Source organism: Phyllobates terribilis, unplaced genomic scaffold, assembly GCF_046119375.1.
Source record: "Phyllobates terribilis strain yellow unplaced genomic scaffold, ASM4611937v1 Scaffold_2__4_contigs__length_985480577, whole genome shotgun sequence".
Lineage (NCBI taxonomy): Eukaryota > Metazoa > Chordata > Amphibia > Anura > Dendrobatidae > Phyllobates > Phyllobates terribilis.
In genome coordinates, this window is record NW_027362762.1 from 885104928 (window position 1) to 885249106 (window position 144179).

Genomic DNA, 144179 nt, shown 5'->3' on the forward strand with positions numbered 1-144179 from the left:
CAGTACTATCCAGTTTTGGGCCTTTGGTATCTAAAAAAAAAGCAGTTTGAGTGTGTCGCTCACTGTTCAGCTGCAAATATCTCTATTTAAAAAAGTGTGGTATACCCCAATAAACAATAACTGTGGTTTTGCCATCCCACGGTAAAAAATCTCTATTATTCAGCTATTGGTATATTTTCCGTAAAGAAAAACAGTAGTGTCTCCTGACTGTTGTGACACAAAAATATATCTGTTGAAAATAGTCTTGTGTAGGCCCGACATCCCAGTGTGGTTTCGCAGTTCCACGGGTCAAATCGCTGTACTATACAGTTTTGGGCCTTTGGTATCTAAAAAAAAAGCAGTTTGAGTGTGTCACTCACTGTTCAGCCGCAAATATCTCTATTTAAAAAAGTGTGGTATACCCCAGTAAACAATAACTGTGGTTTTGCCATCCCACGGTAAAAAATCTCAATTATTCAGGTTTTGGTATATTTTCTGTAAAGAAAAACAGTAGGGTCTCCTGACTGTTGTGACACAAAAATATATCTGTTGAAAATAGTCTTGTGTATGCCCGACATCTCAGTGTGGTTTCGCAGTTCCATGGGTCAAATCGCTGTACTATCCAGTTTTGGGCCTTTGGTATCTAAAAAAAAAGCAGTTTGAGTGTGTCGCTCACTGTTCAGCCGCAAATATCTCTATTTAAAAAAGTGTGGTATACCCCAGTAAACAATAACTGTGGTTTTGCCATCCCACGGTAAAAAATCTCAATTATTCAGGTTTTGGTATATTTTCCGTAAAGAAAAACAGTAGTGTCTCCTGACTGTTGTGACACAAAAATATATCTGTTGAAAATAGTCTTGTGTAGGCCCGACATCCCAGTGTGGTTTCGCAGTTCCACGGGTCAAATCGCTGTACTATCCAGTTTTGGGCCTTTGGTATCTAAAAAAAAAGCAGTTTGAGTGTGTCGCTCACTGTTCAGACGCAAATATCTCTATTTAAAAAAGTGTGGTATACCCCAGTAAACAATAACTGTGGTTTTGCCATCCCACGGTAAAAAATCTCTATTATTCAGCTTTTGGTAGTTTTTTCCGTAAAGAAAAACAGTAGTGTCTCCTGACTGTTGTGACACAAAAATATATCTGTTGAAAATAGTCTTGTGTAGGCCCGACATCTCAGTGTGGTTTTGCAGTTCCATGGGTCAAATCGCTGTACTATCCAGTTTTGGGCGTTTGGTATCTAAAAAAAAAAGCAGCTTGGGTGTGTCGCTCACTGTTCAGCCGCAAATATCTCTATTTAAAAAAGTGTGGTATACCCCAGTAAACAATAACTGTGGTTTTGCCATCCCACGGTAAAAAATCTCTATTATTCAGCTTTTGGTATATTTTCCGTAAAGAAAAACAGTAGTGTGTCCTGACTGTTGTGACACAAAAATATATCTGTTGAAAATAGTCTTGTGTAGGCCCGACATCCCAGTGTGGTTTCGCAGTTCCACGGGTCAAATCGCTGTACTATCCAGTTTTGGGCCTTTGGTATCTAAAAAAAAAGCAGTTTGAGTGTGTCGCTCACTGTTCAGACGCAAATATCTCTATTTAAAAAAGTGTGGTATACCCCAGTAAACAATAACTGTGGTTTTGCCATCCCACAGTAAAAAATCTCTATTATTCAGCTTTTTGGTAGTTTTTTCCGTAAAGAAAAACAGTAGTGTCTCCTGACTGTTGTGACACAAAATATATATCTGTTGAAAATAGTCTTGTGTAGGCCCGACATCTCAGTGTGGTTTCGCAGTTCCATGGGTCAAATCGCTGTACTATCCAGTTTTGGGCCTTTGGTATCTAAAAAAAAAAGCAGCTTGGGTGTGTCGCTCACTGTTCAGCCGCAAATATCTCTATTTAAAAAAGTGTGGTATACCCCAGTAAACAATAACTGTGGTTTTGCCATCCCACGGTAAAAAATCTCTATTATTCAGCTTTTGGTATATTTTCCGTAAAGAAAAACAGTAGTGTCTCCTGACTGTTGTGACACAAAAATATATCTGTTGAAAATAGTCTTGTGTAGGCCCGACATCCCAGTGTGGTTTCGCAGTTCCACGGGTCAAATCGCTGTACTATACAGTTTTGGGCCTTTGGTATCTAAAAAAAAAGCAGTTTGAGTGTGTCGCTCACTGTTCAGCCGCAAATATCTCTATTTAAAAAAGTGTGGTATACCCCAGTAAACAATAACTGTGGTTTTGCCATCCCACGGTAAAAAATCTCAATTATTCAGGTTTTGGTATATTTTCCGTAAAGAAAAACAGTAGTGTCTCCTGACTGTTGTGACACAAAAATATATCTGTTGAAAATAGTCTTGTGTAGGCCCGACATCCCAGTGTGGTTTCGCAGTTCCACGGGTCAAATCGCTGTACTATCCAGTTTTGGGCCTTTGGTATCTAAAAAAAAAGCCGTTTGAGTGTGTCGCTCACTGTTCAGCCTCAAATATCTCTATTTAAAAAAGTGTGGTATACCCCAGTAAACAATAACTGTGGTTTTGCCATCCCACGGTAAAAAATCTCTATTATTCAGCTTTTGGTAGTTTTTTCCGTAAAGAAAAACAGTAGTGTCTCCTGACTGTTTTGACACAAAAATATATCTGTTGAAAATAGTCTTGTGTAGGCCCGACATCTCAGTGTGGTTTTGCAGTTCCATGGGTCAAATCGCTGTACTATCCAGTTTTGGGCGTTTGGTATCTAAAAAAAAAAGCAGCTTGGGTGTGTCGCTCACTGTTCAGCCGCAAATATCTCTATTTAAAAAAGTGTGGTATACCCCAGTAAACAATAACTGTGGTTTTGCCATCGCACGGTAAAAAATCTCTATTATTCAGCTTTTGGTATATTTTCCGTAAAGAAAAACAGTAGTGTCTCCTGACTGTTGTGACACAAAAATATATCTGTTGAAAATAGTCTTGTGTAGGCCCGACATCCCAGTGTGGTTTCACAGTTCCACGGGTCAAATCGCTGTACTATCCAGTTTTGGGCCTTTGGTATCTAAAAAAAAAGCAGTTTGAGTGTGTCACTCACTGTTCAGACGCAAATATCTCTATTTAAAAAAGTGTGGTATACCCCAGTAAACAATAACTGTGGTTTTGCCATCCCACGGTAAAAAATCTCTATTATTCAGCTTTTGGTAGTTTTTTCCGTAAAGAAAAACAGTAGTGTCTCCTGACTGTTGTGACACAAAAATATATCTGTTGAAAATAGTCTTGTGTAGGCCCGACATCTCAGTGTGGTTTTGCAGTTCCATGGGTCAAATCGCTGTACTATCCAGTTTTGGGCCTTTGGTATCTAAAAAAAAAAGCAGCTTGGGTGTGTCGCTCACTGTTCAGCCGCAAATATCTCTATTTAAAAAAGTGTGGTATACCCCAGTAAACAATAACTGTGGTTTTGCCATCCCACGGTAAAAAATCTCAATTATTCAGGTTTTGGTATATTTTCCGTAAAGAAAAACAGTAGTGTCTCCTGACTGTTGTGACACAAAAATATATCTGTTGAAAATAGTCTTGTGTAGGCCCGACATCCCAGTGTGGTTTCGCAGTTCCACGGGTCAAATCGCTGTACTATCCAGTTTTGGGCCTTTGGTATCTAAAAAAAAAGCAGTTTGAGTGTGTCGCTCACTGTTCAGCCTCAAATATCTCTATTTAAAAAAGTGTGGTATACCCCAGTAAACAATAACTGTGGTTTTGCCATCCCACGGTAAAAAATCTCTATTATTCAGCTTTTGGTAGTTTTTTCCGTAAAGAAAAACAGTAGTGTCTCCTGACTGTTGTGACACAAAAATATATCTGTTGAAAATAGTCTTGTGTAGGCCCGACATCTCAGTGTGGTTTCGCAGTTCCACGGGTCAAATCGCTGTACTATCCAGTTTTGGGCCTTTGGTATCTAAAAAAAAAGCAGTTTGAGTGTGTCGCTCACTGTTCAGCCGCAAATATCTCTATTTAAAAAGGTGTGGTATACCCCAGTAAACAATAACTGTGGTTTTGCCATCCCACGGTAAAAAATCTCTATTATTCAGGTTTTGGTAGTTTTTCCGTAAAGAAAAACAGTAGTGTCTCCTGACTGTTGTGACACAAAAATATATCTGTTGAAAATAGTCTTGTGTAGGCCCGACATCTCAGTGTGGTTTCGCAGTTCCACGGGTCAAATCGCTGTACTATCCAGTTTTGGGCCTTTGGTATCTAAAAAAAAAGCAGTTTGAGTGTGTCGCTCACTGTTCAGCCGCAAATATCTCTATTTAAAAAGGTGTGGTATACCCCAGTAAACAATAACTGTGGTTTTGCCATCCCACGGTAAAAAATCTCTATTATTCAGGTTTTGGTAGTTTTTCCGTAAAGAAAAACAGTAGTGTCTCCTGACTGTTGTGACACAAAAATATATCTGTTGAAAATAGTCTTGTGTAGGCCCGACATCTCAGTGTGGTTTCGCAGTTCCACGGGTCAAATCGCTGTACTATCCAGTTTTGGGCCTTTGGTATCTAAAAAAAAAGCAGTTTGAGTGTGTCGCTCACTGTTCAGCCGCAAATATCTCTATTTAAAAAAGTGTGGTATACCCCAGTAAACAATAACTGTGGTTTTGCTATCCCACGGTAAAAAATCTCAATTATTCAGGTTTTGGTATATTTTCCGTAAAGAAAAACAGTAGTGTCTCCTGACTGTTGTGACACAAAAATATATCTGTTGAAAATAGTCTTGTGTAGGCCCGACATCTCAGTGTGGTTTCGCAGTTCCACGGGTCAAATCGCTGTACTATCCAGTTTTGGGCCTTTGGTATCTAAAAAAAAAGCAGTTTGAGTGTGTCGCTCACTGTTCAGCTGCAAATATCTCTATTTAAAAAAGTGTGGTATACCCCAGTAAACAATAACTGTGGTTTTGCCATCCCACGGTAAAAAATCTCTATTATTCAGCTTTTGGTATATTTTCCGTAAAGAAAAACAGTAGTGTCTCCTGACTGTTGTGACACAAAAATATATCTGTTGAAAATAGTCTTGTGTAGGCCCGACATCCCAGTGTGGTTTCGCAGTTCCACGGGTCAAATCGCTGTACTATACAGTTTTGGACCTTTGGTATCTAAAAAAAAAGCAGTTTGAGTGTGTCGCTCACTGTTCAGCCGCAAATATCTCTATTTAAAAAAGTGTGGTATACCCCAGTAAACAATAACTGTGGTTTTGCCATCCCACGGTAAAAAATCTCTATTATTCAGCTTTTGGTATATTTTCCGTAAAGAAAAACAGTAGTGTCTCCTGACTGTTGTGACACAAAAATATATCTGTTGAAAATAGTCTTGTGTAGGCCCGACATCTCAGTGTGGTTTCGCAGTTCCACGGGTCAAATCGCTGTACTATCCAGTTTTGGGCCTTTGGTATCTTAAAAAAAAGCAGTTTGAGTGTGTCGCTCATTGTTCAGCCGCAAATATCTCTATTTAAAATAGTGTGGTATACCCCAGTAAGCAATAACTGTGGTTTTGCCATCCCACGGTAAAAAATCTCTATTATTCAGCTTTTGGTAGTTTTTTCCGTAAAGAAAAACAGTAGTGTCTCCTGACTGTTGTGACACAAAAATATATCTGTTGAAAATAGTCTTGTGTAGGCCCGACATCTCAGTGTGGTTTCGCAGTTCCACGGGTCAAATCGCTGTACTATCCAGTTTTGGGCCTTTGGTATCTAAAAAAAAAGCAGTTTGAGTGTGTCGCTCACTGTTCAGCCGCAAATATCTCTATTTAAAAAAGTGTGGTATACCCCAGTAAACAATAACTGTGGTTTTGCCATCCCACGGTAAAAAATCTCTATTATTCAGGTTTTGGTAGTTTTTTCCGTAAAGAAAAACAGTAGTGTCTCCTGACTGTTGTGACACAAAAATATATCTGTTGAAAATAGTCTTGTGTAGGCCCGACATCCCAGTGTGGTTTCGCAGTTCCAAGGGTCAAATCGCTGTACTATACAGTTTTGGACCTTTGGTATCTAAAAAAAAAGCAGTTTGAGTGTGTCGCTCACTGTTCAGCCGCAAATATCTCTATTTAAAAAAGTGTGGTATACCCCAGTAAACAATAACTGTGGTTTTGCCATCCCACGGTAAAAAATCTCTATTATTCAGCTTTTGGTATATTTTCCGTAAAGAAAAACAGTAGTGTCTCCTGACTGTTGTGACACAAAAATATATCTGTTGAAAATAGTCTTGTGTAGGCCCGACATCTCAGTGTGGTTTCGCAGTTCCACGGGTCAAATCGCTGTACTATCCAGTTTTGGGCCTTTGGTATCTAAAAAAAAAGCAGTTTGAGTGTGTCGCTCATTGTTCAGCCGCAAATATCTCTATTTAAAATAGTGTGGTATACCCCAGTAAGCAATAACTGTGGTTTTGCCATCCCACGGTAAAAAATCTCTATTATTCAGCTTTTGGTAGTTTTTTCCGTAAAGAAAAACAGTAGTGTCTCCTGACTGTTGTGACACAAAAATATATCTGTTGAAAATAGTCTTGTGTAGGCCCGACATCTCAGTGTGGTTTCGCAGTTCCACGGGTCAAATCGCTGTACTATCCAGTTTTGGGCCTTTGGTATCTAAAAAAAAAGCAGTTTGAGTGTGTCGCTCACTGTTCAGCCGCAAATATCTCTATTTAAAAAAGTGTGGTATACCCCAGTAAACAATAACTGTGGTTTTGCCATCCCACGGTAAAAAATCTCTATTATTCAGGTTTTGGTAGTTTTTTCCGTAAAGAAAAACAGTAGTGTCTCCTGACTGTTGTGACACAAAAATATATCTGTTGAAAATAGTCTTGTGTAGGCCCGACATCTCAGTGTGGTTTCGCAGTTCCACGGGTCAAATCGCTGTACTATCCAGTTTTGGGCCTTTGGTATCTAAAAAAAAAGCAGTTTGAGTGTGTCGCTCACTGTTCAGCCGAAAATATCTCTATTTAAAAAAGTGTGGTATACCCCAGTAAACAATAACTGTGGTTTTGCTATCCCACGGTAAAAAATCTCAATTATTCAGGTTTTGGTATATTTTCCGTAAAGAAAAACAGTAGTGTCTCCTGACTGTTGTGACACAAAAATATATCTGTTGAAAATAGTCTTGTGTAGGCCCGACATCTCAGTGTGGTTTCGCAGTTCCACGGGTCAAATCGCTGTACTATCCAGTTTTGGGCCTTTGGTATCTAAAAAAAAAGCAGTTTGAGTGTGTCGCTCACTGTTCAGCTGCAAATATCTCTATTTAAAAAAGTGTGGTATACCCCAGTAAACAATAACTGTGGTTTTGCCATCCCACGGTAAAAAATCTCTATTATTCAGCTTTTGGTATATTTTCCGTAAAGAAAAACAGTAGTGTCTCCTGACTGTTGTGACACAAAAATATATCTGTTGAAAATAGTCTTGTGTAGGCCCGACATCCCAGTGTGGTTTCGCAGTTCCACGGGTCAAATCGCTGTACTATACAGTTTTGGACCTTTGGTATCTAAAAAAAAAGCAGTTTGAGTGTGTCGCTCACTGTTCAGCCGCAAATATCTCTATTTAAAAAAGTGTGGTATACCCCAGTAAACAATAACTGTGGTTTTGCCATCCCACGGTAAAAAATCTCTATTATTCAGCTTTTGGTATATTTTCCATAAAGAAAAACAGTAGTGTCTCCTGACTGTTGTGACACAAAAATATATCTGTTGAAAATAGTCTTGTGTAGGCCCGACATCCCAGTGTGGTTTCGCAGTTCCACGGGTCAAATCGCTGTACTATCCAGTTTTGGGCCTTTGGTATCTAAAAAAAAAGCAGTTTGAGTGTGTCGCTCACTGTTCAGCCTCAAATATCTCTATTTAAAAAAGTGTGGTATACCCCACTAAACAATAACTGTGGTTTTGCCATCCCACGGTAAAAAATCTCTATTATTCAGCTTTTGGTAGTTTTTTCCGTAAAGAAAAACAGTAGTGTCTCCTGACTGTTGTGACACAAAAATATATCTGTTGAAAATAGTCTTGTGTAGGCCCGACATCTCAGTGTGGTTTCGCAGTTCCACAGGTCAAATCGCTGTACTATCCAGTTTTGGGCCTTTGGTATCTAAAAAAAAAGCAGTTTGAGTGTGTCGTTCACTGTTCAGCCACAAATATCTCTATTTAAAAAGGTGTGGTATACCCCAGTAAACAATAACTGTGGTTTTGCCATCCCACGGTAAAAAATCTCTATTATTCAGGTTTTGGTATATTTTCCGTAAAGAAAAACAGTAGTGTCTCCTGACTGTTGTGACACAAAAATATATCTGTTGAAAATAGTCTTGTGTAGGCCCGACATCCCAGTGTGGTTTCGCAGTTCCACGGGTCAAATCGCTGTGCTATCCAGTTTTGGGCCTTTGGTATCTAAAAAAAAAGCAGTTTGAGTGTGTCGCTCACTGTTCAGACGCAAATATCTCTATTTAAAAAGGTGTGGTATACCCCAGTAAACAATAACTGTGGTTTTGCCATCCCACGGTAAAAAATCTCTATTATTCAGGTTTTGGTATATTTTCCGTAAAGAAAAACAGTAGTGTCTCCTGACTGTTGTGACACAAAAATATATCTGTTGAAAATAGTCTTGTGTAGGCCCGACATCCCAGTGTGGTTTCGCAGTTCCATGGGTCAAATCGCTGTACTATCCAGTTTTGGGCCTTTGGTATCTAAAAAAAAAGCAGTTTGAGTGTGTCGCTCACTGTTCAGCCGCAAATATCTCTATTTAAAATAGTGTGGTATACCCCAGTAAGCAATAACTGTGGTTTTGCCATCCCACGGTAAAAAATCTCTATTATTCAGCTTTTGGTAGTTTTTTCCGTAAAGAAAAACAGTAGTGTCTCCTGACTGTTGTGACACAAAAATATATCTGTTGAAAATAGTCTTGTGTAGGCCCGACATCTCAGTGTGGTTTCGCAGGTCCACGGGTCAAATCGCTGTACTATCCAGTTTTGGGCCTTTGGTATCTAAAAAAAAAGCAGTTTGAGTGTGTCGCTCACTGTTCAGCCGCAAATATCTCTAATTAAAAAAGTGTGGTATACCCCAGTAAACAATAACTGTGGTTTTGCCATCCCACGGTAAAAAATCTCAATTATTCAGGTTTTGGTATATTTTCCGTAAAGAAAAACAGTAGTGTCTCCTGACTGTTGTGACACAAAAATATATCTGTTGAAAATAGTCTTGTGTAGGCACGACATCTCAGTGTGGTTTCGCAGTTCCACGGGTCAAATCGCTGTACTATCCAGTTTTGGGCCTTTGGTATCTAAAAAAAAAGCAGTTTGAGTGTGTCGCTCACTGTTCAGCCGCAAATATCTCTATTTAAAAAAGTGTGGTATACCCCAGTAAACAATAACTGTGGTTTTGCCATCCCGCGGTAAAAAATCTCTATTATTCAGCTTTTGGTATATTTTCCGTAAAGAAAAACAGTAGTGTCTCCTGACTGTTGTGACACAAAAATATATCTGTTGAAAATAGTCTTGTGTAGGCCCGACATCCCAGTGTGGTTTCGCAGTTCCAAGGGTCAAATCGCAGTACTATCCAGTTTTGGGCCTTTGATATCTAAAAAAAAAGCAGTTTGAGTGTGTCGCTCACTGTTCAGCCGCAAATATCTCTATTTAAAATAGTGTGGTATACCCCAGTAAACAATAACTGTGGTTTTGCCATCCCACGGTAAAAAATCTCTATTATTCAGCTTTGGAAGTTTTTTCCGTAAAGAAAAACAGTAGTGTCTCCTGACTGTTGTGACACAAAAATATATCTGTTGAAAATAGTCTTGTGTAGGCCCGACATCTCAGTGTGGTTTCGCAGTTCCACGGGTCAAATCGCTGTACTATCCAGTTTTGGGCCTTTGGTATCTAAAAAAAAAGCAGTTTGAGTGTGTCGCTCACTGTTCAGCCGCAAATATCTCTATTTAAAAAAGTGTGGTATACCCCAGTAAACAATAACTGTGGTTTTGCCATCCCACGGTAAAAAATCTCAATTATTCAGGTTTTGGTATATTTTCCGTAAAGAAAAACAGTAGTGTCTCCTGACTGTTGTGACACAAAAATATATCTGTTGAAAATAGTCTTGTGTAGGCACGACATCTCAGTGTGGTTTCGCAGTTCCACGGGTCAAATCGCTGTACTATCCAGTTTTGGGCCTTTGGTATCTAAAAAAAAAGCAGTTTGAGTGTGTCGCTCACTGTTCAGCCGCAAATATCTCTATTTAAAAAAGTGTGGTATACCCCAGTAAACAATAACTGTGGTTTTGCCATCCCGCGGTAAAAAATCTCTATTATTCAGCTTTTGGTATATTTTCCGTAAAGAAAAACAGTAGTGTCTCCTGACTGTTGTGACACAAAAATATATCTGTTGAAAATAGTCTTGTGTAGGCCCGACATCCCAGTGTGGTTTCGCAGTTCCAAGGGTCAAATCGCAGTACTATCCAGTTTTGGGCCTTTGATATCTAAAAAAAAAGCAGTTTGAGTGTGTCGCTCACTGTTCAGCCGCAAATATCTCTATTTAAAATAGTGTGGTATACCCCAGTAAACAATAACTGTGGTTTTGCCATCCCACGGTAAAAAATCTCTATTATTCAGCTTTTGGTAGTTTTTTCCGTAAAGAAAAACAGTAGTGTCTCCTGACTGTTGTGACACAAAAATATATCTGTTGAAAATAGTCTTGTGTAGGCCCGACATCTCAGTGTGGTTTCGCAGTTCCACGGGTCAAATCGCTGTACTATCCAGTTTTGGGCCTTTGGTATCTAAAAAAAAAGCAGTTTGAGTGTGTCGCTCACTGTTCAGCCGCAAATATCTCTATTTAAAAAAGTGTGGTATACCCCAGTAAACAATAACTGTGGTTTTGCTATCCCACGGTAAAAAATCTCAATTATTCAGGTTTTGGTATATTTTCCGTAAAGAAAAACAGTAGTGTCTCCTGACTGTTGTGACACAAAAATATATCTGTTGAAAATAGTCTTGTGTAGGCCCGACATCTCAGTGTGGTTTCTCAGTTCCACGGGTCAAATCGCTGTACTATCCAGTTTTGGGCCTTTGGTATCTAAAAAAAAAGCAGTTTGAGTATGTCGCTCACTGTTCAGCTGCAAATATCTCTATTTAAAAAAGTGTGGTATACCCCAGTAAACAATAACTGTGGTTTTGCCATCCCACGGTAAAAAATCTCTATTATTCAGCTTTTGGTATATTTTCCGTAAAGAAAAACAGTAGTGTCTCCTGACTGTTGTGACACAAAAATATATCTGTTGAAAATAGTCTTGTGTAGGCCCGACATCCCAGTGTGGTTTCGCAGTTCCACGGGTCAAATCGCTGTACTATACAGTTTTGGACCTTTGGTATCTAAAAAAAAAGCAGTTTGAGTGTGTCGCTCACTGTTCAGCCGCAAATATCTCTATTTAAAAAAGTGTGGTATACCCCAGTAAACAATAACTGTGGTTTTGCCATCCCACGGTAAAAAATCTCTATTATTCAGCTTTTGGTATATTTTCCATAAAGAAAAACAGTAGTGTCTCCTGACTGTTGTGACACAAAAATATATCTGTTGAAAATAGTCTTGTGTAGGCCCGACATCCCAGTGTGGTTTCGCAGTTCCACGGGTCAAATCGCTGTACTATCCAGTTTTGGGCCTTTGGTATCTAAAAAAAAAGCAGTTTGAGTGTGTCGTTCACTGTTCAGCCACAAATATCTCTATTTAAAAAGGTGTGGTATACCCCAGTAAACAATAACTGTGGTTTTGCCATCCCACGGTAAAAAATCTCTATTATTCAGCTTTTGGTATATTTTCCATAAAGAAAAACAGTAGTGTCTCCTGACTGTTGTGACACAAAAATATATCTGTTGAAAATAGTCTTGTGTAGGCCCGACATCCCAGTGTGGTTTCGCAGTTCCACGGGTCAAATCGCTGTACTATCCAGTTTTGGGCCTTTGGTATCTAAAAAAAAAGCAGTTTGAGTGTGTCGCTCACTGTTCAGCCTCAAATATCTCTATTTAAAAAAGTGTGGTATACCCCACTAAACAATAACTGTGGTTTTGCCATCCCACAGTAAAAAATCTCTATTATTCAGCTTTTGGTAGTTTTTTCCGTAAAGAAAAACAGTAGTGTCTCCTGACTGTTGTGACACAAAAATATATCTGTTGAAAATAGTCTTGTGTAGGCCCGACATCTCAGTGTGGTTTCGCAGTTCCACAGGTCAAATCGCTGTACTATCCAGTTTTGGGCCTTTGGTATCTAAAAAAAAAGCAGTTTGAGTGTGTCGTTCACTGTTCAGCCACAAATATCTCTATTTAAAAAGGTGTGGTATACCCCAGTAAACAATAACTGTGGTTTTGCCATCCCACGGTAAAAAATCTCTATTATTCAGGTTTTGGTATATTTTCCGTAAAGAAAAACAGTAGTGTCTCCTGACTGTTGTGACACAAAAATATATCTGTTGAAAATAGTCTTGTGTAGGCCCGACATCCCAGTGTGGTTTCGCAGTTCCACGGGTCAAATCGCTGTACTATCCAGTTTTGGGCCTTTGGTATCTAAAAAAAAAGCAGTTTGAGTGTGTCGCTCACTGTTCAGACGCAAATATCTCTATTTAAAAAGGTGTGGTATACCCCAGTAAACAATAACTGTGGTTTTGCCATCCCACGGTAAAAAATCTCTATTATTCAGGTTTTGGTATATTTTCCGTAAAGAAAAACAGTAGTGTCTCCTGACTGTTGTGACACAAATATATATCTGTTGAAAATAGTCTTGTGTAGGCCCGACATCCCAGTGTGGTTTCGCAGTTCCATGGGTCAAATCGCTGTACTATCCAGTTTTGGGCCTTTGGTATCTAAAAAAAAAGCAGCTTGAGTGTGTCGCTCACTGTTCAGCCGCAAATATCTCTATTTAAAATAGTGTGGTATACCCCAGTAAGCAATAACTGTGGTTTTGCCATCCCACGGTAAAAAATCTCTATTATTCAGCTTTTGGTAGTTTTTTCCATAAAGAAAAACAGTAGTGTCTCCTGACTGTTGTGACACAAAAATATATCTGTTGAAAATAGTCTTGTGTAGGCCCGACATCTCAGTGTGGTTTCGCAGTTCCACGGGTCAAATCGCTGTACTATCCAGTTTTGGGCCTTTGGTATCTAAAAAAAAAGCAGTTTGAGTGTGTCGCTCACTGTTCAGCCGCAAATATCTCTATTTAAAAAAGTGTGGTATACCCCAGTAAACAATAACTGTGGTTTTGCCATCCCACGGTAAAAAATCTCAATTATTCAGGTTTTGGTATATTTTCCGTAAAGAAAAACAGCAGTGTCTCCTGACTGTTGTGACACAAAAATATATCTGTTGAAAATAGTCTTGTGTAGGCCCGACATCTCAGTGTGGTTTCGCAGTTCCACGGGTCAAATCGCTGTACTATCCAGTTTTGGGCCTTTGGTATCTAAAAAAAAAGCAGTTTGAGTGTGTCGCTCACTGTTCAGCCGCAAATATCTCTATTTAAAAAAGTGTGGTATACCCCAGTAAACAATAACTGTGGTTTTGCCATCCCACGGTAAAAAATCTCTATTATTCAGCTTTTGGTATATTTTCCGTAAAGAAAAACAGTAGTGTCTCCTGACTGTTGTGACACAAAAATATATCTGTTGAAAATAGTCTTGTGTAGGCCCGACATCCCAGTGTGGTTTCGCAGTTCCACGGGTCAAATCGCAGTACTATCCAGTTTTGGGCCTTTGGTATCTAAAAAAAAAGCAGTTTGAGTGTGTCGCTCACTGTTCAGCTGCAAATATCTCTATTTAAAAAAGTGTGGTATACCCCAGTAAACAATAACTGTGGTTTTGCCATCCCACGGTAAAAAATCTCTATTATTCAGCTTTTGGTATATTTTCCGTAAAGAAAAACAGTAGTGTCTCCTGACTGTTGTGACACAAAAATATATCTGTTGAAAATAGTCTTGTGTAGGCCCGACATCCCAGTGTGGTTTCGCAGTTCCACGGGTCAAATCGCTGTACTATACAGTTTTGGGCCTTTGGTATCTAAAAAAAAAGCAGTTTGAGTGTGTCACTCACTGTTCAGCCGCAAATATCTCTATTTAAAAAAGTGTGGTATACCCCAGTAAACAATAACTGTGGTTTTGCCATCCCACGGTAAAAAATCTCAATTATTCAGGTTTTGGTATATTTTCTGTAAAGAAAAACAGTAGTGTCTCCTGACTGTTGTGACACAAAAATATATCTGTTGAAAATAGTCTTGTGTATGCCCGACATCTCAGTGTGGTTTCGCAGTTCCATGGGTCAAATCGCTGTACTATCCAGTTTTGGGCCTTAGGTATCTAAAAAAAAAGCAGTTTGAGTGTGTCGCTCACTGTTCAGCCGCAAATATCTCTATTTAAAAAAGTGTGGTATACCCCAGTAAACAATAACTGTGGTTTTGCCATCCCACGGTAAAAAATCTCAATTATTCAGGTTTTGGTATATTTTCCGTAAAGAAAAACAGTAGTGTCTCCTGACTGTTGTGACACAAAAATATATCTGTTGAAAATAGTCTTGTGTAGGCCCGACATCCCAGTGTGGTTTCGCAGTTCCACGGGTCAAATCGCTGTACTATACAGTTTTGGGCCTTTGGTATCTAAAAAAAAAGCAGTTTGAGTGTGTCGCTCACTGTTCAGCCTCAAATATCTCTATTTAAAAAAGTGTGGTATACCCCAGTAAACAATAACTGTGGTTTTGCCATCCCACGGTAAAAAATCTCTATTATTCAGCTTTTGGTAGTTTTTTCCGTAAAGAAAAACAGTAGTGTCTCCTGACAGTTGTGACGCAAAAATATATCTGTTGAAAATAGTCTTGTGTAGGCCCGACATCTCAGTGTGGTTTCGCAGTTCCATGGGTCAAATCGCTGTACTATCCAGTTTTGGGCCTTTGGTATCTAAAAAAAAAGCAGTTTGAGTGTGTCGTTCACTGTTCAGCCGCAAATATCTCTTTTTAAAAAGGTGTGGTATACCCCAGTAAACAATAACTGTGGTTTTGCCATCCCACGGTAAAAAATCTCTATTATTCAGGTTTTGGTATATTTTCCGTAAAGAAAAACAGTAGTGTCTCCTGACTGTTGTGACACAAAAATATATCTGTTGAAAATAGTCTTGTGTAGGCCCGACATCCCAGTGTGGTTTCGCAGTTCCACGGGTCAAATCGCTGTACTATCCAGTTTTGGGCCTTTGGTATCTAAAAAAAAAGCAGTTTGAGTGTGTCGCTCACTGTTCAGATGCAAATATCTCTATTTAAAAAAGTGTGGTATACCCCAGTAAACAATAACTGTGGTTTTGCCATCCCACGGTAAAAAATCTCTATTATTCAGCTTTTGGTAGTTTTTTCCGTAAAGAAAAACAGTAGTGTCTCCTGACTGTTGTGACACAAAAATATATCTGTTGAAAATAGTCTTGTGTAGGCCCGACATCTCAGTGTGGTTTTGCAGTTCCATGGGTCAAATCGCTGTACTATCCAGTTTTGGGCGTTTGGTATCTAAAAAAAAAAGCAGCTTGGGTGTGTCGCTCACTGTTCAGCCGCAAATATCTCTATTTAAAAAAGTGTGGTATACCCCAGTAAACAATAACTGTGGTTTTGCCATCCCACGGTAAAAAATCTCTATTATTCAGCTTTTGGTATATTTTCCGTAAAGAAAAACAGTAGTGTGTCCTGACTGTTGTGACACAAAAATATATCTGTTGAAAATAGTCTTGTGTAGGCCCGACATCCCAGTGTGGTTTCGCAGTTCCACGGGTCAAATCGCTGTACTATCCAGTTTTGGGCCTTTGGTATCTAAAAAAAAAGCAGTTTGAGTGTGTCGCTCACTGTTCAGACGCAAATATCTCTATTTAAAAAAGTGTGGTATACCCCAGTAAACAATAACTGTGGTTTTGCCATCCCACAGTAAAAAATCTCTATTATTCAGCTTTTGGTAGTTTTTTCCGTAAAGAAAAACAGTAGTGTCTCCTGACTGTTGTGACACAAAAATATATCTGTTGAAAATAGTCTTGTGTAGGCCCGACATCTCAGTGTGGTTTCGCAGTTCCATGGGTCAAATCGCTGTACTATCCAGTTTTGGGCCTTTGGTATCTAAAAAAAAAAGCAGCTTGGGTGTGTCGCTCACTGTTCAGCCGCAAATATCTCTATTTAAAAAAGTGTGGTATACCCCACTAAACAATAACTGTGGTTTTGCCATCCCACGGTAAAAAATCTCTATTATTCAGCTTTTGGTATATTTTCCGTAAAGAAAAACAGTAGTGTCTCCTGACTGTTGTGACACAAAAATATATCTGTTGAAAATAGTCTTGTGTAGGCCCGACATCCCAGTGTGGTTTCGCAGTTCCACGGGTCAAATCGCTGTACTATACAGTTTTGGGCCTTTGGTATCTAAAAAAAAAGCAGTTTGAGTGTGTCACTCACTGTTCAGCCGCAAATATCTCTATTTAAAAAAGTGTGGTATACCCCAGTAAACAATAACTGTGGTTTTGCCATCCCACGGTAAAAAATCTCAATTATTCAGGTTTTGGTATATTTTCTGTAAAGAAAAACAGTAGTGTCTCCTGACTGTTGTGACACAAAAATATATCTGTTGAAAATAGTCTTGTGTATGCCCGACATCTCAGTGTGGTTTCGCAGTTCCATGGGTCAAATCGCTGTACTATCCAGTTTTGGGCCTTTGGTATCTAAAAAAAAAGCAGTTTGAGTGTGTCGCTCACTGTTCAGCCGCAAATATCTCTATTTAAAAAAGTGTGGTATACCCCAGTAAACAATAACTGTGGTTTTGCCATCCCACGGTAAAAAATCTCAATTATTCAGGTTTTGGTATATTTTCCGTAAAGAAAAACAGTAGTGTCTCCTGACTGTTGTGACACAAAAATATATCTGTTGAAAATAGTCTTGTGTAGGCCCGACATCCCAGTGTGGTTTCGCAGTTCCACGGGTCAAATCGCTGTACTATACAGTTTTGGGCCTTTGGTATCTAAAAAAAAAGCAGTTTGAGTGTGTCGCTCACTGTTCAGCCTCAAATATCTCAATTTAAAAAAGTGTGGTATACCCCAGTAAACAATAACTGTGGTTTTGCCATCCCACGGTAAAAAATCTCTATTATTCAGCTTTTGGTAGTTTTTTCCGTAAAGAAAAACAGTAGTGTCTCCTGACAGTTGTGACACAAAAATATATCTGTTGAAAATAGTCTTGTGTAGGCCCGACATCTCAGTGTGGTTTCGCAGTTCCATGGGTCAAATCGCTGTACTATCCAGTTTTGGGCCTTTGGTATCTAAAAAAAAAGCAGTTTGAGTGTGTCGTTCACTGTTCAGCCGCAAATATCTCTTTTTAAAAAGGTGTGGTATACCCCAGTAAACAATAACTGTGGTTTTGCCATCCCACGGTAAAAAATCTCTATTATTCAGGTTTTGGTATATTTTCCGTAAAGAAAAACAGTAGTGTCTCCTGACTGTTGTGACACAAAAATATATCTGTTGAAAATAGTCTTGTGTAGGCCCGACATCCCAGTGTGGTTTCGCAGTTCCACGGGTCAAATCGCTGTACTATCCAGTTTTGGGCCTTTGGTATCTAAAAAAAAAGCAGTTTGAGTGTGTCGCTCACTGTTCAGACGCAAATATCTCTATTTAAAAAAGTGTGGTATACCCCAGTAAACAATAACTGTGGTTTTGCCATCCCACGGTAAAAAATCTCTATTATTCAGCTTTTGGTAGTTTTTTCCGTAAAGAAAAACAGTAGTGTCTCCTGACTGTTGTGACACAAAAATATATCTGTTGAAAATAGTCTTGTGTAGGCCCGACATCTCAGTGTGGTTTTGCAGTTCCATGGGTCAAATCGCTGTACTATCCAGTTTTGGGCGTTTGGTATCTAAAAAAAAAAGCAGCTTGGGTGTGTCGCTCACTGTTCAGCCGCAAATATCTCTATTTAAAAAAGTGTGGTATACCCCAGTAAACAATAACTGTGGTTTTGCCATCCCACGGTAAAAAATCTCTATTATTCAGCTTTTGGTATATTTTCCGTAAAGAAAAACAGTAGTGTGTCCTGACTGTTGTGACACAAAAATATATCTGTTGAAAATAGTCTTGTGTAGGCCCGACATCCCAGTGTGGTTTCGCAGTTCCACGGGTCAAATCGCTGTACTATCCAGTTTTGGGCCTTTGGTATCTAAAAAAAAACAGTTTGAGTGTGTCGCTCACTGTTCAGACGCAAATATCTCTATTTAAAAAAGTGTGGTATACCCCAGTAAACAATAACTGTGGTTTTGCCATCCCACAGTAAAAAATCTCTATTATTCAGCTTTTGGTAGTTTTTTCCGTAAAGAAAAACAGTAGTGTCTCCTGACTGTTGTGACACAAAATATATATCTGTTGAAAATAGTCTTGTGTAGGCCCGACATCTCAGTGTGGTTTCGCAGTTCCATGGGTCAAATCGCTGTACTATCCAGTTTTGGGCCTTTGGTATCTAAAAAAAAAAGCAGCTTGGGTGTGTCGCTCACTGTTCAGCCGCAAATATCTCTATTTAAAAAAGTGTGGTATACCCCAGTAAACAATAACTGTGGTTTTGCCATCCCACGGTAAAAAATCTCTATTATTCAGCTTTTGGTATATTTTCCGTAAAGAAATACAGTAGTGTCTCCTGACTGTTGTGACACAAAAATATATCTGTTGAAAATAGTCTTGTGTAGGCCCGACATCCCAGTGTGGTTTCGCAGTTCCACGGGTCAAATCGCTGTACTATACAGTTTTGGGCCTTTGGTATCTAAAAAAAAAGCAGTTTGAGTGTGTCGCTCACTGTTCAGCCGCAAATATCTCTATTTAAAAAAGTGTGGTATACCCCAGTAAACAATAACTGTGGTTTTGCCATCCCACGGTAAAAAATCTCAATTATTCAGGTTTTGGTATATTTTCCGTAAAGAAAAACAGTAGTGTCTCCTGACTGTTGTGACACAAAAATATATCTGTTGAAAATAGTCTTGTGTAGGCCCGACATCCCAGTGTGGTTTCGCAGTTCCACGGGTCAAATCGCTGTACTATCCAGTTTTGGGCCTTTGGTATCTAAAAAAAAAGCCGTTTGAGTGTGTCGCTCACTGTTCAGCCTCAAATATCTCTATTTAAAAAAGTGTGGTATACCCCAGTAAACAATAACTGTGGTTTTGCCATCCCACGGTAAAAAATCTCTATTATTCAGCTTTTGGTAGTTTTTTCCGTAAAGAAAAACAGTAGTGTCTCCTGACTGTTTTGACACAAAAATATATCTGTTGAAAATAGTCTTGTGTAGGCCCGACATCTCAGTGTGGTTTTGCAGTTCCATGGGTCAAATCGCTGTACTATCCAGTTTTGGGCGTTTGGTATCTAAAAAAAAAAGCAGCTTGGGTGTGTCGCTCACTGTTCAGCCGCAAATATCTCTATTTAAAAAAGTGTGGTATACCCCAGTAAACAATAACTGTGGTTTTGCCATCCCACGGTAAAAAATCTCTATTATTCAGCTTTTGGTATATTTTCCGTAAAGAAAAACAGTAGTGTCTCCTGACTGTTGTGACACAAAAATATATCTGTTGAAAATAGTCTTGTGTAGGCCCGACATCCCAGTGTGGTTTCACAGTTCCACGGGTCAAATCGCTGTACTATCCAGTTTTGGGCCTTTGGTATCTAAAAAAAAAGCAGTTTGAGTGTGTCACTCACTGTTCAGACGCAAATATCTCTATTTAAAAAAGTGTGGTATACCCCAGTAAACAATAACTGTGGTTTTGCCATCCCACGGTAAAAAATCTCTATTATTCAGCTTTTGGTAGTTTTTTCCGTAAAGAAAAACAGTAGTGTCTCCTGACTGTTGTGACACAAAAATATATCTGTTGAAAATAGTCTTGTGTAGGCCCGACATCTCAGTGTGGTTTTGCAGTTCCATGGGTCAAATCGCTGTACTATCCAGTTTTGGGCCTTTGGTATCTAAAAAAAAAAGCAGCTTGGGTGTGTCGCTCACTGTTCAGCCGCAAATATCTCTATTTAAAAAAGTGTGGTATACCCCAGTAAACAATAACTGTGGTTTTGCCATCCCACGGTAAAAAATCTCTATTATTCAGCTTTTGGTAGTTTTTTCCGTAAAGAAAAACAGTAGTGTCTCCTGACTGTTGTGACACAAAAATATATCTGTTGAAAATAGTCTTGTGTAGGCCCGACATCTCAGTGTGGTTTCGCAGTTCCACGGGTCAAATCGCTGTACTATCCAGTTTTGGGCCTTTGGTATCTAAAAAAAAAGCAGTTTGAGTGTGTCGCTCACTGTTCAGCCGCAAATATCTCTATTTAAAAAGGTGTGGTATACCCCAGTAAACAATAACTGTGGTTTTGCCATCCCACGGTAAAAAATCTCTATTATTCAGGTTTTGGTATATTTTCCGTAAAGAAAAACAGTAGTGTCTCCTGACTGTTGTGACACAAAAATATATCTGTTGAAAATAGTCTTGTGTAGGCCCGACATCTCAGTGTGGTTTCGCAGTTCCATGGGTCAAATCGCTGTACTATCCAGTTTTGGGCATTTGGTATCTAAAAAAAAAAGCAGCTTGGGTGTGTCGCTCACTGTTCAGCCGCAAATATCTCTATTTAAAAAAGTGTGGTATACCCCAGTAAACAATAACTGTGGTTTTGCCATCCCACGGTAAAAAATCTCTATTATTCAGCTTTTGGTATATTTTCCGTAAAGAAAAACAGTAGTGTCTCCTGACTGTTGTGACACAAAAATATATCTGTTGAAAATAGTCTTGTGTAGGCCCGACATCCCAGTGTGGTTTCGCAGTTCCACGGGTCAAATCGCTGTACTATACAGTTTTGGGCCTTTGGTATCTAAAAAAAAAGCAGTTTGAGTGTGTCGCTCACTGTTCAGCCGCAAATATCTCTATTTAAAAAAGTGTGGTATACCCCAGTAAACAATAACTGTGGTTTTGCCATCCCACGGTAAAAAATCTCAATTATTCAGGTTTTCGTATATTTTCCGTAAAGAAAAACAGTAGTGTCTCCTGACTGTTGTGACACAAAAATATATCTGTTGAAAATAGTCTTGTGTAGGCCCGACATCTCAGTGTGGTTTCGCAGTTCCATGGGTCAAATCGCTGTACTATCCAGTTTTGGGCCTTTGGTATCTAAAAAAAAAAGCAGTTTAGGTGTGTCGCTCACTGTTCAGCCGCAAATATCTCTATTTAAAAAAGTGTGGTATACCCCAGTAAACAATAACTGTGGTTTTGCCATCCCACGGTAAAAAATCTCTATTATTCAGCTTTTGGTATATTTTCCGTAAAGAAAAACAGTAGTGTCTCCTGACTGTTGTGACACAAAAATATATCTGTTGAAAATAGTCTTGTGTAGGCCCGACATCCCAGTGTGGTTTCACAGTTCCACGGGTCAAATCGCTGTACTATCCAGTTTTGGGCCTTTGGTATCTAAAAAAAAAGCAGTTTGAGTGTGTCACTCACTGTTCAGACGCAAATATCTCTATTTAAAAAAGTGTGGTATACCCCAGTAAACAATAACTGTGGTTTTGCCATCCCACGGTAAAAAATCTCTATTATTCAGCTTTTGGTAGTTTTTTCCGTAAAGAAAAACAGTAGTGTCTCCTGACTGTTGTGACACAAAAATATATCTGTTGAAAATAGTCTTGTGTAGGCCCGACATCTCAGTGTGGTTTTGCAGTTCCATGGGTCAAATCGCTGTACTATCCAGTTTTGGGCCTTTGGTATCTAAAAAAAAAAGCAGCTTGGGTGTGTCGCTCACTGTTCAGCCGCAAATATCTCTATTTAAAAAAGTGTGGTATACCCCAGTAAACAATAACTGTGGTTTTGCCATCCCACGGTAAAAAATCTCAATTATTCAGGTTTTGGTATATTTTCCGTAAAGAAAAACAGTAGTGTCTCCTGACTGTTGTGACACAAAAATATATCTGTTGAAAATAGTCTTGTGTAGGCCCGACATCCCAGTGTGGTTTCGCAGTTCCACGGGTCAAATCGCTGTACTATCCAGTTTTGGGCCTTTGGTATCTAAAAAAAAAGCAGTTTGAGTGTGTCGCTCACTGTTCAGCCTCAAATATCTCTATTTAAAAAAGTGTGGTATACCCCAGTAAACAATAACTGTGGTTTTGCCATCCCACGGTAAAAAATCTCTATTATTCAGCTTTTGGTAGTTTTTTCCGTAAAGAAAAACAGTAGTGTCTCCTGACTGTTGTGACACAAAAATATATCTGTTGAAAATAGTCTTGTGTAGGCCCGACATCTCAGTGTGGTTTCGCAGTTCCACGGGTCAAATCGCTGTACTATCCAGTTTTGGGCCTTTGGTATCTAAAAAAAAAGCAGTTTGAGTGTGTCGCTCACTGTTCAGCCGCAAATATCTCTATTTAAAAAGGTGTGGTATACCCCAGTAAACAATAACTGTGGTTTTGCCATCCCACGGTAAAAAATCTCTATTATTCAGGTTTTGGTATATTTTCCGTAAAGAAAAACAGTAGTGTCTCCTGACTGTTGTGACACAAAAATATATCTGTTGAAAATAGTCTTGTGTAGGCCCGACATCTCAGTGTGGTTTCGCAGTTCCATGGGTCAAATCGCTGTACTATCCAGTTTTGGGCATTTGGTATCTAAAAAAAAAAGCAGCTTGGGTGTGTCGCTCACTGTTCAGCCGCAAATATCTCTATTTAAAAAAGTGTGGTATACCCCAGTAAACAATAACTGTGGTTTTGCCATCCCACGGTAAAAAATCTCTATTATTCAGCTTTTGGTATATTTTCCGTAAAGAAAAACAGTAGTGTCTCCTGACTGTTGTGACACAAAAATATATCTGTTGAAAATAGTCTTGTGTAGGCCCGACATCCCAGTGTGGTTTCGCAGTTCCACGGGTCAAATCGCTGTACTATACAGTTTTGGGCCTTTGGTATCTAAAAAAAAAGCAGTTTGAGTGTGTCGCTCACTGTTCAGCCTCAAATATCTCTATTTAAAAAAGTGTGGTATACCCCAGTAAACAATAACTGTGGTTTTGCCATCCCACGGTAAAAAATCTCTATTATTCAGCTTTTGGTAGTTTTTTCCGTAAAGAAAAACAGTAGTGTCTCCTGACTGTTGTGACACAAAAATATATCTGTTGAAAATAGTCTTGTGTAGGCCCGACATCTCAGTGTGGTTTCGCAGTTCCACGGGTCAAATCGCTGTACTATCCAGTTTTGGGCCTTTGGTATCTAAAAAAAAAGCAGTTTGAGTGTGTCGCTCACTGTTCAGCCGCAAATATCTCTATTTAAAAAGGTGTGGTATACCCCAGTAAACAATAACTGTGGTTTTGCCATCCCACGGTAAAAAATCTCTATTATTCAGGTTTTGGTATATTTTCCGTAAAGAAAAACAGTAGTGTCTCCTGACTGTTGTGACACAAAAATATATCTGTTGAAAATAGTCTTGTGTAGGCCCGACATCCCAGTGTGGTTTCGCAGTTCCACGGGTCAAATCGCTGTACTATCCAGTTTTGGGCCTTTGGTATCTAAAAAAAAAGCAGTTTGAGTGTGTCGCTCACTGTTCAGCCGCAAATATCTCTATTTAAAAAAGTGTGGTATACCCCAGTAAACAATAACTGTGGTTTTGCCATCCCATGGTAAAAAATCTCTATTATTCAGCTTTTGGTAGTTTTTTCCGTAAAGAAAAACAGTAGTGTCTCCTGACTGTTGTGACACAAAAATATATCTGTTGAAAATAGTCTTGTGTAGGCCCGACATCTCAGTGTGGTTTCGCAGTTCCATGGGTCAAATCGCTGTACTATCCAGTTTTGGGCCTTTGGTATCTAAAAAAAAAAAGCAGTTTGGGTGTGTCGCTCACTGTTCAGCCGCAAATATCTCTATTTAAAAAAGTGTGGTATACCCCAGTAAACAATAACTGTGGTTTTGCCATCCCACGGTAAAAAATCTCTATTATTCAGCTTTTGGTATATTTTCCGTAAAGAAAAACAGTAGTGTCTCCTGACTGTTGTGACACAAAAATATATCTGTTGAAAATAGTCTTGTGTAGGCCCGACATCCCAGTGTGGTTTCGCAGTTCCACGGGTCAAATCGCTGTACTATACAGTTTTGGGCCTTTGGTATCTAAAAAAAAAGCAGTTTGAGTGTGTCGCTGTAACGGGTCTGGGAGGCGGAACCTCTGAACAACTATACAAGGGGGCGGTCCTTGTAAGGAAGCGGGTGGCTCCCAGGGAAGATGGGCAGGTAGTCACGGCAAGTGACAGGGACAGTCTCTGGGTGGAAGGGCAGGTAGTCACAGCAAGTGACAGGGACAGTCTCTGGGTAGAAGGGCAGGTAGTCATGGCAAGTGACAGGGACAGTCTCTGAGTAGAAGGACGGGTACTCACAGCAAGTGACAGGGACAGTCTCTGGGTAGAAGGACAGCAGGCAGGTGGCTGGTGAGCGCTCCCAGGTGAGCGGGCAAGAGTCTCTGGACGGGCTGGTGGTCACAGCAAGTGACGGCAGAGCCTCCAGGTAGGCTAGCAGGCAGGTAGCAGGTGAGCGCTCCCAGGTGAGCGGGCAAGAGTCTCTGGACAGGCAGGTGGTCACGGCAAGTGACGGCAGAGCCTCCAGGTAGGCTAGCAGGCAGGTAGCAGGTGAGCGCTCCCAGGTGAGCGGGCAGGCTGGTCCATAGACAGACTGATAGGTGTAGGAAGGCAGACCGTCAGACCGCAGGCTTGCAAGCAGGTAAGCGGATATCAAGCAGGTATCAGGCAGGAATCTGGCAGGTGACTGGCAGGTAACAAGCAGGAATCTGGCAGGTGACTGACAGGTAACTGGTAACGGGACCTGAGGGCTGAAGCAGAGTGAAGGCTTTGCAACAACATTGCTCGGGCACCTCCATTTTGGAGGAGGTGCCTTATATATGGTGAAGTCCTCCGGCCATTGGCCGGGGGACTCCTTAGGACGGTGCGCGCGGCCCCTTTAAGAGAGGGGGAGCGCGCACGCGCCCTAAGCACAGAGGCCGGGAAGCAGCGCGCGCTGCCAGCAGAGCGGGAGGAAGCCGCCGGGCACGGAGCGGAGAGGTGAGGGGAACAGCGTCCCTGCCTAGCAGGAGGCAGGGACGCCGACGCTACAGTACCCCCCCCTTTAGGCCCCCCCCTTTTTTAGGCCAGAGAGAAATTTATCAAGGATGAGAGGGGCATGGATGTTCTCCCGGGGCTCCCACGTTCTCTCCTCAAGACCAAACCCCTTCCAATCTACCAGAAAAAAGGTCTTTCCTCTTACCCTTTTGGTGGCCAGAATGTTCTCTACCTCAAACTCGTTCTCAGCGGAAACCGGAGCAGGGGGCGTACCTGTAGACTTGGAAAAAGAGTTAAGTACCACGGGTTTGAGGAGAGATACATGGAAGGAGTTAGGGATCCGTAGGTTGGCCGGGAGTTTCAATTTATAGGCCACCGGGTTGATCTGTTTGATAACTTCCAGTGGGCCGATGAACCGAGGCCCTAACTTGTAGGAAGGAATCTTGAGCCGGACATATTTGGACGAGAGCCAGACTTTATCTCCAGGATGGAATTGTGGAGGATCCAGGCGTTTCTTGTCAGCGTGTTTTTTCATCCGCTCGGACGACTGAAGGAGTGCGGATCGGGTACTCTCCCAAATGGAGGAGAATTCACTAACGAGAGATTCCGCAGCCGGATTGTCCACCGAGGTGGAGACGGGAAATGGGATCCGAGGATGCTGACCGAAGACTACAAAAAACGGGGATTTGGAGGAAGATTCGCTCTCGTGATTATTGTAAGAGAACTCGGCCCATGGTAGGAGATCCACCCAGTCCGAATGGTGGGCATTAACGAAGTGCCGGAGGTAACTGGTCAGGTTCTGATTGATCCGCTCCACTTGACCATTGGACTGTGGATGTTAAGCGGAGGAGAAGTCCAGAGTGACATCAAGCAACTTACATGTGGCTCTCCAGAAGCGTGAGGTGAACTGAACCCCACAATCTGACACGATGTGGAGGGGCAGGCCATGGAGACGGAAGATGTGGCGGATAAAGTGTTTAGCCAGTTCGGGTGCAGACGGGAGACCCGGCAGGGGAATAAAGTGCGCCATCTTGGAAAAGCGATCAGTGACCACCTAAATGACCGTACAACCGGCAGAGACAGGAAGATCCGTTATAAAGTCCATAGCAATATGCAGCCACGGGGCAGCAGGTACTGGAAGAGGAAGAAGGCGACCGGCTGGCAGGTGTCTTGGAACTTTGTTGCGGGTGCAGGACACACAGGCAGAAACAAAGTCTATTACATCCTTGTGCAGGGTAGGCCACCAGTAATGCCGGGTAATGAGCTGGAGGGTCTTTTTCTGACCGGCGTGGCCAGCTAGCTTAGACGAGTGACCCCAGTGTAGGACCTTCTTCCGATCAGGTACTGTTACTAACGTCTTACCAGGAGGGAGACGATTTAGATTCACGGGAGCCACTTGCATTACTCTGGCGGGATCAATGATGTGCTTAGGTTCCTCCTCTAGATCAGATACCAGGAAGGATCGGGACAAGGCGTCAGCTTTGATGTTTTTGTCTGCTGGGTGAAAATGAAGAACAAAATCAAAGCGGGCAAAAAACAAGGACCACCGGGCTTGGCGCGGGTTTAGTCTCTGGGCGCTCTGAAGGTAAGCCAAGTTCTTGTGGTCCGTGTAAATTATTACCGGGTGAAGAGCCCCCTCGAGCAGGTAACACCACTCCTCCAGTGCCAGCTTAATGGCTAATAATTCTCGGTCTCCAATAGAATAATTGCGCTCAGAAGAGGAGAAGAGTTTGGAGAAAAAAACGCAGGTTACCATTCTTCTGGAAGATGACTTTTGGGTAAGTACCGCCCCGGCTCCGGAGGAGGAAGCGTCAACCTCTACGAAGAATTGTTTGTTACCGTCCGGACGATGCAGCACCGGGGCGGAGGAGAAGGCCTGTTTCAAGGAAAGAAAGGCCTCCTCAGCTTCGGGCGGCCATCTTCTGGGATTAGTACCCTTACGGGTGAGCGCAGAGATAGGGGCAGTCCGGGAAGAGAAGTGCGGTATGAAGAGGCGGTAATAGTTGGCGAAGCCCAGGAGCCGCTGAATAGCCTTCAACCCCTCTGGTCGGGGCCACTTCTGGATGGCAGACAGTTTCTCAGGATCCATTTGTAGGCCGGTCTGAGAGATTATGTAGCCCAGAAATGGAAGAGAGGTCTGCTCAAAGATGCACTTCTCATATTTAGCGTAGAGGTGGTTCTGCCTGAGCCTGAGCAGGACCTGACGAACATCCCTCCGGTGAGTAGGAAGGTCCGGAGAGAAGACCAAGATGTCGTTCAGGTACACCACCACGCAGGAATAGAGAAGGTCACGGAAGATGTCATTGACCAACTCTTGAAAGACGGCAGGAGCATTACAGAGTCCGAAGGGCATTACAAGGTACTCATAGTGGCCGTCCCGGGTGTTGAATGCCGTCTTCCACTCATCCCCCTGACGGATACGGACCAGGTTATACGCCCCACGGAGATCCAGTTTGGTGAAGATTCTAGCCCCCCTCAGGCGGTCAAATAATTCAGGAATGAGCGGGAGGGGGTATTTATTCTTCACTGTAATCTGGTTAAGGCCTCTATAATCAATACATGGACGGAGTGAGCCGTCCTTCTTTTTGACGAAGAAGAAGCCTGCTCCCGCCGGAGAGGTAGATTTCCGGATAAATCCCTGGGCCAGGTTCTCCTCAATATATTCTGACATGGACCGGGTCGCTGCAGCGGACAAAGGGTAGATACGCCCACGGGGAGGAGTAGAGCCGGGTATCAGATCGATTGGGCAGTCATATGGTCTATGAGGGGGTAATGTCTCTGCCTCTTTTTTATTGAAGACATCCGCATAAGACCAATAGGGAACCGGTAGACCGGGTAGATTGACTGGGGTAGGAGAAGGACGAGCAGGATGAACGGGAACTAGACAAGTCTTATGGCAGTCCTGTCCCCAGCGAAGGACTTCTCCGGTCTGCCAGTCAAGCACGGGTGCATGTTTCTGGAGCCAAGGTAGACCCAGCAAGAGTGCGTGAGAGAGTCCAGGCAGGACATGAAAGGAGATGCTCTCAGAATGCAGCATTCCCACCTACAGAGTTATGGATTCGGTGATGAGTTGGATGGGATGTGGTAAGAGGCCCCCATCCACGGCGGCGACAGATAAAGGTACGGCCAGAGGTTTGGTGGGAATGCGGTACTTCTCTACCAGGGATTGAGAGATGAGATTACCAGCAGCTCCTGAGTCAAGTTGAGCCAGTTCGAAATAGCGGTTCTCTCCACAGGTGATAGAGACTGACAGCATCAGGGATGGAGAGGGTTTACTTTTGTCTAGGGCGACCTTTCTGAGCGACCCTAGACACAAGCGTTTCCCGATCTCTCAGGGCAGGAACGGATCCGGTGCTCCTTACTGCCACAGTAGAAGCAGCTCCCCTCGGCACGGCGTGAGTCTTGACGGGTTTTGACCATCTTGGTCTGGTCGACCTGCATAGGCTCAGGTGAGTGTGCCTGGGGAGTAACGGAGGGAATGACGGGTTTCTGGAAGGTGGGGGCTAGATGTGGAAACCTCCACTCACGGGTGACCTCTTTAGCGCGCTCCTGGAATCGGATGTCAATCCGGGTGGCAAGTGTTATTAAGTCGTCGAGAGTGGTAGGAATGTCCCGACCGGCGAGTTCATCTTTAATACGGCCGGACAGACCCTCCCAGAAGACAGACACCAGAGCGTCGTTATCCCAGGCCAGCTCCGAAGCAAGGGTACGGAACCGTATGGCATATTGGCCCACGGTGAGATTTCCTTGACGGAGGTGTAGCAGAGACGATGCGGATGAGGTCTTCCGTTCGGGTTCGTCGAAGACTTTGCGGAAAGCCGTGAGAAAGGCTGGCAGGTCGGACACCAGGGGGTCTCCTCTCTCCCATAGAGGATTTAGCCAAGCCAGTGCCTCCCCTGTGAGATGGGACATGATGAAGGCAACTTTGGCCCGGTCGGAGATAAACTGGTGGGACAGGAGATCAAAGTGCAGGGTGCACTGGTTTATGAAGCCCCGAGCTTGAGCGGGGTCGCCTCCGAAGCGAGGAGGTGCAGAAAGCCGGGGTCCGGGGCAGGATACCATGGTATTGGTAGGCAGCGGCGCTGCTGGGTTGCGAGTCATGACACTAGCGGTGGTTGCTGGTGGAGCAGTCAGAGTGTCCAGGCGAGAGTTGACATTCCGCAGGTGACCCAGGATGGACTCCTGTTGGGACCTCTGACGGGACAGTTCATGACATAGGTCCGAGAGCGAGGGAGCTTGGGTGCCACCGGGTTAAATGGCCCGAGCAAACTGTAACGGGTCTGGGAGGCGGAACCTCTGAGCAACTATACAAGGGGGCGGTCCTTGTAAGGAAGCGGGTGGCTCCCAGGGAAGACGGGCAGGTAGTCACGGCAAGTGACAGGGACAGTCTCTGGGTGGAAGGGCAGGTAGTCACGGTAAGTGACAGGGACAGTCTCTGGGTAGAAGGGCAGGTAGTCACGGCAAGTGACAGGGACAGTCTCTGAGTAGAAGGACGGGTACTCACGGCAAGTGACAGGGACAGTCTCTGGGTAGAAGGACAGCAGGCAGGTGGCTGGTGAGCGCTCCCAGGTGAGCGGGCAAGAGTCTCTGGACGGGCAGGTGGTCACGGCAAGTGATGGCAGAACCTCCAGGTAGGCTAGCAGGCAGGTAGCAGGTGAGCGCTCCCAGGTGAGCGGGCAAGAGTCTCTGGACAGGCAGGTGGTCACGGCAAGTGACGGCAGAGCCTCCAGGTAGGCTAGCAGGCAGGTAGCAGGTGAGCGCTCCCAGGTGAGCAGGCAGGCTGGTCCATAGACAGACTGACAGGTGTAGGAAGGCAGACCGTCGGACCGCAGGCTTGCAAGCAGGTAAGCGGATATCAAGCAGGTATCAGGCAGGAATCTGGCAGGTGACTGGCAGGTAACAAGCAAGAATCTGGCAGGTGACTGACAGGTAACTGGTAACGGGACCTGAGGGCTGAAGCAGAGTGAAGGCTTTGCAACAACATTGCTCGGGCACCTCCATTTTGGAGGAGGTGCCTTATATATGGTGAAGTCCTCCGGCCATTGGCCGGGGACTCCTTAGGACGGCGCGCGCGGCCCCTTTAAGAGAGGGGGAGCACGCGCCCTAAGCACCGTGGCCGGGAAGCAGCGCGCGCTGCCAGCAGAGCGGGAGGAAGACGCCGGGCACGGAGTGGAGAGGTGAGGGGAACAGCGTCCCTGCCTAGCAGGAGGCAGGGACGCCGACGCTACAGTCGCTCACTGTTCAGCTGCAAATATCTCTATTTAAAAATGTGTGGTATACCCCAGTAAACAATAACTGTGGTTTTGCCATCCCACAGTAAAAAATCTCTATTATTCAGGTTTTGGTATATTTTCTGTAAAGAAAAACAGTAGTGTCTCCTGACTGTTGTGACACAAAAATATATCTGTTGAAAATAGTCTTGTGTAGGCCCGACATCCCAGTGTGGTTTCGCAGTTCCACGGGTCAAATCGCTGTACTATCCAGTTTTGGGCCTTTGGTATCTAAAAAAAAAAGCAGTTTGAGTGTGTCGCTCACTGTTCAGCTGCAAATATCTCTATTTAAAAAAGTGTGGTATACCCCAGTAAACAATAACTGTGGTTTTGCCATCCCACGGTAAAAAATCTCTATTATTCAGCTTTTGGTAGTTTTTTCCGTAAAGAAAAACAGTAGTGTCTCCTGACTGTTGTGACACAAAAATATATCTGTTGAAAATAGTCTTGTGTAGGCCCGACATCCCAGTGTGGTTTCGCAGTTCCACGGGTCAAATCGCAGTACTATCCAGTTTTGGGCCTTTGGTATCTAAAAAAAAAGCAGTTTGAGTGTGTCGCTCACTGTTCAGCCGCAAATATCTCTATTTAAAAAAGTGTGGTATACACCAGTAAACAATAACTGTGGTTTTCCTCTTCCACGGTTCTAATCTACTCTTTGTTACCCTTTTTCCATTGATAGTGCAAGTGTAAGCTATTTTACTTCATTTACAATGGGCAAGGCGCGTGGCAAGGGACGTGGAAGTGGACGTTCTGGTGATGGTTCTTGCAGAGGACGGGGCCGTGGCCAAGGTGAAAATGTGCCACAACCAACAGCCACATCTTCTCGCTCCCACTTCTTGACCGAATTACTAGGGAAGCACAGAACAACACCAGTATTGAGAACTGATCAGTGTGAACAGGTTATTAATTGGATAGCAGATAATACTTCCAGTTACCTGGGCACCACCACCTCCGGTCTGTCTTCCACATGGTCAACTCTTAGTAGCCGTGAGTCTCGACCGCATACTCCTCCTCACCCTGATGCTCCTTCCTCCCACCATGCCGAGTGTCGTCAGAGAGCAAGTGATCCCACACTTGGACACTCTGAAGAGCTGTTCACTGGTCCATTTCCATATTTGGGCCCCTCGCCTGATATGCTTGAAGTGGTGGAAGAGGAGATCCCATGTTGCGATGCTCAAATATTTGAACAGCCACGGCCACAGAAAGTCGACGTTGGCAATCTGTCACAAGAGGTGGACGATGATGAGACACAATTGCAAGGAAGTGAGGAGGAGGATCGTGGTGCGCAAGTGGAAGAGGAGGAGGTGGTGGATGATCTAGTAACTGACCCAACGTGGAAGGAGGACATGCAGAGTGAGGCCAGCAGCACACAGGGGGAGGGAGGCAGAGTACCCCAACAGGCAGGAAGAAGCAGTGTGGTTGCCGCAGACAGAAGGCAGGGAACCATTCCCCGTAACACCAACACGAGGGACGTTGCCAGTACAAGCGGTAGGTCTTCCAGAGTCTGGAATTTTTTTAAAGACTCTGCTGATAACCCCAAAAAGGCCATATGTTCCACCTGCCATGCCAGCATCAGCAGGGGTGACAAAACCAGCCTGACCACCACCAGCATGATCAGGCACATGGCAGCAAAGCACCCGACTTTGTGGGGTGAAACCCAGGGTCCACGTCCAGTGTCAGCGGGTGTCACCACTGCTTCTTCCACTGTTGTGCATGCAATAGAACCCCCTGTTGTGTGTGCAAGGCAATCCCCTGTCCATACTGCATGTAAAGATGCCCCCTCCTCTCAGTCTTCACTTGTTATGGCAGTTTCTCAAGAAACAGCATCAACGTCCACGTCCACGTCCCACCGCAGCGTTCAATTGTCCATATCCCAGACGTTTGAACGAAAGCGGAAATTTGCAGCTAACGCCCCACAGGCCACAGTCCTAAATTCGCACATTTCACGACTGCTTGCGTTGGAAATGCTGCATTTTAGGCTGGTGGAGACGGAATCCTTCCTCAATCTTATGGCGGTGGCCGTCCCTCGGTACTCGGTCCCCAGCCGACACTATTTTGCCCGGTGTGCCATCCCCGCACTACACAAGCACGTGTCCCAAAGCATCTGCCGTGCCCTCAACAACGCAGTTACTGGGAGAGTCCACCTGACAACGGACACGGGGACAAGTGCTTGTGGCCAGGGACGGTACATCTCTCTGACGGCACACTGGGTAAACATAGTGGAAGCCGGGACCCAGTCGGACCTTGGGACAGAACACATCCTCCCCACACCGAGGATTACGGGCCCTATGTCAGTCAGAGTTGCCCCCTCAGTGTACAGCTCCTGCGCATCCTCCTCCTCCTCCTCCTCCTCATGTTCAGCCTCCATCTCAGATATCACCACATCAGTTACAAGCTGGAAGCATTGCAGTACTGCCTCCGCCAAGCAGCAACAGGCTGTGCTGAAACTCATAAGCTTAGGTGATAAACCTCACACTGCTTGTGAGTTGTGGACAGCTGTGAAAGAGCAGGCAGATCTGTGGCTGAGACCGCTGAACCTACATCCCGGCATAGTCGTGTGTGACAATGGCCGTAACCTGGTGGCGGCTCTGAGGCGAGGTGAGATCACACACGTACCATGCCTGGCTCATGTGCTTAACCTCGTGGTTCAGCGGTTTCTTAAATCGTACCCCGAGTTGCCAGATCTGCTCGTGAAAGTACGCCGCCTGTCAGCTCATTTTCGCAAGTCGGCTACAGCTTCCGCCGCCCTTGCTGTGTTGCAGCAGCGTTTGCAGCTTCCGGCACACCGACTGGTGTGTGATGTCCCCACACGTTGGAACTCTACCCTCCACATGTTGCAAAGGATTTGTGAGCAGAAGAGAGCAGTTGTGGAGTACCAGCTGCAACAAGGCCGTCGATATTCAGGTCAGACTCCACACATAAGACCTCAGGAGTGGACCTGGATGTCTGACATATGTACCATCCTGACAAACTTTGAGGGGCCACCAAGATGGTGAGTGGCGATGACGCCATCATTAGTGTCAGCATCCCACTTGTCTGTCTTTTGCAACGCTCTCTGCAGAGAATTAAAGAGGAGGCATTGCAGCCAGAGTATGATGAGATGGATCAAGAAGCCATAGCGGGCGATTACACACAGCCCAGCCTCATCTCATCCCAATGTGCATTGGGGGACAATGAGGGAGAGGAGGAGGAGGAGGAGGAGGAGGAAGAACAGGAGCTGCTATCATGCGTTGTAGACGGTAGTACCTGTACAAGTGTGATACCGTCGGTTCAGCGTGGGTGGCCTGAGGACAGGGGGGAGGAGGAAGAGGAGGAGGAGGAGTAGAGCATGGTCAGTCGTCATCTTGGTGAGGACACGGAAATCTTGCCCGTTACCAGTCTGGCACGCATGGCTGACTTTATGTTACGCTGCCTTAACCGTGACCCTCGCGTTGTCAAAATGTTGGGTGACAGTCATTACTGGTTGGAGACACTTGTAGACCCCCGCTACAAGGAGAACTTTCACTCTCTTATTCCTGAGGTGGAGAGGTCTACAAAAATGGGGCAGTACCAGAAGGCCCTTGCTGCAGAACTCTTAAAAAAATTCCCATCTGAACACGCTAGCGGCAGAGGTCACAGTTCGTTGCCCAACCAAGGCGTACAGGCGAGAGAGATGCAACTCCAATCCAGCAGAGGCAGGGGAACACTGTCAATGTTCTGGGACAGTTTTCTGACACCCGCCCAGCTTACAGGCCCTGAGGCGCGGGGTACTCTCACAAGGAGTGGAAAGTTTCAAAAGATGGTGAGGGAGTACCTTGCCGACCGTACCAGCGTCCTCCGTGATTCCTCTGTGCCTTTTATTTATTGGGTATCCAAGCTGGACACTTGGAATGAAATCGCTCTGTACGCCTTGGAGGTCCTGGCCTGCCCTGCCGCTAGCGTGTTATCGGAGCGTGTTTTTAGTGCCGCTGGGGGAATTATAACTGATAAGTGCACTCGCCTGTCAACTGACAATGCTGACAAGCTGACCCTTATCAAAATGAACAAGGGCTGGATTGGGCCAGACTTCTCATCACCACCAAATGACAGCAGAGTAACATAAAGTCAAATCCACGGTGTTATTTCGGGAGGTGTATTCACATGCACCGCTTCACACCCACACATGGGTATACGCTTCCTCGTTTCGGCTGTTTTATCTTCTTCTCCTTATCCTCAGCCTCCACCACCACTATACCACAAGGGTGCCAGCATTGCAAGTTCCTGCGTCCTTATTTTTGGCAGCTTTTGCTTGCAAGGCATAAGAAAATACTATGGGACACCAACTCCCCAATAATGGAATTTATGTTTGTAATATGCTTTACTGCATGGCTCTTGTAAGGGGCATTGCAAGTTGCTCCGTCCTAATTTTTGGCAGCTTTTGCTTGCAAGGCATAAGCAAATACTATGGGACACCCACTCCCCAATAATGGGACTTATGTTTTTAATATGCTGTACTGCATGGCTCTTGTAAGGGGCATTGCAAGTTTCTCCGTCCTAATTTTTGGCAGCTTTTCCTTGGAAAGCATAAGCAAATACTATGGGAGACCCACTCCCCAATAATGGGACTTATGTTTGTAATATGCTGTACTGCATGGTTCATGTAAAGGGCATTGCAAGTTACTCCGTCCTAATTTTTGGCAGCTTTTGCTTGCAAGGCATAAGCAAATACTATGGGACACCCACTTCCCAATAATGGGACTTATGTTTGTAATATGCTGTACTGCATGGCTCTTGTAAGGGGCATTGCAAGTTGCTCCGTCCTAATTTTTGGCAGCTTTTGCTTGCAAGGCATAAGAAAATACTATGGGACACCAACTTCCCAATAATGGAAGTTATGTTTGTAATATGCTGTACTGCATGGCTCTTGTAAGGGGCATTGCAAGTTGCTCCGTCCTAATTTTTGGCAGCTTTTGCTTGCAAGGCATAAGCAAATACTATGGGACACCCACTCCCCAATAATGGGACTTATGTTTGTAATATGCTGTACTGCATGTGACGCGCCCCCTGGGCCATGTGTACACGTGTGTGGGATACCCGGTGCCGGGTCTCTGGGGTCTGTGGTCTCCATGGCGGTGACCCGGTCCCGTGGCTCAGGCAGTCTTTCTTAGGTTTTGAGGTTAATTGTCCGACTGCGCCACCCGTGGATTGCAGTCAGGGAGTACCACTGCTACGAGGCAGACCGCTGAGGCTGGTGTTGTGTGCGCAGCAGAGAATGGGATAACTCCCCACGGGAGGAGTATAGCCTCAGGGCAGTGAGTGTGGATGATGGGGGTGATGGTGCACGAGCGCAGCAGGAACGACTCAGAGTCTTTGCAGTGCAGTTCAGGGTCTTTACTGATGATTATAAGGTAGACCCTCCCGGGAGTACTGGCTAGCATAAGAGGCCTGGTTAGTCTGTGAGCAAGCAGGAGTTCCCCTGGCCAGGTGGAGTTGTAGGCCTCCCCGTCTGTCTGCACTCTTCCTGGCTACCTTGCTGTAAGCGGGTAGAAGTAGCCCACGTCCCTGAGTGTACCGTGTAGTGCTCACCCGTATGGCTGATGACTTGGGGCCTTCCGTTAGCCTCCGATCCACGACGGCGGTGCTGGTCCCTTGCTTGTGACTGAGCCTCCGGGCTTCTATGGCCAGACCTGAAATCCCCTGCCGGCTGATTTCTGCTGCTGGATATATAAGTCCTCACAGCCTCGGACTCCTGTGTCCGGTTCCTATTGTCTTCTGCCAGGGCGAGCTCTGTTCAGCTTCCAGCCCCTGGTCTTTAGCTCCTAGCTCCTACAGAGCTCCTTGCTGTTACTTTCCCTTGCTCTCACTCTGACTCTGACTGTTCTCTGTTCTCTGACTCACTCAACCCCGCCCCAGATCCAGTTTATAAGGGCAGAATTCTCCCCTCCCAGGACTGGGGCAGGAGGATGTTGCATGTTTAAGGGATCCTGACCAGGAAAGCTCCCACTTGCTCTCCAACGTAATATCTCTATTACTGTGGTGACAAGACCCCTGGGGTGCCACACATGGCTCTTGTAAGGGGCATTGCAGTTCCTCATAATTTTTGGAAAGCCTTCCATTCACTGCTTAGGCCAACAGTGCACAGGAGACCCAGTTGCTATAAATGGAAAAAAAGGTTTAGTTAACGCCTTCTGACCTCCATGTCATTTCAAAGGGGTATTGGAGTGCCTCGAAATTTTTGGTAGGCATTGTAAAGCAGACCAGGCTAATAAAAGTGTGGGAAAGGTTACCGGGACAAATAGGGGTGGCTGGGGACCGAGTATGGACACCCGGCCACCCCCTGGAGGCTGGGGAGCAAGCGGGGACACCCGGCCACCAGGCGGCTGGGGACTGAGTATGGATACCAGGCCGTGGCGTGGTGGCCAGATTCCGCCTCCACATGCCTAAAAGGCCCAATTTAAAGTGCAAGCAAGCAAACAGTATGGTATTGCAGCCTGGGGGTGGGTGGGTGGCAGGCTGCATACTTGCGCTTGCATTGCAAGGAATGGGAGAGGTACAATTGTACACTGCCCTGGGACAAGGACTTGAATGGGGATAGTTGCAAGTCTGCAACGACAGGTGCAAGGTGGGAGGCATCTTCGCATGTACCATGAACAGGGGTTTTGCATGCACACACTACAGCGGAATAGGCTCTCCTTCCCACTAAATGCACTGGGGAGGGCACAGGTAATGTTTTGGTATACGCGCTTAATCTTATGTATAAGGCACACCAGGACAAATAGGGGTGGCTGGGGACTGAGTATGGATACCTCGCTGCCGAAGCAGCCATGAGGTAGTGGCCAGCTTCGGCCTCCTCCAAACTAAAAGGCCCCATTTCAAGTGCAAGCTAGCAGTATGGAATTGCAGTCTGGGGGTGGGTGGGTGGCAGGCTGCACACTTACACTTGCATTAAAAGAAAACATAGCAGATGCTAACTTCTGTCATCATCATCATGCTCCTCACCTTGGCACTCTCAACTCCACCGATGGAGAAGTCAGGGCCCACCGAAGGAGTCTGGTTCTCTGGTGGGCTCGTCCAATGTTGCCTAAAGCAGGCCGGGCTAAGAAAAGTGTGTGGGGGGATGTTCCAAGGAGAAATAGGGGCGGCTGGGGACCGTTTATGGACACCCGGCTGCCCCCAGGCAGCTGGGGACCGTGTTTGGACACCCGGCCGCGGGGCGGCTGGGGACCGAGTATGGACACCCGGCCGCCGGACGGCTGGGGACTGAGTATGGATTCCAGGCCGCCAACAGAGCCATGACGTGGTGGCCAGATTCTGCCTCCACATGCCTAAAAGGCCCAATTTCAAGTTCAAGCAAGCAAGCAGTATGGTATTGCAGTCTGGGGGTGGGTGGGTGGCAGGCTGCATACTTGCGCTTGTATTGCAAGGAATGGGGGAGGTACAATTGAACACTGCCCTGGGACTAGAACTTGCATGGGGATAGTTGCAAGTCTGCATCTTCTGATGCGGCAAGGATCACTTATGATGGGCACACTTTTAGACAGTGACCTGGGAGTCAGAGATGCTTCCAGGGGTCTTCCCCATGCTGTTCCCATGTCTTTTCAGCACTTTATGCATGTGTCACACAGCACATGGCCAGATAAGGTTGTAAAATGTTAAAATGACATTTCCCGGTGAATGCATTTGTCATAGTTGAAAGCAATACAAAAGTGCAAAAACGCATAAAAAATGCTACTTGTGAACATAGCCGAAGGTGTGGAGGACTATTTTTGTTTTTGGTCATTTATTTTAACTTATACACAAGTCTTTTCCCTGGAAAGGATGTTCCTTAACATATTTCACAGGAAAAAAGTTTCACTTTCGTTTTTGAACGTTTTATTGTGAGCCCGTAAAAGTGGCTTAATACCTCTGACCACGTTGTTGACAGCAGTGACCTGGGGATCAGAAATGCTTCCTGGGGCGATTCCCATGCTGTCCCTATGTCATTTGAGCACTGTCACTATCGTTTTGGGCACTTGTTAGGCTTTTAAAAGACTGCCGGGGGTGCCACTGCAAAAATGCTCGAGTCTCCCATAGACTAACATTGGGCTCGTTGCTCGGGTCGAGCACCCGAGTATCACGGCGAGCTCGGCCCGAGCTTCGAGCACCCTCGCATTTTAGTGCTCGCTCAACACTACTGCTCACCTCTCCAGCCTCCCTTTTCCTCTCACTCCCCTTGTCTGGTCCTTGTCATATTTTTTTTACTTTCACTGCAAGCACTGAAGTTCTGGTCCTGCGCATGCACTCATACGATCACATTGTCGTGACGTGCGCATGCGAATAATCATCCCAGGTCTCATCTGAGCTGGAAGACCCCCAGAGTAGCCTTTAGAGGTTACCTATGGGATGTGCTGTTCAGCCATCGCTTCAGGACTTGTAGATATTACTATGACATATGTACTGTTTTAATTGTAATATATTGCTTATTAAAGTATTTGTTGTCCTTTGCTGCCATCTACAGACCAATGTTATTATATGTTCTTATGTATTGCTGTTGTAATCTCCCATCATGCCTCTCTCTCTTTATCTGTAACTCCTCCTGTCTTTTTCCTCACATCCTTTCTTTCTGGTCAGTGCCATCTTGGCAGAAGCATACATCAGAGCATGAGAGAGGATTCTCCTGTTACATCTGTCCTCCAACCTCCATATTCTACCTCATCCCTTCATCTTCCCTGACATCTCATCCTCATCATCCTCAACCTAAAAGTTCATCCACTGCATCTTCCTTCCTGGATCATCCATGTGCAGCTGGTCAGGCTATGGAGGTGAGGATAGCGAGTAACCTATCTTCCATTGCTTGTACAGAGATCCATGCTCATATCCCTCAGACACATCTCACCTACGTACATCATTGGCAGAATAGTCAAATTTTTTACTTAAAGAGTTTTTCCCAACATTGAAAGCTATCACCTAGGCAAATATCTATACAGTTATTTCTGGCAATCCAATCCACTAAGGTGGAATAAAGTCCAATTCTCAGGATCAGTGGAGATCTCAGTGGTCGGAATCTCTCCATTTTAGAGGCTATAATTTATCTTGTGGATAAGTGATAACTTTTAATGTCAAGAATAATCTTTTAAAGCTACATTCAACTGTTCAGTATTTGGTCAGTATTTTACATCAGTATTTGTAAGCCAAAACCAGGAGTGGAACAATTATAGGAAAAGTATAATAGAAACATATGCACCACTTTGGCATTTTTCACCCTCTCCTGGTTTTGGCTCACACATACTGATGTAAAATACTGACCAAATACTGAACATGTGAATGGGGCCTAAGACTGATGTATATAGACTTGTACTAATAAAATAAAAAAATATGCCAGATTTATTAATTTATTTACTATTTATTTTTTGTAGTGCTTTGAATAAGTGATCATTACTTTGAGATTAAAATACTTAAAGGCGTTCTCCACTACTAGAACAACCCCTTCTTGAACTAAATGTTTGGCCCCGATAAAAAAAAACTATACTTACCTCCAGTGCTGGCGCCATTCCAGTGGTGTCGGCACTCGCGGTCACGGGGCTGTGATGCGAAGGAATGACACGTGGTGCCCAGCGCCCAATCAGCGTTGGCGTCACTGTCCCTACCTTCGTACGAAATTGAAAATGAAGAGGAAGTCATAGCTGCAGCCCAGACTTCCTCTTCATGTTCAAAATGTCCAAAGGTGGGGTCTGTGACGCCAGCGCTGATTTAAGTAAGGGAACGCTGGCTTAGACACTTTAATAAACCTTGCTTTACATTAGGGGTCTCAAACTCAGCTGGGCATATGGGCCGCACACAGAAAAACATTTAATTTGGGGGGCCGCATTATTTGCATGACAAAGTGACATTTTTAGTGATACCATTTTATTTTCTATACACCTTTTGAGCTGGTCCTCATCTTGCAGACATGGTCTCCCATCCATATCCTTCATATTGCAGACATGGTCCCCCATCCAGGTCCCCCATATTGCAGACATGGTCTCCCATCCAGGTCCCCCATATTGCAGATATGGTCTCCCATCCAGGTCCCCCATATTGCAGACATGGTCTCCCATCCAGGTCCCCCGTATTGCAGACATGGTCTCCCATCCAAGTCCCGCATATTGCAGACATGGTCTCCCATCCAAGTCCCCCATATTGCAGACACGGTCTCCCATCCAGGTCCCCCATATTGCAGACATGGTCTCCCATCCAGGTCCCCCATATTGAAGACATGGTCTCCCATCCAGGTCCCCCACATTGCAGACATGGTCTCCCATCCAGGTCCCCTTCATTGCAGACATGGTCTCCCTTCCAGGTTCCCCACATTGCAGACATGGTCTCCCATCCAGATCCCCCACATTGCAGACATGGTCTCCCATCCAGGTCCCCCATATTGCAGACATGGTCTCCCATCCAGGTCCCCCATATTGCAGACATGGTCTCCCATCCAGGTCCCCCATATTGCAGACATGGTCCCCCATATTGCAGACATGGTCCCCATATTGCAGACATGGTCTCCCATCCAGGTCCCCCATATTGCAGACATGGTCTCCCATCCAGGTCCCCCGTATTGCAGACATGGTCTCCCATCCAGGTCCCGCATATTGCAGACCTGGTCTCCCATCCAGGTCCCAAATATTGCAGACATGGTCTCCCATCTAGGTCCCCCATATTGCAGACATGGTGTCCCATCCAGGTCCCCCATATTGCAGACATGGTCTCCCATCCAGGTCCCCCACATTGCAGACATGGTCTCCCATCCAGGTCCCCCACATTTCAGACATGGTCTCCCATCCAGGTCCCCCACATTGCAGACATGGTCTCCCATCCAGGTTCCCCACATTGCAGACATGGTCTCCCATCCAGATCCCCCACATTGCAGACATGGTCTCCCATCCAGGTCCCCCATATTGCAGACATAGTCTCCCATCCAGGTCCCCCATATTGCAGACATGGTTTCCCATCCATGTTGCAGACATGGTCTCCCATCCATATTGCAGACATGGTCCCCCATCCATGCAGACATGGTCCCCCATCCAGGTCCCCCATGTTGCAGACATGGTCCCCCATATTGCAGACATGGTCTCCCATAATGCAGACATGGTCCCCATATTGCAGACATGGTCTCCCATCCAGGTCCCCCATATTGCAGACATGGTCCCCCATCCAGGTCCCCCATGTTGCAGACATGGTCCCCCATATTGCAGACATGGTCTCCCATATTGCAGACATGGTCCCCATATTGCAGACATGGTCTCCCATCCAGGTCCCCCATATTGCAGACATGGTCCCCCATCCAGGTCCCCCATATTGCAGACATGGTCCCCCATATTGCAGACATGGTCCCCATATTGCAGACATGGTCTCCCATCCACGTCCCCCATATTGCAGACATGGTCCCCCATCCACGTCCCCCATATTGCAGACATGGTCCCCCATATTGCAGACATGGTCCTCCATCCTGGTCCTTATCTTGCAGACATATCCCCCATCCAGGTCCCCCCATACTGTGCACAGGGTCTGTCCCCCCCCATACTGCACACAGGGTCTCCCCCATACTGCGCACAGGGTCCCCGTCCCCACCCTTACTGCACACAGGGTCCCCATCCCCCCCATACTGCGCACAGGGTCCCCGTACCCCCCCATACTGCGCACAGGGTCACCGTCCCCCCCATACTGCGCACAGGGTCCCCGTCCCCCCATACTGCGCACAGGGTCCCCGTCCCCCCATACTGCGCACAGGGACCCCGTCCCCCCCATACTGCGCACAGGGACCCCGTCCCCCCATACTGCGCACAGGGTCACCGTCCCCCCATACTGCGCTCAGGGTCCCTGTCCCCCCATACTGCGCACAGGGTTCCCGTCCATGCATACTGCGCACAAGGTCCCCCCCCCATACTGTGCACAGGGTCCCCGTCCCCCCATACTGCGCACAGGGTCCTCGTCCCCACTACTGCACACTGGGTCCCCGTCCCCCCATACTGCGCTCAGGGTCTCCGTCTCCCATACTGCGCTCAGGGTCCCCATACCCCCATACTGCGCACAGTGCGCCCCCCATACTGAGAACAGGTCCCCTGTGCTGTATTTCACATGACAGAGAAAAAAAAAAGATTCTCACCTGTCCTCCATTCCCTCGGCGTCCTTTCTGCACCTGTGGCCCGCAGGCACAGACCCCGATCGCGGCTCTCTCCAGCAGCCGCCGACATCAGCGCTGTAATGCAGTGTATTGCCGCGCAGAGACCGGCTCTCTGCACAGCAATACCATTGCGAGCCGCCGGCCTATCAGAGGCCAGCAGCTGACATCTGCACATGGCAGTGACGTCATACGACGCTGCGCTGGGACGCAGATGTCAGCTGCTGGCCTCTGATAGGCCGGCGGCTGACACTGGTATTGCTGTGCAGAGAGCCGGTCTCTGCGCGGCAATACACTGCATTACAGCGCTGATGTCGGTGGCTGCTGGAGAGAGCCGCGATCATTACGGGGTCTATGTGTCTGCGGGCCGCAAGAAGTAGCCGGAGGGGCCGCATGCGGCCCGCGGGCCGCGTGTTTGAGACCCCTGCTTTACATGATCACTAAGAGCTCATGCAGACGTCAGTGGACCTTGATGCGATCACGAACCTCAATGCATGGACTGGCCGTGGGTCTCCCCACCGGAGCATGACAACTTCATATATTTCAATGCGGCTGTCGGGAGACCTGTGGCCAGTCCGTGCATGGTGGACTGAGATCGGACCGAGATCAGCAGATATCTGCATGAGTCTTCACACTTATGTTTCCTATTGTTTCACCTAGCATGCATCCTCATTGCCAAGCAGAATTCACATCCAGCTGACTTACGTTTCTTTAAATTGTATCATCTATTAGGAACGTCGGCAGAGTTACAGAAAGCAACGTTTCCATTTATTTTCATCAATTTTTATTTGCTTAATTACACATTATGGCGCGTTCATGTGTAGTTTTTGTTAGAAATGATTCCATTGTTTATGGCTCAGCAATATCCAAAGTGTTTAGAAGAGTTTTACTTATTTGGAGGCTTAGATACAATATTAATTGTGTTTGCTGTCAGCCCGGCACAAATGAATTCATTTATATACATTAATAGGATATGGTTAATCTCTGACAAATAGGCCGGATATTAAACAGTTCTGGATATACAACCTGAACTGTTATGCATATCAGGCTGTAAATCTAAAAGAAATTTGCATGCAGATATCGGTCACTTCACATAATATCATTTTCTTATGACTTAACTTTTTTTTTTTAAATTAAAAATATAACCACAAAATATATTTAGGAAGAGGAAACACTTAACTTGCCTAAAAAGACAATTTTCTTAGGTAGTGAAGCTTGCACAGATTTATAGATGTATTGAGCAAATTAAATAACTTCCCAAACTGAAACATCAAACAAAATACATAAAAAAACACTCTGCAATGTATTTTTTTCTTTCTTTCGCTACTTAAATTACAATTTAAAAGGAAAAGATAACTCTGTTAACACTGATGAATTTTTACGACAGCATTAAAGCTGAAACAATTAAGGTTCAGTAACATTTCATTGATTGGCAACCATATGTTCTTTCATCTTTCATTCGAGGAACAGCTGGCAATCAAAAGGGTAACTAAGTTGTTCATTCATTGAATCATTTGAAGAAGGAGCCGATCTGTTGATGTCATCCAATTTTATTAATGGGTTTTAGTTTGGGAAATGTTTTTTTCATTTTGATCAGTCGAAAATCATAACTTATTGGGACCAGGACAAAATCTGTTGAACACGAATGTTCCTGAAAATATAGAGTTGATCTATTAGATTATTAATGTGTTTTTGTCTTGGATGATTTCGATGTTTGCCGTGGGGCAACTCATAAACAGGACAAAAGTAGAGTAAAAGTCAGAAGTTCCAGATGGAAAAAGGTGACAGCCATTAGCCCTATCTCACCAAGTAACATTCATGCTTAATGTCCAGAGAATTAAGTAGAAAATGTTTCAGCATGCTGTTTGGAAATCCTTCAAAAATATCGCTCTATAGATATATTACTAGAACACTCTGCTCATAAATTTGAGCCTATTTAGCTTAAAAAAGGTTGGTATAGTTATGTTTCACGGGTAAGACAAAGCTTAATTTAAGAAAAGCATTTTATGTACAGCACGGACAGGTGGTGCTGGTACAGCAGGGCAGAAAAGTAATTATAACAGTGGCAGAAGGGTTAGGTCTGGAGCAACAGCAACTTGATTAGTTACGCAGGAGCTATGGCAGCTGATTATGGAGTAGCAGAGTTGTAATCCACAAATAACCTAGGTAGGCTCAATGATGTAGCAGAGTTGAAATAGTTAAGCATCAAAGCAATTTGGCTGAAGTTGTGGTGATGACTTAGGATCTTAAAGCATAGTTCAAAACCAGAACTGGACCAACTATGTAATGTGGATTTAACACATGGCAAATAACTGGTGCAGCTGATCTGAGATTGTTATACACTGTGTGCAGAATTATTAGGCAAGTTGTATTTTAGAGGATTATTTTTATTATTGATCAACAACTATGTTCTCAATCAACTGAAAAGACTCATAAATATCCAAGCTTAATATTTTTGGAAGTTGGAGTGGGGTTTTTTTAGATTTGGCTATCTTAGGAGGATATCTGTGTGTGCAGGTAACTATTACTGTGCAGAATTATTAGGCAACTTAATAAAAAACAAATATAATCCAATCTCACTTGTTTATTTTCACCAGGTAAACCAATATCAGTGCACAAAATTTAGAAATAAACATTTCTGACATGCAAAAACAAAAAACAAAAAAATTAGTGATCAATATAGCCACCTTTCTTTATGATGACACTCAACAGCCTTCCATCCATAGATTCTGTCAGTTGCTTGATCTGTTTTCGATCAACATTGCGTGCAGCAGCCACCACAGCCTCCCAGACACTGTTCCGAGAGGTGTACTGTTTTCCCTCCCTGTAGATCTCACATTTTATGATGGACCACAGGTTCTCTATGGGGTTCAGATCAGGTGAACAAGTGGGCCATGTCATTATTTTTTCTTCTTTTAGACCTTTACTGGCCAGCCACGCTGTGGAGTAGTTGGATGCATGTGATGGAGCATTGTCCTGCATGAAAATCATGTTTTTCTTGAACGATACTGACTTCTTCCTGTACCACTGCTTGAAGAAGTTGTCTTCCAGAAACTGGCAGTAGGTCTGGGAGTTGAGCTTCACTCTATCTTCAACCCGAAAAGGTCCCACAAGTTCATCTTTGATGATACCAGCCCATACCAGTACCCCACCTCCACCTTGCTGGCGTCTGAGTCGGAGTGGAGCTCTCTGCCCATTACTGATCCAGCCTCTGGCTATCCATCTGGCCCATGAAGAGTCACGCTCATTTCATCAGTCCATAAAACCTTTGAAAAATCAGTCTTAAGATATTTCTTGACCCATTCTTGACGTTTTATCTTATGTTTCTTGTTTAAAGGTGGTCGTTTTTCAGCCTTCCTTACCTTGGCCATGTCCCTGACTATCGCACACCTTGAGCTTTTTGATACTCCAGTAACGTTGCAGCTCTGAAATATGGTAAAACTGGTGGCGAATGGCATCTTGGCAGCTTCACGCTTGATTTTCCTCAATTCATGGGCAGTTATTTTGTGCCTTTTTTGGCCAACACGCTTCTTGCGACCCTGTTGGCTATTTGCCATGAAACGCTTGATTGTTCGGTGATCACGCTTCAAAAGTTTGGAAATTTCAAGACTGCTGCATCCCTCTGCAAGACATCTCACAATTTTGGACTTTTCAGAACCCGTCAAATCTCTCTTCTGACCCATTTTGCCAAAGGAAAGGAAGTTGCCTAATAATTAAGCACACCTTATATAGGGTGTTGATGTCATTAGCCAACACCCCTCCTTATTACAGAGATGTGACGCGCCCCTGGGCCTGTGTCGCGCTGCGTTGCGCACGCGGGAGCTTACCCGGAGCCGGATCTCTTGAGGGTTGTAGTCTCGTGGCGGTGATCCGGTCCGTGCCCAGGGAGTCAGACTAAGTGGCGCTGTATCAGCGGTAGATGTTGGACGACTACGCCACCCGTTGAATGCAGCTATGGAGCTACCGCTGCAGGGCAGACCGCTGAGGCCGGTGGTAGGATTGTGCAGCGTGATAGTATAACCCCCAACGGGAGGGGTATGGCCTCAGGGCAGCCGACGTGGACGATGGGGGTAGCAGGAACCACTCGGAGACGGTACGGTGTACTTCAGGGTCTTTACTGGTGACAAAGATAGACCCTCCCGGGGTACTGGCTAGCGATTGGGGCCTGGTCAGTCCTTGAGCAGATGGGATCTCCCCTGGCCAGGCGGAGTTGTAGGCCTCCCAAACTAACTGTACTCTTCTGGCTACCTTGCTAGAGGCGGGTAAAAGTAGCCCACGTCCTTGAGTGTGCCGTGTGGTGCTCACCCGTATGGCCGGTGACTCGGGGCCTTCTAGTAGCTTCCGCTCCACGACGGCGGTGCTGGTCCCATGCGTGTGACCGTGCCTTCGGGTTTCTTGGCCAGAGGACCTGGAATCCCCTGCCTGACGGATTCTGCTGCTGGGTAGGAGTTAGTCCCCACAGCCTCGGACTCCGGGTCCGGTAAGAAATCTTCTCAGTCAGGGCGAGCTCTGCAGCTGCCAGCCCCTGACTCCTTGTAACACTGCTCCCACAGAGCTCCTGATGTTCTGTTCCTATATTTGCTTCTTTTCTCTGTCTCTACTTCTTCTCTACTCACTAACCCTGCCTCAGCCCCAGGTTTATATAGGGGAAGTCCTTCCCCTCCCAGGACTGGGCAGGAGGTGTGGCATGCATAGGATTCCTGACCAAGAGACCTCCCACCTCATCTCAGACATAACATTGCAGTTACTGTGGAAACCAGACCCCTGGGGTGCCACATTCCCCCCTAGTGAAATTTAGTACTCCGGGACTAAACATATTTTAGAAAAAACATAACAAGATATAACAATAACAATACAATAAAGAAACACATAAAGGTGGTCACGGCATGTCCGTAACCGGGTGCAGTCTTTGAAGAAAGCAAGGTGTCCATTTCACCAAAACAGGGAGACGTAACCAGGTAGGGGTCTGTCCTGCCCCGAGTCCTTAACAGTCTTTAGTCCGTCCTGGGTTACGCTCCAACTATGTACACAGGATTCCCGGTAAATCCACCAAAGACTCCTATAAACAACTAGAAACACATAATTATACACAAGCAACAAGAAAAACAGGTAACCACAAATAAAACAATTTATACACTTCAAATCCTCCAACGTGCGGGTAACTGGCCTCTAGTGGCCCTAGTGGACCTACGGAGCTGACTGTCTGGCCCTGAACTACAGGGTGTAGGAGCTGTTAAGGGTAAACTGGGCAGTGGTCTACGGGCCCTTTGGCTCACTAGGGATATGGCAGGCTCACTGCAAGCAGAGGGTTGATCCTCCTGGTCTGCTGGTGTGGGTTCTTCTGCCTCCTGGACCGGCTGTTCTTCCAGCTCTACCTGTTGCTCCGTAGGTGCTTGGGATGCTGGTTGGAGGAAGGTGAGTACGGGTACCACAACTGCACCATTGACTTGAGTCCAAGACCGAGGGAAGTCTCCGAGCACAGTACTAACCATATCTTCCCTTTCCTCTACGGGTCAATGGTCTTCTTGTTCCTCTTCAGGGTTCCGTAGCTGTTCAGGACACTTCTTCAGGTGATCCCGGGATACAATGGCTGTGGTCTCCCCTCCGTCTTTACTGATGGTACAGACCTTCGGGTTCTCGTGGCTTGAGGGCAGTACGGTGTACGGGTCCTTCTCCCACTGGTCGTCCAACTTGTGGAGCTGTCTTTTCCTCTTCAAGACCTGTTCTCCGGGCACCAGGGGAACAGCGGGAGCATACTGGTTGTAAGTTTTCTCTTGTCTCTCCCTAGCCTGACAGAGACTTCGCTCCACGCTCTCCTGTACTTTCCGGTACTGCTGCTGCCTCTCTGTGTCCCAGTCTGCTTCTGGTGAAGTGTCCTCGGGTGTCAGGACTCCCATTTCCAGGTCAACAGGTAACTTACCAGGTCTCGCCCTCATTAGGTAAGCCGGGGTACAGTTGGTGGAACCTACCGGGATGTGGTTGTATAGGTCCACCAGATCGGGCAGCTTCTCAGGCCACAGACTGCGTTCTTCCAGGGGCAACGTTTTCAGAAGATCCATTACCACCTGGTTCATTTTCTCACAAAGTCCATTAGTTTGCGGATGATAGGGTGTCGTCCTTATCTTCCGGCAGCCATACAGATTGCAGAATTCCTGGAAGACCTCCGCTTCAAAGGCAGGTCCCTGGTCCGTCAGCACTTGGTCCGGGTATCTGTGTGGACGGCAGAAGTGCTGCTGGAAGGCTCTAGCTGCTGTTTGAGCCGTTAAGTCCTTGACGGGGACGACAACCAAGAACCGGGAGTAATGATCCACGATGGTTAACGCGTAGACGTAGCCACTTCTGCTTGGGGTCAGTTTTACATGATCCAAGGCTACCAGTTCCAACGGCTGCCGGGTGACGATGGACTGCAGGGGAGTCTTCTGGCTGGCACGGTCCTTCCTCCTCAGGTTGCACGGGCCACAGTCTCTGCACCACCTCTCGATGGTTCCCCTCATGCCTACCCAATGGAACCGCCCGCGCAGCAGGAACTCCAGCTTCTTCCATCCGAAATGCCCAGCTCCATCGTGGTATGCCTCCATCACCATGGCTGCGTCTCGTCGTGGCACCACTACTTGCCAGATTAGTTCATGCGTCCGGGAGTTAACCATCCTGCGGCACAACTTCCCCTTGTAAAGGAACAGTCTACTCTTTTCTGCCCACAGTTGCTTGGCTTCCTCCGGAGCGTCTGGGTCAAGGCGAGCCTCTGGCTGAGTCAGCATCTCCTTCACCAGCCGGACGGCAGGGTCACTGTCTTGCGTTTCCGCCCAGTTGTAGTGAGGTAAGGAGTTAAGCGTAGCGCCTTGCTTACTCCTTACCCGATGGGAATACTGGATAGTCCCATGACGGTGAAACGCGGGGAGTTCGACTTCTTCCAGTCCCTCTGGATCTTCTCCTACGTCCGGTAGGTTTGGCATCCTGGACAGGGCGTCCGCATTGGTATTGGAGCGTCCTGCCCGGTATTTGATGGTGAACTCGTAGTTGGACAGGCGGGCCATCCATCTCTGCTCTAGGGCACCGAGTCTTGCCGTGTCCAGGTGTGTCAACGGGTTGTTATCCGTGTACACGACGAACCGGGAAGAAGCGAGGTAGTGCTTAAAGCGTTCGGTGACTGCCCACACCACTGCCAGGAACTCTAGCTTAAATAAGCTGTAATTCTCAGGGTTTCTTTCGGTGGGTCGCAGTTTTCGGCTGGCGTAAGCGATTACTCGCTCTTTCCCCTGCTGGATCTGGGACAGCACGGCTCCTAGCCCGATGTTACTTGCGTCGGTGTAGAGGATAAAGGGCTGGCTGTAATCCGGGTACGCCAGGATTTCATCCCCCGTGAGGGCCATCTTCAGCTGGCGGAAGGACTCTTCTTCCAACTTCTCCCATCTGAAGGGCGGCTTCTGGTTCTTGGCCTTCCGGGACTGGCCTATCAGGAGGTCCTGCATAGGAGCTGCCTTTTTGGTGAAACCGGGGATGAACCTGTGGTAGTAGCCTACCAACCCGAGGAACTGCCGCACTTCCTTTACACTGGAGGGACTTGGCCATTCCTTAATTGCGGTGATCTTATCAGGGTCGGGAGCCACTCCGTCAGCGCTCACCACGTGTCCCAGGTACTGCACCTTTGGTTTCAGGAGGTGACACTTGGAGGGTTTCACCTTTAGGCCGTAGCTTGCCAGAGCTTCGAACATTTCCGCCAGGTGTTTCAGGTGGTCCTCATAAGTCTTAGAATATACGATGACATCGTCCAGGTACAACAGGACCGTCTCGAAGTTTCTGTGGCCCAGACAGCACTCCATTAATCGTTGGAAGGTTCCTGGTGCGTTGCAGAGTCCGAACGGCATGCAGGTAAACTCGCTAAGTCCCATCGGGGTGGTGAATGCGGTCTTCTCCCGGTCCGCCTCTGCTACAGGAACCTGCCAGTACCCACTAGTGAGATCCAAGGTAGAGAAGAAGTTAGCAGATCTTAAAGCAGCCAAAGACTCCTCTATCCTTGGTAAGGGGTACGCATCCTTGTGTGTGATACGGTTGATTTTCCGGTAATCTACACACATCCTCATGGTGTTGTCTTTCTTTTTGACTAAGACTAGTGGAGCTGCCCAGGGACTACAGCTATCCCTGATCACCCCAGCCTCCTTCATGTCTCTAAGCATCCCCTTGGCGTGTTGGTAGTGTGCAGGGGGTACGGGTCGATACCTCTCTTTTATGGGAGGATGGTCTCCCGTGGGGATGTGGTGTTCTACCCCCTTGACTCGCCCGAAGTCTAACGGGTGTTTACTAAACACTCTCTCGTACTCTTGAACCACCCGATAGACTCCCTGTTTCTGGTGTGAGGGAGTGGAGTCAGTACCCAAATGTAGTTGCTGACACCAGTCCTCCATTGTTTTCTTAGAGCCGTTACCTTCCTCCGGGTGAGATGGAGGCAAGGGTTCCACAGATTGTATAGCATTTTGGTTAATGGTATATAATTTGGCTAGCGTGGCATACCGGGGCAGGTACACTTCCCTCTTCCCGATATTGATTATGCGAACGGGCACCCTCCCATGGCGTACATTAACCACCCCCCGTGCTGTCAAGATGGTGGGCCTACTGTCTGAGTAAACTGGTTCTACCATTGCCTGGTAATCTCTACCTCTCAGACCAATAGCTGCCCGGCACCAAATCATCATTTCACTTTTTGGGGGCATAGCAATAGGGAAAGGGTCACACATTCTCACGCTTCCAATCTCACCGCCGGAGAGTTCCACCTGTTGCCGTCGCATCAGTGCCCGGATCTCTTTTTGGAGCACTCGCTGCTCGCCGGAGCTGGCGTTCTTGGCAACCTGCTGTAAAAGGAAAATCACCTCTGCAAGACAATTTTCAATTACATTAGTTCCTAGAGTTATCTTTGGGTGACTCTCGTGTTTGTCAATGTCTACAATGATCAGTCCCTGTGCTGCCAGTTCAACTCTACCAATTTTAATGGTCACCTCTTTAAATCCGATCTGTGGCACGGGCTGACCATTGCTGGCGATGATACTCAAGTCGTCGTCAGGGTAGCGGGTAATATCCGAGTCATTCCAGTACTGCTTGAAGAGCACGTACGGGATGGTGGTGACCTGTGACCCGGTGTCCAGTAGGGCACTCATAGGAATGCCATCCAGTACCACAGGCAAGACTGGACGTCCTCCCACATATTTGTCGCGCCAGTTCGATGGGCCTGATGATCTTTTTCCTAGGGGTTGGCCCTCTACCCTAGGTTGTGCCAGTTTAAAGGACAGTACCTTGCCATATGTCCGGGTTGATTACAGCGGCGGCAGATGGGTCGTCCGTCCTCGTTGTATCGGTCGCTGGGTCTTCCTCTGGCCGGTGGGGTCCTCCTTGGTCGACGCCACGGGATGTCCTCCGGTCCGGATGCCAGCTGGATCTTCCCTGGAGTAGAAACCTGTAAAGACTGCACAGTTCGGGTTAGCGCAGCAACGCTTTTAGCTAGCTCTTGGACCTGATGGTGCAGGTCTGGAGCCGGGTCATTGCTCAAAACCTGCGCATCAGCTCCCACAGGCCCTGCCGACAAGGGCGCCGCCTCCTGGTGGTAAGTGGTAGTGGGGCGTCTGTGGGTCACAACGCCACCTGGTGCCGGTTCTCGGAGCACCCGGATGGCTCTGTCCTTGAACTGTGCAAATCCAAGATGAGGGTCCTGTAAGGCCATTGCCCGCAACTGGGTTCGGTGGGCATTGCAATATAAACCCTCTATAAATTGTTCAGTCAACAGCCTGTCCTCGTCTCCCACGCCGTCAGGGTCGGTCTGCTTAATGGCTCTCAGGGCTTCTTGTAGGTTTAATGCATAGTCCCTTATACTCTCATGTGCCCGCTGTTTGCACGCGTAGAATCTGAGCTTGATCTCGGCTGAGGTGCGGGTATCAAAGGTGTCCCTCAGCCGGGCCAGTATCCCTGCGACAGTCCTCCCCCCAGGTGGCCAGGACTTTACCTCCCTTTGGGCTGCCCCGGTTAATTGGGCCACCAGGATGCTCACTTTTTGCTCTTCTGTAAGGGGGTACACCTGGAAGAGGCTATCCAGCTTTTCTCTAAAGTCATGCAGGGTATGTGACTCCCCTGAGTACTGGGGTAGCCAGGCTGCCCCCAGGATATAGGGCATGGTGAAAGGCATGACCGCAACAGCGGTGGCGCTGGCGGGGGTTGAAGCGGTGAAGCTCTCCTCCGTATCCGACATCCTTCTCCCCCCTAGTGGACCGTGGCCTACCTTGCGATGATCCTCTTCCGTAGGCCGCGGCTCCGCAGTGGATCGTCAGGGTTGAGGACCTTCCGTCGCGCTCCTGTGACGTCGGCGTCTGCTGGGCTCCTTCCAGGACCTTACGCAACGTCCGGACGTGAGGCGGGGCTTCAGTTCTCGCGCGCTTTCGGAGTCCACGCCCCTCTTCTTCCCGCGCGGCGTCCTCAAGATGGCGTCCAACGGCGGGAAAACTCCACGGAAGGCGGGAAGAAGGCTGAAGATGGTGCCGGATGGCGGGAATCTTCACCACTGGTAAGTTTGAACAGTCTTTTTCAGGCACGCAGTACCCGGTGGTTGCGGGCACGAAATCCTGCCGACTACGCCAAAAGTTGACGCGCCCCTGGGCCTGTGTCGCGCTGCGCTGCGCACGCGGGAGCTTACCCGGAGCCGGATCTCTTGAGGGTTGTAGTCTCGTGGCGGTGATCCGGTCCGTGCCCAGGGAGTCAGACTAAGTGGCGCTGTATCAGCGGTAGATGTTGGACGACTACGCCACCCGTTGAATGCAGCTATGGAGCTGCCGCTGCAGGGCAGACCGCTGAGGCCGGTGGTAGGATTGTGCAGCGTGATAGTATAACCCCCAACGGGAGGGGTATGGCCTCAGGGCAGCCGACGTGGACGATGGGGGTAGCAGGAACCACTCGGAGACGGTACGGTGTACTTCAGGGTCTTTACTGGTGACAAAGATAGACCCTCCCGGGGTACTGGCTAGCGATTGGGGCCTGGTCAGTCCTTGAGCAGATGGGATCTCCCCTGGCCAGGCGGAGTTGTAGGCCTCCCAAACTAACTGTACTCTTCTGGCTACCTTGCTAGAGGCGGGTAAAAGTAGCCCACGTCCCTGAGTGTGCCGTGTGGTGCTCACCCGTATGGCCGGTGACTCGGGGCCTTCTAGTAGCTTCCGCTCCACGACGGCGGTGCTGGTCCCATGCGTGTGACCGTGCCTTCGGGTTTCTTGGCCAGAGGACCTGGAATCCCCTGCCTGACGGATTCTGCTGCTGGGTAGGAGTTAGTCCCCACAGCCTCGGACTCCGGGTCCGGTAAGAAATCTTCTCAGTCAGGGCGAGCTCTGCAGCTGCCAGCCCCTGACTCCTTGTAACACTGCTCCCACAGAGCTCCTGATGTTCTGTTCCTATATTTGCTTCTTTTCTCTGTCTCTACTTCTTCTCTACTCACTAACCCTGCCTCAGCCCCAGGTTTATATAGGGGAAGTCCTTCCCCTCCCAGGACTGGGCAGGAGGTGTGGCATGCATAGGATTCCTGACCAAGAGACCTCCCACCTGCTCTCAGACATAACATTGCTGTTACTGTGGAAACCAGACCCCTGGGGTGCCACAGATGCACTTCACCAGATTTACTTAATTGGTAGTTGGCTCTCAAGCCTATGCAGCTTGGAGTAGGACAACATGTATAAAAGTATCAAAGTGATCAAAATACGCATTTGCCTAATAATTCTGCACGCGGTGTAAAGTCCAAAGACAGAACATGCAAAGTGTTGAGTTACCCATTGAAGTATTAGGAGTAGCAGAGTTTGGTTTGTCACAGAGTTTAATGCATAGATACAAAGCGAAAGAGAAGACTTACTCAGCAAACTATTAGAAGTAGCAAAACTGGGTTTGTTCATATTCCAATACAGAATTGCACAGCAATTCTGCAGTTACCCAGCAAAGTTTTAGAAGTAGCAGAGCTGGGTTTATCAGGAGGTTATAACTGAAAAGCAATTCGCTGTAGCAGTGTGGTTGCCAACTACCTAAATTCCATAAGCCTATAAGGCCTGAGCACAAGACATCAGAGGAGCCATGCCATAACAATTCTTAATACAGAAGAGCAGAAGGAGAAAACCGAGGCAGGAGGAGGATGCAGCACCCGCAGCTACATCTAGGAGACGTGATTCACAGGCACGGAAGAGATAGAGGAGCACTGAACTCAACAATCTGCATAAATCCTATATAGAGAGCATTCCTATGATCACTGGGGTCTGAATTGTCAGAAACTTGGATGATTTGGATCTTCAAAGTAAGTATACCTGCCTTATCAGGTTTAAGAGAGGTATTCGATAATGTATTAATCAATAATTTGTATCATAAAATCTAGTGTAATATTTGCATTAATGTTACATTAGGTAACCAATTAGTCTACCTACTCATTATTCCAGCCCATCTCATGAACGCAACTACTTTCTTTAGAGGTAAGGTTGTGGCTACGCAGCATCTTTGCCTGGAACACCTGTCTTGGGACCAGTGTTTACTAGGTGTCGCTGCTACATTGCAGCACAATGCAAGTGATTGGAGTGGCATTGCGACTCTGACAGTAGCTCCACTGCAATAAGCAAGTCATAAAAAGTCAAACCTGTTATGATAGTATAGCAACTCACTCAAGAAAATAGTTAACACACTAAATACTGCAACTGACCCTGCTGGTTCCTGTACAGACTAGGGATCCTGACCCTACAGTCCCTAGTGGTTCCTGCGTGAGCTGAGATAGCCCTAATCATAGACTAGACAATGGTGACTTGGACATATGCTGCCTGAAAGGCCGTTAAATGGTTTACTTTCCTCCGAAAGAACCAGAGGGTAAAGCAGAGTGCAAATTACCTACAGAAGGGAAAGTGTGCTGAAATAGAAAGAGATCCCAGAGTGAGTAAAACAAACCACGAAATACAAAATAAAGGATTAAGTACGTACTATTAGAGAATTTGCCGCCTACTTCCTGAAAGGAAACAAAAGATAGGTGTAGGGAAAAGAACATAAATGTAGTGCCGGCGTCCCTGCCCTCTGCTAGGCAGGGACGCTGTTCCCCTCACCGCTCTGCTCCGTGCCCGGCGTCCCTCTCCCGCTCTGCTGGCAGCGCGCGCTCCTTCCCGGCCACTGTGCTTAGGGCGCGCGCGCGCGCCCTCCCTCCCTCTTAAAGGGGCCGCGCGCGCCGTCCTAAGGAGTCCCCGGCCAATGGCCGGAGGACTTTACCATATATAAGGCACCTCCTCCAAAATGGAGGTGCCCGAGCAATGTTGTTGCACCGTTCTACTCTGCTTCAGCCCTCAGGTCCCGTTGCCAGTTACCTGCCAGTTACCTGCCAGATTCCTGCCAGCTTGCTGTCCGAATCCTGCCTGATTTCCTGTTACCTGCCTGCCTGCCTGAGGTCCGACGGTCTGCCTTACAACTCCGGTCAGTCTGTCTAAGGACCAACTTGCCCGCTCACCTGGGAGCGCACATCAGCTACCTGCCTGCTTGCCTGAGGTCCGACGGTCTGCCTTACAACTCCGGTCAGTCTGTCTATGGACCAGCTTGCCCGCTCACCTTGGAGCGCTTCTCCGCTACCTGCCTGCTTGCCTGCCCGGAGGCTCCGCTGTCACGTGCTGTGACCACCAGCTATTCCAGACTCTTGCCCGCTCACCTGGGAGCGCTTCTCCGCTACCTGCCTGCTTGCCTACCTGGAGGCTCCGCCGTCACGTGCTGTGACCACCTGCTATTCCAGAGACTCTCGCTTGCTCACCTGGGAGCACACATCCTCCAGCTGCCTTGCTAGCCTACCTGGAGGTTCAGCCATCACAGGTCGTACCTACCCCTTACCTAGAGACTGCCCCGGTCACTTGCCGTGACCTCCAGCCCGTTCTTCCAGAGACTGCCCCGGTCACTTGCCGTGACCTCCAGCCCGTTCTTCCAGAGACTGCCCTGATCACTTGCCGTGACCTCCTGCCCGTACACCCAGAGACTGTCCCGGTCACCTGCTGTGACTGCCTGCCTGGTCGCCACCCGCTCCCTTACAAGGACCGCTCCCTTGTATAGTAGCCCAGAGGTTCCGCCTCCCAGACCCGTTACAGTTTGCTCGGGCCATGGAACCCGGTGGCACCCAAGCTCCCTCGCTCTCGGACCTGTGTCATGAACTGTCCCGTCAAAGGTCCCAACAGGAGTCCATCCTGCGTCACCTGCGGAATGTCAATATTCGCCTGGACACTCTGACTGTTCCACCAACAACCTCCGCCAGTGCCATGTCTCGCAATCCGGCAGCTCCGCTGTCCACTAACACCATGATATCCTACCCCGGACCTCGGCTTTCTGCACCTCCTCGCTTCGGAGGCGACTCAGCCCAGGCTCGGGGCTTCATAAATCAGTGCACCCTGCACTTTGAACTATTGTCCCACCAGTTTAACTCCGACCGAGCCAAAATTGCATTCATCATGTCCCATCTCACCGGGGAGGCCCTGGCCTGGCTAAATCCTCTATGGGAGAGAGGAGACCCCCTGGTGTCCAACTTGCCTGCTTTTCTCACGGCTTTCCGGAAAGTCTTCGACGAACCCGGACGGAAGACCTCATCCGCATCATCGTTGCTACGCCTCCGTCAGGAAAGTCTCACCGTGGGCCAATATGCCATACGGTTCCGTACCCTTGCCTCGGAGCTGGCCTGGGATAACGACGCTCTGGTTTCCATCTTCTGGGAGGGTCTGTCCGGCCGTATTAAAGATGAACTTGCCGGTCGGGACATTCCTACCACTCTCGATGACTTAATAACTCTTGCCACCCGGATTGACCTACGGTTCCAGGAGCGTGCCAGAGAGGTCACCCGTGAGAGGAGGTTACCACGTCTAGCTCCTACTTTTCAGAAACCCGTCACTCCTTCTGTCTCTAACCAGGTACACCCTCCTGAGCCTATGCAGGTCGACCAGACCAAGATGGTCAAGACCCGTCAGGACTTACGCCGTGCCGAGGGGACCTGCTTCTACTGTGGCAGTAAGGAGCACCGGATCCGTGCCTGCCCGGAGAGGTCGGGAAACGCCTGTGTCTAGGTTCGCTCAGAGAGGTCCACCTAGACAAGAATAAATCCTCTCCATCCCTGCTGTTGTCAGTTTCAATCGTCTACGGGGAGAACCGTTATTTCGAACTAGCCCAACTGGACTCTGGAGCAGCCGGGAATCTTATTTCACAGTCCCTGGTAGAGAAATACCGCATCCCCACCAAACCTCTGGTTGTACCCTTGTCTGTTGCTGCCGTGGATGGGGGGCTCTTACCACGCCCCATCCAACTCATCACCGAATCCATTACTCTGCAGGTGGGAATGCTGCATTCTGAAAGTATCTCCTTCCATGTTCTGCCTGGACTCTCTCACGCCCTCTTGCTAGGCCTACCTTGGCTCCAGAAACATGCACCCGTTCTTGACTGGCAGACCGGAGAAGTCCTTCGCTGGGGACAGGGCTGCCATAAGACCTGTCTGGTTCCCGTTCATCCCGTCCGTCCTTCTCCTACCCCAGCTAATCTACCTGGACTTCCGATTCCTTATTGGTCTTATGCTGATGTCTTTAATAAAAAGGAGGCAGAGACACTACCCCCTCATAGACCATACGACTGCCCTATCGACCTGTTACCTGATACTTCTCCTCCCCGTGGGCGTATTTATCCATTATCCGCTGCTGAGACCCGGTCGATGTCCGAATATATTGAGGAGAATCTGGCCAGGGGATTCATCCGGAAATCTACCTCCCCGGCGGGAGCAGGCTTCTTTTTCGTCAAAAAGAAGGACGGCTCTCTCCGTCCCTGTATAGACTATAGAGGCCTTAACCAGATCACGGTGAAGAATAAGTACCCCCTTCCGCTCATTCCGGAGTTATTTGATCGTCTGAGGGGGGCTAGAATCTTCACCAAACTGGACCTCCGTGGGGCGTACAACCTGGTTCGTATCCGTCAGGGGGATGAATGGAAGACGGCATTCAACACCCGGGACGGCCACTATGAATATCTGGTAATGCCCTTTGGCCTCTGTAACGCTCCTGCCGTCTTTCAAGAGTTGGTCAATGACATCTTCCGGGACCTTCTCTACTCCTGCGTAGTGGTGTACCTGGACGACATCTTGGTCTTCTCTCCGGATCTCCAGACTCACCGGAGGGATGTTCGTCAGGTCCTGCTCAGGCTCAGGCAGAACCATCTCTACGCTAAATATGAGAAGTGCCTCTTTGAGCAGACCTCGCTTCCGTTTCTGGGCTACATTATCTCTCAGACCGGCCTACAAATGGATCCTGAGAAACTGTCTGCCATCGAGAAATGGCCCCGACCAGAGGGGTTGAAGGCTATTCAACGGTTCCTGGGCTTCGCCAACTATTACCGCCTCTTCATCCCGCACTTCTCTTCCCGGACTGCCCCAATTTCCGCGCTCACCCGTAAGGGTACTAATCCCAAAGAGTGGCCGCCCGAAGCAGAGGAGGCCTTTCTTTCCCTAAAACAGGCCTTCTCTTCCGCCCCGGTGCTGCATCGCCCGGACGGCAACAAGCAGTTCTTCCTGGAAGTTGACGCCTCCTCCTCTGGAGCCGGAGCGGTACTTACTCAAAAATCATCTTCCGGGAGAATGGTAACTTGTGGCTTCTTCTCCAAACTCTTCTCCTCTTCTGAGCGCAACTATTCCATAGGAGACCGAGAGTTATTGGCCATCAAGCTGGCGTTGGAGGAGTGGCGTTACCTACTCGAGGGGGCTCTTCATCCGGTAATAATTTACACTGACCACAAGAACTTGGCTTACCTCCAGCATGCCCAGAGACTTAACCCGCGCCAAGCCCGGTGGTCCTTGTTTTTTGCTCGCTTTGATTTTGTTCTTCATTTTCGCCCGGCTGACAAAAACGTCAAAGCAGACGCCTTGTCCCGATCCTTTCTGGTGTCCGATCTCGAGGAAGAACCTAAACATATCATCGATCCCGCCAGAGTAATGCAGGTGGCTCCCGTGAGTCTAAATCGTCTCCCTCCCGGTAAGACGTTTGTTTCAGTACCTGATCGGGAGAAGATCCTACACTGGGGCCATTCGTCTAAACTAGCTGGCCACGCCGGTCAGAAAAAGACCCTCCAGCTTATTGCCCGGCACTATTGGTGGCCTACCCTGCACAAGGACATAATAGACTTTGTTTCTGCCTGTGTGTCCTGCGCCCGCAACAAAGTCCCGAGACATCTGCCAGCCGGACGCCTCCTTCCACTTCCTGTACCTGCTGCCCCCTGGCAGCATATAGCGATGGACTTTATAACTGATCTCCCCGTCTCTGCCGGTTGTACGGTCATTTGGGTGGTCGCTGACCGCTTTTCCAAGATGGCTCACTTTATTCCCCTGCCAGGCCTTCCGTCTGCACCCGAGCTGGCTAAAGACTTTATCCGCCACATCTTCCGTCTTCATGGCCTGCCCCTCCACATCGTGTCGGATCGTGGGGTACAGTTCACCTCACGTTTCTGGAGAGCCACTTGTAAACTACTAGACGTCACCCTGGACTTCTCTTCCGCTTACCACCCACAGTCCAATGGTCAAGTGGAGCGGATCAATCAGAACCTGACCAGTTACCTCCGGCACTTCGTTAATGCCCACCATTCTGACTGAGTGGATCTCCTACCATGGGCCGAGTTCTCTTATAATAATCACGAGAGCGAATCCTCCTCCAAATCCTCGTTTTTTGTAGTCTTTGGTCAGCGTCCTCTGATTCCTTTTCCTGTCTCCACCTCTGTGGACAACCCGGCTGCGGAATCTCTCGTTAGCAAATTTTCCTCCATATGGGAGAGTACCCGGTCCGCACTCCTTCTGTCATCCGAGCGTATGAAAAGACACGCTGACAAAAAACGCCTGGATCCTCCACAATTTCGTCCAGGAGATAAAGTCTGGCTCTCATCTAAATATGTTCGACTCAAGATACCTTCTTACAAGTTAGGGCCTCGGTTCATCGGTCCTCTGGAGGTCATCAGTCAGATCAACCCGGTGGCCTATAAATTGAAACTCCCGGCCAACTTACGGATCCCTAACTCCTTCCATGTATCTCTCCTCAAACCCGTGGTGCTTAACTCTTTTTCCAAGTCTACAGGTACGCCTCCTGCTCCGGTTTCTGCTGAGGACGAGTTTGAGGTAGAGAACATTCTTGCCACCAAAAGGGTAAGAGGAAAGACCTTTTTTCTGGTAGATTGGAAGGGGTTTGGTCCTGAGGAGAGAACGTGGGAGCCCCGGGAGAACATCCATGCCCCTCTCATCCTAGCTAAATTTCTATCTGGCCTAAAAAAGGGGGGGCCTAAAGGGGGGGGTACTGTAGTGCCGGCGTCCCTGCCCTCTGCTAGGCAGGGACGCTGTTCCCCTCACCGCTCTGCTCCGTGCCCGGCGTCCCTCTCCCGCTCTGCTGGCAGCGCGCGCTCCTTCCCGGCCACTGTGCTTAGGGCGCGCGCGCGCGCCCTCCCTCCCTCTTAAAGGGGCCGCGCGTGCCGTCCTAAGGAGTCCCCGGCCAATGGCCGGAGGACTTTACCATATATAAGGCACCTCCTCCAAAATGTAGGTGCCCGAGCAATGTTGTTGCACCGTTCTACTCTGCTTCAGCCCTCAGGTCCCGTTGCCAGTTACCTGCCAGTTACCTGCCAGATTCCTGCCAGCTTGCTGTCCTAATCCTGCCTGATTTCCTGTTACCTGCCTGCCTGCCTGAGGTCCGACGGTCTGCCTTACAACTCCGGTCAGTCTGTCTAAGGACCAACTTGCCCGCTCACCTGGGAGCGGACATCAGCTACCTGCCTGCTTGCCTGAGGTCCGACGGTCTGCCTTACAACTCCGGTCAGTCTGTCTATGGACCAGCTTGCCCGCTCACCTGGGAGCGCTTCTCCGCTACCTGCCTGCTTGCCTGCCCGGAGGCTCCGCTGTCACGTGCTGTGACCACCAGCTATTCCAGACTCTTGCCCGCTCACCTGGGAGCGCTTCTCCGCTACCTGCCTGCTTGCCTACCTGGAGGCTCCGCCGTCACGTGCTGTGACCACCTGCTATTCCAGAGACTCTCGCTTGCTCACCTGGGAGCACACATCCTCCATCTGCCTTGCTAGCCTACCTGGAGGTTCAGCCATCACAGGTCGTACCTACCCCTTACCTAGAGACTGCCCCGGTCACTTGCCGTGACCTCCAGCCCGTTCTTCCAGAGACTGCCCCGGTCACTTGCCGTGACCTCCAGCCCGTTCTTCCAGAGACTGCCCTGATCACTTGCCGTGACCTCCTGCCCGTACACCCAGAGACTGTCCCGGTCACCTGCTGTGACTGCCTGCCTGGTCGCCACCCGCTCCCTTACAAGGACCGCTCCCTTGTATAGTAGCCCAGAGGTTCCGCCTCCCAGACCCGTTACAATAAACAGCTGAGAGATAAACCCTAGCTGGTATTTCACTGACTGGCTTAAATTACAGAAGTATAGCTGGAGATCCAAATGAGACTATCACCAGCAGGATATACCAGTAAAGTATATAAAGTCGCACCCAAAAGGTGATAGGGCAGATGAATGCATAAATGAAAACACCTGTTACCCTGAAAAGACTAAAGCAAGTATAACAGAAACTAAACACCCGGAGAAAAGGTGTATCTGCTATGGGTCGGCAGACAGAGAAGCCGACCACAAAGCACAGGCTCAAGGGTTTGAACCCAGACACATGATAGAACCATGCCAGATTTTCTGCAACTTGCTTGTTGCAGTGGAAGTAACCTTGGGGTCACAATACAACTCCAATCACTTGTATTGAGATGTAGCAGCAACACCTAGCGATCTTAGGTTGTGAGACTGATTTCGTGGCCAAAGCCAGAGAGTACCTTCAGCCTCAATGTTCCTGAAGAGTTCTATTCAGTCTGAGCTCTAATATGGACAATGAGATGATAATATTATTTTTAAAAGCCTACCGCAAAGTATGAAATCTCATTATAAATAAGTTTGTGCACGCCATAATGTTATTCTGCTGTAATTGTATCCTTTTATCATTTCAGGCTTCAAGCTTGGATAAGCTAATGCTTCTGTTGTATAATTAGAATATGAGATGCATTGATTCTCTTGTAAATACAGAGATTTCATGACTATGAAGGGTGGATACATCCAGACACTCACACCCTTCTGTAAAATATACGTCTGGGGATACACCTAGTACGTCACTAAGGATTTCTTTCACTTTCCTAAGCAGGATTATTGCTCCTCCATCTTTAGCACTAGACCTTTAGAAAATGTTTAATTGGAGCTATTCAGAGCAATAAATGTTACAAGTCTTTAATAAGTGACACCAGTAATCATCGAAAACAGGCGAAACAGCACAGAATACACTCCGGCACTGAATATTCATACTCTAGTGCAAATGTTAATTCTTTTTGTGCTTGCGTTACACTGGTCTAATTATCTAGTGGAAGAATCTATTAGCGGAGCGCTGTCAATCCTGTAGATTGGGTTCAATAGAGTGAAACTGAATTGCGTGCTTTTTCTGACTAATTACAAAACCCTTTCTGACACAGCTTTCAATACGGCTTTAAAAGAGATTGAGGCTGACCCATAGGATAGCATCAAGCGGTAAAAGCACCGATATATCCAGACATCACCCACACAGAACTGAAAATGTTAACAGCTCAAAGCGTATTTCCAGGCATTTTACACAAAAACAGTTCGGAGAAAGTGTCTGAACAATAAAACTTCTACATTTATTTTAAAATCAAGTGTCTTACCTTACTATAAAGGTTAGTCCATGCAACATTTTTGGACGTGGATTTTTCTCGCTGAAATATATGTGGTTTTTCGTGTGGTTCTGTAAGGACACATAGTTTTTGATGGATTTTTTACATGTTTTTTTTTCCATTTTTAATGATAGTAGTGCATGTATTTATAAAGAGTAGTTTGGGGCCCATTTCCACTGCAAAAACTTTGCCAAAACTATCATAAACTGTTATAAAAAAAATGCAAAAAAATTGCATTTTGCAGTGATTTATGAAAGGAAAATGTGCCAAAGAATTGACATGATACTTGTTTTACTCCCTCCAAACATTGGGCATGCTGGTGTATCCTATTTTGCAATGCGTTACGGCAAATGGACGTAATAGTATGCCATCAGCTCTGTCAGTGGAAAAATAAAAAGCTATAGATCTTTTTTAGCTTTTTTTTCTATTAAATTGTTTTTTATGGTGAAAAAGTAGCAAAAGATAAAACAAATATATAAATATGGTACCTCTTTAATCATATTAACCCGAGGAACAAAATTGTCTTATCACTTTTACCACATGGTGAACAGTGCAATAAATATATTCCTGAATTGCTGGTTTTTCTTCATTTTACCTCCCAAAAATGGGAAAAGAAAGCGATCAAAAATATATACTTTACGTACCCCAAAATGGTACCAATAAAAACTTCAACTCATCCCACAAAAAACAAGCCCTTACATCACTCAAAATACAGAAAAATTATAATTCTCAAAATATGGCGATGCAAAAAAAAGTTTTTTTTAGTGTGTGATAGTAGCAAAACCTAAAAAAAATTGATAAATGTGGTATCTCTGTAATTGTACTGACCCGAAGAATAAAGTGTGTTATCACTTATACCGCCCGGTGAATGGAATAAAAAAATAATTAAGAGTGATTCTTGACCTGCTGTTGATTTGTTCTTTCTACCTCCCAAGACCGTAGTAAGGCTCGGCGCACATTTATCCTGTGCTCTGCACTGAACACTAATGTAAGAAGGTGTGGCATAAAGGATGAGAATCCCCAGTGCTGTGCGGCATTTGTGTACGAAAACTGCCATCTACTGTCCAACCTGGACCCTGCGCAACAGATCGGAAGAGGGAGAGTTTCAGAAGGAATGAGTTTAGATGGAGTTTAGATGGAACACCTTGATGACGCAGTTCTCTGATATAAAAGGCCTGCCTGCACGCTAAACGGGAGCGGATTTGGTGCCAAGAGAAGGGACGGTCAGGACGTGTGTGTCGAGGAAGACTCTGAGTCCGGGGTGCTAGGCCGTGGCAGGAAGCATGAGCCAGTGGATTGTGGCACACCTAGAATCAGAACCCAGGCGGCGCCAGTCAAGCTCTGGAACCCAGACTACGCTGGTCAAGACCCGGAGACTAGTCCTGTGCAAGGCAAGTTCCAGAACCTAAACGATGCCAATCAAGACCCGAGGCCCAGCCCTCATCCCACAGGGTTCGTGAGACATCCAACAGCGGTCAAGCACCGAAGATCTGTGTGGAAGCTCGGCTTGGGGACTGGACGCCTGCAGTGGTGAACAGGAGGCGCGAGTGAGCTAGGCCGTTGCTTCCAGCACTAACATATGGTACATGGGTTGTCCTGGGCTAGTACAACAGACAGGACGGGGGCCTATTGAAGCAAAGGAGGCCCAATGAGCCTTGTTAGAGCCTTGTTGCGACCTAGCGGGAAGAACCAGAGACTACCGCTAGGGCCTGTGTTAGGCCAAGGGCCCACTATCAGTATTCGGTCAGTATTTTTTCTCAGGAGTAGGAGCCAAAATCAGGTGAGGAACAATCAGAGAAAAGGTATAATAGAAACAAGTCACCAATTCTGTATTGATTACCCACTCCTGGTTTTGGCTCCCAATACTGAGAAAAAATACTGACCAAATACTGATCAAATACTGATACTGGGGCTGTGGCCTTAGAGGAAGAAGCAGAACAGTGACTCTCATAGTACCGGGATCATTACCCCTGTCAGAAAGTTATAAGAATATATAATAAGAGACGATTGTAATAGTTAGAGTGAACCTGAGGATTCATTGTACTGTATATCTATGTTGTATATTTCACGATTTAATTCCTCTGCTTTGCACTATTCACGGTTGCTATAGTTACTATAATTTCCCGCTATACTAGTGAAATAAACAGTTTAAGTGGTTACTTCTGTCCCTGTCTGCGTGTTGCATCCGGGGACCTGCTTCCACTTCCACCGGAGTTTCCGGATAAATCTCTGAAATACGTGGTTCAGATAAATTGATTATCATGATTCAGAGCATATTTTATCTTTCAACATGTGGATGTTTTTAATTCTAATGGAATAAAGTTTGAATATTTTATTTTTCTTGGATGTGCCATTCTTGCCTTTTTTTGCACATGGACATTTCTGCTGATCTGCAGCTTTTGAAAAGCCGCCCATTATAATATGAACAGGATTCACATAACATTGCAAGGTAAACTTTGACTTTTTCTAGTGGTCCCTAAAATTATAAATATAAAGTTTTGTAAATTTCAGTAAAAAAAAATGAAAAATTTCTGCTAAAACTTTAACCCTTCTAATATCTTTAAAAAAAAATTGCAGTTTTAAGCATGATGCTGATATAAAGTAGACACGCGATAAATATTATTCATTAACTCCTTGTGTGGTATGACTGTTTTAATTTTATACAAATTGAAAGTTCAAAAATTGTGAATTTTTACAAAAAAAATTGTACCTTTTGGTTATTTTCATAAATAAATGAGTATCATATCGACCTAAATTAACTACAATCATAAAGAACAATGTGTCACAAAAATCATCATAAGAATCAGTGAGATATGTTGAAGGGTTCCAGAGTTATTACAATGTAAAGTAACACTGGTTATATTTGCAAAATGTGGCCTGGTCAGGAAGGTGAAAATAGGCTTCAGCGTTATCACACGGTAAAAATACACAGAAAAAAATGCAACATGTACATAATAGTTTTTAAAAATTTTTTAAAGTAAATTTTGAAGTGAAATCCGTCAAAAAAACTACGAGTGCACATACCCCAAGGGAATGTGCACACAACATCTTTAAGATGATGGCTTTGCTACTGGAAAACACTTCATGAAAACACCAGATTTTTTTTTCTGAAGAGCCTTCTTTGGTTATTCTCCAGTTGTTTTCAACTTTTTTTTTTTTTTTTTGCATGTTTGTAACTATTGAGCAGCTTCCAAGTGGAAACTGCCTGAAAAATGAACCAGTCACTAGAGATGAGTACATGTAACCACAGAAGATCGACTTCAAGTGACATATTGTAGCATCGGCGTCTCTGCCTCCTGCCGGGCAGAGATGCCATTCCCCTCACCGTTGCGGTCCCGGTCCAGCGTCTTTCTGCTCTCCTGCTGCCGCTGTGGCGCGCACTGCGTGCAGCTTCCCCGTCAATGTGCTTAGGGTGCGCGCTCCCTCCCTCTTAAAGGGGCCGCGCGTGCCGCCCTAAAGAGTCCCCGGCCAATGGCCGGAGGACTTCCCCTTTATAAGGCACCTCCTCCAAAATGGAGGTGCCTGTGCAAGGTTGTTGTTTATGTGCTAACACTTTCCTCAGCCCTCAGGCCCCGCTGCCTGTCAGTCCTGCCCACCAGTCTGTCTGTCAGTCCAGCCCGCCAGTCTGTCTAACAGTCCTGCCCGCCAGTCTGTCTAACAGCCGTGCCCGCCAGCCTGCCTACCTGGAGCACCTCCCAGTTTCCTGCCATGCTCGTCAGCCTGCCTACCTAGAGCACCTGCCAAGTAACCTGCTGTGCCCACCAGCCTGCCTACCTGGAGCACCTGCCAAGTAACCTGCCATGTCCGCCAGGCTGCCTACCTGGAGCACCTGCCAGTCACCTGCCGTGCCCGCCAGCCTGCCAACCCGGAGCACCTGCCAAGTAACCTGCTGTGCCCGCCAGCTCGCCTACCCGGAGCACCTGTCTGGCTATCAGCCGTACCTGCCTGCTTATCTACCTGGACCACCCGCCAGCCTTCCTGCCATGCTCATCCGCTGTACCGGTCAGCTCCTATCATCTGACACGTGGGAGTCACCTGCTCTCACACAAGGTTGGTCCCAGAGTGGCACCTGGTTCACCTGCCCGGTCCCTCCCTGGTTCACGGAGTCGACTAAGCTGCCGAGTGACCTGGGTGGGTCCGTGTAGGCACTTAGTCACACCCCTCTTGTCCCTCCTTGCACCGAAGCACAGAGGTTCCACCACCCGTACCTGTAACAGTTTGCACAGGCCATGGAACTCGGTGGCTCCCAGGCTCCTTTGCTCTCCGACCTTTATCAGGAGGTCTCTCGCCAGAGATCCCAACAGGATACTATCCTGTCCTATCTGCGGACAGTCAACTCCCGCCTGGACACGCTGTCCACCCCAACTGTTTCCGTCTCTAACTGAGCGGCACTTGCTCCGGCGGCACCTCAACCCAGAGGCGCTGTGGCACCCGGCTTTGGACCCCGGCTCTCTGCACCTCCACGTTTTGGTGGTGACCTCGTCTTATGTCGTGGCTTCATAAATCAGTGCACGCTGCACTTTGAACTCCTGGCACACCAGTTCACCTCCGACCGGGTCAAGGTGGTGTTCATCATGTCTCACCTCACCGGAGAGGCATTGGCATGGTTAAACCCTCTGTGGGAAAGAGGGGATCCCCTGGTGTCCAATCTTCTGGCTTTCCTCGCTGCCTTCCGGAAGGTCTTCGATGAGCCCGGATGAAAATCTTCTACTGCCTCCTCTCTTCTCTGTCTCCGCCAAGGGAGTCTCACTGTGGGCCAGTATGCCATACATTTACGAAGCCTTGCATCTGAACTTGCCTGGAACAATGAGGCCCTGGTGTCCACCTTTTTGAAGGGTCTTTCCGGACTGATCAAAGATGAGCTAGCCAGTCGTGACATTCCTTCCACCCTGGATGACCTGGTGTCATTAGCTACCCGGATTGACATTCGTTTTCTGGAATGTGCTAAGGAGACGACCCGAGAGAGAAGATTTCCGCGTCTCGCTCCAACATTCCAAAGGCCTATCTCGCAACCAGCAATCCCCCAGGCATGTTCGTCAGAGCCGATGCAAATTGACCAAATCAAGATGGTCAGGTCTCGCCTGGAGACACGTCGAGCTGAGGGGAGTTACTTCTACTGTGGCAGTATACAGCATCTGATCCGTTCCTGCCCGGTGAGACAGGGAAACTCCAGTGTCTAGGACCGCCCGGAGAAGTCATCCTAGGCAAGAGTAAATCCTCTCCGTCCTTGACTCTGTCTGTTTCTATTTCCAGTGGTGAGACCCACTTCTTCGAGACTGCCCATCTGGATTCCGGAGCTACTGGGAACCTCATTCAAAAGGCTGTTGTGGAGCGGTATCAGATTCCTACTGTACGTCTGGCTGAACCGTTGGCGGTTATGGATGGGAGGCTTCTTCTGGAGACCATCTTGCTTGTCACAGAGCCTGTAATCCTTCAGGTGGTAATGCTGCACTAAGAGAAGATCTCCTTTCATGTGCTGTCCGGTCTCTCTCACCCCCTCTTGCTTGGTCTATCCTGGTTACAAAGACATGAGCCGGGCCTGAATTGGAGATCTGGTGAAGTGCTCCATTGGGGTCAGGAATGCCACGAGTCCTGTCTGGTTCCGGTTCGTCTAGCTCGACCTCCGTCTACTCTGGCTTATCTACCTGATCTGCCGGCACCCTACTGGCCCTATGCAGACGTCTTTGACAAAAAGGAAGCGGAGACACCACCACCTCATAGGCCGTATGATTGCCCCATCGACCTGGTACCTGGTACTTCTCCTCCCAGCGGGTGAATCTACCCGATGTCGCTGGCTGAGACCCGGGCCATGTCTGAGTACATAGAGAAGAATCTTGCTAGGGGATTTATTCAGAAATCCACCTCTCCAGCTGGAGCAGGATTCTTCTTCGACAAGAAGAAAGACGGCTCTATACGTTCCTGCATCGATTACATGGCCTAAACTAGATTACCATCAAAAATAAGTACCCCCTGCCTCTCATCTCAGAGCTGTTTGACTGCCTTCACCAAGCTCGATCTTCGTGGGGCGTACAATTTGGTCCAGATTCGCCAGGGAGACGAGTGGAAGACGGCAATCAACACCCAGAACGGTCACTACGAATACCGAGTTATGCCCTTTGGTCTCTGTAATGCTCCAGCCGTCTTCCAAGAGCTGGTTAATGACATCTTCCGTGATCTCCTGTATTCTTGCATGGTGGTGTACCTGGACGATATCCTGGTTTTCTCTCCGGATCTACCCTCACACCGGAGGGTTGTTCGTCAGGTTCTGCTGAGGCTCCGGAAGAATCGCCTATACGCTAAATACGAGAAATGCCTCTTTGAGCAGACCTCTCTGCCGTTCCTGTGCTATATTATCTCCGAGACTGGTCTGTGGATGGATCCCGAGAAGGTGTCTGCCGTCATAAAGTGTCCCCGACCGGAGGGGTTGAAGGCGATTCAGCGATTCCTGGGCTTCGCAAACTATTACCGCCTCTTCATTCCTCATTTCTCCTCCCAGACTGCTCCCATCTCTGCACTCACCCGTAAAGGAGTAAATCCCAAGGAATGGACTTCCGAAGTGGAGAAGGCCTTCGCCTTAAACAAGCCTTCGCCTCCGCTCCTGTGCTACAGCGTCTGGATTGCAACAAGCAGTTCTTCCTGGAGGTTGATGCATCCTCCTCTGGGGCCGGAGCAGTGCTCACCCAGAAGTCCTTGTCCGGGAGAATGGTAACCTGCGGCTTCTTCTCCAAGCTCTTCTTCTCGTCTGAGCGTAACTATTCCATAGGAGATCGTGAGCTGCTGGCCATCAAATTAGCGCTGGAGGAGTGGCGCTACTTGCTGGAGGGGGCTCTGCACCCGGTGGTCATCTACACTGACCACAAAAACCTTGCTTATTTGCAGAACGCCCAAAGACTAAATCCGCGTCCGGCCAGATGGTCTCTATTCTTTGCCCGGTTCTGCTTCACTCTGCACTACCGCCCGGCGGACAAGAACATTAAAGCTAGCACTCTATCCCGCTCATTCCTGTCTTCCGACCAAGAGGAGGAGCCTCTACATATCATTCATCCCTCCAAAGTAATGACTGTTGCTCCATTTGACTAGAGATGAGCGGTGTTCGACTAGAACTGTTCGCCAATCTCAAATTCGAGCTGTTTTGGGCGGTGTTCGAGTTGTTCGACGAACCCGAACGATTTGCAAAAAATTCGGCTGTTCGAGGTTATGTTCGATAACTGTTCGTGCACCAAAAGCGTGTCCTGCATGTCTGGTGCTATTTAGAGCACCAATCATGCAGGGATTGTCTGCCACTCACTGTAATGCCACAGCCATGGTGGTTGTGGCATTACAGTGATTGCCCAAATCGATGGGAACAGTGCTCACAGTGAAACATGAAAAGCCGGCAATTCAGCAGCGGCATACACCGGTACCCGACAATTTAGAACAGAAAGAATAGAGAATCACACATAGATTAGATAGATAGAAACATGTCAGTCACACATATAAGAAGCACAGTGACAGTGTTGCTTACTGTACTTGTCATTTAGTGTAAAGGATTTATCAAAAAAAATAATAGTGTTTTCATGCACCGTCTCTTTAAAAAAGCCGGCCGGCAATTCAGCAGCGGTACCCGACAATTTATAACAGACAGTATAGAGCTTCACACATAGATTAGATAGATAGAAACATGTCAGTCACATATATAATAAGTACAGTGACAGTGTTGGTTACTGTACTTGTCATTTAGTATTAAAATAAAGGATTTATTATTAAAAAAAATTGGCGTGGGGTTCCCCGTAATTTTAGTCTCTAGCGGAGGTTAAGCAGACAGCTGGGGCAGATGTTTGAAGCCTGGGAAGGGGGTAATACCCACGGAGCTTCCCAGACTACTAATATCAGCCCCCAGCTGAATACCTAGCCTTTACTAGCTATTAAAATGGGGGACCCCCCAAAAAAATGACGTGGGGTCCCCCCTAATTTAATAGCTAGCAAAGGCTAGGCAGACAGCTGGGGGCTGATATAAATAGCCCAGGAAGGGAACCATGAATATTGGCCCCCTCCCAGGCTAGAAACACCAGCCGTCAGCCGCCCCAGAAATGGCGCATCCATAGGATGCGCCAATTCTGGCACTTAGCCTCGCTCTTCCACGCTGCCCTGGTGCGGTGGCAGGGGGTAATAGGGTTGGGGTTGATGTCAGCTTATAATGCCAGCTGACATCAAGCCCAGGTTAGTAATGGAGAGGCGTCTATAAGACACCCCCATTACTAACCCCATAGTCAAAGTTAAAAGAAAACACAAACACCCAGAATAAAGTCCTTTAATTGAAATAAAGACACATTCCTTTATTGTTCTAAATTAAACCATACTTACCGTCACGCCCATTCCAGCTGAAGCCAACGATCTACTGCAATAAAAGAAAAATAATAAAGCAACCTCATCCTTACCTTTCCATGGTTCCCACGACAGCTTCAGCTCTGCTACATCGAGATAACAGGCTGGACCGCAGCAGAACGCTGCCATCCAGCCTGTCATCCCGCAGACACTGAGAAGCGCAGGCATGCTTGCGCTCTGCAGTGTCTGGCTGTGACGGCATAAAGATGAGACGAGTTCATGTCCAATGAACTCGGCGCACCTCATGCACGTCACTGACAGCGTGGGAGAATTCTCCTGCACTCAGCACTTCAGCGTGAGAATTCTCCCACGCTGTCAGTGACGTGCATGAGGTCAGCTGAGTTCATTGGACATGAATGAGCTCACCTCATGCACGTCACTGACAGCGTGGGAGAATTCTCACGCTGTAGCGCTGAGTGCAGGAGAATTTTCCCACGCTGTCAGTGACGTGCATGAGGTGAGCTGAGATCATTGGACATGAATGAGCTCACATCATGCACGTCACTGACAGCGTGGGAAAATTCTCCTGCACTCAGCGCTTCAGCGTGAGAATTTTCCCACGCTGTCAGTGACGTGCATGAGGTGAGCTCATTCATGTCCAATGAACTCAGCTGACCTCATGTACGTCACTGACAGCGTGGGAGAATTTTCACGCTGAAGTGCTGAGTGCAGGAGAATTCTCCCACGCTGTCAGTGACGTGCATGAGGTGCGCCGAGTTCATTGGACATGAGCTTGTCTCATCTTTATGCCGTCACAGCGAGACACTGAGGAGCGCAAGCATGCCTGCGCTTCTGAGTGTCCGCGGGATGACAGGCTGGATGGCAGCGTTCTGCTGCGGTCCAGCCTGTCATCTCGATGTAGCAGAGCTGAAGCTGTCGTGGGAACCATGGAAAGGTAAGGATGAGGTTGCTTTATTATTTTACTTTTATTGCAGAAGACATTGGCTTCAGCTGGAATGGGCGTGACGGTAAGTATGGTTTAATTTAGAACAATAAAGAATTGTGTGTTTATTTCAATTAAAGGACTTTATTCTGGGTGTTGTGTTTTTTTAAATACTTTACTAGAAATTCATGGTGGTCATTAGTGTTGAGCCACCCCCGTAGTGTTCGGGTTCGGTTCGGTTCGTCGAACACCGGGATGTTCGAGGAACTGTTCGTCGAACTGTTCGTCGAACACCTTAGAACACCGTCGAACACCGTTAAAACCAATGGCAGGCAAACAAAAACACATAGAAACACATAGAAAACACCTGCAAAGGTGTCCAAAAGCTGACAAACTGCTCAGAAGACACTCTCTTTAAAAAAGCCGGCCGGCAAATTCAGCAGCGGCATACACCGGTACCCGACAATTTAGACAAGAAGGAATAGAGCATCACACATAGATTAGATAGATAGAAACATGTCAGTCACACATATAAGAAGCACAGTGACAGTGTTGGTTACTGCACTTGTCATTTAGTGTAAAGGATTTATTAAAAAAAATATTAGTGTTTTCATGCACCGTCTCTTTAAAAAAGCCGGCCGGCAATTCAGCATCTGTACCCGACAATTTAGAACAGAAAGAATAGAGCTTCACACATAGATTAGATAGATAGAAACATGTCAGTCACATATATAATAAGTACAGTGATAGTGTTGCTTACTGTACTTGTCATTTAGTGTAAAGGATTTATTTAAAAAAATAATAGTGTTTTCATGCACTGTCTCTTTAAAAAAGCCGGCCGGCAATTCAGCAGCGGTACCCGACAATTTAGAACAGAAAGATAGAGCATCACACATAGATTAGATAGATAGAAACATGTCAGTCACATATATATGAAGTACAGTGATAGTGTTGGTTACTGTACTTGTCATTTAGTATTAAAATAAAGGATTTATTATTAAAAAAATTGGCGTGGGGTTCCCCTTAATTTTAGGCTCTAGCGGAGGTTAAGCAGACGGCTGGGGCAGATGTTTGAAGCCTGGGAAGGGGGTAATACCCACGGAGCTTCCCAGGCTACTAATATCAGCCCCCAGCTGAATACATAGCCTTTACTAGCTATTAAAATGGGGGACCCCCCAAAAAAAATGATGTGGGGTCCCCCCTAATTTAATAGCTAGCAAAGGCTAGGCAGACAGCTGGGGGCTGATATTAATAGCCCAGGAAGGGAACCATGAATATTGGCCCCCTCCCAGGCTAGAAACACCAGCCGTCAGCCGCCCCAGAAATGGCGCATTCATAGGATGCGCCAATTCTGGCACTTAGCCTCGCTCTTCCACGCTGCCCTGGTGCGGTGGCAGGGGGTAATAGGGTTGGGGTTGATGTCAGCTTATAATGCCAGCTGACATCAAGCCCAGGTTAGTAATGGAGAGGCGTCTATAAGACACCCCCATTACTAACCCCATAGTCAAAGTTAAAAAAAACACAAACACCCAGAATAAAGTCCTTTAATTGAAATAAAGACACAATCCTTTATTGTTCTAAATTAAACCATACTTACCATCACGCCCATTCCAGCTGAAGCCAACGATCTCCTGCAATAAAAGAAAAATAATAAAGCAACCTCATCCTTACCTTTCCATGGTTCCCACGACAGCTTCAGCTCTGCTACATCGAGATGACAGGCTGGACCGCAGCAGAACGCTGCCATCCAGCCTGTCATCCCGCAGACACTGAGAAGCGCAGGCTTGCTTGCGCTGCTCAGCGTCTCTCTGTGACGACATCCAGATGAGCCGAGTTCATGTCCAATGAACTCGGCTCACCTCATGCACGTCACTGACAGCGTGGGAAAATTCTCACGCTGAAGCGCTGATTGCAGGAGAATTTTCCCACGCTGTCAGTGACGTGCAGGAGGTGAGCTGAGTTCATTGGACATAACCCCTTTATTACCCAGTGAGCCACCGCACCAGGGCCCTGGATGAGTTGGGTACAGCGCCAGAAGATGGCGCTTCTATGAACGCGCCATTTTCCGGGGTGGCTGCGGACTGCAATTTGTAGCGGGGGGGGGCCCAGAAAGCTTGGGCCTCCCTGCGCTGCAGATTCCAGCCCCCAGCTGCCTAGTTGTACCTGGCTGGACACAAAAATAGGGCGAAGCCCCAGGTACTTTTTTTTTTAATTATTTCATGAAATTCATGAAATAATTAAGAAAAAAAGGCCTTCCCTATATTGTTGTGTCCGGCCAGGTACAAATAGGCAGCTGGTGGTTGGGGGCAGCCCGTTCCTGCCTGCTGTACCTGGCTGGACACAAATATAGTGCGAAGCCCCACTTCAATTTTTTTTAATTATTTCATGAAATTCATGAAATAATTAAGAAAAAAAGGGCTTCCCTATATTGTTGTGTCCGGCCAGGTACAAATAGGCAGCTGGTGGATGGGGGCAGCCCGTTCCTGCCTGCTGTACCTGGCTGGACACAAATATAGTGCGAAGCCCCACTTCAATTTTTTTTAATTATTTCTAATATTGGCGTGACCCCATGAATTTCGGGCTTAGGGCCAGCTGATAATGCCAAGCTGGCCTTAACCCCTTTATTACCCAGTGAGCCACCGCACCAGGGCCCTGGATGAGTTGGGTACAGCGCCAGAAGATGGCGCTTCTATGAACACGCCATTTTCCGGGGCGGCTGCGGACTGCAATATGCAGCGGGTGGGGTCCAGAAAGCTTGGGCCTCCCTGCGCTGCAGATTCCAGCCCCCAGCTGCCTAGTTGTACCTGGCTGGGCACAAAAATAGGGCGAAGCCCCACGTACTTTTTTTTTAATTATTTCATGAAATTCATGGAATAATTAAGAAAAAAAGGGCTTCCCTATATTGTTGTGTCCAACCAGGTACAAATAGGCAGCTGGTGGTTGGGGGCAGCCCGTCCCTGCCTGCTGTACCTGGCTGGACACAAATATAGTGCGAAGCCCCACGTCAATTTTTTTTTAATTATTTCATGAAATAATTTTTTTAAAAAAGGGCTTCCCTATATTGTTGTGTCTGGCCAGGTACAAATAGGCAGCTGGTGGTTGGGGGCAGCCCGTTCCTGCCTGCTGTACCTGACTGGACACAAATATAGGGCGAAGCCCCACGTCAATTTTTTTTAAATTATTTCAGGAAAATCATGAAATAATGAAAAAAAAATTGATGTGGGGCTTCGCACTATATTTGTGTCCAGTCAGGTACAGCAGGCAGGAACGGGCTGCTCCCAACCACCAGCTGCCTATTTGTACCTAGCCGGACACAACAATATAGGGAAGCCCTTTTTTTCTTAATTATTCCATGAATTTCATGAATTTAAAAAAAAAATACGTGGAGCTTCGCCCTATTTTTGTGTCCAGCCAGGTACAACTAGGCAGCTGGGGGCTGGAATCTGCAGCGCAGGGAGGCCCAAGCTTTCTGGGCCCCACCCGCTGCAAATTGCAGTCCGCAGCCGCCCCGGAAAATGGCGCGTTCATAGAAGCGCCATCTTCTGGCGCTGTACCCAACTCATCCAGGGCCCTGGTGCGGTGGCTCACTGGGTAATAAAGGGGTTAAGGCCAGCTTTGCATTATCAGCTGGCCCTAAGCCCGAAATTCATGGGGTCACGCCAATATTAGACATGACCACCATGAATTTCTAGTAAAGTATTTAAAAAAAACACAAACACCCAGAAAAAAGTCCTTTAATTGAAATAAACACACAATTCTTTATTGTTCTAAATTAAACCATACTTACCGCCACGCCCATTCCAGCTGAAGCCAATGATCTCCTGCAATAAAAGTAAAATAATAAAGCAACATCATCCTTACCTTTCCATGGCTCCCACGACAGCTTCAGCTCTGCTACATCGAGATGACAGGCTGGACCGCAGCAGAACGCTGCCATCCAGCCTGTCATCCCGCAGACACTGAGAAGCGCAGGCATGCTTGCGCTACTCAGTGTCTGGCTGTGACGGCATCCAGATGAGCCGAGGTCATGTCCAATGAACTCGGCTCACCTCATGCACGTCACTGACAGCGTGGGAAAATTCTCACGCTGAAGCGCTGAGTGCAGGAGAATTTTCCCACGCTGTCAGTGACGTACATGAGGTGAGCCGAGTTCATTGTCGGCTCATCTGGATGCCGTCACAGTCAGACACTGAGGAGCGCAAGCAAGCCTGCGCTTCTCAGTGTGTGCGGCATGGCAAGCTGGATGGCAGCGTTCTGCTGCGGTCCAGCCTGTCATCTCGATGTAGCAGAGCTGGAGCTGTCCTGGGAACCATGGAAAGGTAAGGATGAGGTTGCTTTATTATTTTTCTTTTATTGCAGGAGATCGTTGGCTTCAGCTGGAATGGGCGTGATGGTAAGTATGGTTTAATTTAGAACAATAAAGAATTGTGTCTTTATTTCAATTAAAGGACTTTATTCTGGGTGTTTGTGTTTTTTTTTTAACTTTGACTATGGGGTTAGTAATGGGGTGTCTTATAGACGCCTCTCCATTACTAACCTGGGCTTGATGTCAGCTGGCATTATAAGCTGACATCAACCCCAACCCTATTACCCCCTGCCACCGCACCAGGGCAGCGTGGAAGAGCGAGGCTAAGTGCCAGAATTGGCGCATCCTATGGATGCGCCATTTCTGGGGCGGCTGAGGGCTGGTGTTTCTAGCCTGGGAGGGGGCCAATATTCATGGCTCCCTTCCTGGGCTATTAATATCAGCCCCCAGCTGTCTGCCTAGCCTTTGCTAGCTATTAAATTAGGGGGGACCCCACGTCATTTTTTTGGGGGGGTCCTCCATTTTAATAGCTAGTAAAGGCTAGGTATTCAGCTGGGGGCTGATATTAGTAGCCTGGGAAGCCCCGTGGGTATTACCCCCTTCCCAGGCTTCAAACATCTGCCCCAGCTGTCTGCTTAACCTCCGCTAGAGACTAAAATTACGGGGAACCCCACGCCAATTTTTTTTAATAATAAATCCTTTATTTTAATACTAAATGACAAGTACAGTAACCAACACTGTCACTGTACTTATTATATATGTGACTGACATGTTTCTATCTATCTAATCTATGTGTGAAGCTCTATTCTGTCTGTTATAAATTGTCGGGTACAGATGCTGAATTGCCGGCCGGCTTTTTTAAAGAGACGGTGCATGAAAACACTATTATTTTTTTTAATAAATCCTTTGCAGTAAATGACAAGTACAGTAAGCAACACTGTCACAGTACTTCATATATATGTGACTGACATATTTCTATCTATCTAATCTATGTGTGAAGCTCTATTCTGTCTGTTATAAATTGTCGGGTACCGCTGCTGAATTGCCGGCCGGCTTTTTTAAAGAGACGGTGCACGAAAACACTATTATATTTTTTAATAAATCCTTTACACTAAATGACAAGTACAGTAAGCAACACTGTCACTGTACTTCGTATATATGTGGCTGACATGTTTCTATCTATCTAATCTATGTGTGATTCTCTATTCCTTCTATTCTAAATTGTCGGGTACAGATGCTGAATTGCCGGCCGGCTTTTTTAAAGAGACGGTGCATGAAAACACTATTATTTTTTTAAATAAATTCTTTGCAGTAAATGACAAGTACAGTAAGCAACACTGTCACAGTACTTCATATATATGTGACTGACATGTTTCTATCTATCTAATCTATGTGTGAAGCTCTATTCTGTCTGTTATAAATTGTCGGGTACCGCTGCTGAATTGCCGGCCGGCTTTTTTAAAGAGACGGTGCACGAAAACACTATTATATTTTTTAATAAATCCTTTACACTAAATGACAAGTACAGTAAGCAACACTGTCACTGTACTTCATATATATGTGACTGACATGTTTCTATCTATCTAATCTATGTGTGATGCTCTATTCCTTCATGTCTAAATTGTCGGGTACCGGTGTATGCCGCTGCTGAATTGCCGGCCGGCTTTTTTAAAGAAAGCGTCTTCTGAGCAGTTTGTCAGCTTTTGGACACCTTTGAAGGTGTTTTCTATGTGTTCCTATGTGTTTTTGTTTGCCTGCCATTGGTTTTAACGGTGTTCGACGGTGTTCTAAGGTGTTCGACGAACAGTTCGACGAACAGTTCCTCGAACATCCCGGTGTTCGACGAACCGAACCGAACCCGAACACTACGGGGGTGGCTCAACACTACATTTGACCTATCTCATCTTCCACCCAGTAAGACCTTTGTAGCGGTTCCGGATCGAAAGAGGGTTCTACACTGGAGCCATTCATCCAAACTAGCCGGTCATGCTGGCCAGAGGAAGACCTTTCTGCTCATTGCCCGACATTACTGGTGGCCTTCCCTACGCAAGGATGTTGCGGACTTTGTGGTGGCTTGTTCCTCTTGTGCCCGTAACAAGGTTCCCAGGCACCTTCCAGCCAGCCGTCTGCTTCCTCTTCCCGTGCCTTTTGCTCCATGGCAACACATTGCAATGGACTTCATCACTGATCTCCCTGTTTCTGCTGGTTGTACTGTCATTTGGGTGGTTGCCGACCGTTTTTCTAAGATGACACACTTCATCCCTCTGACTGGTCTTCCATCTGCATCTGTGCTGGCTAAGGACTTCATCCATCACATCTTCCGTCTTCACGGCCTACCCCTCCACATTGTCTCGGATCGCGGAGTTCAATTCACCTTGCGCTTCTGGAGAACCACGTACAAGCTGCTGGATGTCTCTTTGGATTTCTCCTCTGCTTATCATCCTCAGTCCAATGGTCAAGTGGAACGTATCAAGCAGATCCTTACCAGCTTTCTTCGGCACTTTATCAACGCTCACTATAGCGATTGAGTTGAGCTCCTGCCCTGGGCCGAGTTTTCCTATAACAACTATGAGAGCGAGTCTTCTGCTAAATCCCCGTTTTTTGTGATCTACGGTTGACATCCCCGGATTCCGTTTCCCGTCTCCTCTTGTGTGGACAATCTTGCCACGGAGTCTCTCGCCAGCGAATTTTCAGCTATTTGGAAAGACAAAAGAGCTGCGCTTCTTCAGTCCTCCTAGCGGATGAAGAAACATGCTGATAAGAGACGTCTGGATTCAAGATACCTTCATATAAGTTGGGTCGGCGGTTCATCGGTCTGTTCGAGGTTCTGAACCAAATTAATCCAATGGCTTACAAGCTGAAACTTCCGGTCACCTTACGGATCCCCAACTCCTTTCATGTATCTCTCCTCAAACCAGTTGTCCTTAATTCTTTCTCTGATGATCCAGGTACCACCCCAGCTCCAGTCTCTGCGGAGGACATCTTTGAGGTAGAAAATATTTTGGCCACCAAGAAGGTAAGAGGAAAGACCTTCTTTCTTGTGGATTGGAAGGGGTTTGGCCCAGAGGAGAGGTCTTGGGAACCCAGGGAGAACATTCATACCCCTCATCTTCTTAAAGAATTTCTTGCAGGCCTAAAGAAGAGGGGGCGTAAAGGGAGGGCACTGTAGTATCGGCATCTCTGCCTCCTGCCGGGCAGAGACGCCGTTCCCCTCACCGCCGCGGTCCCGGTCCGGCATCCTCCTGCTCTTCTGCTGCTGCCGTGGCGCGCACTGCGTGCAGTTTCCTGGGCACTGTGCTTAGGGCCCTAAAGAGTCCCCGGCCAATGAGGTGCCTGTGCAAGGTTGTTGTTTGTGTGCTAACACTTTCCTCAGTCCTGCCCGCCAGTCTGTCTGTCAGTCCAGCCCGCCAGTCAGTTTAACAGTCCAGCCCGCCAGTCTGTCTAACAGCCGTGCCCGCCTGCCTGCCTACCTAGAGCACTTGCCAGTAACCTGCCGTACCTGCCAGCCTGCCTGCCCGGAGCACCTGCCAAGTGACCTGACGTGCTCGCCAGCTCACCTACCTGGAGCACCTGTCTGGCTATCAGCCGTACCTGCCTGCTTATCTACCCGGACCACCCGCCAGCCTTCCTGCCGTGATCATCCGCTGTACCGGTCAGCTCCTGTCATCTGACTCGTGGGAGTCACCTGCTCTCACACAAGGTCGGTCCCAGAGTGGCACCTGATTCACCAGCCCGGTCCCTCCCTGGTTCACGGAGTCGACTAAGCCGCCGTGTGACCTGGGTCGGTCCATGTAGGCACTTAGTCACGCCCCTCTGGTCCCTCCTTGCACCGAAGCACAGAGCTTCCACCACCCGAACCCATAACACATATCTTCGAAATTTGCAGGTTCCTGTATACTTTATTACTCTACGATTGGGTTTGCGATGATCATCTGTGACGCTCTCAGCCCTGCCCTGGGAAAAGATGGTCGGGGGTACTCGGAACCGGGTCAGATGTTAGGGGGGATGCAGTCGTGGACTGGACCCGTCCCGTGCCCAGGGCCATCACATTAAAAATGATGTTAGGGCATTCAGGCTTGAGTGGTATTAACGACTACGCCACCTGTGGTGTCTGGTGATGTGCCACCAGCGCTGCTAGCAGTCCTCTGAGGCTGGATGTGTTGGCAGCGGGTGATGTTATAACTCCCCACAGGCGGAGCTGTGCCTCAGGGCAGATGGGACAGGAGGATGGGGAGAGTAGTCCTGGTCACCTAGGCGCAGTGTGGGACAATGTGTAATAAAGAGTCCGGAGGCCGCAGGGTTAGTCTTCCAGGGTTTTTACTCACAGTTCTATTAGCTCAGCCCCAAGGCTTCTCCCTGCTCCTCACGGTTGACTGCGGCCACCAGGGATGAGGGCTCAGCGCACCCAAGTCCTTCAGGTGCCTGGATCAGGACCCTCAGAGTGTTCCTAACTCTCCCCTTTTTGGACCTCTCCTGTCCGTGTGTAGACTAAAGGCTGGGTATCCCTCTGGACTTTCCACAGATTTGGGGTACGGCGGCAATTGCTGTTGCGTCCGTCCCGCGACGGGATCCATTGTAGCCCACCGGGCTTCTCTGACAGAGACATAAAGTGACAAAGTCAGATATCGGGGGCCGGTACCCCTCTTGCAGCAGGAGTCCCTCTGGCTGGGCCAGTATAGCGAGGACAGGTGGCATATACCGCTCCGTCTGCATCCTCCTGGGATCCTTTTGCTATGGAGCTACACTATAGCTCCCGACCTTCTTAAGCAAGGGAACTTGACCGGGATAGAGACTCTGTTAACTCGTACCCGCTCCTCATGTCAAGGTCAGAGCACGAGGACCGTGCATCTTCAACACACTGCAGGCTCCTACACAAGGCCACTGACAGCTGCAAAGACCACAATCAAAGAACAGGAGCCAAGAACCCTGTGCTTAAGATGGCTGGCTATTATATATGAAACTATGTGTGTAAACTAAAAGTGTGTTCTACCCTTCACCCACTACATGGTTTCCCTAACTTTTGGTTCCCCCCACTCGTGATCCTGCTGAGGCAGCACTATGGTGCATACTTGCCTCCCATAGGTCAGGAGTGTGTAGTGTTGGATGCAAGACAGGGTCCTGATTAGTACACCTTCCTTACCTGGGTGAGGAGACACTACACCTGCTGACAGGCTGCTGTATCACCCCTTGTGGCGACCGAACTCTCAGGGGCGCCACACATCCCCCCAAAAAAATTCCAGATGCCATTTCACACAGTGCTGAAGACTCAGAGAGCGGGCTAATAGTGTCAGATGCACTAACGGTATCTGAGTTTTTTTGCTGAGTTTTTCAAGCAGAAGGCCAAGTTCCCATGATGAGTAATTAGTTAATTTTTTCCACTGAGTATTTTTGTGCTAGTAAAGTGTATTGGATTTCGCCAAGGGCTCGCTCACACTTAAGATGCAATCGGACGAGTACAATCCGATAAAAAATCGGATTGCACTCGCCCCAATGTTACCCTCTGGTGCAGCTCACATCTGCGATTATTTTCTCATGCCGATTCGGCATGCGAAAACAATCGCAGCATGCTGCGATTGCACCCGTGAATCGGATCACACGCACCCATATAAGTCTATGGGTCCGTGTGAAACATCTCACTGCACTCGGATATCACCTGAGTGCAGTGCGATTCCCATGGAACGTCTGCAACAGAGGAGATGGAGAAATTAATTTCTCCGTCTCCTCCGCAACTGCGCTGTGGTCCTCTCATGCGAGAGGAGCACAGAGCACTGACACTCGGATCACACTCGCAGCAGAGCAGGGGCCGAGTGTCATTAGCATCTTGCATCCAATGTTGTCGCATCCAATGCCATACGCTAGTGTGTCTCCGGCCTAAATCTGAGCTGCAGTGCAATTTTGAAACTGCAACATGTCAATTTCTCTTGCAGAAAATATGCATTTTATCCACACATGATTTTATCAATAAAGTTGTATTATAGCTAAATAACAGACAGCTATTGTGTGGGTGGAGGCAGCTTTTGAGCTCTGCTTCATGTACAGTGTCCATTTTAGGACATGATCAGATATCAAAATCAAACATCAGAATGATGTTAGTTTGAGGCTAAATACCCTGTCTGAGAACTGATTTTGATAAGTGATCACTAAAATCACTTGTCAGAATCACTCGTCAAAATCATTTGTCAAAATCACTTGTCAGAATCACTCATCAAAATCACTCATCAAAATCACTTGTCAAAATCATTTGTCAAAATCACTTGTTAGAATCATTCATCAAAATCACTCGTCAAAATCACTTGTCCGAATTACTTATCAAAATCACTTATCAAAATCAGTTCTCAGACAGGGTATTTAGCCTCAAACTGACATCATTCTGATGTTTGATTTTGATATCTGATCATGTCCTAAAATGGACGCTGTATTCATGCTACATCTAAGAACTCTGTGTCACAACTGCTGAACCCAGTAAACTAAGTGATACATCCTGGTCTCTTTCCTACATGATGCTGCTCTCAGATGAGGTAGCAAAAACCTGCTGAGAGATTCCCTTTAACCCCTTTACCCTGAAAGTGTTTTGCACGTTAATGACCGGGCCAATTTTTGCAATTCTGACCACTGTCACTTTATGAGGTAAGTACTCTGGAACGATTCAACGGATCCCACTCATTCTGGGACTGTTTTTTCCTGACATATTGTACTTCATGATAGTGGTAAAAATTTCTTCGATATGACTTGCGTTACTTTGTGAAAAAATCGGAAACTTGTGTAAAATTTAGCAAATTTAGCAATTTTCAAAATTTTAATTTTCATGTACTTAAATCAGAGAGATATGTCAAACAAAATAGTTGATAAATAACATTTCCCACATGTCTACTTTACATCAGCACAATTTTGGAACCAACATTTTTTTTTATTAGGAAGTTATAAGGGTTAAAATTTGACCAGCGATTTCTCATTTTTCCAACAAAATTTAGAAAACCATTTTTTTTAGGAACCACATCACATTTGAAGTGACTTTGAGGGGCCTTTATGACAGAAAATACCCAAAAATGACACCATTCTAAAAACTGCACCCCTCAAGGTGCTTAAAACCACATTCAAGAAGTTTATTAACACTTCTGGTGCTTCAAAGGAATTTTGGAATGTGGAAGAAAACAATGAACAGTTAACTTTTTTGCACAAAAAAATTAATTTAGATCCCATTTTTTTTATTTTTGCAAGGGTAACAGGAAAAAATGGACCACAAAATTTGTTGTCCAATTTCTACTGATCACGCCGATACCGCCTATGTGGGGAAAAAACACTGGTTGGGCACATGGCAGGGCTCGCAAGGAAATGAGCGCCTTTTGACTTTTTAAATGTAAATTTTACTTGAATAATTAGCGGACGTCATGTCGTGTTTGGGGAGTCCATGATGTGCCTACACAGTGGAAATACCCCACAAGTGACACCATTTTGGAAACTAAACCCCTCAGGGAACTTATCTAGATGTGTGGTGAGCACCTTGAACCCCCAGGTGCTTCACAGAAGTTTATAGCATTGAGCCGTAAAAATAAAATTTTCACATTTTTCCCACAAAAATGTTTTTCAGCCCCCAATTTTGCATTTTCGCAGGAAAAAATTGCCCCATACCATTTGTTGTGCAATTCCTTCTGAGTAAGCCGATACCACATATGTGGGAGAAAACCACTGTTTGGGCGCACGGCAGGGCTTGGAAGGGAAGGAGCGCCATTTGACTTTTTGGATGTAAAATTTGCTTGAAAGATTAGCGGACGCCATGTCGCGTTTGGGGAGCCACTGCTGTGCCTAAACAGTGGAAACCCCCCACAAGTGACCCCATTTTGGAAACTACATCTCTCAAGGATTTTATCCAGGGGTATAGTGAGCATTTTGAACCCACAGATACTACACAGAATTTGATAACATTAGGCCGTCATATTGAAAATTTTCATTTGTTTTTCTTGAAAATGTAGTTTCAGCCCCAAATTTGTAATTTTTACAATAGATAATACAAGAAAACGGACCTCATAATTTGTTATGCTATTTCTCCCGAACACGATGATGTCCCATATGTCATCAGAAATTACTGTAAGGCTGTGTGCCCACTATGCGTTTTTTAAGCGTTTCCGGTTGCATGGATTTATATAGTGCGACCAAGTTGTCAAGCACTTTCCAAGTGATGCTAAAATCGCTTGGAAAGCGCTTGATAACCCGCATGCAAAATCGCATGATCAAAATGCTTCACTTACGCTTGTCCCTGGCAGGAGGAACGCATGTACAATCTGCATGCGTTTTTTCTGCCAGGGAGATGCAGAAACGCTCAAGAAAAATCCTGTGCACTTCTGCATTGTGAGCACTTAGCCTTAGGCCACACGTCAGGGCTGAGAAGGAAGGAGAACTATTTGGCTTTTGGAGCACAGATTTTGGTAGAATAGTTTGTGGGTGACATTTGCGGAGCCCCAAGGGTGCCAGAACAGCAGAAAAACCCCAAAAGTGACCCCATTGTATAAATTACACAACTCAATGAATTCATTTACTGCTGCAGTGACTATTACAGTGCCTACAAGTAGTATTCAACCCCCTGTAGATTTAGCTAGTTGACACATGCGGAATTAACTTGGCATTGTGACATTTGTACTGTAGATCAGCCTGAAAGTGGGAAATGCACTGCAGCAAATTTTGTTTTTGTTTTTTTTTTGTTTTTTTTTTTGTTTGTTTTTTTAAAAAACGTTAAAAGTTAATTCAGAGTGTCATTTATTATTCAACCCCTCAAACCACAAGAATTCTGTTTGGTCCCCCTAAAGTATTAAGAAGTAGTTCAGGCACCAAGAATAATGAGCTTCACATGTGTGGATTAAAGATCTCTTTTGCCAGCCTTTTCTGACTATTTAAGACCCTCCCCAAACTTGTGAACAGCACTCAGACATGGTCAACAGGGGAAAGACAAAGCAGCATTCCAAGGCCATCAGAGACAAGATCGTGGAGGGTCACAAGGCTGGCAAGGGGTACAAAACCCTTTCCAAGGAGTTGGGCCTACCTGTCTCCACTGTTGGGAGCATCATCCGTAAGTGGAAGGCTTATGGAACTACTGTTAGCCTTCCACGGCCTGGACAGCCTTTGAAAGTGTCCTCCCGTGCCGAGGCCAGGCTTGTCCAAAGAGTCAAGGCTAACCCAAGGACAACAAGGAAGGAGCTCCGGGAAGATCTCATGGCAGTGGGGACATTGGTTTCAGTCAATACCATAAGTAACGTACTCCACCGCAATGGTCTCCGTTCCAGACGAGCCCGTAAGGTACCTTTACTTTCAAAGCGTCATGTCAAGGCTCGTCTACAGTTTGCTCATGATCACTTGGAGGACTCTGAGACAGACTGGTTCAAGGTTCTATGGTCTGATGAGACCAAGATCGAGATCTTTGGTGCCAACCACACACGTGACGTTTGGAGACTGGATGGCACTGCATACGACCCCAAGAATACCATCCCTACAGTCAAGCATGGTGGTGGCAGCATCATGCTGTGGGGCTGTTTCTCAGCCAAGGGGCCTGGCCATCTGGTCCGCATCTATGGGAAGATGGATAGCACGGCCTACCTGGAGATTTTGGCCAAGAACCTCCGCTCCTCCATCAAGGATCTTAAGATGGGTCGTAATTTCATCTTCCAACAAGACAACGACCCAAAGCACACAGCCAAGAAAACCAAGGCCTGGTTCAAGAGGGAAAAAGTCAAGGTGTTGGAGTGGCCTAGTCAGTCTCCTGACCTTAACCCAATTGAAAACTTGTGGAAGGAGCTCAAGAATAAAGTCCACATGAGACACCCAAAGAACCTAGATAACTTGGAGAAGATCTGCATGGAGGAGTGGGCCAAGATAACTCCACAGACCTGTGCCGGCCTGATCAGGTCTTATAAAAGACGATTATTAGCTGTAATTGCAAACAAGGGTTATTCCACAAAATATTAAACATAGGGGTTGTATAATAATTGACCCACACTTTTATGTTTAAAATTTAATAAAATTCAACTGAGCAACATAACTTTTTGGTTTGTAAGATTTATGCTTCTGTTCATAAAACCTACTCTCGTTTGCAGTTTGAAGGCTCTAACTTATTTGCATCTTATCAAACCAGCTAAATCTGCAGGGGGTTGAATACTACTTGTAGGCACTGTATGTAACATCCACGCCAGGCTTTATTCTGGAGAATTCCAAATATCTCAGTTTAGTGGCCATACATTGTGCCCCCATAAAGTGTAGTGCCCCCATATAATGTAGCGCCTCATACATTTCTCCTGGTGACACACACCCCATAAATTGTTAAGTGCTCTCCCCGCTACAATAATGCCAAACATGTGGCCGCTTACTGCGGTTTAGACACAGTGGGCCATTTGGATTTGAGAGCGCAGAATTCACTGGATTTTATTTGAGGGGGCAGGAGCCATGTCGCTTTTCTACCAGTAACGTGGGACCCCTTATAGTTCCAGTGACAGATGGCGGACCTGAGAGGGGGCTGGTTTTGTGTGGGATAAATTAGGGGCTTTAGTGGTAACATTTTGGGGAGATAATTTTCGATTGCTTCCAGAATAAGATTGGATTGCCAGTCTGCGCTGAGCACATGCGCTGGAGTTTCCGTGTAAATCCCACAAAAATGCAATTCAGACGAAATCCCTAACGGAACCACCCACTACAAAGAGGCAGACGAAGACACTTTGGAGTCCATTTGACGTCTGCTCTGGTGGTCTTCATCTTTTTAGGCGCACACAGATCTGTGGTTGTCCACACTTGTTCGCTAAAAAAAAGCCTAAAATGATGGCACGCCGCCGGAACAGATACCAAGGGGACTTCCTCAGCCTCAAAAGTGAGTGGGTCCATCTGTTTTTTTTTTTCTGAATTGTGGTTTTTGGTGAATTTACACGGAAACCTCAACGTAAGCGCTCAGCGGAGAGCGCAGGATAAATGTAATGATTTTTTTGGAGGCAGAATGAAGAAATAGACAGCAGTACCAGAATAGTTCTTATTTTTATTTTTGCTTGGTTCACCATGCATTATAAGTGATAAGGCAGATTTATTCTTCGGGTCGGTGCGAATACAGCGATACCAGATTTATATGGGGTTTTTTAGGTTTTGCTGCTGCTATCACACAGTAAAAATGCTTTTTTTTATAAAAAGTAGTTATTTTCGTCGCCATATACTGAGAGCTATAACTTTTTTATTTTTTGGTGAACAGAGCTGTATGAGGGCTTATTTTTTGTGGGACGAGTTCCAGATTTTTTTGGTACCATTTTGGGGCACATAGTAATTTTTGATCGCTTTTTATTCAGATTTTTCAGACACAAAATGAACAAAAAACAGTAATTCAGTTATTGTTTTTATTTTTTGCGCCGTTCACCGTGTGGTAAAAGCAATAAGACCGATTTGTTCATTGGGTCAGTGCGATTACAGCGATACCAGATTTTTATATTTTTTTTATGCTTTGCTATTTTTACAGACTAAAAACAATATTTTACAAAAAAGAATTCGATTTTGCATCGTCCCATTCTAAGAGCTGTAACTTTTTTATTTTTTTGCCGAATGAGCCATATTATGGCTTGTTTTTTGCGGGACGGTTTGGCGCTTTTATTCATATATATTTTTTTACATATGACTTTTTGATCGCTTTTTATTCACTTGTTGTGAGTCAGTATGATGAAAAAGCGTCATTTTTGGCGTGTTTTTTATTTCTTTTTTTACGGTGTTCGCCTAATGTAATAAATAACATGACAGTTTCATAGAGCGGGTCGTTCCGGATGAGGCAATACCAATTATGTGTAAGTTTTTTCGTTTATTTTTGTTTTGTCACAAACGCTGCGTTCTGAGTGGCGAAACGGATTTTAGTGATTTGTGTTGCATTTTTTGTGTTTTTTTTACTTTTTTACGTATTTTATTTTACTTTTCTTTTTACTTTTTCACTAAGTCCCACTGTGGGACATGTGTGATTTTCACCTTGATCGCTGGTCTCATACTCTGCAGTACCTCTGTACTGCAGTGCATGAGACCTGTCAGTGAGTCACTGAACTCACTGGCTCCGAATGTGAGATCCAGTTTATTGCTGGATCTCACAGGCCACCATACCCTAGGATCATCACATGATCTCAGGGTACCATGGTAACCATCGGGACCCGCGATTCTCATCGCGGGGGTCCGATGGTTACTAAGGGAGTCGCAAGACCCCCCCCCCGATTGACAGCGGTATTTAAGGGCTTAATCGGCCCCGATCGGCATCTAAACTGGCCGGGGCCGATACTGCAGGGTGTCAGCTGTCATACACAGCTGACACCTGCAGGAATCGCCGCCGCCGGACGGTTCTATTCACTTATGCCTCAGCAACACATTTTCACGGCGCTGAGGCATAAGTACCCTTAATGACCGCCGTAAAAATGCGTTACGGCGGTCATTAAGGGGTTAAACAAGCGAAAATGCGCTGCATCAAAAACTCATCAAAATCTCATCAGGGGAAAATAAAATTACACATAAAGACAGCAGCTCTGGAAATAGCCCTGTCAGCTTTTCTTTCTTCAAAGGCAGAATGGTTGGGCCACTGTCATTTTCCTGTTTGAAAATGGTAGACAAAGTCAGAGAGAAGTCTTAATGTCACGACAACTTCATTCTATTGATTGGCAATTACAGTGGTCGGACACGGGTCAATTGACTATTGGTGGAAAATCCTTGGGATAAGTCATCATTGTAACAACGGAAACGGCACTTTAGCCACCCAAGACAAGGGCAAAAGATATATTACATGAAGGCACAAGACCTCACATGGAAATACTACTCATAGGGCTCATGCACACCATTGTATTTGCGGTCCAAGTGCTATCCTTAAAAAAACTGATTGCATTCAGAACAATGTTATTCAATGGGGCAGAGCAGATGACCGATTTTTTCCACTGATTGAATCTGCATGAGAAAAAAAATCCCAGCATGGCATGGATTATTTTCCTCCGTACATTGGATTAGACTCACCCATTCAAGTCTATGGGTGTGAGAATAAAATTAAAATCAGATGCCATACAGAGACACAGTATAACAACGGATTTTTACAGATACATTACACGGATGACAAATGGATGACAAGTGAGAAAAAAATCATCCCACTTTTCTGGATGAAAATTCGACTGATTTTGTTATTCTGTCATGTGAACCTACCCTAAAGGTATGTCATCATGATACCTTTCAGATGCTGACCTCCTGCAGCAGAAACATTTCAGCAAAGTCTGCAGTGGAGAAAAACTTGAAACAGCTTTCATTAAGTAAATGCATCAGGTATGTGCACATAATGGCCCCGATTCATCAAGACCGGTGTGAACACCAGCCTGGATGAGGGGACATGTTTGGGTCAGACGCTCCTGATTCATTAAAAGGGTTGCCTGGTACTTTTTTTTAAGTTGCCCAATGTATTCAGCATGTGGGCATAAGTATCTCTGTAAATACCTTGTGTTGTGGATAATGCCTTTGACCCCCTGCTGCAGCCGGCGCTGACATCCGCTGATGTCACAACAAGTCCAGGCTGCAGCCGAGGGTCCCTCTTCCGTGTTCCACCGGTGGCTGCAGGGTTGTGGGCAGGGTTAGCCCCCCACGTCACACCCGGCATCCACGGCTCGCTCTCCCTCTCCCCATTCATTGGGAAAGCGCACGGTGGATGCTGGAAGTGACGCGGGAATAACCCCGCCCACAACCCAGCAGACACCGCGGGGACCCCAGCTTCAAGTCACGCCTCACTTGTCGTGACGTCAGCGGGGGGGTCATGTGATGCCAGGGAGCGGCCACCGATAGCGCCGCTCACAGGCATTATCAGCAACATAAGGTATTTACAAATATACTTATGCCCAAATGCTGAAAACATTGGGCAATTTAAAATTAGTACCGGACAACTTCTTTAAGAGACGCATACCTCCTAATGAACCAGGAGTATCTGAAAAGTGGCGTGTGATTCCATGCGCCTTGCCAAAAATATTACTCCTGTCAGCATTAATAATGCTCCCCAGAGTTCTCTTTACCCTGGATAGTCACTGGATCTGTCCTCCAGTAGTTCTAATGCAGTTAGTTGAATATACTCAGATGCACCTTATCACCGTTTCTAATTAAACACCTTGAATACTTATTCCCCTGACAGCCAGGTAGCAGCACAGCTCAGCTATGTTATGCTCATTACTGCTATGCATGCACTAGAGAACATGATCATGTTTACTAGAAGAGACCACCAAAGGCACATTAAAAGTAAAATAAAAACTGTTTATACAATGTTTGTATACCAGCCTATTACTCTGATTAGCTATTATATTTATTATCTGATGTCAATATATACAGTGGGGAAAATAAGTATTTGATACACTGACGATTTTGCAAGTTTTCCCACCTACAAAGAATGGAGAGGTCTGTAATTTTTATTGTAGGTACACTTCAACTGTGAGATACAGAATTTAAAAATAAAAAACAGAAAATCACATTGGATGACTGTTAAATAATTAAATTGCATTTTATTGCATGAAATAAGCATTTGATCACCTACCAACCAGCAAGAATTCTGGCTCTCACAGACCTGATAGTTTTTTTTTAAGAAGCTCTCCTACTGTGCACTCATTACCTGTATTAATTGCACCTGTTTCAACTCGTTACCTGCATAAAAGACACCTGTCCACACACTCAATCAATCACACTCCAACCTCTCCACCATGGCCAAGACCAAAGAGCTGTCAAATGACACCAGGAACAAGATTGTAAACTTGCAAAAGGCTGGGATGAGCTACAGGTCAATAGGGAAGCAGCTTGGTGAGAGGGCAACAACTGTTGGCACAATTATTAGAAAATGGAAGAAACACAAGATGACTATCAATCTTCCTCGGTCTGGGGCTCCATGCAAGATTTCGCCTCGTGGGGTAAGGATGATTCTGAGAAAGGTCATGAATCAATCCAGAACTACATGGGAGGACCTGGTCAATGACCTGAAGAGAAATGGGACCACAGTCTCAAAAATTACTGTTAGCAAGACACTACACCGTCATGGATTAAAATTCTGCTGGGCACGCAAGGTCTCCCTACTCACGCCAGCACATGTCCAGGCCCATTTGAAGTTCATCATCTAGATGATCCAGAGGAGGCATGGGAGAAGGTCATGTGGTCAGATGAGACCAAAATAGAACTTTTTGGTATCCACTCAACTGCCGTGTTTGGAGGAAGAAGAAGGATGGGTACAACCCCAATAACACCGTCCCAACCGTGAAGCATGGTAGGAGAAACATCATACTTTAGGGGTGCTTTTCTGCAAAGGGGACAGGATGACTGCACCATATTACATAGTAACATAGTAACATAGTTTTTAAGGTTGAAGGAAGACTAAGTCCATCTAGTTCAACCCATATCCTAACATGTTGATCCAGAGGAAGGCAAAAAAAAACATGTGGCAAACACTAAGCTCCACATCGGGGAAAAAAAATTCCTTCCCGACTCTATACGACAATCAGACTAGTTCCCTGGATCAACGCCCTATCAAGGAATCTAGTATATATAACCTGTAATATTATACTTTTCAAGAAAGGCATTCATGCCCTTCTTAAATTTTAATAGTGAATCACTCATTACAACATCATGCGGCAGAGAGTTCCATAGTCTCACTGCTCTTACAGTAAAGAATCCGCGTCTGTGATTATGAACAAACCTTCTTTCCTCCAGACGTAGAAGATGCCTCCTTGTCTCCATCTGAGGCCTCAGAGTAAAAAGATCAGTAGAAAGGTCTTTGTACTGTCCCCTCATATACTTGTACATAGTAATAAATTCACCCCTAAGCCTTCTTTTTTCCACAGTAAATAACCCCAAGTGTAATTGTGTCACCCCAGGCCTGGATGCCACAAACTTGTAAGGCTGTGTCTGAGAGCAGGAGGGATGTTCTCTGGTCATGGACCATTTGCATGCAGCATCTCCTGTCCCAGGCCAGTAGGGGGAGCAGGCTGCCCCTATTAAAACTGGTACTGAGGGCAGGGTTAGGGAGACCAGGACCCACTTCTGAAGTATCCAGAAGGGTTCCAAGAAGAGAGGGACAGGTCAGTCGCAGCTGAGGAGTCCAGGAGGCAAAGTAGGAGCCGAAAGCCAGGGACAGAGGCGACGAGAGCCGGTCCTGGCAGAGAGAAAGTACATACCGGACACTGGGGTCCGAGGCTGTCAGGATTGCAAGTCCTGCAGCAGATCATCTACCTGTGAGGGATTTTAGGTCCCTTGGCCAAGAAGCCTGGAGGTTCTGCCACACAGAGGGACCGGTACAGCACGGAGAAGCTACAGGTACCTAAGGCCCGAGTCGCAAGCCATACAGGCGTAGTACCGGCAAGCTCAGGGACGTGGGCTATCATACCACTAAAGGGGGAGATAGTCATCAAGGGCAGAGAGAGAACGGTAGGCCTACCCACTCACCCTGACCAGCGGAGCTCGCCTGAATGCCCTCAAACACCCAGGTCCATTCCTACCCTGTACTCCTGTTGGGTCTTTGATAAGATCAGTAAAAGACCCTGGACTGCATTATTGGACTCTGTGTGGTTACTGCTGCGCCTGCACCATCACCCCCAGCATCCTATCACACTGCCCTGAGGCTACACTCCTCCCGTGGGGAGTCGTACTATTCCCTGCTGCATCCCCAACACCAGCCTCAGCGGTCTGCCTTGCAGCGGCGGTCCTCCCTGACCGCAATCCACGGGTGGCGTAGTCGGACATTACCTAAAAACACATCATAGACTACCACTGGTCTGACCACCCTGAGCCACGGGACCAGGTCGCCACTACTACTCCCAGCATTGCCCTGAAGACCTGTCTCAAGTGCCCCACGGCCCAGGGGGCGAGTCATAATAACCTGTCTTGGTATTGCAGACTCCCCAGTCCTCTAATAACCTTGGTCGCTCTTCTCTGCACCCTCTCTAGTTCAGCTATGTCTTCCTTATACACCGGAGACCAAAACTGTACACAGTATTCTAAGTGTGGTCGCACTAATGACTTGTATAGAGGTAAAATTATGTTCTCCTCATGAGCATCTATGCCTCTTTTAATGCATCCCATTATTTTATTTGCCTTTGCAGCAGCGGTTTGACACTGGCCACTAAACGTGAGCTTGTCGTCCACCAAGACACCCAGGTCTTTTTCAGTTACAGTTTTGCCCAGTGTTTTACAATTAAGCATATAATTATACATTTTATTTCCTCTGCCTAAGTGCATTACCTTACATTTATCCCCATTAAAGCTCATTTGCCATTTATCAGCCCAAGCTTCTAGTTTACATAGATCTTCCTGTAATATAAAATTGTCCTCCTCTGTATTGATTACCCTGCAGAGTTTAGTGTCATCTGCAAATATTGAAATATTACTCTGTATGCCCCCTACAGGGTCATTAATAAATATGTTAAAAAGAAGGGGGCCCAATACCGACCCCTGTGGTACCCCACTGTTAACTGAGACCCAGTCTGAGTGTTTTCCATTAATAACCACCCTTTGTTTCCTATCACTGAGCCAATTCTTAACCCACATACATATATTTTCCCCTATCCCCATTGTTCTCATTTTATGTATCAACCTTTTGTGTGGAACCGTATCAAAAGCTTTTGAAAAGTCCATATACACAACATCCACTGCATTTCCTTGGTCCAGTCCAGAACTTGCCTCCTCATAAAAACTGATCAGATTAGTTTGACAGGAACGGTCCCTCGTAAACCCATGTTGATATTGGGTCATGAGGTTGTTCTTCTTCAGATACTCTAGTATAGCATCTCTTAGGAAAGGAGAATGGAGGAGGTCATGTATCGCAAGATTTTGGCCAACAATCTCCTTCCGTCAGTAAGAGCATTGAAGATGGGTTGTGGCAGGGCCGGCTCCAGGTTTTTCTGGGCCCCCGGCGAAAGAGTCTCAGTGGGCCCCTTTAACACATACCACGATTCATGATGCAGAGATACAGCGGAGAAATATATATATATATATATATATATATATATATATATATATATATAGTACAATGCAAAGATTTCACTTCTTACATTACATGAGTGATATCTATTGTAAATTCCACAATAGCTCAGAAACCGGTGAATCGCTCCACACAGAATACTGGCCCCCATATAAGGCTCCATACGGAATACTGGCCCTCATATAACGCTTCATACAGGATACTGGCCCCCATATAACGCTCCACACAGAATACTGGCCCCCATATAACGCTCCATACAGGATACTGGTCCCCTTATAAAGCTCCATACAGGATACTGGCCCCCATATAACGCTCCATACAGGATACTGGTCCCCTTATAAAACTCCATACAGGATACTGGCCCCCATATAACGCTCCATACAGGATACCGGTCCCCTTATAACGCTCCATACAGGATACCGGTCCCCTTATAACTCTTCATACAGGATACTGGCCCCCATATAATGCTGCATGCAGGCTGTTACCCCCCACATAATGCCCCATACAGGCTGTCCCCCCCTTATAATGCTCCATGCAGGCTGTTACCCCCCACATAATGCCCCATACTGGCCCCCCCCTTTTAATGCTCCATGCAGGCTGTTACCCCCCACATAATGCCCCATACAGGCCCCCCCTTTTAATGCTCCATGCAGGCTGTTACCCCCCACATAATGCCCCATACAGGCTGCCCCCCCTTATAATGCTCCATGCAGGCTGTTCCCCCCCACATAATGCACTATGCAGGCTGCCCCCCCTTTATAATGCCCCATGCAGGATGTCGTCCCCCCCTTTATAATGCCCCATGCAGGATACCCCCCCCTTCTCTTTATAATGCCCCATGCAGGCTGTTCCCCCCCCTCCTCTATATAATGCCCCATGCAGGATGCCCCCGCCCCTCTATATAATGCCCCATGCAGGCTGCCCCCCCTCTATATAATGCCCCATGCAGGATGCCCCCTCCTCTATATAATGCCCCATGCAGGATGTCCCCCCCCCTCTTTATAATGCCCCATGCCTCCATACATTAAAAAAAAAAAATCAAATACTCACCTCCCTTCTCCTCACCTGCTGCCGCTGCCCGCTGCCCGCTGCTCGCTGCTCGCTGCTCAGCTCCAAACTCCAGCGTTGTCGGCGTCTTCCCGTTCAGCGCTCCCTGTGACGGTTCAGGGGAGGGCGCGGTGAAAAGACGTCACCGCGCCCTCTGACCTGAGACGTCACAGGGAGCGCAGAGCAGGAAGACAGCGGATCTGCGGAGGCACGGGGAGAGGTAAGTATCGGGCTGCCGGGGCCCTGAGCAAGCGGCGGAGAAGGGCGGGCGCTGACACCGCACTCCTCCGCCCACAGCCCAGCGGGGTGCGCGACCGCCAGTGGGCCCCTCTGCCTGCTCAGGGCCCCGGCATTTGCCCGGGTGCGCCGGGTGCTGACGCCGGCCCTGGGTTGTGGCCAGGTCTTCCAGCATGACAATTACTTGAAACACACAGCCAGGGCTACTAAGAATTTCAAGGTCATGGTGTGTCCTAGCCATTCTCCAGACCTGAACCCAATAGAAAATCTTTGGAGGGAGCTGAAACTCAATGTTGCCCAGCAACAGCCTCAAAACCTGAAAGATCTGGAGAAGATCTGTATGGAGGAGTGGGCCAAAATCCCTGCTGCATTGTGTGCAAATTTGGTCAAGAACTACAGGAAATGTCTGACCTCTGTAATTGCAAACAAAATTTTCGGTACCAAATTTTAAGTTCTGTTTTTCTATTGTATCAAATACTTATTTTATGTAATAAAATGCACATTAATTATGTAAAAATCATACAATGTGATTTTCTGGAGGTTTTTTAAGATTCTCTCTCTCAGAGTTACGATAAAATTACAGACCTCTCCATTCTTTGTAGGTGGGAAAACTTGCAAACTCAGCAGTGTGTCAAATACTTATTTTCCCCACTAAATATTTTTTAACTAAAGTAACTTCATGAAAGTTTTATAAAACCATGTTTGAACTAATAGTGATAACCTAGTACAATAACTAGTAAACTTGTCTTCTCTGATTCTCTTATTTTCAATCAAAAATCTTTTCCTGTATCTTCTCTTTTTCATTTCTTTCCCTCTTTCCTTTCTGTCCCTCTCTCTCTTTTTCTGTGGATATTTTTTTGTACTTTTGTTCTGTCTCTCTCATTCTCTTTTATCTTTTACTCTTATCACTCATTATTGTTTTACTCTTTCTTTCTTTCTCTCTGTCTCTCCCTCAGCTCTTTATATATTGAGATCTTTCTCTATCATCAAGCACATGGGAGAGCTAGCAGAGAGAGGGGCCTGCAGCACTGATGCTTAGCAGTGTGCTGCTGGGAAATGTAGTTTTAGCAGATAAAAATAGGATCGACCATTCAGTTCTGTGAAGCTGGATGCACAAAGGGGCTGAATGAGATGAAAAATAGACACAAAGGTACAAATAAAACCAACTTTGGCCTTAATTCATCAAGACTGGCAATTTTCTCACTAGTCTTAATGAGGCACTTGGCTCTTCATGAATTTGGAGCATCTGACAAGTGGCGTGCGCCTCTATCCACCACACCAGAAATCTTACTCCAGTCTTTTTCAAGGTGCCACAGCTCATCCTCATTATGAATTAGAAAGGTTGTGGTGCCACACCTCACCACAATTTGTCCCTCCCCAACATCACCCATTTTGGTGGAGCTGAAAAAAAATGAAACTGTCAAAAGTTGCAGACTTTTTATGCAACTCTGAGTTTAAAGCAATTTACACTAGAATTCTGGCAAAAGGGTTTGATGAATTGAGGCCTTTATGATGTGATTGTACTGCATATTTACAATAGTCATCTGCTTTGTAATACAAATTGCCATTCTGGGAATAATCTCTTAAATTGTTAGGCTGTGTGCCCACTATGCGTTTTTCAAGCGTTTTTGCCGTGGAATTTCCGCAGCGAAAATGCTTAAAAAATGCTTGGTAATACGTGCCCATGGTCCCCAATGATAATCCACATGTGCTGTGCACATGCTGTGGAAATTTCCGCTGTGGATTATCATTGCGGAAAAATACGCAGCATGTCCATTAATTTTGCGGACATGCAGCGTAATCGCCGCCATTGACTTGCATTGAAACGCTTGATATCCGCATCACTACATGTGCACACGCGGATATGAAGCGATTCAATGTGCGTATGGTACCCAGGTCTGGAGAAGAGGAGACTCTCCTCCAGACCAGGGTACCATGGTACCTGTAAAAAAAGAATTTAAAATAAAAAATAAAGATTATACTTACCTTCTGATGGCCCCCGGCCTCCTCAGCGATGCGTGCAATGTCTTGGGCAGCTTGCGGTGGTGTGAGGACCTGACATGACGTGACGTCATTGAGTCATGTGACGTCGGCGGTCGCGTGACCTGTCACATGACTCAATGATGTCATCGCGGGTCCTTCACACCACCGCGAGACACCAGGGTGACCGGACGGAGCGGAGAAGGAGACTGGGGGTCATCGGAAGGTAAGTATAATCTTTATATTTTACCATTCTTATTCTTTTTTTTTAACTATTACTTGGTCACACTATATAAATTCATTCCAGTTGCATGGATTTATATTGTGTGACCAAGTTGTCAAGCACTTTTCCAAGTGATGCTAAAATCGCTTGGAAAGCGCTTGATAACCCGCATGCAGAAATGCATGCAAAAACGCTTGACAAACGCTTCTACCTGGCGGGAAAAACGCATGTAAAATCCGAAAGCGTTTTTCCTGCCAGGGAGAAGCGGAAAAAATTTGCAGCATTTCTGCATCGTGGGCACATAGCCTTAGCACCCTTTTATGTACTTTATTTACATGTAGCAGACCTTCTGCAGAATGGGGCTTGTGAGAAGTACATAGCCTGACCTGATTTTCAGTCACAGAAATTGCTGCATTATTATACCTTTATAATTGTAGCTTTTGCTAATACTGTAAAAATCAGCTTTTCATTTGCAATAAAAAAAATAAACATACTGGAAAAATACTACGTGTGAACATAGCCTATAGGTCCTTTTTTGGGTCCTTGATATTTTTTTCAAAACACAACCTGCTATAAGTGTGATGCTATTCTTGTTGTGTATTTTCTACGGAAAAAAAACTCACGAAAAGCATGGTGTTTTTCCAAGCTAGGCAAAATACTAAAAAACAATCTCCATGAAAGAAGCCTAGAACAGATACAGTGTTAATATGAGAGCTTCTGCCCCTTTGTTTGTTTTATCAACTAGCGGGGTCTCAATGCCCACGATAATCAATACAAACTTTTGACATCTCTCTTTTGACAATGCCCATTTGTCACAATGACGACACAAGTGCCACATATAACCCCAGCCAGTCCAATGCACAGAGCAGAAACATTATTATTCCTACACTAGCATTTTATTACAGGAACAGATTTTTGTGATTATTTGCCCAATTACATTCTGCACTGAATCAGTCTGGAAGACTTTACAGAATGATTTTTGACAAGTGAAACTTCTGATCATCTGGAAACAGTATGTATGGAGGTGCCTACAGGTGCAAACGACTGCTGCCATCTGGCACATTAGTATCTACATCATGTCACAAGATGACTACTTATAATGTCACTGAAGTAAAAATAACGTATGCTTCCCGGTGAGGAGACGAACCGCAGCGACTGCAAATGTTATTTCAGCTTGGGAGGGTAGATATCTGATATAGAAAGTGATGATTAATAATTTGTAAGCTCTGTTTCATCAGTGATAATGCAGCCTTGTGGGTCTGAGCCTGGTGTCACCTCGGAATAGCAGATACCGACTATTATTGTCACTTTCACTAATGCTATATATAGACAATTGTCTATACCAGAGTTATAGGAAATAACTGCACGACTTATCAGCTCTCCCGATATGTCTGTTTTGGTATATACTTTTATTTATCTTGAAATAAAATTTGTGGAGCACCTTTTGCTAGGATTCAACATTATGTTGTTCCTCTGTTACTAACCCTGGAAATGTAAGGATACACTGACAGTTGGGTATTACCCATCCCCTTGCCCATGAGGCGAGACTCTCAACTGTCCAGTAAGTGCTGACAGTGTCAAACTTTGAAAGGGACAAAATCCAGTTGTCATTTTATTTGTATATTTCCAGGAAGAATAACAGAAGAGCTATAATGCACAAATATTTACAGAAATATTTTAAGTGCTTCGTTAAGGGCTCAATGCTTATTTATGCATAATTCTGATTAAAGGGGTTTCATACTTTTTGTTTTTCAAAAATCAACAAATCATTAAAAAAATATATATATATATTTCAATAGTGCAAATATATTCCGCGGCATTTTGCAATTCAGAGGGAACTTGTACATAAAAGATAAGACATTAGAAAGTTAAAGATAGTTCATCGCATACCAAGAGGAGTGAGGGCCCTGCTCGCAAGCTTACAATCTAAAATAATTACTCGTACTTTAAAGTGGACATGTCACTGGCCACATATTAGTAATTTTATTATTTGGTACAAATGCCACTGTTCTCTTGAATCTAATATTGTTCTTTTTGTTCCTGCACCTCTGAGATATGCCTCCTTTTCCCTCTATGCAAATCTTGTTTTTTAGTCAACTGGGTGTGGTCTTCATAAAGATGCACCCACAGAAGACTTGAAGACCACAACCCCTTCATATGAAGACTAGATTTACATTAGGGGAAGAGGTAACCACATCCCAGAAGTAGAGAAGCACAGAAACAAAAGATAAACAAAGCTATATAACAGCGGTTTTTATACCAAGACATATTTATGAAAGTGACAGGTCCTCCTTAAAGGGGTTTTCCTGTGAACAAAGTATATTTTAATCCATAGACCTTTGAATAATAATAAGTTCCACAATTGGATATGTTAAAAAAATGTTCCTGTGCTGAGATAATCTTATAAATTGCAACATCCCTGGTGGTGTGCCAGCATGACTTCCCATCCCCCACCATGCAAGGAAGCCGACTTACTCACCATTCCAGGTTGTGCACTGTGTTCCTCTGCTTGCTGTGTGCATGTGTCTTGGCTGCATGCTTAGGACGGCGGCGCCAGCACTTCCTGATTCCTAAAGGAACAGTGCGCGCATTCCTAATGTGTCCCCAGCCTATTGTTGTGAGGCAGCATACTTAAAGCACCTCCACCCATTGGGACGGACTTGAGCCACACTATCTTACAGTGTGTTCTGTGCAACTGCTGAGTTGCCAGGTCCTGTCCAGTTTCTAGCCTGTTTCTGCCACCCTGGGGGCTGAGTACCCAGGCCTGTACCCTGAACCTTTACCTGTGGCTTATCTTGTCCGTTTCTGCCATCCTGTGGGCTGTATACCCAGGACTGTACCTGTAACCTGTTCTTGGGTAAGTTCCTGTCTAAACTGTGTCCTACCCCGGAACCTGTTCATACCTTGGTCTGAATTAGGACCTATTCCTGTAGCCATCTGTATCTATGTCTGATCTTTCCCTTTAGCTCCTGTGTCTGTTCCAGTTCCTTTCTCATAACCTGCAGTGTCCGAACCAGAACCTATCTCCGATTTGTTGTCTCTGTACTTCAGTTTGTGATTTGTTTCCACTTGCTACTTCATAGTAAGTACCCTGAGTGTATCTGACTCTGTCTGTCCCATTACCCTGTCCTTGTATTTATCATCTGTGTACTTGCTATTCTCCTGTGCTTTCCTTACTCTGTCTGTTCCATGGGAACAGAGCCCTGTCTTGCCTGACTGTGCTTGCAGTATTCCTTCGTCTGCCCCTGTGGCTTTGCTCCACTCTTGTCCGCCCCTGCTGCTCTGCTCCGCCCCTGTCTGCCCCTGTGGCTCCACTCCGCCACTGTCTGCCCTTGTTGCTCCTCTCCGCCCCTGCGGCTCTGCCCCTGTGGCTCTGCTCTGCCCCTGTATTCCAGTCTGTACTGGACCTTACCCAGCCTGTCTACCTGCCTGTCTGTAGACCCGCTGGACCTACCGCACTGTCACAGGTGTGTCAGATGTAACAGATAGTCGCTCTGGATCTGGCTGCAGAAGGTCACTGCATTTGGCATTGCAGACGCCTTCTTAATCCTTCTGAATTTTGGACCCAGCGGCAAACTCACTCCTGCTCTGATTGACACACCCTGGTCTGGGTGTTTATAAATTCTCAGTCTGCTTCAGGGAGTCGCTGGTTATATTCTCTTTTTCCCTTGTGAAGGCTTGGAGCAATAGCAGTCAGCTAGCTTCCTCTCTGGTGCCCTTGGAGGACGTTTGGTGTTATCTCTCTGGTGTCTGCTCAAGCTAAGTTTTCCCCCCTTTGTTTGTCTCCCTTGTTGTCTTTAGTTTATAGTGGAGAATGACCAGTGCTCACCCCCACCCTCCTTATCTAGGACCTAGCTATAGGAATATAAAGGGATTAGATTTCCTGTTCTGCGATAGGTGCGGAACCTATATAGGGATGGTAGGACAGGTAGGGTGATATTAGATCTGCCTAGGGGTCTCCACTCCCCCTTACCCTAGCGTTTGGGCAACCCTCCCCTCATCCTTTCGTGTTTCACTTAGCCTTTCCCACACTGTGCGTGACACACACCTGCCAATGCTTATCTGCATACCAGCCGTACCTGCATTCCTTGTTGTGGGTCAGCAGCCGTGTGACTGAGGTTTGCTCTGGTGTAGCAACTGGTCCACCTCCCTCGTCCCTCCTTGGATCACGGATTTGTCAAGCCGCCGTGCATCCAAGGTCGGATTTGGTGAGGCCCCTAGTCATGCCCCTCTAGGCACTCCTCAGTCTGTGGCCCAGTGGGACCACAATCCACGCTCACACCAGACGGTCCAGGCGTGAGAGTAACATAAATGTTCCCCTGCTGTGTACTGTGTAATGGTCGTGTCTGACCATGCAGGAACATGGTCTGATCATACCACATCTCCTGGGCAGGGGAGGAAGCAAAAGAAAGTATACAGAGAGGACAGCATGGGATTACAGTTGGTTCTTTATGTGAGGTAAAATATAGTTTTTAAACAGACAGGAAATGTTTTATCTCACAGAAAGAATGCCATGCTGTCCTGTCTGTATACTTTCTATTGCGTTAGACACAGCCATTACACAGTACACAGCAGGGGCACATTTATAAGATTATCTCAGCACAGGGACATTTTTTTAAACACATGTAATTGTGGAAATTATTGTTATTCCAAGATCTATTGATTAACATGTACTTTGTTTGTGGGAAAACCCCTTTAATACACAGCTGCTCCTGTCTTGCCCTAAGTCTCCATTTACTTCTGGGCATTTAACCACATAATATCACTACTTAGCGTCATTGATTGCCTCCATGGTCACATGCTTAGAAGGTGGACCATGACAGTTGATGTCAGTGATTAGCTGAGCAGCTGCTTGGAAGTAGCTGGAGAACAGAGGTGACTAGTGCTGGAGAGGCAGAGGCTTAAGGGGGTGAGCATTGGTTATTTTTATTGTTTTATCACATTATGTATTTGACAATCCCTTTTAATTTGGTTTCTTTTATTGAGTGATGAGATTACTCCTGCTGCTTCCTCCATTTAAAGGGGTTGTCCTGTCTAAAACCACAAGTCTGCAGTCACTCTAGTGAAACTGCGCACTGTGACGATTTTCCGGTGTCAGCGCCGGGAGCAGCAGTCATGTGACGCCAAGTAAGCAATATGCATACTTCCAGCTACATTCCGACTAGACTTTTAACAGTCTCACTCAATACACTTGTATTTAGTGAGGCCACATCCATCTAGTCGGATTGTGGCCGGGAATATGCATATCACTTACTTGTGGTCACATGAACACGGTTCCCAACGCTGACACTGGAGAATCCTAACAGCAAGCAGTGCACGCAATGTGAAGATTCACAAGTCTGCAGTCATAGACTTGTCGTTTTAGACCAGACAATCCCTTCAATCATGTCTCCATCCCAATTGAAGATGGTGGAGTTTGGTGTCCTGAGAAAGGGAAGGAAGCCCTGGGCGCATGCCTAAAGTTCTTACATTTGAAGGGATTTTCCAGAATTAGAAAAAGGGTCTGCTTTTTTCCCACAAACAATGCTATAGCTGTCTATGGCTTGTGTCTGGTTTTGCAGCCTTTTCACATTTACATTAATTACTTGCAATACCAGACACAGTCTATCGACAGATGTAGTGAAAAATAAATACACTTTATTCTAATCCTAGAAAACCCCTTCAATTGTACCTGTGTAATTTGGCTTCAATGATTCTAAGCAGCCATATATTGATAAAGACATCTGATTATAACTCTTCTGCCAATACGGTAGATGCTAAACCCTCCTGGCACAATAACGATGCCTCGCTGTACAGCTCCTTTATGGTTCTATTAATGAGCATTAGCAGATAATTGATTGAGAGGAGTTTCTCAGCATCAGAATAACATATAATGTCTTGTTCTGCAGCTCGTGGACAGAGAAAGATTCTTAACAAAATGGAAGCGAACATACTAATCGCTGACTTGCAAATTAAAAAACATGCCGAATGAGAATGTAATTAATACAATGAAAAAAATGTTCCAGTTCACTGACCCATTATCCAAATCCAATTATGGAGGATTCTGACATTTTTTATACTAATTATTATAACTTCGTACTAAAGAAAAAAGTTCTGAGGCTTGATAAAGTGCAATTATATCTCATGTAGAAGACAATGTAATGAATTTGTGCCTACACTGTAGTAAACATATAATATACTAAATTTAATTAGGACCTGTCAGCACTATTTTGTAATGTAAAGTAAAGACATGGCTGTAATGGCGCTGTAATACTGATTACATTGATACCTTTGGTGATGAAATCCATTTTGTGGTTCTTCTTTAATCCCAATTTGAAGTTTTCTGCTAATTAGATTTGGGTGCACAGGGGCCGGACTGTACACGGGGTCTTCTCCTTCCTGTCTGTGATTCCCCGGCCCCTCTGCTGCCTCCGATGTGTGAATGACCTGCCTTCTCTGTTTGCAATATCAGGGGTGACTTGTCATTCAAAGACTATAGTTAGGTCATTTGATCACATGGTGACCCCAAAGGAATTACATGGCTTTATATGCTATGAAGGAGATCACCATCTCAGTCAATATAAGTTCCTGTGTGATGATATTATATAGAATGTACAGCTGATGTTATCCACATTGGGGGACAGAAGAGCATATCAGACATAATGATGATGACTACACAGCTCATATCACACAGTTATTATGTAGGAGATCACAGTGCAGCCTCCCTGACTGTATATATATAATTTATTAGTTTACTTTGGAGAAGAGGATGTGAGTGTTAGTAGTCTTACTAGACTAATATGGTACTTGTTCTAGTTGTCAATGTGATGCTGTGCTGGTTAATCACAGGAGAGTATAGAGTAATAGCATACAGGATGAAAGAAATCAAGATGTAGGCTGAAAAGAACAGTAAGTTGATCTACGAGAGATAAAGTATACTGTATAAAAGAGAAGCTCAAGCTGTGACAGACATCGGAGTGCTTCTTTAAGTCTTGCCATAAATTTCGCCACAGTAATGCTCAGAACACCCACTTCAAGGTGGGGTTCATAGAAGTCCGGCCCTATTTTGGTCCAGGACATCTCCGAATTTGCTGAGATTGTTTCTGCTAAATCAGCACAGTCCTAGTAAATTAGGCATATTTGGCATCAATGCATTGCTGTGAGTGAGATTGTAAAAGCAGTTTGGAGGATGTGATTTCAATGCTCTAACAAAGGCTGTACAGAGGAGCTGTGAATGTTATGCACACAGCTTGATACAAAAGATATCTCTCAACAGTCCAATTTTACACATGACTGTATGATTATATTCACATATGGTAGATTTTTTGCAGAATTTTCTGAAACATCCTTTCCATACATGTAAATGTGTCTTTGTACAAACCCCACTGATATGAATGTAAGAGTGGCAGAATTTTCTGCATGTAAATATTTCCTAATATAAACTGGACCCCTTAAAATTGGTGTAGCCTACAGTGGCTTGCAAAGTATTCACCCCTTGGCTTTTTACATATTTTGCTACATTACAACCTGTGTTTAAATATTTTTGTGATCTGATTTATGTGTGATGCATCAGCAATAAATAGTCTAAGTTGGTGAAGTGAAGTGAGAAAAATATAGATATAAATTACATTTATGGGAAGAAATAAGTAAAAATTGCCATGTTCCAATTTCTGGTGCAAGCAATTACCTTCATAAGTCACATGCTTAGTGACAGGACGTCCATCTGTGTGCAATCTAAGCGTCACATGTCTGTCAGTATATAGCCACCTTTACTGAAAGGCCACAGAGGCTCCAACACCATGAACCAAGAGGCACCACTAATCAAACAACACCATGAAGACCAAGGAGATCTCCAAACAAGTCAGGGACAAAGTTGTTGAGAAGTACAAGTCAGCATTGGGTTATAAAAAGATATCCCAATCTTTGATGATCCCCTAGAGCACCATTAAATCCATTATCATCAAATGGAAAGAACGTGGGACCACAACAAACGTACCACAACAAACTTACCAAGAGAGGGGCACCCACCAAAACTCTCAGCCCAGGCAAAGAGTAAATTAAGAAGAAGGGGGAAGGATGAAATCAACTAAAAGTCCAGATGCAATGTAGTATTATGCTAATATAAAGTTTTATTACAAAAATTAGGGAGGTAACATACGAACAACAAGAAAAGGGCGCACGTGAAGAGTATCAACAATTACAAAATTATTTCAAAAATAAAATGTATCAACAATAAAACCTGACAAGCCCTGATGAAGGTCAATGCCAAAACGCATGTCGGGGTGGCACCATGTTGTCTGAGGTCCTTTGATTACTTCACTGCAGTAAGTACAGTTGCACATTACTGTTATCTTATGTCTTGCTCTGGTATTACTATGTTCTGCACTTAGTGATTCCAGTACACTTGTACTGCACATAATGTCATAGCCATATAGCATGGCATGTGTGTGTGTTACACATGCTTTGATTGCACATTGCAGTACACATTGTAACAACAATATATACGGCATACACACTTGTTGTGTTTTTGATTGTACAATTGTGGTACATATTTGAAATCCAGTGTATACATCCATCTTTACATCAGGTTTATATCGTATTGGACCCCTTAGATTTATTGTTGATACATTTTATTGTTGAAATAATTTTGTAATTGTTGATACTCTGCACATGTGCCCTTTCCATGTTGGACGTATGTTACTTCCCTGATTTTTCTGGTAAATCTTTATATTATCATAATACTACTTTGCACCACCACTCCTTCTTCTCTATTTTACTGACTGTCTAGGCTGCCATCATCATCCCATATAAATTACAGTATGACATTCTTACTTTAGGTTATATAAGCACCTTATACTTCGTTACTTTTATGCCATACTTTTATGTGTTCCCTTGGTTGCATTTAAGGACACCACAAGAACACCATCCCCACAGTGAAACGTGATGGAGGTAGCATCATGCTGTGGGGATTTTTTTCTGCAGCAGGGACAGGTAAAATGGAAGATGGAAGGTGCGCAATACAGGGATATCCTTGAGCAAAACCAGTTTCAGGCTGTCAGTGATTTGAGGCTGGGACGGAAGTTCACCTTCCAACAAGACAATGACCCAACGCATACTGCTAAAGTAACAATCGAGTGGTTTAAGGTGAAACGTGTAAATGTTTTGGAGTGGCCTAGTCAGAGCCCAGACCTTAATCCAATTGAGAATCTGTGGTCAGACTTGAGGATTGCTGTTCACCAGAGGAAACCATCTAACTTGAAGGAGCTGGAGCAGTTTTGCCTTGAAAAATGGGAAAAAATCCCAGTGGCCAGATGTGGAAAGCTCATAGAGACTTATCCAAAACGACTTGCAGCTGTAATTGCTGCAAAAAGAGGCTCTACAAAGTACTGACTTTGGGGGGTGTAATAGTTATGCACACTATTTGTTGTTTTGTCCTATTTGTTGTTTGCTTCAAAATAAAAAGAAAACCAAATGTTCACAGTTGTAGGCATGTTTTTTACATGAACTGGTGCAAACCCTCAAAAAAACAGTCAAATTTCAGGTTGTGAGGTAGCAAAACATGAAAAATACCAAGGGGGTGAATACTTTCGAAAGCCACTGTATGTACAGTTGTATAAAAATGTGTTCTGAAGAGTAGAACAGTGTGAGGAGATATCAGTGAACAAATAAGAGTGGTTTTACACTGTTATAGAGGAGTTATGGATTAGGCATATAAATCCAATATAACTGGACACATGGCAGTTTCTCCTTTGGACATCATAATTAAATTAGCAATAACCTGTTAGTTTCAGGAAGAGCATACTGTTACTGTATACTTCCTCGTTAGCAAAGAAATGCTACTTGAAAGTTGAAGATAATTGCCCCTAAGGCAGATGGTTCCACTCAGCCAGAAATATTACATGGCTAAAATGGAAATGCTATATTTTTCTGCCATATCAATAATAATCTGGTATCAACATCATTCACGGATATATCTGTGATAAGGGGACATATTTGCATCTGTGGGATTTTAGGCCCTGGGATACAATAAAAATGTGACGTGAAACCAAAATTACAGGTAGATCATAGTCATGTTTGGTGTGTCTAAAATGGAGAAAGTATGCTTGGAAATATGGCGGTCATATTATTCCACTAAGAGGTTCATAAATTATAGTGATGCCTTTGCTTCCATTTTCAGTGCATAAAATTAGCCATCCTCCGCTCATATGACCTGGAGGAGGGGTGAATGGCGTGGATGAGACTCTCCTCCAGAAAAAGTCTTTGTCAGATCCCCGATGGACAACATGTATTGTAGATCTGTCCAAATTTCAGGATCAAACTACATAGGGTTTGTTTATTGTCTGTTACGATGGAGATACATTAGTCTGCAGAGGAGATGTGGATACGAAACAGGAGAAAAGTTTGCTTCTTTTTATATTTTAGATACATTGGAGCCATAAAAAAAATAGTTGGTTGCAAAAATGTAGCAAAAATTACATTTTTGGGGGGACGTTCTATTACAAGCATTACAAAATGTTTAATTACACTATGTCAAAATATTTAAAAAAGTTATCTAAATATATCTACGTCAATCTATTAATGTCTTGATTTTCTTCCTTTCTGAAACGTAGACTGACACCTGGGTCCAGATTCACTTTTTGAACACATAGAAGAATGAGCTGCATATGACAGATGCTTGTCGTTAGGTCTGATGTACTGGCATTTAGGAAGACGTGCTATGAATTTCTAAATAATAAAGGAATAGAATCAATTTCCTGGACAAGGTCATCTGTATGAGAATATTTGTATCATATTTCCTATCTGGTGCAGAAGACAAAAATCATGAATAATATTAGGCTTACTTACATGTTCTATTGCTCTCATAGCACATTGTTTGCCTAATGTAATGAGATCTTGATAGCTTCAATAAAAATACACATTTTTGGGAAGCGCACTTAGACCTGCCAGAATATGTTTGGAAAAAACAGATATGAAACACTTTAATTTAACTTGCACCATCTGTCAATACAGGCGCATGCCTGAGTTAATCTGCACAGTTATAGTGATGAAAGTAATAATGGCCTCAGTGCATTAATGGAAATGCCAACTGCACCCATTTATTTGGTACTCAGTTCCTTCATTACCTACTTCTATTCACGTCCAATCCTCCAAATGCAAGGTAATTTCATTAGAGGGAAATAGGACGTGGCAGGACACATTAACTCCCAATGCCAACGCACTAACAGCGGAGTATCTGCAGCCTTTGATTTCTATTAGCTTTATCAGCGAGGTCAGGCCACATGTCACTACCCGGCCCCACTATAATTACAGAAAAATCCTGCAGCCACGGGTTAAAGGATGCTACTGTCCAAAAATATCAGGGAGCTGTAAATGCTTCATTTCATTTTTATCTTGGAAGAATACATTGTAAATTGTGTGAGATTGGTGATAATAATAATAGCTAATATAAAATGGTGAAGGCACAAGAAATAAAAGATAGATAGATATGAAATAGATAGATAATGATAGAGATAGATAGATGATAGATAGATGATAGATAGATAGATAGATATTGGATAGATAGATAGATAGATAGATAGATAGATAGATAGATAGATAGATAGATAGAGATAAAACAAATAAATTGATAGACATAATATTCATCCAAAGAAAAAGTAAGGCATCACTCCAGGTAATTCAAAACACTTTACTGACCCAAGTCCCGATGTTTTGCTTTTGAATTACCTGGAGTGCTGCCTTACTTTTTCTTTGGATGAGTATACTAGTGCAGAGTGGGGAACATGGATCCTGAGAAGAAAAATGGATGGATAGATACAGTATATACAGTACTGCTCACCATTATTTGCACCCCTTCATTTTTTTTTTCCATAGACTGTACAATATCTTCAGAAATAAATGGAAATGTACCAAAGTTATATCCTCAGGATTTTTTAATTAGTGGTCCAAAGTAATACAACAATAAAACAAATTGTTTTTCAACTTCCATGTTGCAATTTTTCAACGAAGAAACAGAATAAACAGCATGCGCAGAAATAAAGACACCCCTAATTAATACTTGGTTGCGCACCCTTTGGCATTGCTGACAGCCTCGAAACGTTTCTTGTAGCCATCTATAAGCTTCTTGCACTTCTCAGCTGGAGTTTTCTCCCACTCTTCCTTTGCAGTTTGTTCAAGCTCTTGAATGTTTGCAGGGTTCTTTTTCCCAATGGCAGATTTCAGCTCACCTCAAAGATTTCAATGAGATTGAGGCCAGGACGCGTTGCTGGCCATTTTTTCAGTTTCAACCATCACACTTTTGGATGTGTGCTTTGGGTCATTGTCTTGCTGGAGAACCCATAATCTTTGACTCAAACCAAGTTTTCTTACACTGGGTAGGACATTACAAGCTTTAAGTTTTCTATTTTTCCCTCCTATTGTTTTTGGTTTTAAATAATTTTTTTATTATTTGCTTTTTTGTATTTAACACGAGCGCTCGATACAAAAAAACTGTTTCACTTGATTCTTTTTTTTCAGGAGATATTCCACATTATGTACTTAAACTTCATGGGTTCCAATAACAATGAGTAGGACTGTATACAGTACTGACCAAAAGTTTGGACACACCTTCTCATTTAAAGATTTTTCTGTATTTTCATGACTTTGAAAATTGTACATTCACACTGAAGGCATCAAAACTATGAATTAACACATGTGGAATTATATACTTAACAAAACAGTGTGAAACAACTGAAAATATGTCTTATATTCTAGGTTCTTCAAAGTAGCCACCTTTTGCTTTGATGACAGCTTTGCACATTCTTAGCATTCTCTTGATGAGCTTCAAGAGGTAGTCACCGGAAATGGTCTTCCAACAATCTTGAAGGAGTTCCCAGAGATGCTTAGCACTTGTTGGCCCTTTTGCCTTCACTCTGCGGTCCAGCTCACCCCAAACCATCTCGATTGGGTTCAGGTCTGGTGACTGTGGAGGCCAGGTCATCTGGCGTAGCACCCCATCACTCTCCTTCTTGGTCAAATAGCCCTTACACAGCCTGGAGGTGTGTTTGGGGTCATTGTGCTGTTGAAAAATAAATGATGGTCGCACTAAACGCAAACCGGATGGAATAGCATGCTGCTGCAAGATGCTGTGGTAGCCATGCTGGTTCAGTATGCCTTCAATTTTGAATAAATCCCCAACAGTGTGACCAGCAAAGCACCCCCACACCATCACACCTCCTCCTCCATGCTTCACTGTGGGAGCCAGGCATGTAGAGTCCATCGGTTCACCTTTTCTGCGTCACACAAAGACATGGTGGTTGGAACCAAAGATCTCAAATTTGGACTCATCAGACCAAAACACAGATTTCCACTGGTCTTATGTCCATTCCTTGTGTTCTTTAGCCCAAACAAGTCTCTTCTGCTTGTTGGCTGTCCTTAGCAGTGGTTTCCTAGCAGCTATTTTACCATGAAGGCCTGCTGCACAAAGTCTCCTCTTAACAGTTGTTCAAGAGATGTGTCTGCTGCTAGAACTCTGTGTGGCATTGACCTGGTCTCTAATCTGAGCTGCTGTTAACCTGCGATTTCTGAGGCTGGTGACTCGGATAAACTTATCTTCAGAAGCAGAGGTGACTCTTGGTCTTCCTTTCCTGGGGCGGTCCTCATGTGAGCCAGTTTCTTTGTAGCGCTTGATGGTTTTTGCAACTGCACTTGGGGACACTTTCAAAGTTTGCTCAATTTTTCACACTGACTGACCTTCATTTCTTAAAGTAATGATGGCCACTCGTTTTTCTATACTCAGCTGCTTTTTTCTTGCCATAATACAAATTCTAACAGTCTATTCAGTAGGACTATCAGCTGTGTATCCACCTGACTTCTGCACAACACAACTGATGGTCCCAACCCCATTTATAAGGCAAGAAATCTCGGTGCCAGGTGCCATTCATGACAGACCATCAGTTAATCTCCAGATGGTTGTATAAAAATCTCACCCATTATATGTATTACAACTTAGTTCCATCTACTAGATAGATAGATAGATAGATAGATAGATAGATAGATAGATAGATAGATACATAGATATGTGATAGATAGACAGTGTTACCTTGGACCCATTGAAGTGCCGGAAGGCAGTGAAACGGCCGTTGTCCTTTGCACCCTTCTCCCCCGCACACCCTTTGGGGCTCCTGCCACACGCTGATATTTGACATGTCCCGTATATTATAATAAAGCACATATTTTAAGAAGATAGGAGGAGTGCTGGCTTTATGCTTTCTTTTCTGGACATAGATAGATGGATGGATAGATAGATAGATAGATAGATAGATAGATAGATAGATATTGGATAGATAGATAGATAGATATTGGATAGATAGATATTGGATAGATAGAATAGATAGATAGATAGAATAGATAGATAGATAGATAGATAGATAGATAGATAGATAGATAGATAGATAGATAGATAGATAGATAGATATTGGATAGATAGAATAGATAGATAGATAGATGGATAGATAGATAGATAGATAGATAGATAGATAGATAGATAGATAGATAGATAGATAGATAGGATTGCACCAACACTTTGCAGGACTTGTGCTGCTTCACTTTCTTTTTCCAGATGGATAGATTCCCCCTCCCATGCTTTTAATCTGGCACACCTCTGGAAATTACCCTGGCAATGGACTGAGCAATGATGACCAAGACACATATTGGGTGTTAGCATTTTCTTCTTGATTGTAAGACAAGCACGTTTTATAGACTTTCATCTGATCATCCAATTGTCCAGAATATATGATTCTTAGGTCTCGAGACCTAATAATTGAGTACAATAGGAATTTTACAATATATCTTTTTTTAGTTTAGATTTGTAAGTATATCATTTACCATATCACACCAGCACCAGTCAGCGAACAGCTATAAAGACTAAAATAGAGAATAGAGCCATAGGGAGGATTAACCCTCCGTATTCATAATAGTATCATGCAATACTTTTTTTACCAGATCTGATAGTACCTTCATCATCAGTGTTCTCTCCTGTACTTATATGGTGCCACCCAGGGACGGACTGAGACTGAAATTCAGCCCTGGAATATAAAAGCACACAGGCCCATGCTGTCCCAGCCCCCGAGCCACAGATGGAGATACCTATTACTTATATTACCATCCCTGAAGGAAATCAAGATTTTCAATATGTCTAGTAATACCACTATATAAAATTGAATAATAATAACAATATTGCAATATAACAGACAAATACCAACAAACCATAACCAAATATTACCCGTATATACAGTACTGATAATACCACCATACTGATTGTTAAAGGGGTTGTCCAGGCTTGGTGTTAAAGTCTATGTGACTTCAGACTTATGAATCCTCACAGCACGCACTGTCAGGATTCTCCGGTGCCAGCGTTGGGAGAGGCCGTCATGTGACCACAAGTAAGGGATTTCCACACCTCCGGCCACATTCCAACTAAACATACTCTGCTTTACTAATTTCACTTGTATTGAGAGAGGCCGTGCACGTCTAGTCAGAAAGTGATCGCATGAATTCAAATCATACTTGTGGTCACATGACCGGCCGCTCCCGAAACTGGAGAATCCTCACAGCACGCGATGCACACTATGAGGATCCAGAAATCTGCAGTCATACAGAGTCACTGCAGACTTTAGCATCAAACCTGGATAACCCCTTTAACTAAAACCACTGCACTAGGACTGATATCACGACCATACAGTGCCCATATAATGGTAATATCAGGTCTACACCAGTGCTCTACAAACCATATATGTGTGTACTGTGCAGATTCTCACCAGTGCCGTTCTCGCTGGTTGGTGTCATTCGTTTTCCCTCTTCTTTTTAATTCGGCCCAGACCGCCATGACCTTTTCTTCAGACCATAATTCGTCCTTGTAAAATATAACAGAGGCATCTTTACTTTACAGCTTTTCCAAGACCCTCCTCTCATTCTACAACCTCTACACAAACCACAACTTGTGCTGCCTTATAATAATTCCCCTGTGACCCCTTATAATAGTGACCATGCACCTAGTTATAATAATACAAACAGCCCCTGTGCTTTCTTATAATAATAATAATGCCTCCTTGCTTCCCCATAATGACAATGACCCCCCATTGGGCCTCCCAAGGGGAGTACATAGAAATAACAGGTCCCATAGAAAAAGTCCTATCACGTCAAAGAATGGCATATCTCCCAACTTTCTAAGAAATGGAGGATATGTATTGCAGCACTTACATTTATTTTCCCTATACTAAAGCCCCTAAGTCACTGCTGGCGAACCTATGGCACGCATGCCAGAGAGGGCAGGCAGAGCTCTCCCTAAGGGCACGTGCGCCATCGCCTCAGCACTAGGACCGGGCCCGGCGGGTGAGTACTTGGAGCCCGCCGACTTCAGGTAGATATGCGTTCTCTGACACACATCTAGCTGAAGTGTATTGCAGCGCACGAACTTGCCAGCCACGTGCGCTGCAATACACGCTGTCAGTAGCTGGCGTCAGCGTACAAGCGACTGGGCAGATGGCAGTGACGTCATGCGCCCAGTCGTTAGGACGCTGAAATCAGCTGCCGGCTACAGGACAGGACGAGGCGAGGGAGAGGAAGGAAGGTGAGCAGGAGTGTTTATTATGTTTGTCTGTTTTTACTATGAGATGAGCAGCAGCGCAAATACAAGGATGGGGGAGCATATTCATGGGTGGGCATGTACGAGGATGAAGGATGGGAGAAGACAACATATATACAAGGATGGGGGAGCAGCATATATACCAAGACGGGGGAGCAACATATACTGTATACCAGGAGGGGGGAGAAACATATATAACAGGATGGGGGAGTAACATATATACAAGGATGGAGGAGCAACATATATACAAGGATGGGGGAGCAACATATATACAAGGCTGGGGGAGCAACATATATACCAGGATGGGGGAGCAACATATATACAAGGATGGGGGAGCAACATATATACAAGGATGGGGGAGCAACATATATACAGGATGGGGGAGCAACATATATACAAGGATGGGGGAGCAACATATATACAGGATGGGGGAGCAACATATACACCAGGATGGGGGAGCAACATATATACCAGGATGGGGGAGCAACATATATACAAGGATGGGGGAGCAACATATATACCAGGATGGGGGAGCAACATATATACAAGGATGGGGGAGCAACATATATACAAGGATGGGGGAGCAACATATATACCAGGATGGGGGAGCAACATATATACAAGGATGGGGGAGCAACATATATACAAGGATGGGGGAGCAACATATATACCAGGATGGGGGAGCAACATATATACAAGGATGGGGGAGCAACATATATACAAGGATGGGGGAGCAACATATATACCAGGATGGGGTAGCAACATATATACAAGGATGGGGGAGCAACATATATACCAGGATGGGGTAGCAACATATATACAAGGCTGAGGGAGCAACATATATACAAGGATGGGGGAGCAGCATATATACAAGGATGGGGGAGCAACATATATACCAGGATGGGGGAGCAACATATATACCAGGATGGGGGAGCAACATATATACAAGGCTGGGGGAGCAACATATATACAAGGCTGGGGGAGCAACATATATACAAGGATGGGGGAGCAACATATATACCAGGATGGGGGAGCAACATATATACCAGGATGGGGGAGCAACATATATACAAGGCTGGGGGAGCAACATATATACAAGGATGGGGGAGCAACATATATACAAGGATGGGGGAGCAACATATATACCAGGATGGGGGAGCAACATATATACAAGGCTGGGGGAGCAACATATATACAAGGATGGGGGAGCAACATATATACCAGGATAGGGGAGCAACATATATACAAGGATGTGGGAGCAACATATATACCAGGATGGGGGAGCAACATATATACCAGGATGGGGGAGCAACATATATACCAGGATGGGGGAGCAACATATATACAAGGATGGGGGAGCAACATATATACAAGGATGGGGGAGCAACATATATACCAGGATGGGGGAGCACCATATATACCAGGATGGGGTAGCAACATTTATACAAGGCTGAGGGAGCAACATATATACAAGGATGGGGGAGCAACATATATACAAGGATGGGGGAGCAACATATATACCAGGATGGGGGAGCAACATATATACAAGGATGGGGGAGCAACATATATACAAGGATGGGGGAGCAACATATATACCAGGATGGGGTAGCAACATATATACAAGGATGGGGGAGCAACATATATACCAGGATGGGGTAGCAACATATATACAAGGCTGAGGGAGCAACATATATACAAGGATGGGGGAGCAGCATATATACAAGGATGGGGGAGCAACATATATACCAGGATGGGGGAGCAACATATATACCAGGATGGGGGAGCAACATATATACCAGGATGGGGGAGCAACATATATACAAGGCTGGGGGAGCAACATATATACAAGGATGGGGGAGCAACATATATACCAGGATGGGGGAGCAACATATATACCAGGATGGGGGAGCAACATATATACAAGGCTGGGGGAGTAACATATATACAAGGATGGGGGAGCAACATATATACAAGGATGGGGGAGCAACATATATACCAGGATGGGGGAGCAACATATATACAAGGCTGGGGGAGCAACATATATACAAGGATGGGGGAGCAACATATATACCAGGATAGGGGAGCAACATATATACAAGGATGTGGGAGCAACATATATACAAGGATGGGGGAGCAACATATATACCAGGATGGGGGAGCAACATATATACCAGGATGGGGTAGCAACATATATACAAGGCTGATGGAGCAACATATATACAAGGATGGCGGAGCAACATATATACAAGGATGGGGGAGCAACATATATACCAGGATGGGGGAGCAACATATATACCAGGATGGGGGAGCAACATATATACAAGGATGGGGGAGTAACATATATACAAGGATGGGGGAGCAACATATATACCAGGATGGGGGAGCAACATATATACCAGGATGGGGGAGCAACATATATACAAGGATGGGGGAGCAACATATATACCAGGATGGGGGAGCAACATATATACCAGGATGGGGGAGCAACATATATACAAGGCTGGGGGAGCAACATATATACAAGGCTGGGGGAGCAACATACATACAAGGATGGGGGAGCAACATATATACCAGGATGGGGGAGCAACATATATACAAGGCTGGGGGAGTAACCTATATACAAGGATGGGGGAGCAACATATATACAAGGATGGGGGAGCAACATATATACCAGGATGGGGGAGCAACATATATACCAGGATGGGGGAGCAACATATATACAAGGATGGGGGAGCAACATATATACAAGGCTGGGGGAGCAACATATATACAAGGATGGGGGAGCAACATAAGTACCAGGATGGGGGAGCAACATATATACCAGGATGGGGGAGCAACATATATACAAGGCTGGGGGAGTAACATATATACAAGGATGGGGGAGCAACATATATACAAGGATGGGGGAGCAACATATATAACAGGATGGGGGAGCAACATATATACAAGGCTGGGGGAGTAACATATATACAAGGATGGGGGAGCAACATATATACAAGGATGGGGGAGCAACATATATACAAGGATGGGGGAGCAACATATATACAAGGATAGGGGAGCAACATATATACCAGGATGGAGGAGCAACATATATACCAGGATGGGGGAGCAACATATATAAAAGGATGGAGGAGCAACATATATACCAGGATGGGGGAGCAACATATATACCAGGATGGGGTAGCAACATATATACCAGGATGGGGTAGCAACATATATACAAGGCTGACGGAGCAACATATATACAAGGATGGGGGAGCAGCATATATACAAGGATGGGGGAGCAACATATATACCAGGATGGGGGAGCAACATATATACCAGGATGGGGTAGCAACATATATACCAGGATGGGGTAGCAACATATATACAAGGCTGACGGAGCAACATATATACAAGGCTGAGGGAGCAACATATATACAAGGATGGAGGAGCAACATATATACCAGGATGGGGGACCAACATATATACCAGGATGGGGTAGCAACATATATACAAGGCTGAGGGAGCAACATATATACAAGGATGGGGGAGCAACATATATACCAGGATGGGGGAGCAACATATATACCAGGATGGGGGAGCAACATATATACAAGGATGGGGGAGCAACATATATACAAGGATGGGGGAGCAACATATATACCAGGATGGGGGAGCAACATATATACCAGGATGGGGTAGCAACACATATACAAGGCTGAGGGAGCAACATATATACAAGGATGGGGGAGCAACATATATACAAGGATGGGGGAGCAACATATATACCAGGATGGGGGAGCAACATATATACCAGGATGGGGAAGCAACATATATACAAGGATGGGGGAGCAACATATATACAAGGATGGGGGAGCAACATATATACCAGGATGGGGGAGCAACATATATACCAGGATGGGGGAGCAACATATATACAAGGATGGGGGAGCAACATATATACCAGGATGGGGGAGCAACATATATACAAGGCTGGGGGAGCAACATATATACAAGGCTGGGGGAGCAACATACATACAAGGATGGGGGAGCAACATATATACCAGGATGGTGGAGCAACATATATACAAGGCTGGGGGAGGAACATATATACAAGGATGGGGGAGCAACATATATACAAGGATGGGGGAGCAACATATATACCAGGATGGGGGAGCAACATATATACCAGGATGGGGGAGCAACATATATACAAGGCTGGGGGAGCAACATATATACAAGGCTGGGGGAGCAACATATATACCAGGATGGGGGAGCAACATATATACCAGGAAGGGGGAGCAACATATATACAAGGCTGGGGGAGTAACATATATACAAGGATGGGGGAGCAACATATATACAAGGATGGGGGAGCAACATATATACCAGGATGGGGTAGCAACATATATACAAGGCTGGGGGAGCAACATATATACAAGGATGGGGGAGCAACATATATACAAGGACAGGGGAGCAACATTTATACCAGGATGGAGGAGCAACATATATACCAGGATGGGGGAGCAACATATATACCAGGATGGAGGAGCAACATATATACCAGGATGGGGGAGCAGCATATATACAAGGATGGGGGAGCAACATATATACCAGGATGATGGAGCAACATATATACCAGGATGGAGGAGCAACATATATACCAGGATGGGGGAGCAGCATATATACCAGGATGGGGCAGCAACATATATACAAGGATGGGGGAGCAACATATATACCAGGATGGAGGAGCAACATATATACCAGGATGGAGGAGCAACATATATACCAGGATGGGGGAGCAGCATATATACAAGGATGGGGGAGCAACATATATACCAGGATGGGGGAGCAACATATATACAAGGATGGGGGAGCAACATATATACAAGGATGGGGGAGCAACATATATACCAGGATGGGGGAGCAACATATATAAAAGGCTGGGGGAGCAACATATATACCAGGATGGGGGAGCAACATATATACCAGGATGGGGGAGCAACATATATACAAGGATGGGGAGCAACATATATACCAGGATGGGGGAGCAACATATATACAAGGCTGGGGGAGCAACATATATACCAGGATGGGGGAGCAACATATATACCAGGATGGGGGAGTAACATATATACAAGGATGGGGGGCAGCATATATACAAGGATGGGGGAGCAACATATATACCAGGATGGGGGAGAAACATATATACCAGGATGGGGGAGCAACATATATACCAGGATGGGGGATCAACATATATACCAGGATGGGGGAGCAACATATATACAAGGATGGGGGAGCAACATATATACCAGGATGGAGGAGCAACATATATACCAGGATGGGAGAGCAACATATATACAAGGATGGGGGGCAGCATATACACAAGGATGGGGGAGCAACATATATACAAGGATGGAGGAGCAACATATATACCAGGATGGGGGAGCAACATATATACCAGGATGGGGGAGCAACATATATACCAGGATGGGGGAGCAACATATATACAAGGATGGGGGAGCAACATATATACCAGGATGGAGGAGCAACATATATACCAGGATGGGAGAGCAACATATATACAAGGCTGGGGGAGAAACATATATACAAGGATGGGGGAGTATATTCTTGGGTGGGCATGTACCAGGATGAAGGATGGGAGACGACAACATATATACAAGGATGGGGGAGCAGCATATATACCGAGATAGGGGAGCAACATATACTGTATACCAGGATGGGGGAGCAACATATATACCAGGATGGGGGAGCAACATATATACCAGGATGGGGGAGCAGCATATATACAAGGATGGGGGAGCAACATATATACCAGGATGGGGGAGCAACATATATACAAGGATGGGGGAGCAACATATATACAAGGATGGGGGAGCAACATATATACCAGGATGGAGGAGCAACATATATACCAGGATGGGGGAGCAACATATATACAAGGCTGGGGGAGCAACATATATACCAGGATGGGGGAGCAACATATATACCAGGATGGGGGAGCAACATATATACAAGGATGGGGGAGCAACATATATACCAGGATGGGGGAGCAACATATATACCAGGATGGGGGAGCAACATACAGTACAGACCAAAAGTTTGGACACACCTTCTCATTTAAAGATTTTTCTGTATTTTCATGGCTTTGAAAATTGTACATTCACACTGAAGGCATCAAAACTATGAATTAACACATGTGGAATTATATACTTAACAAAAAAGTGTGAAACAACTGAAAATATGTCTTATATTCTAGGTTCTTCAAAGTAGCCACCTTTTGCTTTGATGACTGCTTTGCACACTCTTGGCATTCTCTTGATGAGCTTCAAGAGGTAGTCACCAGAAATGGTTTTCACTTCACAGGTGTGCCCTGTCAGGTTTAATAAGTGGGATTTCTTGCCTTATAAATGGGGTTGGGACCATCAGTTGTGTTGTGCAGAAGTCAGGTGGATACACAGCTGATAGTCCTACTGAATAAACTGTTAGAATTTGTATTATGGCAAGAAAAAAGCAGCTAAGTAAAGAAAAACGAGTGGCCATCATTGCTTTAAGAAATGAAGGCCAGTCAATCCGAAAAATTGGGCAAACTTTGAAAGTGTCCCCAAGTGCAGTTGCAAAAACCATCAAGCACTACAAAGAAACTGGCTCACATGAGGACCGCCCTAGGAAAGGAAGACCAAGAGTCACCTCTGCTTCTGAGGATAAGTTTATCCGAGTCACCAGCCTCAGAAATCGCAGGTTAACAGCAGCTCAGATTAGAGACCAGGTCAATGCCACACAGAGTTCTAGCAGCAGACACATCTCTTGAACAACTGTTAAGAGGAGACTTTGTGCAGCAGGCCTTCATGGTAAAATAGCTGCTAGGAAACTACTGCTAAGGATAGGCAACAAGCAGAAGAGACTTGTTTGGGCTAAAGAACACACGGAATGGACATTAGACCAGTGGAAGTATGTGCTTTCGTCTGATGCGTCCAAATTTGAGATCTTTGGTTCCAACCACCGTATCTTTGTGTGACGCTGAAAAGGTGAACAGATGGACTCTACATGCCTGGTTCCCACCGTGAAGCAAGGAGGAGGAGGTGTGATGGTGTGGGGGTGCTTTGCTGGTGACACTGTTGGGGATTTATTCAAAATTGAAGACATACTGAACCAGCATGGCTACCACAGCATCTTGCAGCGGCATGCTATTCCATCCGGTTTGCGGTTAGTTGGACCATCATTTATTTTTCAACAGGACAATGACCCCAAACACACCTCCAGGCTGAGTAAGGGCTATTTGACGAAGAAGGAGAGTGATGGGGTGCTATGCCAGATGACCTGGCCTCCACAGTCACCAGACCTGAACCCAATTGAGATGGTTTGGGGTGAGCTGGACCGCAGAGTGAAGGCAAAAGGGCCAACAAGTGCTAAGCATCTCTGGGAACTCCTTCAAGATTGTTGGAAGACCATTTCCGGTGACTACCTCTTGAAGCTCATCAAGAGAATGCCAAGAGTCTGCAAAGCAAAAGGTGGCTATTTTGAAGAACCTAGAATATAAGACATATTTTCAGTTGTTTCACACTTTTTTGTTCAGTATATAATTCCACATGTGTTAATTCATAGTTTTGATGCCTTCAGTGTGAATGTACAATTTTCAAAGTCATGAAAATACAGAAAAATCTTTAAATGAGATTTCCTCCAACATCAGTATCTGACCTCACAAAAGTTCCTCTGGATGAATGAGTAAAAATTCCCACAAAAACCTTCAAAATCTTGTAGACAACTTTCCCAGAGGATCGGAAGCTGCACAATGGGGTCCAGTCTTATATTAATGCCTATAGATTTCGGACTGGATGTCATGAAAGCTCCTGTAGGTGTAATGTGCAGGTGTTCCACCACTTTTATCCATATAGTGTATGAGACAATCACTGACGCAGATACTATCATTCCTTCTTTAAGTCTTTTTCTAATTTCTTCGTACACACAACCACCCAGAAATAAATTATACATTGCATGGATCTTGGCACAAATTACTTAGTTTAAAGATTTTCTTCCATTGAACTGAACTGAAAAAGTAGCTGTCTGCATATTGACTGTCACTTCTCTACCAATTACATTACTTGTGACAACCACTCAACCCTGGGCTCTCGGCGCCAGCTTAAAAGTCCCATGTTCTGCTAGGTGGCATCACTGGCATAAATAATTTCAGCTCTGTGTAATGAGAGGTGCAATGCTCAAAGTGATCAAGCAAGACAGGAAGATAGAAAGTGTCTGGATCTCTTCAGTTATGATTCTCTTCACATTCGCAGCAAGACAAATGGAGCTTTTAGTAGAGTTTAAACTCCTTATTATGCAAAAAAGTAAGAGATGAATACAAATAAGCATATGTCTAGGTTAGGATGTTGGCTCAAGGTACTTAGGTAACATTTCTCCTTTTGTTGACATCTTTCACTGCTGCTAATTTGAATCTCTGGAAGAATCCCTATAGTTTCCTATAAATTTCCGCCACACTGTGACATCTGCTAGCACTGAGAGAATAGATTCATTTCAAGACTCTTGACATCTGCTGCAAGTCCTGATTTATTTTTCGGCATCATGGAGCCAGCCGTGTATGTAACCAGCGAAATCTTTACTAAATGTATCTCTGGGAATGCAAAAATCAACGTGATTTCACAACAATTGGTCACTTTGGAAGAATGTTTAATAGATACCTGGGATTCAGCATGGTAGCTGACCGGCAATCGTCTATTTAAAGGGGTTTTCACTGATTTGAAAACAGAAGCATCGTGAGATCAGTCCACAGGTTAAGTGAGGTGTTTGCCACTTAGTCTGATTCATTTGAAGCGGAATGTGTCATCAGAAAATTACATATTGTTTTATCTATTCAATGTATTTTTTTTTAAATGTTTGGAAGTGTTTTTTTATTTATTCTTGATATCACTGTCTATATTATGGGCAGTACGGTGGCTCAGTGGTTAGAACTGTAGTCTTGCAGCGCTGTAGTTCTGGGTTCAAATGCCACCAAGGACAACATCTGTAAGGAGTTTGTATGTTCTCCCTGTGTTTCCATGGGTTTCCGCCGGGTTCTCCAGTTTCCTCCCATACTCCAAAGATTGATAGGGAATTTATATTGTGAGCCCCAATGGGGACAGAGTTGATAAAGTGCTGTGGAATTAATGGCCTATATAAGTGAGTTAAATAAATATTAAAGAGAGTCTGTCGCCCCCAAAATGCATTTAAAACTGGCTATGCAGTGTTGTAGGGGAATTAACGCCTATAACAACCATACTGTACTTGTTACTGGTACAGTGCCCGAGAAAATAACTTTTAATTCATATGCAAATGAGGGGGCTTTGGTGCACACCTGGTGTAGCCAAGAGTTTGGTGCACCCTTACCCCTCCTTCTCTGCATATTGGGGTTCTTTCCCCACTTATGATTGACAGCACTTGCATCTCGGAGTGAGCATTGTCTGAGAACAGTCTGCATTTGTGCGGCTGCGCACATTCGGCTTACCATCTCCTTTCTTCTGGCTCTTCTCCCTACACTTCTAGGTGTGTTAATGTAGTGAGCTGCATAAGGAGGAAGCAGACCTGGGAGGAGGAAATGAGTGGCCACAAACACACCGGCAGCATTCAGACAATACTCACTCTGGCAAGTGAGCTCTGTCAATCAGAAGGATTGAAGGAGGAGTAACGGTGCACTAAACTTTTGGTCATGCCAAGGGTACACCAAAGCCTCCTCATTTGCATATAAATTAAAAGTTATTTTCTCAGATGCTGTACCAGTAACGGATACAGTACAGTATGGTTCTTATATGGGCTAAGTCCCCAACAACACTGTATAAAACTATGTAAAATGCATTTTGGGGGTGATTGACTCCCTTTAAATAAAAAAAGCTTGCAATTTTTACCCTGGCCACTAGACTTAATATTACACTGCTACTTCCTGCTGGGAACATTGATGTTAGCTACAATAGACTTTCTCAGCTCCTACAGAATTGTAATGAGACGGGGCATTATCATGCATGAAAATGATCTCGATGGTCCAGATGGATGGAGTGGAGGATGGCTGGTTGATGGACACCGCATGCAAACACGGCTACGGCGCTAACAAGGAGGAGGTGGAGTAATGTTTTGGGCTGGAATCATGGGGAGAGAGATTGTCGGCCCTTTTAGGATCCCTGAAGAGGTAAAGATGAACTCCATAATGTATGTTGAGTTTCTCAAAAAGCACTTCCTGCCATGGTTCAAGAAGAAGAACCGTGTATTCCACAGCAAGATCATTTTCATGCATGATAATGCACCGTCTCATGCTGCACATAACACATCTGCATCTCTGGCTGCTATGGGCATAAAAGGGGACAAACTTATGGTGTGGCACCCATGCTCCCCTGACCTCAACCCCATTGAGAGCCTCTGGAGCATCATTAAAAGGAGTGTCTATGATGGCGGGAGGCAGTTCACATCTAAGCAACAGCTCTGGGAGGGTATTCTGTCCTCATGCAAAACAATTGAAGCAGAAACCATCCAAAACCTGACAAATTCAATGGACGAGAGAGTTCAGAAGCTCCTTTCGAACAAGGGGTCCTATGTGCAAATGTAACATCACCTACAATAAAGTTTTGAGTTGAAAACTGTTTGATTTCAGTTTCTAATAACCGGCTAATGCTTATAATTTCAAAAATGACCATTTTTTGTTCTTTATTAAAATGAAAAGGTTGAAAACTCTGCTGTGCATAATAATTTGGAACATGCATTTTGAGTGCAGTTTGAGTTTTTTATTTTTTTAAAAATATACTGTTATCATAGGCAGTTTGTACAAAAACCTTTCAATTGTACTCTAATAGTTATTTGACTGGAAAATTACAATGACTGCAATTCATATAGGTAATTTGGGAAAATCTGAGAAAATATTATTTGCATAATAATTTGGAACACAGTGTATATATATATATATATATATATATATATATATATATACACAGTGGGGAATGTAAGTATTTGCTACATTGCTGACTTTGCAAGGTCTGTAATTTTTAGGTACACGTCAACTGTGAGAGACAGGATCTAAAAATAAAAACTAGTAAATCACATTTAATATTTTTTAAATGCAAGAAAGGTGAGGATCCAGCTTCAACCCATAAAATCCATAAAGTTTTATTGTTTCTTTTAAAACATACCAAGCACTACTGCATACACCTTAGCCTAGGTGGGGACAAGGGGTGTGAGGAAAACGCCGGATACATTTCGAACGCTACCGGCGTTCTTAGAGTCGGATAGTAGTGTTGAGCGAGTATGTTCTGTTAACCCTTTAGCCGAGTATGCTCAGGCGAGCACCGAGTAGTTACAACTGCTCGGTGTTATGTTTGAATCACTCCCGTGTGCATGATTTGCGACTGTTTGACAGCTTTAATACATGTGAGAAATGTCTATTTCTTACACATTCCTCACATGTATTAAAGCTGTCAAACAGTTGCAAATCATGCGCACGGGAGCGATTCAAACATAACACCGAGCAGCTGTAAGTACTCGGTGCTCACCTGAGCATACTATCGGATAGTTAAAATGCAAACAAAAAAGTGAGGGATTTAAAAGGATGACATGAATGTTTAAGCAAGAAAAAAAAATTCCTATTTGTGTTAATAATGAAGCATGATTTCTCGTTTTAAATTCAATCCTGTTGGGACCCGTGTGTTACGAGTAAATAAAAAGATCCAAAAAGCCTCTGTGTTGCGCATGACCTTTTCCCTGTCCCCTCCACGTATGCGTTTAGAGATGTATTCTATACCATAAACCGAACTGTCTGTTGTGTACTATGATAAAATGATTTGAAATATTTGACATGTTACGGATAGTATGTTGACTCACATCATGGAAGTGTTCCCTGATTCTTGTTTTTAGTTTTCTTTTAGTAGAACCAACGTACAGTACTTAAAATTACAAGCGCAATGTTCTATGATGTAAATTACGTATTCTGTATTGAAGTTAAGAAAGTTTTTTATTTTTAATGTTTTTGTCCCATCTGAACTTAAAAATGTTTGTGTTTTGGTTGAGTAAAGACAAGTTTTACAGGGAGAATGGCCGCATTTGAAATAACCATTAGAGGAGAGCCAATGACGAGTTTGAGGAGGTCCAGTTTTTCTGGAATTATAAAGGCTTGGAGATAAATAATTGCTCATGGTGGGTGCTCTTCTGGGTACGATCCTAATGCCATTACTAAGTATAGAATCCATCGTGCTGTCATCTCTGAGAATATGTAGATTATTTTTTTAAATAATTAAATTGCATTTTATTGCATGAAATAAGTATTTGATCATCTAACAACCAGCAAGAATTCTGGCTCTCACAGATCTGTTAGTTTTTCTTTAAGAAGCCCTCCTACTCTGCACTCATTACTTGTATTAATTGCACCTGTTTGAACTCATTACCTGTAGAAAAGACACCTGGCCACACACTCAATAAATCACACTCCAACCTCTCCACCATGGCCAAGACCAAACAGCTATCTAAGGACACCAGGGACAAAATTGTAGACCTGCACAAGGCTTGGATGGGCTACAGGATAATAGGCAAGCAGCTTGATGAGAAGGCAACAACCTTTGGTACAATTATTAGAAAATGGAAGAAACACAAGATGACTGTCAATTTTCTTCGGTCAGGGGCTCCGTGCAAGATCTCACCTCGTGGGGTAAGGATGATTCTGAGAAAGGTCAGGAATCAGCCCAGAACTACATGGGTAGGACCTTGTCAATGACCTGAAGAGAGCTAGGACCACATTCTCAAACATTACCGTTAGTAACACACTACACTGTCATCGATTAAAATCCTGCTGGGCATGCAAGGTCCCCCTGCTCACGCCAGCACATGTCCAGGCCCGTTTGAAGTTCGCCAATGACCATCTGGATGAATCAGAGGAGGCATGAGAGAAGGTCATGTGGTCAGAAGAGACCAAAACAGAACTTTTTGGTATCAATTGCACTCGCTGTGTTTGGAGGAAGAAGAAGGATGAATACATCCCCAAGAACACTGTCCCAACCGTGAAGCATGGTGAGGGAAACATCATACTTTTGGGGTGCTTTTCTGCAAAGAGGACAGGACGACTGCACCATATTGAAGGGAAGATGGATGGTGTTATGTATTGCGAGATTTTAGCCAACAACCTCCTTCCCTCAGTAAGAGCATTGAAGATGAGTCTTGGCTGGGACTTCCATCATGACAATGAGCTGAAACTCACAGCCAGGGCAACTAAGGAGTGACTCCATAATAAGCATTTCAAGGTCCTTGAGTGGCCTAACCAGTCTCCAGACATGAACCCAATAGAAAATCTTTGGAGGGAGCTGAAACTCAATGTTGCCCAGTGACTGCCCCAAAACCTGAAAGATCTGGAGAAGATCTATATGGAGTAATGGGCCAAAATCCCTGCAGCAGTGAGTGCAAACTTGGTCAAGAACTACAGGAAACGTCTGACCTCTGTAATTGCAAACAAAGGTTTCTGTACCAAATATTAAGTTCTGTTTTTCTATTGTATCAAATACTTATTTCATGCAATAAAATGCAAATTAATTATGTAAAAATCATACAATGTGATTTTCTGCTTTTTCTTTTAAGATTCTGTCTCTCACAGTTGAAGTGTACCTATGATAAAAACGACAGACCTCTCCATTCTCTGTAGGTGGGAAAACTTGCAAAATTGGCAGTGTATCGAATACTTATTTTCCCCACTATATATACTGTATATATGGGAAATTGATAACACAATGAAAAAAAAATTAAAAAAACCTAATTAATTTAACATAAAAACAAGTAATTTTCTGATTTTCTCACTTTAAAAAAACTGCAATTATATAGGGCTGTTTAGAGTTCTTAAAACAGGACAATTAGGAGGAGCATTCTGAGAAAGAGGAATAACCGAGGACCAGAACAACATTTTTATGAAGGGATGCTCCAGCTTTGGTATTTCTTTGGGAATGTAAGTATTTACTAAAACTGACATGTCAGAAGAGGTGACAGCTCCTCTTATAGAACGATCACCCTCACAATCATGATAAAGTAGAGATCATCAGAAGTGTCTGACACTCCAATAATATAACTCATCTCGCTACAAAAGAAGTACTTTACTTCTACCTGCAAACAACATCTGTCTGTTTCAAAATAAGCTCTGTATTATATTAGCAGCATAATATCTCTCTGACAGCGCGGTACAAAATGGAGACATGTGAGAAGCCCGGTAAGTGCTCGTCACAATCCGAAAACATTTTTTTTTCTCTAACACAAAGGCTTAATGGCATAAAAATATCAAACTGTTAAAATGAAGCTCGGCAGCTGGCTGCACAGACATTTTATTTGTGTTAGCTCTTCCTAAATCTGATTGTACACATAAGTGTCAGAGCAGCAGACAATAATCTTATATTCCCTCATCCGTCTTCCTGAAGAATGTGCCGTGCTCCTTGTGTTCTTAACATAAGCATGAGCATGAAATGACACTTTCCCTCTTGGTCGGGGCTTATTCTATTACCTGTAAAAACTTTATCACTAATTTTCATCTGGAAACGTCCCTTTAGGCTACAACAGGAATTTTTTAAGATAAGATTTACCCAGGTAATGGAATAAGTCTCATATTCGTTTTCCACCTTGCCTGATAGTAAACAGATAAAATCACACTGTAATGTAAGACAATAAGCCTGCCGAGCAGGGTCTTAAATCTTCACTAATCTTCATGGGGTGGTGTGAAACACAGCGACAGTGATGGTTACATGCAATATTTATTATAAATGTGAGACGTGCCTAGAGGAATTCAGATCGCATTCAGTAAAGGGGCTCGAGTGGTGCCACCGGGCGCACATGGATATATGCTGCCACTTATGATAATTAAAGGGTTTTGTAGGAGTAACAGTAACCTGTTGGAAATGGAAAAAAAAAAACTGCCCATCTGCCGCCATGGCAAAACCACAACTATCACACACAGAAATTGTCATTCCTGGTGATGTCACATCAGTATACTATTAACGGCCTTCAGGTCGATCTCGAGCCATGGCGACTTGATGGATGAACACTTTCTAGGAAGATTGATATTGTGCAAGCCTACATAGATCCACCAGGGTCATTTCCGCCGTTATCTTGATTGTATCAAGCTATTGGGTTACTGGTCTTCCTCTTCACCTTGTTCCTTATATTCTTCCTACCATGATGTCCTTCTCCAGTGATTGCTATCTTCTTATGATGTGTCCAAAGTAGGCAAGTCAGAGCTTGGTGACATGTTTGGCTTGATTTGTTCCAAAACTGATTTATTTGTTCTTCTTGCCATCCATGGTATTGATAACATCCTTCTCCAGCACCACATTTCGAAGGCACTGATTCTTCTTCTCTCTAGTTTCTTTATTGTCCAGGTTTCGCATCCATATGTTACTACAGAAAAAACAGACTATGTACGAGCTGTGTCTTCATTGCCAGTAAAATGTTCCTCGATTTGAAGACCTTGTCGAGTGACTTCATTGATGATTTGCCCATAGCCATTCTCCAATTGACTTCCGGTGTGTTGCTGCATCTTGAGTGATCATTGATCTGAGTAGGTTGAAGTTCTTTACAACTTCCAGTTTGTCGCCGTCCATCTCAAATGTGTCCCCTTCGTACCTGGAAGTAGCCAATATCTTTGACTTCCTTGTATTGAATAGGAGTCCCATGCTCGATCTTTCCATCCTTGACACTTCTGTAATAAGTCCTTCATTCCATCTGCACTTGTTGCTATCAATGTGCTACGTCTGCATATTTAAGATTGTTGATTCGTCCAGCAATTTTGGTTTCTTCTTCTTTTTCGGTGAGTCCAGCCTTCCTGAAAATATCTCCTGCATATAAATTGAAGATAAATGGTGACAGGATGCAGCCTTGTCTGACGCCTCGCTCTACTTTGAACCATGTCGTGTCCAGTGGCATACCGTCAATGGTGGCAGGCCATGCAACAGCTATGGGGCCCGTGAGCCAGGGGACCCGATGTCAGCGTCAACACAAGGCCCCCCTCCGCCTGTCAGTGCCCGCACTGTCCGCCCACACAGAATGATGGGAGTAGAGGCGAAAGCTGACGCTCCCTCCTCAATCATCATTGCTCACGCTGACGGCACAAGCAATGATGATGGAGGAGGGAGTGTCAGCAGACATTTCCATCCCCATCATTCTTCCTTGGCGTATGACGTGTCAGAGCATGCACCCGCTGTTCTGAGATGTGCGGAGCTTCACACCACATGCTCAGGAGACCGGAGCATCAGGTGGAATGAGGAGAGGTGAGTATTATATTTATTTTTTTAAATCAGTGACTGGTGGCCATAATAGAGAATGGAGGACCATGGGGGAGGTTCGTAATATTGTATGGAGGACCATGAGGTGGTGCTTTATATTGTATGGAGGACCATGGGGGGTGCATAATATAGTATGGAGGACCATGAGGGGGTCCATTATATTGTATGGTGTACCATTGTGGGGCATTATATTGTATGGGGGACCATGGTGAGTGAATTATATTATATGGAGAACCATGAGGAGAGAATTTTATTACATGGGGGAGTGCATTATATTGTATGGAGGACCATGGGGAGTGCATTATGCTATATGGAAGGCTTTGTGGGGCGATTATAATATTTGGAGGGCTTTGTGGGGGGTCATTATACTGTATGCTAGCAATTATACAATGTGAAGGTTTGTGTGGGGTTTATCATACTGTTTAGAGGGCTAAGTAGGGGCCATTATACTGTTTGGAGGAATAGTGCGGGCCATTATACAGTGTGGGGTCATTTTACTGTTTGTAGGCCAATTATACTGCATGGAGGGCTGTGTTGGGGGTCACAGTTGGGGAATCATACTTTGCCTTGGGAATTGAGGGTGATTATACTGTGCATTTAGAGGTCAATGTGGAAGAATGCACCATGGGGATACCCCCTGTGGTTGGGGGGGTACTTTTCTTTGCATCATACTTCATGGGGCAATGAAAGAGGAATCTAGGACTTCAGCAGGTTGAAAATTACTATGTAAAGACTGGAAAGTTGTGATATATGCTCTTCTGTGAGTCCGACAATTATTTTTTTTAGGGGTAGGGGGGGGGGCTATGTATGCCCCTGGCCGTGTCACCATGTTCAATTCGGACTGTTGCTTCTTGGTCAATATAAAGGTTCCTAATGAGACTGATGGTTTGGCACACCCATATCCTTTAGGGCAGTTCAATATGGACACATTTTTAATTCTTGTATTTTACTGATATAGCACCATCACTTTCCATGGTGCTTTACAGACTTTATTATCACTGCCCCCCATTGGGGCTCAAAATCTAAATTCCCTATCACTCTTTGGAGTGTGGGAAGAAACCCATGCAGAGAACATACAACACAGGGAAAGCACATAAACTCCCTACAGATGTTGTCCTTTGTGGGATTTGAAGCCAGGACCCAGCGCTGTAAGGTTGCAGTGCTAACCACTGAACTACCGTGGTGTCTTAGGGTACCAGCCCTACCTGTGGTGGTACCTAAAGACTAGTGCACTTAACTATCAGTTGTCCTGTTCCATTTAGTGGACAGGGTCACAGTTGATTAGATTTACGTGGACTAATGTGTTGTGGATTATCATCAAAAACTGACAGCACCCTGTGTTCCCTGCTACTACAGCAGGGAACACAGGGTGCTATCTATTTTTGGATCTATTCCACAACACATTAGTCCTTACAGTATGTAGTAGGCTCCTAAGCGCCATCTAGTGCTTGCTAAAGATAGACAGTATGTTAGCTTTTCAAAACTTTTTTAATGATGTAAACATCCTAAACCTGGTTGCTATTGCTATTTGCATGGCTTTGGCAATTGTTTTGTTTGTTTTTTTGTAAACTCTTCTATTTTTTAGTATTATGAATGATGTCACCATTGGCACCACTCGCCTTCGGTGTGCAACACTAGGCACTCTAGGTGTCTTATCACAATTGCACCGAGCATGCCCATGTTATGTAGTAATGTCACCCAGGCAGACACATGGAGTGCCATCCATCACCACTACTGCACAACAACAGCCTCAACAAGATCATGTAATGGGAGAAAAAGATGATTCAACTGCACACACATGGCCACTAACAAATGGTGTTAAATAGATGTGACCCATAGCAATCAAGCTGATAAATAGATCTTATAGGGAACTAAAGATGTCATAACAAGCAAAAAGGGCATATTAAAAAACTGAAAAACATTACATATGTTCCTGTTTCTCCAATGACTATTGATTTACATCTCTGTGCAGGGGATTTGGTACTCAGTATCATTCTTCTCCAGCACTATGACCGCTATTAAGATATTAACTATTCAAGAAATTAAAAGTTCATTAGTGCAGAATTTTAAACTTATTGAAGTGCAGAATTAAACTTACATACTGATGTATCATTATGGTAGGTCATTAATATCAGACCAAATGGGGCTGACACCCGACAAATTCACTCATTAGCTATTTGCACCTGGATGTACTCCATGAACATGGAAGCAGTGTGAACTGGTAAAGCGCTGCTCCATACACTGTATCATGGCCATTCTCAGGAATTGCAGATCAACTCCCATTTACTCCTATAGGAGCAGAGCTGCAATACCCAAGAATGGAAACTACACAATGTACAGAGTCATATTGTTCCAGTTCTGTAAACTGTGCACTTTGGACCACAGCAGGAGAGATGGATCATCAATATAAAAGTCCTGATTTAAAAAAATAAGGCAAAATTATGTTCACTTTAAAGGGAATCTGTCAGCAGGATTTCACACTCCAAACTATTTATAAGTGCATGTACAGTAGCTCTTTACATGGCCAGTCCAGTTCTTCAATACAGAGAAATCAGTGTTTGAATTGATATGCAAATGAGGCTGAAGAACTATCTGTAGATCTGAAGCCTCTGTCACTCCAGCTCTATTCCCCACGCAGCACCGCCTCTTCCTGCTTAACAGACCCCTATGGCCCTCTGAGGAAGCCAACGCAAAACGCGCGTTGGGGTTGTCAGCGTGGTACCATATCAGGTTATTTTGGGTAAGAGTTGTGCTGGGTATGCTTGGATGAGTATGGAACTATCCCTGCCATGTTAGTACCACTTGGTATTGAAAAGTAGTTTTGAATCTCACACTGTTTGGCCATTTATTAGTGTTGATGTTCCTACCTAACCCTTCATGCCAGCAGATAGGAAAACTGCTATATGCATTTGCACTTTATGTACTGATGGATTGATGTATACTCTCCCAGCCCTTTATTTTCATGTAGTACACATGTTCTAATATCCATGTCTCCGTTCTAACTCACTTTGTACTAGTACACAACTACTTTGCTACATATGTGTATGCCTTTTTGTACATTAAAGTTAATTTATATTTTTTATGGACCTTGACTCCATGTTTCTAGCTAACATTAACTGACAACCCCGTTGCCTGAAGTCACACAGCATAGGGACTGTCACTAAAGCAGGAGGAGGCGGCACTGGGCAGGGAATAGAGCTGGAGTGACAGAAGCTTCAGATCTACCACAGTTCTTCAGCCTGATTTGCATGTCAATTCAATTGCTGATTTCTCAGTAAAGGAGGATCGGACTGGCCATGTAAAGGTATTGCTGGACTTGTCTATGAAAGAGCTACATGCGCATATAAATAGTTTGTCGGGTGAAATCCTGCTGACAGATTTCCTTTAAAATGCTTTATCACTATCCTGTTGATAGGATAATATATAATATAGGATAATATATAACCATGATTTAAAGCACCCATATTTTGCATGGTTTATTACTTATGTTACTTTTAGAGACTCGGTGTTATTGGCATTCCCATGCATAGGCACAATTTTTCCAATGTCAGTCACTCTGCGTTTGTGTTATGTGTGTGATACTATGTGCACTTCTCACAATACTGTACCATACAGAGTTCAGGAGCGGACGCTGAGTGTGAAGACAATACGGTCTTATTTCATTAGCATATTACGAAAAAAATTCATTTATAACATTTCACTTTTATAGATTTGTTTAGGATTTAGCTGTAGACAATTTGGCAAGGATAAGAGAGATACAGAACCTTTATAGCTGGAGGTGCCATTCTGTCTCAGTTGGACATTAACAATCATTTTCTGGGACTCCTGCCAATATGTAGCTTTCAGAAATGATGTTTCTACCCAGAGCAAAAAAAAAAAAGGGAATCCCAGCAAGCAGTCGGAAGATTAGGAATTTGTGGGGAGAAAATCACAGCAAGTTGTCAAAATTGTGTATTTTAAGTGAGTGTTACAGGCAGGGAAACCTGAACAACGGACAAAATGCAACAAAGAAAAGATTTCGGCAAACCGCTGAGATTCCTGAGACGTCCACCTCTAAAAATAACACTCGTGATTTAACCCATTCATTATACTGGACAGATGGAAACATTTCCAGTGCAGGAACTAGCAGTTGCCTCAAGCTAGAAGGCAATAGATACATAAGTGAATGAAAAAGCTTGATGGGGACCCGTCACTGCTCCTGACAAGTCTGAGTTTTTAAATATCAGGGTTCTCCATGATAAAGCAACTCTGGAGAATCTTTATGTCATAAATATAGGGCATAGGGCATAGGGCATAGGGCAGCACGGTGGCTCAGTGGTTAGCACTGTAGCTTCCCAGCGCTGCGGTCCTGGGCTCAAATCCCACCAAGGACAACATCTGCAATGAGTTTGTGTGTTCTCCCACCTTCTCCCCAGGGAGAAAATAAACTTTATTCCTCCCAGGAGGCACCAGCTTTCAGTCATGGAGGCGTATCCAGACAGGCTGTAAGCACACATGGCACTTTGATTGACAGCTAGCTCTGCAAATATACGCTGCATGGCGTGCTTATAGCCGCTGCTCACAATGCTGTTAGCGGTGGCTGTAATGGCAATGTCCACGCCTTTATAACTGAAAGCCGGTGGCTTTTCTCACGGCAGCCATGCTTTCAATATGAAGTCCAACCAGCATTATAATGCTATTAACCTGCAGATTTACCCTATATCTGCAGGTTAATAGCATTTGGAGACATGAGAGGTTCTCTTTAAAGATGATCGGACAACAGATTTCCCTCTAGAAAGTGCATACATTATTATTAAGACCTCTTAGACCTGATGAGACTGGTGTACTATTTTGAAAATCCATGTCTTGAATGGCTGCATGATCCTTATATTGAGATGAGCATGAGTCCAGCTAGAGAGTGAAATTGTTCATGTGAGCAAGCGTATTATTAAGTGTCTGCACACAGAGCCTGGCTGACAGCTGCAGCTTGTACTGAGCAGTGTGAGATCTCGACATGGAGGAGGGACACTGAGGAGCTGTTTATCAGGCTAGATGGGTGGAGATTGAGTTAAACTTTCATATAATTATACAGCCATTCTGATGTGAATTTTCAAAGTAAGAACTGCATCTTTATCAGGTCTAAGAGATCTATTTAATAATGTATGCACTTTAAGGCCCTCATGAAGGCTGCCATAATTTGCTACCATCCAGGAACTGTTGAGAAAGGTGATATTCTTAATACAGAACTGATCAACACGTTGGGGCTTTATAGACAATTGGAAGCAAATATTTTAGTTATCTGTGATATCTATACATCAAGTCTATATATATTGCAGCACGGTGGCTCAGTGGTTAGCACCACAGCTTTGCAGCACTGAGGTCCTGGGTTCAAATCCCACCAAGAACAACATCTGCAAGGAGTTTGTATGTTCTCCCTGTGTTTGTGTGAGTTTCCTCTGGGTTCTCTGGTTTCCTCCCATACTCCAAAGACATACTGATAGGGAATAAAGATTGTGAGCCCCAATGGGGACAGTGATGATGATGTCTGTAAAGTGCTGTGGAATTAATGACACTGTATAAGAGAACAAAATAAATAAAAAAAACAATTAATTGTAGTAATAACTCCTGTAGTATAGTGGAGAATTTTAGTTTCATAGCAGCTGCTTTCCTGAGCTATCATATTCTAGTGGCACGTCTTATCACCGCTTGTGTGTAGTGTATTTATATATGATATTCAGGATTGTAATTTCCTAATACATTTTTAAAAGGCTGCTTTAGTGGCTAGACCATTAGTTACTTATTAATTACTATTATGCTACTGAAGACTAGCAGGACACATCCGAGGAATCCCAGATCTACAATTCCCTGGAAACTAATCTGTGACCAGATTTCAGAATACATACTGCATACAACACTGTATATTTCTTAAACCAGATGAGACGGGTGCAATCAATGTAGAAATGGCTGTATAATCCTTTATAAAAGCTTAAACCCAATCTCTGGTCATCTAGCTTGTTTGACAGCTGCTCAGCGTCCCTCCTCCCTGCTGAGATCACACATTCCTTAGTACAGGCTGTAGCTGTGTTAGGACAGCGCCGGCACCCCTGCACGTGTCTCTTCCCTCCACCCTTCAGGGACGCCGGCGTGTTCACTTACCCATCCATGCTCCCTCAGCGTCTGTCTGCAGGTCTCCTGGGAGCGTGCTTAGGGTGTGCGCGCTCTCCGACTATTAAAGGGACATCGCGCAAGCTGCTAAAAATATCCCCAGCCAATAGCTGGGAGACGTCTGGCATATTAGGCACCCTCCCCTATTGGTAGGTGCCTTAGCCATTTTAGTCGATCAGTGTATATCCTGCTAGCTAGTTGTAAGGTCCATGTACCCATGCCCCCATATTCTGTCCACCCTGCTTACCTGTACACCCTATCTGCACATGTTCCAGTCCGTCCTGCTGAACCCATACCCGTATCCATCCTGCCCGTGACTAGTCCTGTTCTGCCTGAACATCCACCTGTGATCTCGTACCTGTGACTATCCTGTGTTCATGTACCTGTCCTGCCTGATTCTTCATCTGCCTACAAGCCATATCCCTCCTGTTTAACCAGTTCCTGGCTGGTCCTGCTTCCCTGCCCCTTTGGGGGTCCAGTTGCTACAGCTCTGGGTCCATCCTGGAGTAGCACCTGGCGCCCATCTGGAGCCAAGTCTAACCCCACCATCAGGGACTCCAGTGAAGGGTCAGGCGTTCGCCTAGTTACTCACTCCTGGCTCTCCCTGGACCGTGGCACAGTGGTTCCACAACCACATGCGTAACAAGCTGTCAGTCATGCTGAGTGGGTGGAGATTGAATACACTTGAACTCATGGTCTATTTCACTCTAAAGCTGGACTCACAAAATGCTCATCTTAATATCGGGATTATAAAGATTAAAAAAACATTCTGACATGGATTTTCAAACGAAGTACACCAGCCTCATCAAGACAAAGACATCTATTTAATAATGTATGCAATTTGTATTGTGAAATCTGGAGATAGATTTGCTCGATGTATACAGGAGTTGAAAAACTAGATAACTACTTTTTAACAGGAAGCTTTCAGTTGGTAACACATGAAGTGTCAGAGTACATAGCTTTAATAGCTATTATCAGACGTCAGAGCATTTTCGATCGAATGCTCTTTGCATTATCGTTGGTTATCTAAGGTACTGAAGAGTTTCTGATTATCCAGGGAAGTTATTGTGCTTATGTAACATCCCAATGGGGCTAAGATAAGAAAATGATTTCATATGTAGGGACTAGTGTTGAGCGAGCACTAAAATGCTCGGGTGCTCGAAGCTCGGGCCGAGCTCACTGTGATACTCGGGTGCTCGACCCGAGCAACGAGCCCAATGTTAGTCTATGGGAGACCCGAACATTTTTGCGGTGGCACCCCCGGCAGTCTGTAGAAAGCCTAAAAAGTGCCCAAAACGATAGTGACAGTGCTCAAATGACATGGGGACAGCATGGGGATCGCCCCTGGAAGCATTTCTGACCCCCAGGTCACTGCTGTCAACAGCGTGGTCAGAGGTATTAAGCCACTTTTACAGGCTCACAATAAAACGTTCAAAAACGAAAGTGAAAGTGCTTTCCTGTGAAATATGTTAACCCCTTAACGACCATGGGTCTTTCTGTTTTTGTGTTTTCCTTTTTTGCTCCCCTTCTTCCCAGAGCCAGAACTTTTTTAATTTTTGTTCAATATGGCCATGTGAGGGCTTATTTTTTGCGGGAAGAGTTGTACTTTTAAACACCATCCCTGGTTTTACCATATCGTGTGCTGGAAAATGGGAAAAAAATTCCAAGTGCAGTGAAACTGCAAAAAAAATGCAATTCCACAGTTGTTTTTTGGGTCCTTTTTTTTACCACGTTCACAGATTGCTAAAACTGACCTGCCATCATTATTTTCCAGGTCGTTATGAGTTCATAGACACCAAACATGTATAGGTTCTTTTTTTATTTAAGTGGTGAAAAAAAAATCCAAAGCTTGCTAAAAAAACAAAAAAAAATGACGCCATTTTCCGAGACCCTTAGCTTCTCCATTTTTCGGGATCTGGGGCCAGGTGAGGGCTTATTTTTTGCGTGCCGGCTGACGTTTTTATTGATACCATTTTGGGGTAGATCCGATGTCTTGATCGCCTGTTATTGCATTTTATTGCAAAGTTGTAGCGACCAAAACAACTTAATTCTGGCGTTTAAAATTTTTTCTCGTTACGCCGTTTACTGATTGTATTAATTCTTCTTTTATATTGATAGATCGGGCGATTCTGAACGCGGCGATACCAAATATGTGTATGTGTTTTTTTTTTTATATATATATATTTTATTTTGAATGGGGCGAAAGGGGGGTGACTTAAACCTTTATATATTTTTTATTTTTTTTAAAAACTTTTTTTTTACACTTTCTGCTTGCTTCTACAGTCTCCAGAGGAGACTAGAAGCAGCAGTTGTCTGATTGCTTCTACTGCATACAAGCGATGAGCAGATCGCTTGTATGCAGGAGAAATGCTCACTTGCTATGAGCGCTGACCACTAGGTGGCGCTCATAGCTATTGAGACATGACAACCACAGGCGTCTGCTGCAGACCCTGAGTTGTCATGCCCACCCATTGGTGACCCGCGATCACGTGACGGGGTCACTGATGGGCGGGGCTTAGGACTCCCGGAAGCGCGAGTTAAATGCCACTGTCAGAGATTTAACATGTTAACAGCCGCGGGTGGATTGCGATTCCAATAATCAGCTGACATGTGCTCGCTCCAGTGTGGGCTCACCGCCGGAGCCCCCGCTGAACCCTCCTTCCCGACCTGGTGCGTACTATTACTGACCAGGTCGGAAAGGGGTTAAGGAACATCCTTTCCAGGGTAAAGACTTGTGTATAAGGTAAAATAAATAACCAAAAACAAAAATACTCCTCCACACCTTGGGCTATGTTCACAAGTAGCATTTTTTATGCGTTTTTGCACGTTTGTATTGCTTTCAACCGTGACAAATGCATTCACCGGGAAATGTCATTTTAACATTTTACAACCTTATCTGGCCATGTGCTGTGTGACACATGCATACAGTGCTAAAAAGACATGGGAACAGCATGGGGAAGACCCCTGGAAGCATCTCTGACACCCAGGTCACTGCCTAAAAGTGTGCCCATCAGAAGTGATCCTTGCCGCATCAGAAGATGCAGACTTGCAACTATCCCCGTGCAAGTCCTTGTCCCAGGGCAGTGTTCAATTGTACCTCCCCCATAACTTGCAATACAAGCGCAAGTATGCAGCCTGCCATCCACCCACCCCCAGGCTGCAATACCATACTGCTAGCTTGCTTGCACTTGAAATTGGGCCTTTTAGGCATGTGGAGGTGGAATCTGGCCACCACGTCATGGCTGCGTCGGTAGCCTGGTATTCATACTCAGTCCCCAGCCGCCCGGCGGCCGGGTGCCCACGCCTGGTCCCCAGCCGCCAGGGGGCGGCCGGGTGTCCATACTCAGTCCCCAGCCGCCCCGCGGCCGGGTGCCCACACACAGTCCCCAGCCGTGTGGGGGTGGCCGGGTGTCCATAAACGGTCCCCAGCCGCCCCTATTTGTCCCGGTGCGCCTTATACACAAGCGCGCATACGAAAACATTACCTGTGCCCTCCCCAGTGCATTTAGTGGGAAGGACAGCCTAACCACAAACACGTGGACAAGTGAATGTGGCCAGGAATGGTCCATCTCACTGATGCCTTCACACTGGGTTAATATTGTGGAAGTCGGGACACAGTTGGACACTGGGATGCAACACGTCCTCCAGACATAGAGGATTGCGGGTCCTGGGTCAATCAGGCTTCAACACAAAGTTCAGAAGGTAGACAGCAGCAGTGGTCGGCCTCCTACACAATAAGTCAATTATTCATGATCATGAGGCCATCCACCTCCTTAGCTTTCTGTTCCTTGGAATGCAAGCGCAGGTATGTAGTAGCAGCTAGGCCTGAGGTGGTCAGCGTTTTGGCGCATATTCTACCTCCTTCAAGGATTGTTGGATGTTTTCCTGCTACTATCCCAGTTCTATGACTCCCGTTAAAACAAAGCTTCAGGTGAAGAATGATGGATGAGGTGGTGGCAAAGGAGAAAGAGCAGGAGGAACAGGGACCATTCACATCAATATCAGGCCAGCCAACCACACATGTCTTGTAGGATATGTTTCTGTACCAAAAGGAGCGGTTCAGCTACACAGTTATAAGGCATACAGTGAATGCAATGCCTACCAAAAATTTCGAGGCACTCCAATGCCCCTTGGAAGTGACATGGAGGTCAGAGGGCCTTAACTAAACCGTTTTTTCCATTTATAGCAACTGGGTCTCCTGTACACTGTTGGCCTAAGCAGGGAATGGAAGGCTTTCCAAAAATTATTAGGCACTGCAATGCCCCTTGAAACAGACGTGTATTACAGCATATTAAAAACCTTCTACCCATTATTGGGGAGTGGGTCTCCCTTAGTGTTCACCTATGCATTGAAAAGCAAAAGCTGACAAAAATTAGGAGGAAATGCAATGCCCGTTGCAAGAGTCGTGGAGGTTAGAGTTAATTAAAAACAACATGTCAATGCCCCTTGGAAGAGCTGTGGAGTTCAGAGTGGTTTAACAAGACGGTTTTAATGCCCCTTAGAAGAGACGTGGAGTTCAGAGTGGTTTAACAAGACAGTTTTAATGCCCCTTGGAAGAGATGTGGAGGTCACAGTAGCTTAACAAGATGGTTTTAATGCCCCTTGGAAGAGACGTGGAGTTCAGAGTGGTTTAACAAGACAGTTTTAATGCCCCTTGGAAGAGTGGTGGAGGTTACAGTGGAATAAAAAGACAATATCAATGCCCCGTGGAAGAGACGTGGAGGTCACAGTAGCTTAACAAGACGGTTTTAATGCCCCTTGGAAGAGTGGTGGAGGTCGCAGTGGAATAAAAAGACAATATCAATGCCCCTTGGAAGAGTGGTGGAGGTTACAGTGGAATAAAAAGACAATATCAACGCCCTGTGGAAGAGACGTGGAGGTCACAGTAGCTTAACAAGACGCTTTTAATGCCCCTTGGAAGAGTGGTGGAGGTTGCAGTGGAATAAAAAGACAATATTAACGACCCTTGGAAGAGACGTGGAGGTCACAGTAGCTTAACAAGATGATTTTAATGCCCCTTACAAGAGCCATGCAGTACAGCATATTAAAAACATAATTCCCATTCTTGGGGAGTGTGTCTCCCATAGTCTTTGCCTATGCCTTCCAAGCAAAAGCTGCCAAGAATTAGGAAGGGGGAACTTGCAATGTCCCTTACAAGAGCCATGCAGTACAGCATATTAAAAACATTATTCCCATTATTGGGGAGTGCTTCTCCCATAGTCTTTGCCTATGCCTTCCAAGCAAAAGCTGCCAAAAATTAGGACAGAGGAACTTGCAATGCTGGCAACATGGACCACGGTCACCCTGGTGGTATAGTGGTCGTGGAGGCTGAGGATAAGGAGAAGAGCAAAAAACAGCCGAAATGAGGAAGCGTATACCCATGTGTGGGTGTGAAGCGATGCATGGGAATACACCTCCCGAAATAACACAGTGGATTTGACTTTATGTTACTCTGCTGTCATTTGGTGGTGATGAGAAGTCTGGCCCAATCCAGCCCTTGTTCATTTTGATAAGGGTCAGCTTGTCAGCATTGTCAGTTGACAGGAGAGTGCGCTTATCAGTTATAATTCCCCCAGCGGCACTAAAAACACGCTCCGATAACACGCTAGCAGCAGGGCAGGCCAGGACCTCCAAGGCATACAGAGTGAGTTCATTCCAAGTGTCCAGCTTGGATACCCAATAATTAAAAGGCACAGAGGAATCACGGAGGACGCTGGTACTCCCTCACCATCTTTTGAAACTTTCCACTCCTTGTGAGAGTACCCTGCGCCTCAGGGCCTGTAAGCTGGGCAGGTCTCAGAAAACTGTCCTAGAACATTGACAGTGTTCCCCTGCCTCTGCTGGATTGGAGTTGCGTCTCTCTCGCCTGTATGCCTTAGTTGGGCAGCGAACTGTGACCTCTGCCGCTACCGTGTTCAGATGGGAATTTTTTTAATAGTTCTGCAGCAAGGGCCGTCTGGTACTGCCCCATTTTTGTAGACCTCTCCAACTCAGGGATAAGAGAGTGAAAGTTCTCCTTGTAGAGGGGGTCTAAAAGTGTCATCAACCAGTAATGACTGTCACCCAACATTTTGACAATGCGAGGGTCACGGTTAAGGCAGCGTAACATAAAGTCAGCCATGGGTGCCAGACTGGTAACGGGCAAGACTTCCGTGTACTCACCAAGATGACGACTGATAGTGTTGAGCGATCACTAAAATGCTCGGGTGCTCGAAGCTCGGGCCGAGCTTACCGTGATACTCGGGTGCTCGACCCGAGCAACGAGCCCAATGTTAGTCTAGGAGAGACCCGAGCATTTTTGCGGCAGCACCCCCAGCAGTCTGTAGAAAGCCTAAAAAGTGCCCAAAACGATAGTGACAGTGCTCAAAAGACATGGGGGCAGCATGGGGATCGCCCCTGGAAGCATTTCTGACCCCCAGGTCACTGCTGTCAACAACGTGGTCAGAGGTATTAAGCCACTTTTGCGGGCTCACAATAAAACGTTCAAAAACGAAACTGAAACGGTTTTCCTGTGAAATATGTTAAGGAATTTCCTTTCCAGGGTAAAAACTTGTGTATAAGGTAAAATAAATAACCAAAAACAAAAATACTCCTCCACACCTTGGGCTATGTTCACAAGTAGCATTTTTCATGCGTTTTTGCACTTTTGTATTGCTTTCAACCGTGACAAATGCGTTCACCGGGAAATGTCATTTTAACATTTTACAACATTATCTGGCCATGTGCTGTGTGACACATGCATACAGTGCTGAAAAGACAAGGGATCAGCATGGGGAAGACCCCTGGAAGCATCTCTGACCCCCAGGTCACTGTCTAAAAGTGTGCCCATCAGAAGTGATCCTTGCCGCATCAGAAGATGCAGACTTGCAACTATCCCCCTGCAAGTCCTTGTCCCAGGGCAGTGTTCAATTGTACCTCCCCCATTCCTTGCAATGCAAGCGAAAATATGCAGCCAACCACCCACCCACCGGCTGGCTGCAATACCATACTGCTAGCTTTCACTTGAAATGGGGCCTTTTAGTTTGGAGGAGGCCGAAGCTGGCCACTACCTCATGGCCGCTTCGGC